The 131,417-nt window shown below is 54.2% G+C and overlaps 1 protein-coding gene across 3 annotated transcripts; it reads right to left on the minus strand.

Moving 5' to 3' along the window:
* Window positions 1-13,684: 13,684 nt before the first annotated feature.
* On the minus strand, window positions 13,685-99,038 carry FBLN2 (fibulin 2). 3 transcript variants are annotated; one of them, XM_027586714.2, is made up of 18 exons: window positions 98,889-99,038; window positions 70,404-71,759; window positions 42,766-42,877; window positions 41,263-41,392; window positions 40,176-40,356; window positions 37,514-37,723; window positions 36,760-36,873; window positions 36,031-36,132; window positions 33,686-33,826; window positions 29,239-29,373; window positions 27,054-27,191; window positions 25,122-25,265; window positions 24,866-24,994; window positions 24,307-24,432; window positions 22,112-22,228; window positions 21,462-21,590; window positions 16,772-16,895; window positions 13,685-14,639 (listed from the first exon to the last, which is right to left on the minus strand). In XM_027586714.2, exons 2-18 carry the CDS (start codon window positions 71,698-71,700, stop codon window positions 14,282-14,284), a joined length of 3,687 nt encoding a protein of 1,228 aa, XP_027442515.2. In that variant the 5' UTR covers window positions 71,701-71,759; window positions 98,889-99,038; the 3' UTR covers window positions 13,685-14,281. The 3 variants fall into 3 exon arrangements, with proteins under 3 accessions (XP_027442515.2, XP_035579311.1, XP_027442516.2); XM_027586715.2 differs by lacking the exon at window positions 33,686-33,826 and having other exon boundaries at window positions 14,282-14,639; XM_035723418.1 differs by lacking the exons at window positions 25,122-25,265; window positions 27,054-27,191.
* Between the last annotated feature and the right edge of the window lie 32,379 nt (window positions 99,039-131,417).

Here is a 131,417-nt window from a genome sequence, read left to right on the forward strand (position 1 = left end):
CAGGTAGGAAGGTGTGCGGGGAGACAGTCCGGCTAAGAACGTGGGGGTGGGGGAGAGGAGCTCCCCCAAAGCAAACAGAGTGTGGAGGTGGCTGGCAGGACAAGAAGGGAAGGGCCCGCCCAGGCAGACAGAAACAAGTGATGCCCCCTGCAGGTGGCACAACGTAACACTGCCGGAGGGGCCCCGCGGACGTCTGCTCCATTACGCCATTCACACTTGAGAAAACTGAGGCCCGCGGAGGCAGGATGTCCTAGCCAATGTCCCTCCACTGGACGAAGGCTGGGCTGGCCTCAGGCCCCACCCATGGCTGGCGGGTGGGCGTGCCCGGCCAGTTCTCACCCCACAGGTGACAGGGTGACGTGTTCACTTGGGGACCAATCTGCAGGGGGCTGCTGTCTCAGGACACCTCTGCACCTCGGCCCCCCTCCTGGCCGGCTCTCGGTCCTCGGGCCCTGCCAGGTCCCCTGCAGGGATGGCTCAGCACCAGCCCAAAGGCGTTGGCCTGGTGACCAGCTCCTGGGGTGGGAACATCAAGGCATAAATCCTGACACGGCTGACAGCGCCCCGGGGCAGGCTCAGAGACCCGCTGTCCCCTTCCTGTCCCCACCCTTCCTGGCGTGTTTCACAGGGTCAGAGTGGCTGGGGTGGGGAGGACGAGCTCATAAAGCTTGGCCCTGGTCAGGCCAGACCAGCCTTGCGCTTCCGACCCGATACAGGGACAGAGGAGAGGCTGATGCCTAGCCCAGCACTGACCTTTGAGGGCAGAGGGAGAGAGCCACCGAGGGCTTGGCCCCACTGGGGATCCTCAGGGGCCTATGTGGAAGCAATGGCAAAGCAGTCCCTTCCCAAGGTGCTTGCAGAGAGGAACCTAGGGCAGATGCTTCAGGTACTGGGGGGCAGCACAGCTCACAGACAAGCCCCAGCCTAGGACCCTGCACCCTGACTGTTGCCGTCACCACCTGCTCCTCCTTTCGGCCTGGACAGTTGGACAAACTCGGATTTCCACCTGAATAGCTGGAAAGGCCCCAGCCTTTTTCTCAAGCAGTTCATGGTGGGGGCGGGGGGCAGGGGGCAGTGCACAAACAAGTTTGTTTATTCACTCAACAAACATTTATTAGTGCCTACTTCATGCTGCCCCTGGTGCTAAGCGCTGGAGATGCAGAGTGATGTTATCTGCGTAAATCCTGAGATTTACAGGCTACCCTACAAGGGTGTGTGAAGGCAGTGGGGGTCACAGCAAGGAGGTGCCAGCTCTGTGTGGGCGATCAGAATGGGGCACCACAGGACGAGCAGGAGTTTGCCAGGCACTCCCAGCGTAGGAAACAGAATAGCAGACGCATGGGGGTGTGAAGGTGCTTGGAGGGGCTTGGAAAGGACTAGCAGCTGGGGTAGCTGGAGCCCAGGGAACGGACGGAGAGTGATGGGTGATGAGGCCAGAGAGGCCAGGGTCCACAATGCAGGACTGGGGAACTTGGACCTGTGCTGTGGGGAATGGGGAGTCATGGTGGGAGTTACACAGGAGAGACGGAAGTTGAGGGTCTCCTCTGCTAGGTCAGCCTCAGACATCTTCCTGTCACCTCCTGACATGGCAGGTGAAACTACTAAGGCCCAGAAAGACCCAGGCATCCTACCCCTCCATCATCCACGGCTGGACAGCCTACGTGGCCCTGGGCAAAATATTCTACCTCCTTGGGCCTCAGTTTCCACATCTGTAAAATGGGAGTGGTCATAGAAAGGAGGATAAGTTTGGAGGCAAGAAGGCTACACGTGTAGGCCGCCCTTTCCCTCTCAGAGGAGGCGGGGCAGGCCCGCCCCCCAGACCCCTGGCTCCCCTGGGAACACCTGGGCAAGGTCTCCTCTGGGGGCCAGAATGGCCAGGCTGAACAGGGGCAGTAGGCCAGGCTGTAGGTCTGGCAGGCACCAGAGATCAGAATGCCCCATTCACACACTCCCACCCCCGCCATCAGCACAGCGGTGCCCCACCCCGAGATGCACACTCACGCCCACCAGCCCACAGAGACACAATACAGACACAACCACGGACGCCCTGTAGGCCCCAGATGTAGGGTAGCCCTTGAGCTGGTGTGCTTGCGACAGTCCGTGGACACCTGCCGTCCCAGCCTATTAGTGGTGCCTCTTTCTCACTCAGGTGGACAGATCTAGATGATAAATTATATGGACAGCCACTTCACGCTGGGCACTCACTGCAGTCAACTTTCTTCTTCAGAGGGTCCCTCCACCAAGTGTGTGTGCACACATGCATATTGCATGCACATGTGTTTGTGTGTTCACATGCACGTTTGTGGGCGCATGTGTACACGTGTTCGTGTGTACCTATATGCACGTTTATGTGTGTGCATGCACACATTTGTGTGCGTTTGCGTGCCAGAAACCTCTCTGGCAGTCTGGGTGAGTTTTTAAATGCCAATGACACTGAAATTACAGTTATCCAAATACTAAAAAGAAATTGGTACAATGGCACTGTGCGGGCTTCTGTCTTAATACGATGAATAACACGGTCTGGTGGCAGGTCGAACGCCCACAATAATTTCAAAGTACCAATGAGCGGAAATGATATTGTGAGATATCCGAAATGTAGCGTGAACACAGCTAAAGCTCCCGTGGTTTGTTGTCCGTGTGAATAGTGAAAGGAAACACTACAGTTCCACTAGAGGTTAGTGACAGGCAAAAGATGTCGTTTTTGTGCATCCCTAGTCACAGAACCCCTGATTTCTGCCCTGGGATGCGGAGCCCCACCCGGCCCAGGCCAGCGCAGAAGCTCCCTGGTCGGCGCCTGCGCGGCCGCCTGCAGTGCCCCTCGCCACCGCCAGGCGTCGCCGCATACACCCTTAGCCGGCAGCAGCCTCCGCGAGCCCACACCTCGCTTCAACCTCGCTTCAACCTGAGCCGGATCCGGGAGGCTCTAAGGAGCGGCGCCCAGGGTCCACTGGCCCGCCTCTTGCGACTTAACTCTGCTCGGGCGCATCCCCACTCTGCACCTGAGAACTTCCGCTGCTCCCCCCAGTACCTTGCACTTCGGTGCAAGCTGGTTCCCTCCCTGGAATGCCCACCCTGCTTCTCTACCTGGGTAATTTGCTGGAAGGGCAAAACCCACTGGAGGCAACACGTGCTCCAGGAAGCCTTCTCTGATGCCAGCGTAATAGCCCTTCTAAGAGTCCACAGCCCCCTGTGGCTTCCTCCTCATTGCAGTGACTGTCCAAATGGTTGTACCTCTTTCTATGTCCAGCTCCCCACCGGACTGTGAGCTTCTGGAGCCTGGGTAGGGCAATGCAATGGTTTTTTATTTGTTTATTTTTAATAGACTGTTTTTCAGAGTGGTTTTTTTTTGGGGGGGGGAGAGGGGCAGAGGGAGAGGGCACTGGGCATGGAGCCTGACACAGGGCTCCATCTCACAAACCTTACATCATGACCTGAGCCGATATCAGGAGTCCGATGCTTAACCAACTGAGGCACCCAGGCACCCTCAGACCAGTTGTGGACTCACAGCAGTATTGGGTGGAAAGTGCAGAGTTCCCTACCCTTACACACGCACAGTCTCCCCTACTATCAACACCCATTCATGAACTACATGGGCACATCATCATCTCCCAAAGTCCACAGTTCACCTGGCGGTCCACCCTAGGTGGTATACATGCTATGGGTTTTGAAAAAATATATAATGACATGTGTCACCATTATAAGTAGTTTCACTACCCTAAAAATCCTCTGGGCCCCACCTCCCCATCCCTCCATCCTTCCAACGCCTGGCAACCACTGATCTTTTATGTCTCCATAGTTTTGCCTTTTCCAGAATGTCATATAGTTGGAATCACACACTATGTGGCCTTTTCAGACTGGTTCCTTTCACTTAATAATAGGCATTTTAGGTTCCTCCATGTCTTTTACGGCTAGGTTGCTCACTTCCTAGCACTAAACAAGTCCATTGTCTGGATGGATTAGTTTATGTACCCATTCACCTACCGAAGGACATCTTGATTGCTTCCAATTTGGGGCAATTGTGAATAAAGCTGATAGAAACATCCCTGTGCAGGTTTCTGTGTGGATATATATTTCCAATTCCTTGGGGTAAATACCAAGGAGTGTGACTGCTGGATTGTATGGTAGGAGCGTGTTTAGTATTGTAAGAAATTGCCAACCTGTCTTCCAAAGTTGCTATACCATTTTGCATTCCCTCCAGCAATGAGTGGGAGTTCCCATTGTTCTGCATCCTCAGCAGCATTTGGTATTGTCAGTGTTCTAGATTTTGGCCATCATACTAGGTGTGAAGTGGTGTCTTATTTTAATGTACAATTCCCTAATAATGTATGATGTTGAACATCTCTTCACATACTTGTCATCCATATATCTTCTTTGATAAGGTGTCTGTTGAGGTCTTTGCCCATTTTTAAATCAGATCATTCAATTTCTCATTATGTTTTAAGAGTCCTTTGTGTTTTCTGGATAGCAGTCTGTCATCAGTGATGTCTTCAGCAAATATTTTCTCCCAGCCTGTCACTTGTTTTATTCTCCCGAGCACTGAGCTTTTGCAGTCAGGTACACCTGGGTGTGAATCTCTATGTGACCTTAGGAGTCACAGGCTCTAAGCCTCAGTTTCCACTTCTGTAAAACAGGAATAGAAGCCTGCCCTTATAGTTGGAGAGGGGTGGAGTGAAATTTTAGCAATGAGGGGCCCCCAAGCACAGAGGCTGAAACCTGGCAGGTGCTGCCAGGTAGACGCTGGTGGAACCAAGGCATGTCGGTTCTCTGGGTGGTAAGCTTGGCCGGCAGTTCCACCACCATTAAAGCAGCTGGCCACCAATGGTGGTCACGTGGCAGCACAGGTCAGGCCAGGTCAATAAGTCCATTTGCCAGGAAGATCCTTATGGGTGAGAATTCGTGGTCCCACAGGTGGGGCAACGGAGCAGACCCCAGGGAGACCACAGCCTTGCGGGGGACACACCTGCTGTTCAAGGGAGGGTTGGCCACTCTGCCAAAGTCAGGGCACCACCCAGGCCACATCCCCTCATTCAGCATGCAATGCTCTTCCCATCCAACCTCCCCCAGACTTCAAGCCTCTGCTCCTAGTACCCCCTTCCCTTCAGCCACAACAGCTCATGAGCAGGGCCTCTGTGTGCCCCATGAGGCGCCATGGTCCTCCTTACCATCAAAAACACCTCTCGCTCAAATATAGATCAAACCAGGATGATACCGCCTCACACCTGTCGGAATGGCTAAAATTAACACCAGATGTTCTTGCTAATGGATGTTAACAAGGAGAAAGGGGAACCCTCTTACACTGTTGGTGGGAATGCAAATTGGTGCAGCCACTGTGGAAAACAGTATGGAAATTCCTCAAAAAGTTAAAAATAGAACAACCCTATGACCCAGCAATTGCACTACTAGGTATTTACCCAAAGGACACGAAAAACTGATTCAAAGGGGCACATACACCCCGATGTTTATAGCAGCATTATTGACAATAGCCAAACTATGGAAAGAGTCCAGATGTCCACTGGCTGATGAATATATAAAGAAGACGTGGGGTGTATATATTATATATATAATATTACTCAGCCATCAAAAAGAATGAAATCTTGCCATATACAATGACATGGATGGAGCTAGAGTGTATTATGCTAAGCGAAATAAGTCACAGAAAGACAAATGACTTCACTCCTATGTGGAATTTAAGAAACAAAACAGATGAACATAGAGGAGGGAAAAAGAGAGAGAGAAGCAGACCATAAGGGACTCTTAACGATAGAGAACGCTTTGAAGGCAGATGGAGGGGAGATGGGTGGGGAATGGGTTAGATGTGTGATGGGGATTAAGGAGGGCACTTGTGATGAGCACCGGGTGTTATATAAGTGATGAATCACTAAATTCTACTCCTGAAACTAATATTACACTATATGTTAACTAACTAGAATTTAAATAAGAACTTGAAATTAAAACAACACCTTGCCCTCATACCCACCTGTCCGAATCCATCCCTCGCCATTGGTGGGGGCTTAGCTTAGGCTGGAACTGCAGCCACAAGGGGGCACCACTGCCCCACAGATCTGCCCCAACGCGGCCAAAAAATAAGGAAGGCACCGCCTCCGTAGCCCTGGCTGCAGAGCAGCGGAAGGGGAGAACATGTGCCTTACAAAACCATGGAATCTGGACAAGACAGAACTTCAAGGGCTCCATCCCATGTCCTGGCCTTTCTGGCCCACCTTGCATACCTCCTGTGATGGGGCACTTACCACCTCCAGCTGGGCTGCCTGGCCCATTGCAGGACGGCTCTTCCTCTGAGAAAAGTGCTCTGCAGGGTCTGTTTTTCAGATGCCATGAGATTTTAAGGGACCACAGGGGCTACCAAATCAAAATATTTTAAAAGAACCACTTTTCCTTGGGAAACCATAAGTTGATGTGAAGTGTTGGCTCAAAACTTTTCCAAATATTGTGCCAACAAAGTGATGGAGCACAGGGGTCCTCGGCTCGCTGGGTGGGGCCCTGGCTTGTGGTGTAGCTCGGTGACTCAGATAAGGCAAGCCTCGGGTGCCCAGTGGGGTGCTCAGACCCCCACCTGCACAGGGGCAACGGCACTGCTCGTCCCCCAGTGTGGCTTGTGTCATCTACGGGGACAGAGGTTACAGGAGGCTGACATGCTGTCTTTCTGGAGGGCAGCCTAACAAAATGTCACAGAATAGGGGTACAGACACCCCATGACCTGCAGTTTGCTCCTGGTTTCATGTCCAGAGAAGTCCTGAAACAGGCCCCACACGCACGAGGACATGGACGCTCCCCATGGCAGGGTCTGGGGGGTTGGTACCTGGGGGCAGCCTGGGCATCATCATGGGGTAAATTGTGGGGGGCACCCCCGGAGGACTCTGTAGCAACAGACCAGACCCACATAGCAAACCATGGTAACAGTTTAAAAAGTACCAGGGGCAAAGCAATGAAGAAACTGAATGACCACTGTAACACGGGACCGTTGAAGAATTAAAGTAGGAGCACAAAGGAAGGCAGTCGGGGAAGAAGGAAGAGGAGTTAGGGTTACAGTCCGAGAAAGCCCGCCGAGAGAGAAACCTCAGCGAGGTGGTCAAGGTCAACACCAGCAGTGATTTGTCACACTGACAGCTTGCAACCTCGATACGGTGCGACATCTCTGGGGTCCTCCCCCCGACCCCAGACCACGATCCCAGCCTAATCATGAGGAAGACACCGGACGAGTTCCAGGAGGGGGCAGCTTACAATGCACAGGACCAACACTCCTCAAACGGTCAACGTCACAGACAAAGTCTGACAAGCTATCAAGGCCCAGAGGAGCCATGACTAGTGGTAACAGGGTGTCCTGGGTGGTGTCCATGGACGAAGAAGGACACGGATGCAAGGAAATCTGAATGAGCGGTGGACTTTAGTGAATAATAGTGTATCAGTATTGGGTTAGTCATCGTGATGAATGCGGAGAATAGTGTAAGGGGCTAACAACAGAGAAAACAGGGTGGGGGGGTGCGGGAATTCTCTATCTTTGCACTTTTCCTACATATCTAAAACTATTCTAAAGTAGAACGCTTATTTAAAAACTACATACAGGGCACCTGGGTGGCTCAGTCGGTTAAGCGTCTGCCTTTGGCTCAGGTCCCGGGATCGAGCCCCACATCAGGCTCCTTGCTCAGCGGAGAGCCTGCTTCTCCCTCTCCCTCTGCCTGCCGCTCTGCCTACTTGTGCTCTCTCCCTGTCAAATAAATAAATAAAATATTCTTAAAAAAAAAAACTACATACACACGCAGTCATAGTACCCATTTTCTAAAGCTCCTCCTAACATAGAGATACACAACCAAGTGTCCAGAGGGAGGCCTGGGGGAGCAGGACAGAGATGCTGGCCCAGACCCCAGGGACAGTTGTGGGGGTGACTGCCAGCCTTCTGCCCCAAGGTCTGGAAACCGATGCAACAGAAAGGCCAGCGGCCCCGGGCGCTCCCTGCATGACCCTCTGTGCATCGACACACTGTCCATCCCTTGTGGGTCCCAAGAGGGAGGCCTGAGCGCTGTGATGGTGTGCACTGGCACAGACACCCCCCCACCCTGTCAGTGCAGGGGCCCAGCCTCTAGTCGACTCTGCCTGGAGAGGGCAGGCCCACCAAGCTGGGCCCCAGAGGCACCAGGAAGCCTCAGCAGGGACACCAGCAGGCAGGCTGGGGCCTGCTGGAAGATGTGGAACTAAGTGCACACGCACGTGTGTGTGTGTGTGTGTGCGTGTGTGTGGTGCTTGGGCTCCACCTGACACACGGCCATGAACTGCTGCCCATCCCCAGGGTCTGGAGAGCAGAGTGCACGCAGAAGGGCAGAACGCATAAACATTAGCGTGAATGTCACCAGTTTGGGTTAAGATAGTTCCAGCAGGCTTGTCCAGTCTGATGAGTGAGTCATTGGCTTGTCCCCGAGATAAGGAAGAGAGGGGCCTGGACAGGAGGTAGGGCTGGAGTGATAAGACCAGGTCCAAGGGTCCTAACCCAACAAGGTGCTGATATCCCCCGAGGGGTCAACCCCTGTAGGGACCTGCCTTCACCCCCTGTGATCTGTTCTCCAGACTGCGGCCAGAGGGACGTCTGTAAGACACAACAGTGCCCCTGTCCCCGCCCCACCACACTGCAGCAGCTCCCCACTGCCGAAAGGTTAGATCAGGGTCCTATCCGAGGCCTCCCTGCCCGCTCCAGTCACACCCCGCACTCCTCACCAAGTCTCCGGGTGCGTCAGCCTTCATCCCCATCCCGGGAGCTTTGCACGTGCTGTTCCCTTCCCCTGGCACACCCTTCCCCACTTTTTACTGCATCCTGTTGGGTTGTCCTGTTGCATTTGACAGAAAACTCAACCAAACTAGCTTACACAGAAAAGAAAGTAGTAACAGAAAATTCAAAGGCCACTGTGACCGCAGGCCTGGCGGGGCTCGGGGCCCAAGCACTGCCATCAGGACGTTTGTCACCTTTAACAGTGCTGGCTTTGGTCTCAGCTGTCGCCTGCAGCGACATGGGGGCAGCGGCTCCAGGCCTGATGGCCCGTCAATGGCCACTCCCCCTACAGTCCCACCTCAAGCCATGCCTCCTTCCACACAAAGTGGATAACGGGCTCACTGCCCACAGCACCACCCACTGAGATGTCCCCTCTCCACTGTCTTTCAAGGTCACTTCTGGATGTGGCTGTCACACAGGTGCCATTCATTTCCAACCTGCACCTGTACAGAGCTGACCCTTCACTAACCAAGCTCTGACATCGTCTTCCTCTTCCAGCTGGTTCTCGAGAAACCTCCACCTGGCAAAAGGGGACAGGCTTGGTACAACAGCCCTGGGCGACACAGGAGTGTGCACCACCTGCTCATGAAGGCCCCTCATGCCTCCGGTCCTGCTCAGGCTGGATCCTGGACCTGTTTCCATCTTACGATGGACCGTGATGGACTCGTCCAACTCTAGGACTTGGGGGGTCTGGCAGACGCAGCTTGGAGAGGGTGGCTGCAGATGCACAGCCACATGGCGCCTGTGGTTATGTGTGGTCTCCACAAGGGCCCAGGAACACACCACATGCCGTTTCTCAAGCAATGGATGGCATGGTCTTGCTCTAGAACCCCAGGGGCCCACACTGCGAATCCCCCCTCCCCGGGGTTTGCCATGAGCTCCCCTTCAGGGGTGAGTGTGTCTGGCCCAAGTAGCAAGGCTGCCTGCATCGCAACCTACACCCGCTGCAGATCCCTCTCCCGCTCCAGCCCCACTCCAAGCTGGCAGCTTCTGGGACAACTTAGAATCAGCCATCATTTGTGTCCAGGCCACGAAGCGCCACTTTGTCAGTGAGCAGGCCCTTTCCCCTGGGTTCCTTGCCTAGGTGTTAAACCCCGTGTCCCCAAAAAAGTGCCCCCGAGTCAGTGAAGTCATGTTTATGCAGACTTACATTCCGGCTCTGCTGCTCCACCACCCTCAAAATCCATCTCAGGGAGCTCCCCTGGCTCTCGTCATCACCTGCCAGATCATTTCTGCAATTCTTGGGTGTAGAGTCTCTTTCCTTCTTTATCAAGCCCAGCACACCTCTCGCCAGCTTATGCTGGGCTTTAACCCTAGTTATCGGCCTGGCAGCCAGGAGAGGAGGCTTGAGCAGCACCCAAGGGGCACCTGGGGCCCTGCAGGGTAGTGGCAAGCCTCCTCTGTGTCTCCAGATGTTCCCCTCCATTTTCACCGCCTCAGGTGTCTCACCCTGGGGCCCTTAAGCTCCCATGACTGACCCTGGCTGAGCAGCGAATGTCGCTGAGCTCCGTGACTCCCACAGTCAAGCAGGTCTTTGGCCTGCCCCTCAGGCGTTTCTGCCTTTCCCCTGCAGGAGACAGGTGCCTCTGTAAGCTGCCACTGAAGGGCTCTGCCTCGCCCTCAGCCACTACCTGTTAACAACCCCAGAGTTCTCATTGTCCCTCTGCAAGTCAGCGCAACTTAGCAGTAACCATGCACTTCAGTGTCTTTGTAAGCATTGGTCCCTCGTATTTTTCAAATGCGTGCCTCACCACCTCTGCAGTAGCATCTGCTCCGCTGGGACAACCTGCTCCAGGTGAAATCGTTAGCGACAGTGCTGCCACCTCGGGCCAGGCACCGTGTGCACCCCAACCACCAACCAGCTCCACTACAGACTCTGGACTCCAAAGGTGCAGGTGAGCCTCCCTGTTGGGTGATCCTCCATGAGGATTATCACACATCGCGACTGGGAGGAGGTAATGCCATCCGGGACTGCACGGTGAGAGTGTAACTGGAAACCACATTTGGACCCTCCTGGATTCTGCCCTACATGTCTCTTCCCTTGGCTGATTTTGATCTGTATCCTTTTCTATAATAACTGTAAAAATAAGTAAGACACCTTCTTCAGTTCTGTGAGTCTAGAGAATTACCGAATCTGAGGGTGGTCACGGGATCTCAGAGTTTGCAGCCAGTTGATCTGACGTGCACCGGCGGTGTAGGCGGGCACAGTGGCTGAAGCTAACGTCCCTTCCAAAGGTGGAAGAACTGGAGTACAGACAGAGAGAAAGGGAGTTGTAGCTGAGGGTGAAGAAATGAGTGGGTTATGCAATGAGACAAACCCGATATTCTATTTACCTGGCATTACATTAGTATCTTGGGAGAGGCTTGGGGGAAGAGACGATATGGTCTCTTAGCTCGATGATACCAGATGGGGGGAAGCGAGGCCCTCCCCTGCCTTTGGAACCTGACAAGGTTGAATGGAAGGTGCAAACCTGAGCGGGCCACCTCAGGAGACATTTAGTCATACAAGAGACAATGGGCTGGACGAGGTGCTAATGACAGCGTGGGACCAAGTCTTATTCTCCAGGTGACACCCACCTGCTGCGGCCATTGTGGGTGGGTTTCCATGCTGACACTGATGGCCATGGCCTTGAGTAAGTTGCAACACTGAGTTCCAGCCTCCTCAGGATGCCAATACTGCTGGAAAACAGCCAGCCTGAGAAAGAACAGGATTTGGCTAACCCCTAGCTCATTTCTATGCTAAATAGTTCTGCCCAAGTTTATCATAAGGTACACAAAGGAGCAGATCAGGAGGTGAAGCAAGTAATGCTAAATACAGGTGCCCAAATTATGATCACTCCACTATCGGAAAGCCTAGGCCAGGGGCCAGGGGCCTGGAATTCAGCTTTAGTACCTAAAGGCAGAGCTGGCCTTTGCCCTCAACTAAGGGAGGTGAGCTCTAGGCCCTTGGAAGGTCCTGACAGGACTGGCTTTGCCTGAGGATGTGGGGCAGTGGACAGTTTAATAATGTGACTGAGGAGAGGGGCTTTGGGACATGCCATATCAACTCGGACCTGCAGGAGGGACTGGACACCATAGGTCAGTCATGCTGCAGTATGAGCAAGCTCGAATGAAAGTGCTGGATACCGAAGGCTTCCTGGTTGGCCACACTTTGCGTGAACTGTCACCCATCACACCAGGAAAGGGACACATCCTGGGGACACGCACCCCTCCTTTCTGCCCTATGCACCATTCCCCTTGGATGATTTCAGTTTGTATGTTTTTATCCTAACAGAACTGTCATCCTAAATTTGGCGCTTCCCTGAGTTGTTCAGTTAACAAACCTGAGGGTGGTCATGGGGACCCCGAACTTTGTGTCTGGCGTCCGGAGTGAGGGCAGTCTTGTAGGGACTATTCCCTCAAACTGTGGCTTGCCAAACTCCTTGTAGACATGGAACTCTAGAATCACCGAACCTGAGAACCTCTGAAGTCAGAAGGAAAACTCGTTTTCCAAGAGCCTCCTGGCACCAAGCTGGATGCTGTATGTGTTGCTCATTCTAGTGGCATAGCGGCCCTGTGAGGGAAAAATTGTGGGCACCCCCGTCCACTGATGAGGCAAATGAAATCCAGGGAGCTGATGTCAGTCACTCGAGGTCCCACAGGGAGAAACCCCTGAGCTGGAGGAAGAAGCCGAGCCTGTGTAGGCCAGAGCCAGCTGCCGCCAGCCAGGTACAGCCCCATCCCCTGCTGGCGTCCCTAACCTGCCTGTAGACTGGAGGCCCGGTCCCCACCGGTCCCCGCCTGGTGAGCGCCAATGCCTGACATCATTGCTAGCTCCGGTTTTCCCCACAACCAGGGAGACAGAAGGAAGAGAGATAGGCAAGGCTGCTAGAAGGAAATCCTGGCTCCTGCTACACGGCCTTGAGGACGGAGCCAGGGAGGGGCAGGGAGGAGAGAAAAGGCCACAAGAAAGAGAGGCCTCCAGGGGAGGCTTACAGCAGCAAGCTCCAGGGCTGGCTTGTTCCTGCTGCTAAAAAGTTTTAAATAATCACCACATCTTAAATTGGAAGATTTTACATCAAAATGTAGTCTGGGAGCTTGTCTGGAAGAATGAGAACATCCCGCCATGTGGGTGTGGGTTTCCAGAAGGTGGGATGGCTGGAGCTGTGTCCTGCCTCCTCCTCCCAGGGTATGCACTCCCGGTTCACCACCGTCCCCCTGGGGCCCGCTGCGCTCCGTGCCCCAGCACCACCCGCCAGAGCTGGTGGCACACGCGCACGTTCACACCCACTGTGTCCTGACACATGTCCCCCACCCACCCACCCACCCAGGTGCGGAGTGCTGTGAGACTGTCCGTTCTAGCCAGGCTTTTCACTGGCGGCTGCTGCCCACCACATTCAGTTCAAGACCCCCAGGGTCACACAGTGCCTGCATCAGAAATCCACTGGCCAAGGTGAGCGGCAGCGTGCATGTGTGGGGGGCTCAGACTGGGGCCCTGGTGCCCGCGCCTTCTCAGCCCTCCTGGTCTGCTGCAGCCTCAAAGCCCCAGAAACCTACACGGCGCAGCGAAGGAAAGATGAATTCTCTCAGCCTTCGGGGGCCTGTCCGAGTCCTCTGTCTGACCTGATGTTTTCAGAGCCCAGTGACCAGGACCAGGACTGCAGTCTCTGGATGAAATCCAGAGTGACAAAAACCAGCGGGGGGCCACCTCTGGGGAAGGAGGAGGAGGCGGCAAAGTTGTAGTAAAATATGAGGAAAAGATCCCAAGGCTAGCACCGTTTACACTGTGATCCCTTCACCCCCAAGAGAACTCCCAGTTGGGGGCTAATTCCTTGAATAAGACATCAAGGACCATCTTGATCAACAAACCCGCCTAAGACATGCAGATACCATCATCTAACACAAACACTTTACGAAATAAGGGTTTTTCCTTTTTTCATTTTTTTACTTTATAACCCTTTGGTACTATTTGAATATATTTTTTGCAATGTGTGCATACTACTTTTATAATTAAAAAAAAACCACTTAAAATGGGTTTTTTTTTTTTAAGTAAAGAGCTAATCACAGTGGAATATGAAATAGAATATCAGCTTTGGGGACAGGCCACTCAGTTAAGTCCAAACACCCCAACGTGGTCGCTGGGTTTCCAGTCTTCGGCCCTCTGAGTCCACCCATGGAGCACCTACTGTGACCTTGAACTGCCCTCAAAGTCTAAGCATACTTCCTGTTGCCAAGCTCCCTCCTGTGGGGCGGGGCACAGGAGAAGCCCAGGAATCCAGGAGGAAATGGGTCAACAAAATTAAGTTAATTTACAGAGTTATAGTAAAACCCACCACCATAACCCAGCCCCACATATGCAGCGTTCAGCGACCGCAGAACGGCAAGTGCCGGCAGGTGGCCCAGAGGTTGGCGCGGGGACACCGTGGAGGGATCCCGGGGTTCCGCGGAGGGATCCCGGGGTTCCGCGCAGGGATCCCGGGGTTCCGCGCGCGGGACTCGCAGGGCGCTCGGGCAGGCGTGTGCGCCTCACAGCGCGAAGGTGGTAAAGAAGATGTGCATCTTGGCCAGGAAGGTGGTGACGGAGCCCTGTCGCCAGAGCTTCATCTCCACGTCCAGGGCGAAGTCCCGGGGCTCGCGCACCAGCCGCTGCAGGTAGACCACGCCCGTGTAGGCATTGAGCGGCCGCGTGCCGAAGTAGCCCTCCTCGTTGCCCTTGGTGATGGTCAGGGAGATGGTGTCGCCCGCGAAGACGGGCACTGGGCTGATGCGGAAGATGTGCGCCGGCACCAGGAGGCCCGTCTGGAAGTTGAGCTGGTAGTAGGTGATGCGCGCCGGTGAGTTCTGGCACTCCACGAAGTCGTGGCACGTGGTGCGCTCGCACTTCCTGTGGAGGGCACGGGGGGGCGTGGTCAGAGGGCCCGGGGGGACGCTCCCACCCCCTCATGGCCACCCATCCCAGACATGGCTTAGGCCTCAGCGGCAGGCTCAGGACCGGCTGGCCCGGCTCCGTCGCCAGCTCTATTCTGCTAAGTCGCCTTACCTCTCTGGGTCTCAGTTTCCTCATCTGTGAGGTGGGATAATAGCCTGTGGTCTCGCCGGTTGGATGGGGTGAGTTAATGGACATGCAGGGCTTCACCCGGCGCCTGGGATGCTGTGTAAGCAGCCCTTAGCCACACGTTCCTCCCTGTCTTCTTCCTTCCTCCCTTCATTCTGACCCGCCTTCCTCGTTTTTTCACTTGCACACTTCCCATTTGCACAGATTCCCTGGGCACGGTGTTTTGACTGTTTTTCACCATTTTCCAAATTCCTTTTCTTCTGTAACTGATTCTCCTTTGGAGCCGTCTCCTCTTCTGACTCGGGGTGGCCTGCCCTTTCCCAGGGGAAGCCTCTCCGAGTACCAGGGCCGTTGGCCCACCTGGAGCTCCAAGTCACACACTCCCTAGGAAGCCCCGAGACTTGGCCATGCTACATGACAGTGACAATAAGGAGGGAACCTCCACCAAACCCCACAGGGGGGTCTAAGGGCTTGATTTCTGAGCACAGCATCAATCTGTCCCTTCTTGGCTCTCAGAGCCACTGTCACCCCTCCCACATTAAGTCACTCTCCACAAGCTCACTGCTTCCAAAATGGATGCTGCTTAGGCGCCAGGGCTCAGCAGCTCTAGCTCTGAGCAGAGTCCCCACCTGGTGTACCACGGCAGCACACGGCCACACGGGCACCACGACGACAACCATGCCACCAGCAACAAGTGGCAACGATGCAGTGCTTACGCCACGCCATGCCCATGCACCCCTTTACTCATTTCGTGCTCACACCCGCCCCAGGCTGGCACTGCTCTCACCCCCATGTTCCAGACAGGGCAGCTAAGACCCAGAGAAGGGAGGACCTGTCCAGGTCACCCAGACACACTCCCCTAAATGCCCCGACACGCATGTACATGGACGTCAGGGGCTATGTGACAGTGAAACAGGGCAATGTGCCACAGGGCAGCCATGAGGTAGAAGCAGCAAGCTGGGCCGAGCTGAGCACATGTGTGTGACCGCAGAGTCACCAGCACCTCGTGCCAGTGTAAGAGGGAAGGTGGGCGCCCTCTGTGCGGTTGTCACATCCAGCTGGGGGCAGGGGCAAGAGCTTTCACTTGACCCACTTCTGTTATGGAAATATTTTTATAAGCACGTGTCCCATTTGCAATTATAAAAACGTGAGTATGGACAATACAAAGTAAAATAAAGTGGAAGACAACTGAATTACAGGAAACACGAAAGTGCTTTATGAAAACGTATGTTTAGTAAAGGACAGGAAATTCGGCAAAATGCCAAGAAGTTATCAGGAAGAAGTGTGGTCACCGGTCTGTAGGATGGTCCTGGGTGTCCCACCTCCTGGTGGCCACACCTTGTGTATCCTCCAGGTACCCCCCACCTCTCGCAGTGCTGGACTGTGTGGCCTGTGGCACAGTATGTCACTTCTAATGTTAGGTTAGGTTACAAAGGACTGTCACCTGGTCTCCTGATGACCCGTGCCAGGGAAGCCACATCACAAGCAGCCTCATGGAGAGGCCCCCATGGCAAGGAGCCTGCTGCCCAGAGCCACGTGGGTGAGTGACAGGGTCCTGCAGCCCCACTCGAGCCTTCAGATGACACGGCTCCAGGAGACCTGAAGCCAAAACCACCCAGCTAAGCTGCTCCCGGCTTCCTGACCCTCCAAACCACGGGGGATAATAACTGGTTGTCATGGAAAGGTGCTATGTGTTGGGATAATGTGTTACACAACAATCGCTAGCTAGTATATTATGTGTGTGGGTGCGTGGGTGGGGGAAAGGGGACTGAGATTTTCTGTGAGGTGTCTTCCCTTTGTTCTCTTTGCTCTGAGCTTTCTGCAAGGTGCTTTTATTTGTACCCTGTGTGGTCAGACCACAGACCCGGCCATCTGGACCTGTGAAGAGCAGGAGGGGTGAAGACTGGCAGCCCAAGAGGGGTGCAGGGGTCCCCGGCCCAAGGCCGGGCAGGGGCACTCACGTTTCGGAGACCCGGACGTAGTTTGGAGGGCACTCGAAGCGCAGGCAGCGGAAGCCGCCCCGGATGTTATGGCAGGTCTCGGTCTCAGAGCAGTTGTGGGTGCCCAGTGCACACTCGTCCAGGTCTGGGGGAGAAGAGGAGGGTGATGATGGGGACCCCTCAGCTGGGGGCATTCGTCCAAACCACTGCAGCCCATGCTGGAGGCCTGGGTCTCAGGGCAGCTGGTCCCTGCTGCAAGCACACAGCTCCCCACCACCCTCCACCGCACACACCCACCTTGTCCACTCCACACCCAGCAGCTGAGGACCTCACTTTAAAATAAATCATTTGTGTCCCCTGAGGGCTTCCCATGCTCCCAGAATGAAAACCGAGCCCCTCCACCCACACCCCTCTGGCCCTTCTCTGAGCTTCTCTCCTTCCACTTGGGCTGCAGCCTGTTGGACATCTCTGCGCTGCTCCAACACCCCGATGCCCATCCCACTCCAGGGGCTTTGCACATGCTGTGTCTGCTACTGAAACACTTTCCCCACATCTTCCCAGGGCTGGCTTCTTCTCATCTTTTAGGTCTCAGCTCAGGGTCACCCCCTGCAGGACACCCTCCCTGACCACCCTACAGTGGTCCCCCTCCCATTTTATTCTCCTTCTACTGGCTGTCCTGCTTGGAAACACACGCTACTTCGTCCGTCTGTTGTGTGTCCAACCTCCCCTTCCTCAGTGTGAGCTCCAGGAGGCCAGGGGTGTGTGTCTTTCTTGGTCCCGTGGTGTCCCCAGCAACTAGCGGAGTGCCTGGCACAGAGCAGGTGCTCCACACGTATTGCCGGATGGAAGTGTCAGACCCATCACTTGTAAACACAGACTCTGATGCACAGCTACGCATGCCCCCCCGAAGCTGCACAGACATGCCCACGCCTCCTGTGCACGCTCACACAGACAGGCACGTGGTTAAGCACGCCCCCAATGCTCAAGCATACTCACCCAGATGCACAGAATCACAGACACAAACAGGATGCTGACACACACTCACACATGCAGAGACATATAAATATCTGACAAAAGCTCAGAGAAGCAAACTTGTGTGCGTGTGTGTGCACAGGCAACCTGCAGGACAAGTAACATCAAATAAATGGGTTCCAGAGACCCTGTCCGTGAAGACTAGCTGCTCAGCTGAGAGAGGCCCCAGGGGCCGTTGCTGGGGTGAGGGGGACAGAGCCTATCAGGAGCTTCCCTGGGAGGCTTCTGGTTTCTTGCTCCAATCCTCCACACTGATCCAGTTTAGGGGTTTCTCCTCACTCAATCCTCATGCCAGGCCTGTAGAGTGAGGGCCACAGGCCTCCCTGGACACAGGAGGGAACTGAGGCCCAGAGAGGGGCAGAGGCTCGCTCAAGGTCACACAGCAGTCAGCAGGCAGCTAGGGCTGGAAGCCAGGGACCCAGTCCCGATGCCACACGGACTCCTACTTAGAATAGCAGCGTGCCAGGAACGCCAGGACAGCTGTAACAGAAGCCAACTGCATCCCAAGTCTACGCCTGGTGTCCGTCCAATGCTGGGGCCCTCTGCGCTCATTAACCCATTTGTCCTCACAACCCCACGAGGCAGGTATGGTGTCACTTCCCATCCTCATATGCTGACTCCAGGCTGTTGGCCACCACCCTCTGTGGCAACAGAGCAGCTGACATTCATTCACCTCTCCAAGCCTCCCTCCCTTTCCTCCTCTGCAAACTGGGTCATGATCCCGATTTCCCAGGGTGGCACAGAGGTGAGTGGGAGAAAACAGGGCAGGAGCCAGTGGGGCCAGGATGGGCGCGGTTATCGTCCTGATGGTTCATTAATTGAATCCACATGAAGGGAGGGCCTCCTGCTTTTCCCCCTCTGGCCCCAGCGATACTCAGGCTGCCCACACTGGTGAGCAGGAAGTCCTGCCCCTGATCCTGGGCAGGGGTGTGGCGGGAATGGGGAGGGAGCTGCTTCTTGCTGTCTGCCAGCCCAGTGCTGAAGTAGGAGGGAGAAGAGCCAAGGGTCAGCACCCCTGGAGCCTGGCCTCACCATGCTCACGGAAAGCTGTCACAGGACTTCCCTAGGACCCCAGGGTCCCCGCCCCTTGTGTCTGCGGGGTCCTCATCCCTGGAGCCTCTCTTAGAGAGGTCAGGCCAAAGGGAGAGCTGGACAAGGCCATATCCTCAGGGGTGTCACTGCAGCCCCAGCTGAGACAGCCAAGTGCCACCCACAACCCAGATGGGAGGGAATAGGGGACAAAGTGCTCAGACTAATAGCGTTGCTAAGAGCTAGCCTGTTGTGAGTGGACTGCTGATAAGGGCTTTACATATATTCAAAACAAAACAAAGGCAGAATTCAAGGTTATTTTCCACATGATCTTAACTCCTATTATATTGTATATATACATACTGTATGTATGTTGGCATAACAAGAGACTGGGAAAAGATGCATCCAAGTATCAGCAGAACTTGCCGCTCAGTTCAGTCGAGGGGTTGAGTGTTCAATAAGCACCTGCTACGTGCTGGGCGCTGCCCTGCATGCTGATGAATGAGGGTCATGGCCCTGCCTGCATGGAGTATGTATTCTAGGAGACACTGCCAAGTCTCAATTCCTTCACATTTTTCTGTCCATTTTTTTTTTTTTTACCACTGAAGAGGGGCAGGATTTACTGTGACATATTAACCAGAACACTCTGTTCTCCTACGGCTGTCCTTCCATCCTCCCGTTGGGAGCCATGAGACCTCCGTGGTTGGCCTGAGTCAGAACAGCACCACGGAGCACAGAGAGGGCCGCCGCTTAGCTCTGAAGGTCAGCGGCTGCAGACGTGGGCACCACGGGTGACTCCAGAAGTGGACACGGCCAGGCAGAACCACCCTTCCACGCTCTGTCCTTGACCACCCTGTGACAGCACAGAGACTTTTCCAGCAAGACAGTGTGGAGGGGCAGAAAAGGCATCACATGTACACTGGGGCATTGCTCTCGCCTAACCTCCTGGTGGGGGCTGCAGCAGGAACTGGAGAGAGGGGACCTGGGCCTCACCCGGGGGGGGGCCACCCCTGGGAGAAGGATGCAGTGACCAGGGATGAGGGCAAGCACGAGCAGCTGCAGGGGCCAGAGCCAGGGATGGGTGCTGGGGGTCAGATGCACCAGGGCCGGTGAGAACAGCCATGCACCCGGGCCCAGGGAGCCCTCTCTGGTGGCAACAGAGACGCCGTCGGCTAGCCAGGCAGCCCACAGACCCCAGCGGACATGGGCTGGGGAGAGACCATCCTGGACTCGAACAGGTTTTCAAGAGCAAAGTCACTGCAGGGTCTGACTGGACTTCAGAGAAGGGACCCCACCTGTGTTCTGCCATCAGGTGGAACAGAGCCTTGTTCTCTAAAATGAAATCCTGTTGTAGGAACATAAAGCCATGTGTCCCACACAACCCAGATGGCAGGCAAAATTCTCACCTTTGATGGAGCCCATACTTACTCTTTTTTAAACTAAAAAGCAGAGGGCTTTGTAGCCAGGGAGGTCAGCTTCTGTGAGCCTACCAGGCCTCCACGACCGTGATTTACCTACCCTCACTTGGGGTCTTTTATTTTTTCTTTGCATCAACCTATGGTAAAGAATCCTTTTGCATTAGACTAAGTATACACATATGGACTGGAACAGTCTGCATAGGCATGGTGCTCCCTGATCTACTCTGTCCACTGCACCCTACCCGATCCTGTATTTTGTTCTTCACTAATTAAAAAAAAAAAAAAAAAAAACCCAAAACCAACCAGCTGAGATCTACCAAAATGATCTCAGGAACCATTTACAGGTAGCAACCACCAGGATGGTCTAACTGGTCTAGACACTGGTCTAACTCTGTACCCTGCCCAGGGCCGATTCTGACCCCTGGTCCTGCAGGAATACCAGTGCCTGCCTTGGTAGACCAAAGCTGCAACCCAGGGGACTCTGGATTCTTAGCCCCACCATCCAGGGAAGAGTCAGCCACGCAGGCCAGAAGGAGGGCAGGCGGGCTGGGCTGTGAAGCCCTGAGTGGTCACTTCTAGTGCGGGGGAGCGGTGGGGGGCGGGTCGGATATTCCTGTGTCCTGCCCGGGTGGATTCTAGACCCCTCCACCTTCCCCGGGTGGCTTGCCAGGCCTAGAATCTGGTGGCCTCAGTAAGTCCCAATGGAACTGAACTTAGTATCGTGACTCCCCAACATAGAAGGAAGATTAGATGTCACGGAACCTGGTCTTCATCCAGAAAAGTAGCTGCAAACTGCAAAAACAGGTAACTGCCTAGCCGGTTTGTACATCCTTAGTGGTGGGAAGCCCCGTGCAGCCCTACCCAGCTCTACACAGCTCTGGCTGGGACCACGTCTTTCTGCATGTGCAAGGTCAGCAGATGCAATGCTTGCGGACGGGCACTGGGACCCCGGAGACCTCCTCAGGTTCTCCACTGGACAGGTCTCCTGTCTTAGGACCACCCCTCAGGATCCCTGTCCCTCTCCTAAGAGAGGGCCCACAGCTGAGCCCAAGCTGAGTCAAACAGCAGAAAGACTGTCTCCTTCTTCAACCCAGACACGGACCTCGGCTAATATGGCCACTAGCGGCATCGGCCGTTCCATGTTTATGTACTAGGTGTCAGAGCTCCAAGCACACAGCAAGCTGCTCAGGGCCTGCCCGAGACTCTGGTGGGGCAGGGACCTCCTTGCTTACCCTTGCAGGACCTCCCATTGGCCGTCATGGTGTAGCCCCGCTCCGGGCACGCACACTGGTAGCTCCCTGGCACGTTGACACAGCGGAAGGTACAGAGGATGCTGGCACCCTGAGCACACTCGTCAATGTCTGTCAGAAAGAGGTTCGGCCCCTGGTGAACCCCTTGTACCCACAGGGCCCAGCCACGGACAGTCATCCCAGCCCTGCCACAGCCCTGCCACAAGCCCTGGAGCCTAGGGGCCCATTTTAACGATGAGGACAACTGGGCTCAGAGAGGGGAAGAGAGTTGCCAATGGCCACACAGCAAAACAGAACTCCCATTCCAGGGCTCACTCCCTGGGACTCCCAGTGCTCACTCCATGATTACTACTAGCAGTGCAGGGCCAATAAGGTACCAGACACAGGCCTGGACAAGGTATGTAACCCCATCCTTCATCCCGCTGAGGCCAGGACCATCACCTCCACTTTACAGAGGAGGAGCCTAAGGTCACATAGCCAAGGAGATCGCAGGGCTGGGAATCCGGCTCTAATGTGAGGCTGAAGCCTTTGTGTGTCCTGTGTGTCCCGGGCCCAGCAGGGAGTCTCTGGGAACCTGGCACACGGAGAAGGGGTGCCTCTCAGGAAGGGGCCCCGGGGCAGAGGAGAGTCACCTGTGCAGGTGTGCCCGTCCTCAGCCAGCTGGTAGCCCTGACGACAGTAGCACTGGTAGGAGCCGTAGATGTTGGTGCACTCCTGGCTGCAGCGCTGGGCCTCACACTCGTTCACATCTGTGGGGACACTGGCCCGTGGTCAGGGCGGAGTCCTGCCAGCCGGGCGGCGAGGGCTGAGGTCCCAGCTTACTTAGAGCCTTATCTTGGGAAGCCATTCGTTCCAGCCTCTCTTAAGGGCCAGTGGGGAATTAGAGGCCCGGAAAAGGGCAAGGAGCCCACCTGGGGCATGCGGCTGGGGCAGGGGCAGCGCTAGAGTTGCTGGTGGGGTCTCGGCCTGCTGCCTGGAGGAGACAGCCGCAGATTGGGCTGTCCCCGGTGGGGAGCTAGATGCTGCCCCATTGAGAGGCCATAACAGCTGGTAGAGATGGCTCTGGGAGGCATCATCTAGGTGCTAATAAGGACCCCCTCAAGCTCTGGGGCCTCACCAGCCTGTCCTGATCCTCATGCCTGGCTCTGCATTGGGCTGGGGGGGTGGTGGGGGAAGGAACCAGAGCTGCACGTGTGGGCACATGAGCCAAACGGTGTGGGAGTGTGTGAGGTCAACTCATGGCTCAGATGGAACATCCACTGGCCTCTGAGCTCGGTGAGGGCTGGCACTTGGCTCTCCCTCATCCAACCAAGAAATGCTGAGCTGTTACAATGTGCCGGGCCTGTGCTGAATTTGGGGACTTAGCCATGAACAAGACAAAATCTCCACCTCGTGGAGCTGCTGTTCCCATGTGTGTTGGGAAAGGAGGGGGAGGGGGGATAACTGAATGAATCAAATAACTAGTACGTCCAAGGAGCAAGCGCTGTGGGGAAAGAGTAGAGAGGGAAAAGGGAGAGTGTCTGGGAGGCTGCAGTTCTGCAGTCATGTGGGCAACTGGGGAAAGCGTTCCAGGCAGAAGGCACAGCAAGAGCAAAGGCCCTGTGGTGAGAGTGTGCCTCGTGCCCTCGAGGGCCAGCAAGGACGCTGGTGTGGTCAGAGCAGAGGGGGCCAGGGGAGAGGAGCAGGGGAAGTCGGTCACGCAGGGTCTGGTGGGCCGCCATCTGACTCACGTCCAGATCCCCCTCAGAATTTCCCAACACACATGGCGTTCACATGAAACGAGCCATCATCTTCTATACTGGGCTCTGAGCTTCTGGTGCCAGGGGCCACACTGGCTTCATCTCTGGGTCTCCAGAGGTGACATCCAGCCACAGATGGTGTAGAGAAGCTGCCTGAAGCAAGGATGGTGGCAGCGAAGGCAGAAGGACCAAGAAGCGAGTGAATGAGCCACACCATTCGAGACCCATGCCCGCCCCTCGCTGCACCCAGCCTGGCCTGGAGGAGGGGCTCACAAGTGATCAGAACACAGACAAAGGAATGAATGTGATGAGGTCTGTTCCTGGGGGGCCCTCCAAATGCCCTCTGAGGCAGCCGGGCCTGGTCACACTGCCCTGCCCCTGGGCTGGTGCTGTCCCATGGGAGGGCCAGCTCAGGTCTCTGCAGGCTCCCCTCCCCAGGAGGGAAGTAAGGAAAGCGCCTCCAGGCTAGGAGCGGCTAGAGAGCCACACCCTCTTCCCTCACCTACCGCCTGACCCTTGGGCAGGGTCCAGCCCATTCATACGCTTGGTTTAACTCACGGTGTGTTTTTTAGAAGTTTAAATCTATTGTAACATGTAAAAACCAGCAGATTTTACTTAGAGAGCTACATTTCTAGCATCTGGAAAACCAAGATCGGGTCAGCCTGGACTGTCACTGCTGGGCAGCACCAACTCCAGGTGCTGTGTGGCTGCCATTCCCTCTTGATGACCACTGGGCTCTCCAGCTGCCCTGAGCCTGATGCCATGTTTCACTCACTTCTGTTCCTTGCCTGGACCCCCAGGCTGTGCAATCATGACCAGGATCAGAACCTACTAAGGGGCCGAGGCTAGGCTGTCATCCCCGCCTGAAAGGAGCTCCTGTCTGGGGGTGCAGACGACGCAGAAACCCAGCCCCTCTGGTGTGAGATGGCCGGACCCTGGGCCCTCTGGGAGGGCTTTGGCAGAGGCAGAGAAGTGGTGTGAGGTAGGGATGGGGCTGGGGAAGGTATGAAGCTAGGGGCTGGCAGGGCTTTGGGCTTTTTACATGGTGGGGACCTCTGTGCGGGGTCAGAGGTCGGGGTCAGTGGTACCTTCACAGCGCTTGCCGTCTGCAGCCAGCAGGAAGCCGGTGGCACAGGAACAGCGGTAGGAACCTAGTGTGTTCTCACATGTGTGCTGGCACAGGCGGCCCGGCGAGGTCCAGCACTCGTTCACGTCTGCGGGTGGGCAGGCGGCAGGCAGGGGGTGGGCGGCCCGAAGGGAGGGCAGAAGGGCCCTGGGAGCCAGCTCCCTCCACCCCCAGGTAGAAGAGGGGTTGGGTGAGGATGGAGACACAGAGACCCAGGAGGAGAAACAGGGAGGAACCTGGACAAGGAACAGGAGAGGCAACAAGACCAGGGGCCGAGGAGAAACGCAGCAAGAGTGTTGGAAAGAGGCTGGAGGCAGAGACAGAAGGACGGGCAGACACAGCAAGAGGCAAGAAAGAAGGGTGACAGGGCCGTGCTGAGAGAAGCAGAGGAGACCAGAGCAAAGAGGAACAGCAGAGCAAGGCGGAGGACAGGGCCGGCAGGAAGGAGGAGGCGGCTTGAGGGGAGGGCCCGGCGCAGGGGGACACCACAGAGGGGTCCCCGGCCACCAGGGCCCACCTACCGACGCAGGCCCGACCGAAGGCGTCCCGCTGGAAGCCAGGTTTGCAGTCACAGCGGTAGGAGCCGGGGAGGTTGTGGCACACCTGGCCCTCGCCGCACTGGTGCACCCCCGTCTCACACTCGTTCACGTCTGCCAGGGAAGGCGAGCAGGGCACCCTGAGGCCCAGGCTCCCCCTCGGCCAGGGCCACCCATGGGCCGAGGAACCCGGGAAGCCCCAGGCTGGGTGGAAGGTGGGCAGGGAGGTGGTTGGCCTCACCCACACACTTGGTCCCGTCCTGGTTGGCGTGGTAGCCACGCCCACAGAGCAGCGGGTTCCTCTGGCACGTGTAGGAGCCCACGGTGTTGATGCAGCTAAAGCCTGGCCGACATGGCTCGGCCAGCGACGTGCACTCGTTGATGTCTGCAGAAGGGATGGAGGTGACAGGGAGCCTGGCACGGCCCCTCCCCGCGTCCTGGCTTCTGAGTCCAGGGCCACACCCGGAGGTGGCCGGTTTGGGGATCCAGACCAGCCTTGGACAGGGCTGCGGGATGAGTGTCCCCCTCCTGTGTCCTATGACCCCAGGGCCTTCTCCTTCAAGAACCTAAGCACCTGCCGAGCTCTTCCTACATTAGTCTCACAGCTGCCCTGATGAGGCAGTTGAAGACAGTGGCCCCCCTAGAACTTGAAGCTGAGTTCTAGGGTAACTACAGTAAGTCACACCCCTGCCCTGGCTCTTCCTGCCAACCTGTCAAGCTCATCCTCCATCTCTCCCTCACACTATGCTCCAGCCTCACTGGCCTCCTCATCATCTCAAAGTGCCCCCAGCCCACCACAGGGCCTTGGCATATGCTGTCCCCCCCTTCTCTGGCACACACTGCCCTCTGATATTTGCATGGCTGGCTCCCTCTCTTGCTCAGGTCCCTGCCCCAATGTCACCTCCTCAGGGAGGCCCCCAACCACTCTAGGTAGATGAGCCCTCCTTTAAGATTTTATCCCCTACTTGTTTTATTATTTATCAAAGCACCTTTGAATAACTGCCACTTCTACAAATGTGTTTGCTTAGTCCCTCCTCCTCCAAAATGTCTCAGTGAAGTGCTGTAACTCCCTGACATCTAGAATCAGGCACATAGTAGGTGCTCTGAAAACGCTGTCAATGAATGAATCACTGAAGAACTGCTGGCATTCGGGCAGACCCCCCCGCCTCACATTTCCCTGACCCTGGCTGAGGATCACAGGGACCCTCTTGTGCCCACAGCCCTGGGGGGTCCCTGTGCCACTGCCAGAGTCACACAGTGAGGAGCTGTTAAGGGGGTATCCCAGAAACAGCTCCAGCTCCCAGCATGGTTAGAGGGACCCCCACAGAGTCTTGAGAAAGGCTTCATATAAAGCCAACACACCGCTTGTCCCTAAGTGTCTTCCCTGTAAGATGGAGACACCTGTCCCACCAGCTGCCCACGTGAGGGAAGGGTGTGCGATGGAAGCTGTTTCTAACACACCCCGGTTTCTATCCACAGCGGCTGGCCTTGCACACCTGCCTGTCTTTCCACCCCTCCTGCATCTTTCACCGCCCCCCCCCACCACACACACAGGGTTGAGCGCCACCTTGACCATGCCTGCTGCAGATGCCGTCAGTCCCGCAGGGGCTCTGGTGCCCCGCCTCTGGACCCGACAACATCAGCAGCCCCGGGAAGGTGAGGCTGCAGCAGGCCAGCAGCGTTGTGGAAGGAGGTGAAGAGAGGTGGGGAGAGTGTGAGATCTCAGACCCAGGCGAGGACAGCTAGGCCACCATGTGCCAAACTGCAGGTCTTGACCCATGAGTGTGGCATGAGCTCAACCCCATGTCTCACTAACATTCTCTACAAATAGAAATTTTAGCTAGTATCCCGTGTAGTAGGGTAACGTTTTGTGGAGTCCCTGTTCCAGCTGTGTGTGTGTGTGTGTGTGTGTGTGTGTGTGTGTGTGTGTGTGTACCAGATCAAGATATAAAGATATTCCTTACTGCTACTTGTTTAAAAACCTCTGATAGACGTTCATGCCGTCCAATCCCAGAGAAGGGTAAACTGAGGCCACAGGAGCAGGAACTCAGCCAAGGTCAGACAGGTCAGGATTTCAAGAGTTCTGTTTCGCAAGTGCATCCCGGGGCCAGGTCCCCACGAGCCCTCCCGGAGTCCCCCGGCGGCGGCCACAGCCCCCGCAGCCCCTGCTCACCCACGCAGTTGCCCTCGGGGTCCTGCAGGAAGCCCTCCATGCAGCGCTGGCGCGCCTGGCAGTAGAAGGAACCTTTGGTGTTCTGGCACGTGAAGCCCGCCTGGCAATTGTGCGTGCCCAGCTCACACTCGTTCACGTCTGCCACACAGAGACAGGGTGTCAGAGGCCAGTGGGGCTGGCAGGCCCCTGCCCACATGCCCTACCGTGACCATGACGGTTGCAAAGGTCTCCTCCATCATGGGAGGGTGGCAGAGCAAGTTCGCTGCTGGGACCCAGGCCAGTAGTTAACGATGCCATCACCACAGTGCCGGAGCATCTCTGCGGCAGAAGGCACCTTCCCCGGCACCCTGACGGGGCTTTCTTTACCTGGTGCTCCCGACAACCCCAGCAAGTAGGGGCTATGACAAACGCCATCTTAAACACGGGGGATGGAGGCACGAACACGGTTGATGGCTCTGGGACCCTGGGCTGGGGCCTGCTCCAGGGTCTGTGCTCCCGGGGCAGGCAGAAATGAGGACGAGGGCCCAAGTCCCCCAGGGCCTGTGTCCAGCCTTCTCGGGAGGTGGCACTGAGGGGGGAGCTGCCAGATCTGGAAGGCACCGCTGTCCCCACCTGCTCTGTGGCATGGAGCAAGTCCCTGAGGGCCCCTGACCTCCGTGCAGCACCCCACAGTTTACAAAGCGCTGGCACTGAGCCCTCCCTCGGCCTTCCTGCAGCAGGTACAGCCGGCCTTTCCGACAGACGAGGAACCGAGACAGGATGCAGAAGGGTGACGTACAGGGAGTCCACGGCAGGGCGTATACTCACTGTGTCCCTGACTGCCAGACCAAGGCCTGTGTGTCTGTCTGTCTGCAGTCCTTCCACCTGTCCTTCCCTCCATCCCTCCCCTGTCTGGTTTCCAAGGCGTCCACCACTGTTCCACAGCAGCCCGGTCTCTGAGAGGCCCTGTGCTGGGTTCGAGGCACCCAAATGTGGACCGGGTGTGGCCCCTGTCCCAAGACCATGCCTGAGGAGGCAGCCCCTCTGCAGCTACTCTGGTCTAAGGAGGTGGCGGCCAGCACCCGAGATGACAGAGGGGCAGGGGGCGTGGGACACGTCCAGGGAGGTGCGCCCCTCCCCAGGTGTCAGAGTCTTCGAAGGGGGGCTGGCCCCGGATCTGTGTGTGCACACGTGTGTGCCGAGGGCTCACCTCTCCTCCCCGCTCACTCCACCCAGGCTCAGGGCCCAAAGTAGGGCTTGCTAATCCACCTCTCTGAGCTCATGCCCAACCTCAGGTCCCTTTTCATCCAGTTTCCAGGGTTTGCAACGCTTGAGTGCTTCTGTGGGTCTTACCTCTTTGGTGACATTCTTCTGGGCATTTTTAGTTAAAAATGTTAAGACTCCAAACCTCCTCCCCGATGGTGCCTACCAGCCCTGTCCCACTTCTTGCACGCTCCCAGCCTGCCTTTACCCCTGAGACTTTCTGTTCTTTGGCCACACCAAGATCTCTCCCCTCCCCAAAGCCCTCATACTTGCTGTTCCCTCTGCCTGCCCAGAGCCTCCTCCCCCGGAGCTTCTCATTCTGCAGCTCTGGATTCTTGGGACGTCACCTCCAAGGGGGGGCCTCTTTGGAGACCCACCTAAAGTAACACCCAGCCCACAGCCACTCCTGCCCTCCCCGTTTGCTTGGTGGCCCCTGTCTCCCTCATCAGGAGGTGGGGGCAAGGACACCACACGCCAGCCCATATCCTGCCATCCAGAACTCTGCCAGGCACATAAAAGCAGCCCAGGAAGTTATCTGTTGAAATGGTTCCATGACAATTCTCCCTCTTCTTAGGAGGCTAGGATTTTCCAGTGAAAGGCACACAAGTGACCCTTCTGTGGAGCTCCACCCCCCAGTGTATAAACAGGGGGACTGAGGCATGCTGAGGGAACAACTTGACACCCAGAAGCACACTCTGGCCTCCCCCTACCAGCCTCAGATGCCCCACTCTGCCCCAAATACCATCATCTTTGAGGTCTTCCCACAGGCAAGAAACCCAAGTGCTTGGAGCTTGCTGGGAGGGAGGAGGCTCTGGTCAGGCCAGCGGCGGGTCAAGGGGCGGGGTGGGGGCGGGTCAAGGGGCGGGGTGGGATAGGAGGCGGGCGAGGGCGGGGCAAGAGGCAGGGCACATCAGGGGCGGGGCCTCCAGCCTGCCCTCCTCACCTGCGCACTCGCCATCCTCCAGGGCGTAGCCAGGCTCACAGGTGAGAGCCTTGTAGCAGTGGAAGGAACCCACCGTGTTCACGCAGTGCTCGCCCCGGCTGCACGAGTGCAGGTCCGTCACACACTCGTTGATGTCTGCAGGGAGATCGGGGCCGTCAGAGGCTGCAGGGTGGTGCCAGGACCTCGGGCCTGGCACAGCCAGCCCTGCCCTCAAGGCCTCAAGGTGCCCACCACCCAGAGAGCCACACGCGGTTGATGTGCACCGATCTATGCAGCCGTTCATTCAACAAAGATTTATCAAGCGTCTGCTGTGCCAACAAGCATTGTTCTTGGCACCGGAGGACATCCGACGGTGAACAAGACAGACAAATCCCTGCCGGGGCCGACACAAATAAACAAGTAACAAGTAGAGAGGGTGGAGGTCATAAGTGTCGTGGAAAAGCCAGAGCAGGGTGAAGGGAATGAGAAATAGAGAGGGCAGCAGCGAGGTCCGGGGGATCCTCATACAGGAGGCCATTTGAGCAAGCACGTGAAGGGCTGACAGAATGAGTCCAGCAGATATTCCAGGCAGAGGGGACAATGGATGCCAGGGTCCTGAGGAGGGGGCCGCCAGGCAGCCTCAGACTCAGAACTGGCCAGGAGGGGGTTTGGGTGCAGGGGAGAGAAGAGAGTGTTTGTAGATGCAGAGGGAGGTGGGAGCCATAGAGGCTGCTAGAACAGGAGATGGATGATGGGGCTTGGACCACCACCCATGGAGGTGAGGAGAAGCAAGTCAGGTCTGGAAATGCTGTGAAGGTAGAGCCAACAGGATCCTCTGATGGATGAGCCAGAGGTGAGCGAGAAAGAGGAGCCTAGAGGTGTACAGAGCTTTCTGGCTGAGCGGTTGGACAGGCGAGGGTGCCAGCCTGAGATGGGGACGGCTGCGAGGATCAGGCCAGCACAGAAGGCTGGGAACCCCACCAACACACTGAGTTTGAGTGTCAAGAGGCAGCCAGGCACGCATGTGAGTTCACGGAAGGGGTCTGAGTGGAGACACTGACTGGGGAGCGGTCAGGGGCTGAGGTCCCCTAGGGGACAGGGCATAGAGAAGAGGCCAAGAGCAGACTTGGGATGAGCAACTGGGAAGGGGAGAAGCCCACAGAGGTGAGAGAAGGGAGGGTGGGAGAACCTGCCCCAGGTTCTGGTGCTAAGGATGAGCATGAGCGGATGACCCGCCCCGTGCCGGCCACCTCCACACTCCACCTGGCAGGGAGGCGCAACAATCCTTCACTGATGCATTCATCCCTTGGACACACATTAGCCAGCCCCTGTTCTGTGCCAGGCCCAGCCGGCCAAGCGGGGGTGTCGCCACAGCGCCCACCCTCAAGGAACGCCGGCCTGGCATGGGGACGGGACAGGGAAGGTAGAGATACTGGGGAGAAAAGCTGCTGTTTTGGAGCCTTGGACTGTCAGAGCTGCTTCTCAGGGGCGGTGACCTGGGACCTACATCTACAAGGATGATGGAGGCCAGGTGGAGAGGTGGGGTGCAGGGCTGTGGGGAAAGACCCCCTTCCAAACTCACAGGTGACCAAAGGGCATGCAGGCCAGGCTGACCCTGACTCTGGGGGCGGAGGGGATGGAGAGGTGGGAAACGGAGAGTTTCGGGCCAGCAGTTTCCTGGGAAGGCTTGGCTGCGCAAGATAAAGACTTCTGATTGCCAGGATGGAGTGACAGGGAGAGATGCTCCCACGACCCCAGAAAGGCCACAGCTCCACAGCCCCAACAGCCTGGAAGGAACCACGGTAATAAGAAACAGCAGCCGGGTGCCTGGGTGGCTCAGTTGGTCAAGCGACTGCCTTCAGCTCAGGTCATGATCCTGGAGTCCCAGGATCGAGTCCCACATCGGGCTCCCTGCTCAGTGGGGAGTCTGCTTCTCCCTCTGACCCTCCCCCCTCTCATGTGCTCTCTCTCTCTCTCTCATTCTCTCTCTCAAATAAATAAATAAAATCTTAAAAAAAAAATAAGAAACAGCAGCTGACACTAACTGAGGTTCGCTAGGGGTCTGGCCATTTACAGATGCCATTTCACAAGCAAAGTGACTTGACTGGACCGAAGTCACACAGCCTGCACATGGCAGCAGCAAGAAGGGAACCCAGAGCACCCAGCCCAGAGCTGTGCTCTTTCCATGCTGCTGTGGGATGGGCCCCAAAACCTGGGGCCACTTCCTTCCCATCATCTAGCAGAACAGCTCATCTGCAACACTTTTCCCAGGGGCCAAGATGGTCCTCAAAGGGCAGGGCACAAAAGACAAACTGCAGAAATCATACACCCATTAGAAGTCTTCTGGACTTGGATCCACCCTATCCCACTTTGGCTTACATACCTTCGGTGATGGGGAGCTCATTACCTATGCAGGCTGCCTCAGGGTAACCCATTTGTTGAATCATAAAAATGACATCAAATATTCTTTACGTGGACTAACTCAATCTCCACGGTGACAAAGGCAGGTGTGACTACTATGTCATTTCACAGATGGGGAAACTGAGGCTGAGAGGCTAATGGACTCGTCTAAGGTCTTGCAACTAGAAAGTGGCAGAGCCAGGCTTTGAACCCAGGCAGTCTGGCCACAGAGGGCACACTCTTCACCCAGGTGCAAGTCTCTCATCGCACCAGCCGGGGTTCACAGCCGAGCCTGGAGCTAGCAGATGAACCGCAGAAGACATCGGTCCTCGTCTCTGCGTGAAGAAGTGATGGGGAGAACAAGTGCAAACAGATGATAAAATGAGCATGTCAGTGGAGCAGAAGGAGGGGGGCACTGGGGCATCAGTGCAGAATGAACAAGCAGAGAGACATGAAAGAACGAGAATGTGAGCTCATAAATTTTGCTGAATGAAATATACCTTTGCTCTTTTAATCCCAGAACCTGTTTTCTGGCTGCCTGGGGGCCCCTTCTAGTATGAGGTCTTCTGTCCAGGGCACTGGGGGAGCCCACACCCCCAGGCATGGCCAGGGCGTCCTGGGAGGGGTCCTCACATGCCCAGGCAGGATCCACCTTCCCAGATATCCACACACAGACACGACCCAGACAGGAAGAGCTGCCCAGCCACGGAGAAGCGGGTTCGGGAGGGTGCATGTTGTGCCGACAGCTGGAGGCCAGGGGCAAACATGTCCGCAGCTGCCCCTCAGCCCAGCACCGTGGGCCCATCTGCCCAGTGGCGGAGGGTGAGGAAGAGAACATGTCCGGGCTGGACATGGTCCCCAAGCACAGAGAAGACAGACGGGGCTCTGATCACGTGCCCTGGATGCACTTTGCACTGTTCCTACCTCCGCACTTTTGTTCGAGCTCTTCCTTCCACCCTGCATGCCCTTCCCGATTTCCAAGTCCCATCCATCCTCAGAGACCAGCGCAAATGCCATCTTCTATGGGGAGTGTGTCCAGATGCCACCAGTGGGGATGACCTCTCCCTTTGTTTGTGTCTCTACTGGAGCATTTCCAACCTTCTGCCCCAAGTCCCTGCTACTTTGGGTCTCTCTGTTGAGGACCATCATGTTTCCTCCATGAAAACATCAGGCCCCTGAGCCATGGGAGAGCATCATGTCTGCTCTTCTCACTGCCCCCAGGGCACACCTGAAGTCCCAGCCATGGGAGAGCATCAAGTCTGCTCTTCTCACTGCCCGCCCCCAGCCCACATATGCACCAAGAGGTAGGAGGGAAGGGCCATTACTGAGCACCAGCCCCATCCACACTCAGGCCAGGAGCTAGGTACCGCTGGGTAGCAGCCCTTGCTCAGTCCTCTGGCCCCAAGATTAGAGGCAAGGAAACAGGATCAGAGAGGGAGCTCCACTGCTCAGCATCACACAGCAAATGAACACTGAGTTGAGGTGCGATGCTGGGTCTGCCCAACCCCAACTCCAACCATTCACCTCTGGAGGGTATTCTAGTAGCACCCAAGGGTAATCTCAGCAGCTGACATCACATGCTCACTGTGCCCCAGGCTCTGCGCTACACCGTACACACATCATTTCTAAAGGGGGATCAATGCCTCCTTTTTTACAGGTAATGAAACTGAGGCTTGGAGAAGGGAAGACATTTGTCCAAGTCCACAGAGCTCCTAGGGGGTCCCGCTTCAAATACAGGCCTCCCTGCCTCCAGACCCCATGGACTCTATCCTGCTGCCGGCACATGGGGCCTCCTCATTTCAACGACCCAGCCGCATCACACATCAATTCGTTTTCTGACTCTCGGGCACACAGGTCCCTGGGGAAAGCAGCCTCCCTGTGGCGTCGATGAAGCAGCGGGACAAGACACCAGGACACAGAGGGCGTGACACGGAGCAGGGGGTGCCGGTGGTGCTGAGAGCTCATATGCAAAGGGCAGGCCCTTTAGCATGTGGCCACGGTGTGGCGGCATGGCGTGGAGCAGAGCAGAGAGCCGTGACAGTGGCGGCAGGAGGGGGCTCTCGCTTACCCACGCACTTCCTGTGCATGTTGAGAATAAAGCCCTCGGCACAGAGCACCGTGTGGCTGACACAGTAGAAGGATCCCAAGGTGTTCACACAGAATTGTCGCAGGCTACAATCATGAGTGCCCATCAGGCACTCGTCTTGGTCTAGTGACGGCCGCAGGAGGAAAAACAGAAGGGCCGTTAGAGGGGCATGGCCTGTCATGAAGCACTCCGTGACAGAGAGGGAAACTGAGACCCAGAGAGGGGCAGGGACCCGCCCAGGGCCTCCTAGCGTATCAGTTGTACCTCTGGGCTTTGGGCCCAAGTCTGAGCTTGTAGAGTCAAAAGGCTGTCAGAGCCAGAACCCCACTGAGGACAGGTTGCAAGGTGAGGCTGAGAGAGGACAGGCGGCCCGCCCATGGGCACACAGCAGGGTGGGACCAGGGGCCATCTCCCACCCAGCTCTGGACATTCCACCTCCAGAGGCAGTCAATGCGCCATGCAATGGCAGGGGTCTGGAACTTAAGTGCCTAATGGACTGAGCTGGCAACATACATAGGAAAAGGGGTTGGGGGACAAGGCGCTCATTGGGGCACTCTGGGCCCTGTGCTCTGTCTATGGGGAGACCAGGACTGTGAACCCCTTGTGGGCAGAAGTTTGAAGACAAACCTTAAATCTGGTCATTTAAAAAAAAAATCTTGAGTTTTCATGGTTGGTAACTCTCATCTGATTGTTTTAAACAGGGTGGAGCCTAGGAGGATCTCCCTGCAGGGCAGACTGCCCCCCCAGAATGCAATCCGCAACCTCTGGCCTGGACCTCACAGTCTTCACTGCCAGGGGTCCCGCAGACACCCGGAGATACTGACACTGGCCTGAGGCCTGACAGGGACCGAAGGAGTCCCGACCCAGGAGAGATGCAGTCCTCACATTTTCAGGACGCTGAGGCATGGGGACGGAAACCCAGAGGCCACCTGAGATCTGCTCCCACCACCTGGGAGAAAGGTCTGCCAGTCACTGCCATGCCATGCTGTGTGCCCTGGACCAGCCTCCTGCCCTCTCTGGGCAGGTGGATGGTTTTCATCCACATCAAAACAGTCTCGGCCAAAGGGCTAGATGTGGGGTTTCAGCTTTGGATAGGGATGTGGATATCCGTGGACACCCACCGAAGTCACATCTCCTGAACTTGAACCTGAACTAAAGTATTTCCTAGACTGTCTCCACGCTCCATGCTTGTCCTGCCTCCAGACATGAGGAGGTGTCGTCTCGAGGTCTCTCAGGTTGCTCTCAAGGTGTTATTCACTGTGGGAAGCACCCCAGCAGGTGCCGGATCCGATGTCCCCATTTCACAGTGGGAGGTCCTGGTCCGCTGAAGTCCCACCAAGACAAGACCTGGTCCTAGCGGGACAAGCTTTTGGTCTCTCTTTGGCTCTTTTGGCCCTTTTGTGAATGGCAGAGTTACCAACATCCACTGCCCCTTCTTTGGTTTCAGTAACAGAACTGAGCACGTGCCATCTAACTGGGGCTCCTGCTGTCCAGCCCTGCTCCCCCTCAGAGACAAGTGGGGAGCAATGAGCATCACTTCTGAGTCCTGCATTACAACAACAGGGCATGTACTCCCCTCTTTCTCTTTCTCCGCACGAGGCTAGAACAAGAACACGGTGGTCACAGACCAACCTCAGCCAAGGAGACAGGGCTAGTCGGAGTGTGGTCCAGGGACCTTATCAGGAACACAAATTCTTGGGCCCCACCCCAGCCCTAGTGGGTCAAGATCTCTGGGAATTCTGTGGAATTCTCAGGATCCGTGCTGTCACCAGGCCTCCATGTGACTCTGTGGCATACTGAAGTTTGAGAAGCGCTGTTCCAGAGAATGGCAGAACAACAAGATGGAAGAGGCCTGAAGTCCTGGCCCGCCCGTGGGCACACCTGGACAGCATGCACACACCTGTGCATACACCTGGACGGCATGCACACACCTGTCCGTACCCCTGGACGGCAGGCACACGCCTGTCCGTGCCCCTGGATGGCAGGCACACGCCTGTCCGTGCCCCAGGACGGCAGGCACACGCCTGTGTGTACCCCTGCACGGCAGGCACATGCCTGTCCGTACCCCAGGACGGCATGCACACGCCTCTGCATACCCCTGGACAGCATGCACACGCCTCTGCATGGTATCAGGAGAGGGAAGAGCTGTTTCAGCTCCTCTATCTGGGGCTCCGGTCAGAGCAGCCAGACCCATTCCTTTACTAACACAGTGAGTTTCACATCCAGAACGCCTCCACCTCATTCTGTTTGCCCCGCCTCCACTCTGGGGCCCCCGCCACCAGCCAGCTGAGGTTTGCACAGTTGGATAGAGACCCCGGGGTACTCACCTTCACAGGACACGCCATCCGCCATGATGGCATAGCCAGGAAAGCAGGAGCACATGGCTGTGTCCCCAACGACGCTGCACACCTGCTTACAGGGCCCGTTGTCTGGGGAAAAACCACATGGAGATTAGAGACCACCAGGCTCATCACCTCCGGCACCAGCAGAGGGTCCTGGGAGCCAAGGAACCCCAGCCCCAGTCCTTTCCACAAGCTCCCCCGGTAAATCGGCTCATACGCCAGCTGGTGTCGGGGACGATGTTCAGGACCTCCCACTGCCACCGCCGCTCAGACACCAAACCCCTCCCTAGAGTCACAGTGCTGGCAGAGAGGAGGGAACAGAGAAGACAGGGAAGGAGGGAAAGGATAAGCAGACAGGAGGAACAAGAAAGAGGGAAGAGAGGAAGAACAAAGAGAACTTTCCACACAGGACTGCAAGCAGTCTCCAAGACAGTTTCTTAAGCAAGGATTCTATTCTTTCCATATTATAGGACCTGAGATGAAAAGTCGCTAACTGACTTGCTTGGGGTCACACCCTGGCCCTAGGCTCCCCCTCCCCTACATACAACCTCATCTCCTCAGCTACACTCTCAACTCCTGACCTCCAGACAGGCAAGATCAACCAAATTCCCAAAGCAGAAGCACCCCTTTGGCAGGAGACCATCTTGCACATGCCCAGCACTGGGGAGCTCACCCTCTGCAGGCAGCCCTGACCCACTCCATGGCCCAGGTTACCTTTGCAGGTGTTGGGCTGTGGCACTGGTAGCACGATGGTGTTGGAGGCCACTTGGGAGGAATCTGGTTTCAGTGCAGACTCCTCTGCAGCCTCTGGCTGTGGGGGGTCACCATCTGTCATGGGCAGAGCAGATAGGAGGGGGACAGCTCATGCCTTCAGCCTGGCCTCAGGCTCTTCTCACACCCTGGGCACCACACCAGGCATTTGACAGAGACTGCCTTGTTTAATCCTCTCCTACCCATTTCATAGGAGAGAAAACTGAGGCTCAGGAAGCAATGTACCCCAGGCAAAATCGATCTCATAGCTATTTGGGGTGGAGGAGGAGAGGAAGGAGGGGAGTGAGTTCCTAGACTAAAAACATATCTAACCCTGGACAGCTGATAGGCAGAAAGCCTCCCAGACCAGGGACTGAGGCAGCCTCCTAGGTTGCCTGTTGAAGCCTGACCACCTCAGGCCGAGTGCTGGGAACACAGTTTGAGTTGAGTTGGTGGGAGCTTCTGTAGCCTGGGTCCTGGCCCTGCACTGGGATCGAGGGTGGGGCACTGGGGCAGCCCACGCAAATGGAGCTTCAGATGGAGCAGATGGTTTCAACCTGTCCACCTGGCCTTACAAACCCCATTGCTAGGGGCCTCCAGTTCCCACAGGTTCCAATGTGTAGGGTGACAGGAGGGGAAGGAGCGCATTGTGCCCATCACAGGAACACCATGCTCCACTGGCAAGATCAGCCCCTGCGCCAGCCGTCTGAGCCCTTACCTGGACGGCAGGTGCGGCCATCGTCCTGCAGTGAGAAGCCAGGAAAGCAGGCACAGTGGTAGGAACCCACAGTGTTGATGCAGAGATGCTGGCACAGCTCCCCTGGGAGGAGCAGGCACTCATCCTGGTCATCACCAGGCAGGCTGTTGGGCAGCTCAGTCTCCGTGCCCAGGGACAGGGCCTCCCGGCTTGCCAACTCTGCCTCTGCAACTAGAGTGGGGGGTCAGTGCTCGTGATGGGACACGGGTTGGCCCCAGCAGGTGGCTGACATTGTAAGCCCTTGGGAAATCAGTGTAGGTCCTCCTCAGAATCTTCTGTGTGCCCAGCTAAGATAGCGCAGATGGACAAAGCATGGATGGATGGATGGATGGATGGATGGATGGATGGATGGATGGATGGATGGATGAACGGATGAAAAGACGAACAAACAGACCTCCAACAATAAGAATGAACCCATCAGAGCCAGGTCCAAGTCTTTATGCCCTGCAATATGACAGAGCCAGGCCCGTAACAGTCTCCAGAAAGCTTTGGCTAAAGTGTTGAACTAGATCCAGACCCCTGATCTCAGTGACATCTGGGAAGACCACCCCTAGCAATAGAAAGGACCCAAACATGTGTTCTGTCAGATGGGGATCTGAACGCTCACTTGGGCCTTCTGCAGCCATGTTCCCTTGGGCAGCACTGGGTCTCTCCAGCCTCCTAGGGCTGCCATGGGGAGCAGGTGGGAGAGGCAGAGAAGGCTCCTGGGGCTGAGCTGCCTTGGAGGATCTTCATATACTAGTAATGGAATGGGGAAGGGGACCCGCAGCCCTCTGTGTTCCCAGTCAGCATGGGACTTCAGCCTTGCTCACTGGCCCCAGGCAGCTGAGCTGCCCAAGAGACCAACTGCATGAGGTCACATCTGAGAAACATGTTTCATATTGAGGGTGTTTACACTGTGCTCCAGCCCAATCAGCCCCAGCCTGGTGCATGCAGGCGGGGCCGTGGCAGCTGGTGGTCTGGCCCAGAGACCTGGCGCTGCAGGTGGGCAGCAGACGGGCCTGGGCCCAGGGCTCTGCCGAGCATGCTGAGGGCCGGACAGCATTTCTAGGGTGCTCAGCTCACCCTCACCAGCAGCATGCTCTTCATACCATATTCCGGGCAGGGGGAAACTGAGGCTCAGAGGAGCAAAGTGATTTGCCCAAGGTCACCTAAGCAGGACGGGAACCCAGGTCAGTCTGACCCTACCATCTATGTCTCCTGAGGCCCAGGTTACCCACCAGTTCCCCACTGGAGGAGAGGAACATGCACCTCTGGCCCTGTCCCCACCCTCTGACTCCTAAGGCCAAACTTTCTCCCAAACTTTACCTTGAACCAAACCCTTCTGGGTACTTACCAGACCTTAACAGCACTGCTCCACCAGGCCCCTACAGCCAACCCCAGCAAGTGGTATTCCATTGGACTGGACACGGATCTGTGTCCACGCCAGCCTGGTAAGGCCGTCCAGTCCCTCTTAGCCGAGTCCCTGTGGGCTCACTGGGACACCCTCATCGGTCTCCTGCTGACCCACAGGCACAAAGAAGGCTAATGGTCATGGGTCCAGGAGACATCCCTGGCTAGGGTGACAGCAGCTGGACATGGTAGCTGGAACAGGGACCACAGCACATGGCAGTCAGAGGAAGGAGGAGACCCCAGGGACATGGAAGGCTGGAAGTTCTAAGACTGCTCAGGCTCCAGGCTCTGCACTGGTACCAGAGCTCCCACACACATAGCCAACGGCTGCCTGGGGGCAGGCTCTGGGCAGGGGCACAGAGGAAGAGGGCACAGTCCTGATCAGCCCTCAAAGGGCTCCTGGTGGTGAAGGGGAGGCCACCAAACAAACCCAGCATTCATTCAGTTATTTGCTAGTGACTCTTCGGGGCCAAGCACTGGGAATTCAGGGAGAAAGACAGTGCTGTCCTGAAGGGGCTGATCAGTGGGTGGGGTACCATTTCTGAATGCATTCTCTATACTAGTTCTATCCTGTACCCTGAAGACACGGAATAACATAGGGATGTCATCCCTCCACAGGGATGGAGGGCAGATGGATGGAGGAAGGTGAATGAGTGAATGAGTGAAAGGTTTGCTGCTGGGTGGGTCGATGAATACATGAGCAGATGGACAGAAAAAGGATGGATGGATGGATGGACGGATGGATGGACAGACAGATGGATAGGCAGAAGGGTAAGTGGCTGGGTAAGTGGACGGGTGGGTGCTCATGTGGCTGGGTAGACACATTAATGGAAGGACGGACGTGTGAGTGGCCCGATGAGGGGACAGGGGAATGGACGGTGTAGTAGGATGAATGGGTGGAGAAATGGACCAGGGTCAGCAGGATGTGCTGGGGATGATGAAATGGATAGATGGATGGATGGAAAGAAGAGGGGATGGGGAGGTGCAGGCGGACATGGGAGAGTGGAGAGTGAAAGGGTAGCAGGGGGTTGGTGGTTCGGTGCGGGGTGTGGATGGTACATACATAGCTGAATGGGATCACAATCTCAGAAATAAAAGGGCAGAGGCCACCATCAGAGGCCATGGAGCAGAGCTTGCCACAGGTGACAGTGGACCCCGGGTTCCCACAGAAGGCAAGAGGGCACCCAGCCTTGGCTGGAAGCCCCAACAGCTGTCTCTGCCCCTCACTCACCTCTCCGTGGTACAGCTTCGGGCTCCGGAGGCCGGCGGACCTCAGGCACGATGAGGGGGTCTTCACCCTCACAGCAGGAGAGCATGACATGGTTGCAGGGGTAGCCCAGGTTGGGGTTGGACTCGCACGAGTGGCCCTCAGCCCGCACACGGAGCCCCAGGCCACAGCAGTCACAGCATTGCTGGAGAGAGACACACCATCACTGCCCACAGCCCGGCCCCTCGGAGTTCATCGGCCTTCTCCATGGACTGTGAGCCCAGGGGACTCACTCAGGGCCCCCAGGATGCAGCCTGGGGCCACACATGACCTCTCCAGAAGAAAGACTGCATTCCCCAGCTCCCTGGAAGCTCGGTGTGGCCACCGGACTAAGTTCTAGCCAATAGAGTAGAAGTGAAACACTGTCCTCAAGAGAGAGGCTCTTCTTAGCCCCATGTTCACAGCAGTATTCACACTAGGCAAAAGGCAGAAGCAACCCAAGTGCCATCAGCGCAACGTGTCATAACTACACGATGGACGGTTATTTAACCTTGAAAAGGAGAGCGTCTAACACACACTACAATGTGGGTGACCTTGAGGATGCGAAGCGAAGTGAAATAAGTCAGATACAAAAAGAAAAAACAGGGATGCCTGGGTGGCTCAGTCATTAAGCGTCTGCCTTCGGCTCAGGTCATGATCCCAGGGTCCTGGGATGGGAGCCCCGCATTAGGCTCCCTGCTCGGTGGGAAACCTGCTTCTCCCTCTCCCACTCCCCCTGCTTGTGTTCCCTCTCTTACTGTCTCTCTCTCTGTCAAATAAATAAATAAAAATCTTTAAAATAAAAAAAAGAAAAAGAAAAAGAAAAAACAGAAACAGAAAGCCCTTGAGGGCAGGTCTTTTCATGTGCTGTTCATTTCTGCATCCTTAATGCCTAACGTGGCCCGGTACAGGCTGGTGTTCAGCAAATAGTTCCTGAATGAACTGGCCACTCTAATAGCTGATGATGGTTTCTATGCAGATGAAGAGCCCCCAAGGAGTCCCACAGGGAGCCTAACCCCCCAGCCTGCGAGGACTTCGGGCCCAGGCTACGGATGCCACAGGTCGGGCTTGCCTTGTACAAGGAGACACCACAGGTGTCGTTGTCCTCAGACCCACAGGATTCGCCCTCCTTGGCCCCCATGACGCCAGCCATGCAGCTCTTCTCCTTCAAGTAGGACACGCAGCAGTGCTTCTGGGCTGTCCTGCAACAGAGGTGTGCCTCAGCCCCGCCAGAGTGCCAGCCCCCATCCTCCCAGTGACCCCTCCAGGAGGGATGACTGGTCCCATTTCCCAGAGGAGGAAACGGAGGCTCAGAGAGGGAAGGCCCTGCCAGAGGTCCACTGCAAGCAAGGCCCGTGCTGGTGGCGGGGGCCTCGGCAAAGCCAGCATACCCGTCCCCATCAAAGAACATGGGTTCTGTGTCTGAGCTTCACCAAGAACACTGGACTCCACACTGTCTATCCCTGACCAGTGCGGGAGGGGGTCAGCATTTTGAGGTCCCCACAGGGCTGAGGAGAGGGAAACTCAACCCCAGGAAACGTGGGGCAACTCAGCCTGGAAGAGAGCAGCCTCCAGGCCCCTCGGCCGTGTGCCCCATATCTGTAGGGCTGCCCTGGGCAGCCAGCATACAAAAGGGGGGGCCACCAGGAGGAGAGGTTTAGCCTCACTTCAGAAAGGGCACATCCCAGTGGGAGCTATTCAGTGATGGAACTGCCTATCTATGAAGTAGTGAGTTTCCCATCACAAGAGGGATACAAGAACACTTCAGGGCCACTAAGCTCAAAACTCCTGAACGATGCATGCTCTACCTCCTAAGCAGCCCCCAAACTGGTAGGATGACAAAAGGGAAGGGAAAGGTACAAAGTTAGAATTTAAATGTCTCTAAAGGAGGCATGGAGGGCTAGACACTAGGAAACAGGGCCTCTAATTCTGACCATGCTCCCAAGGAGCCGTGTGGCTTTGGGTGAATCATATCACCTCTCTGAACCTTGTCCTCCTTATCTAGAAAAATAAGTAGGTTGGGAAAGAAGGCAACCCTGGGAAAAAGGAGAGGTGAATGGCTGACCAAGACATCTTCCCGGCGTAGCACAGAAGGGGCAAAGGTACAAATGATTGACTAGAGTCAGAGAAAACAATCAACACAGACAACAGAGGACAGTTGAGGGGCCAGCCTTCTGGAGACCCTAGGGTAGCAGAGAGGGGAAAGAAAGGAGGGCTGAAGGCTTCCGGTTCCAAGCTGAGGAGGAAAATCTCTCGTGGGCTGAGCACGAGTGAGGTGCCTCACTGTTCCCAGGTGATACGGCCCTTTAACGCTGACTCCAAACTGTATGCTCTCCTAACCATGCTCATCAGTCCAGCTACAGATGTACATGGTTTCGTTTATTCCTGCAGCCAGCCTTGGGCTCTCCACACCTGGAGAAAGCCCAGCCAGCGGGCTCCCGGCAGCCACAGCATGCACGTGGAGACAGGTGGAGCAGATGCACCCCCCGGTGCACTGCCGGGGCCCACGCAGAGCAAGCAGGGGTCTGGAAAAAGTCAACGGGCCACTGTGCCTGCTCCGGGGTGCCCACCCTACCTGCAGGTGTCACCCTCAGCACCACTCTCGGGGATTTCCAGGCACTCGTCATTGTCGATGGCCCACTGCTGTCCAGCCGCACAGCATGTCTCGATCAGATCCTTCGTGGACACTGTGGGTGGCAACACAGGCAGAGTCACCACCCTAGAGGAGGCACCTGGTTCCAAGGTGTCCAGAGTCAGCAGGTATAGAAGATGCTGCTGGGGCTGTCTGGATCCCCATGCCTGGGCAGGTGACTCACTCACCCCCACCCCCACCCCCCCCACCCCCCGCAGCTGTGCAGGGTGGCTGCTAGCAGTTCCTAAGTACGACCTGCTTTGGAGAGCTGCCTGCGAGCTGAAGTCCACCCCACGGGGGAGAAGGCTGACAGAACTATGGCCAATCAGTGACAAGAGGGGGTACAAAAACCCAGCCCTGCCTCAAGGGGGACAGTGTGTGGGGCCACTCACACTCCAGAGCTCCCAGTGGGATCGGGGGCATTGGCTAGCTCCTTCCCTTCCCTCTCCCCAGGCCAGTTCTCCAAATGAACCACCACATGCACAAACCCTCAAGTCAGGCTCTGCTTTTTTTTTCTTTTTAAGATTTTATTTATTTACTTTTGGTGGGGGGGAGAGAGAGTGAGCATGAGCAGGGGGAGAGGCGCAGAGGGAGAGGGAGAAGCAGACTCCCCGCTGAGCAGGGCGCCCAACACAGTGTTCAATCCCAGGACCCCAGGATCATGACCTTTAGCTGAAGGCAGCCGCCTGACTGAGGCACCCAGCTGCCCCTCAGGATCTGCTTCTAAGGAACCTGACCTAAGCACCAAGACAGGACAAGGCATAAGAATCAATACCAACAGCGAGGGAAGTTTAAAACTCATCTAGGAGGGGTGCCTGGTTGGCTCAGTGGGCTGAGCATCCAACTTGATTTTGGCTCAGGTCATGATCTCAGGGTCATGAGGTCCAGCTGAGCAGGAAGCCTGCTTGAGATTCTCTCTCTTCCTTCTTTTGCCCCTCCCCCAACACTTGCTCGCTCTCTCACTCTCTAAAAAAAAAAATCTCATCTAGGAAAGTTAGTGGAGAAAATATTTGTGTGGCTGGGAGAGCAGGAGCAGGAAGGGGTAGGGGAATGTCTTAAAACTGAAAGGCACTGACTACAGCTTAAAAAAAACAGATGACTTTGCCCACCTGAAAATTAAAATTCTCTGTATAACAAAGAACCCCACGGACAAAGAGAAGACTGCTGACAGATTAGGAGACATTTTTGGAATGCCTAGAACCGGCAAAGAATTGCCACTGAGAAAATAGAATAGAATAGAAAATAGAATAAGCTCCTGAAAATTAACATAAAATACACCCCAAAGTAAAATACCTATTAAACTGGAAAAATCAGAAAGAGTGATACATGCCAGGCACAGGGGGGAGCCCTCATGCCCTGGGGGTGGAAGTGGTCACTGGCACAGCCAATCTGGAAGGAGATAAGGCATCACTGACACAATTAAGTAGACACATCGTCCTGGACCCAGTGGTTTTGCTCCTGGCTATGCATTCCAGGGAAGGCCTCACCCAGGCCCATAAAGCAACCACGACAGGATGCCAGACTTTGGCATCATTTGTGGAAGCGGGTGTTCATCAGTGGAGAAGTGGCTGAATAGAATTTGGGGATGTCCTCCATGGAGGACTCCACAGCTGTCCGAAATAACAGACTAGATGTACACACAACAACATGAAGCTGGACACACATACACACAGCAAGAGGGAGCGGCACAAAAAAGCACTGGGGGGAAAGGCAGAAGCCAGGTGAGATCTGTTACACAAATTAAAAATACTGCAGACAAAATGACAACGCACATTTTGCACATAAATTAAACACACACACACATATGCAAATTAAACAGAAGAGAGCAGTTGCCTCTGGTGGGGCAGAGGTTGGCAATGGGGAAAAGGGAGTAAATACATAAATAAAACAGGAGAGAGTCTTACAGAGAAAATGATGTGTAAGGTGCCAGAAAATGAGTATAATTAACCCAACCGTTTGCTTCTGAGACCTAAAAATAAATGACATGCAAAGATAAAGCACATCTAGGCCAACAGACACATAAAAAGGTGTTCAACATCACTAATTATCAGGCAAATGCAAATCAAGTCCACAATGAGATATCACCTCACACCTGTCGGAATGGCTAAAATTAACAACACAGGAAACAACAGATGTCGGCAAGGATGCAGAGAAAGGGGAACCCTCTTACACTTTTGGTGGGAACGCAAACTGGTGCAGCCACTGTGGAAAATGGTATGGAGGTTCCTCTAAAAATTAAAAACAGAAATACCTCATGATCCAGTAATTCCACTACTGGGTATTTACCCAAAGAAAACAAAACACTGATTTGGAAAAGATAACTGCACCCCTCTGTTGACTGCAGCATTATTTATAACAACCAAGATACCGAAGCAACCGAAATGTATTATCTATAGGTGAATGGATAAAGAATGTGGCACATGTATACAATGGAATATCGCTCGGCCCTAAAAAAGAATGAGATCTTGGCATCTGCAGCAACAGTAGATGGAGCTAGAGGGTATTACGCTAAATGGAATAAGTCAGATGAGAAAAACAAATACCATATGATTTCATTTATGTGTGGAATGTAAAAAACAAAACAAATAAGCAAATAAAAAAAAAAAAAAACCCAAAGAACACACTCTTAAATACAGAGAACAAGCTGGTGGTTGCCAGAGGGGAGGTGGTGGGAGGATGGGTGAAATAATAAAGAAGGATTACGAGATACAAACTTCCAGTTATGAAATAAACAGAGATGAAAAGCACAGCTTAGGGAATATAGTCAAAAATACTGTAATAACATCATATGGTGGCTACATTCATTGTGGTGAGCACTGAACAATGTATAGTATTGTTGAATTGATATCTTCTACACCTGAAAGTAATATAACATTGTATGCTACGATCCTTCAATGAAAAATTTTAAACCAAAAAATGGTAAAGCTCATCTAGAATATCTACATCCATGCTGGGGGGACAGCAGGTGTAATGGGATAACTCTGAGCCTGGGTCCACATCTTTGTGCTACCATGTATAGCCGTTTCTTCTCTCTAAAGACTTAGTGTCCTTCTCTACCAGGAGGACCTTTAGCTGCACAACTGCTGAAGCCTACAAAGACCTTTAAATATCCTTGAGCAGTTCACATAATCTAGCAGAGCTGAGGAACAAATGTGCCAATGGATGTCAGCAGCCTGCAAAGTTCCAGGAAAAGAGTGACAGTTCACTGAGAATCATCAGCTTCATCTCTTGAGTGGGCATTTCAAGTTATTGAACTTTTCTAAGTTTCAAGTCCCCTTCTGTAAAAGAGGGAAAATAAGTTTTCGTGACAACCTGAGGTCTGTACCAGGAGGAATGAAAAGAATTACCTACCAGAAACAAATAGCAAATATCACACTCAGTGGTGAAACATTAGACACCTGTCCCACTGAAATCAGAAATGTGACAAAAATGCCTATTGACACTGTTTAGTGTTGTCCTAGAGATACTAGCAGATGCAATTAGGTAAGAAAAAAAAGAGGCAGTAGAAATATTAGAAACAAAGAGATGATGGTCATTCTTTGCAGATGTTATATGGTTTCATCTTTCTAGAAAATCCAAAGGAACAAAAACTAACACAGTATTAAAATGAATGCTAAGGAATAATAATAATAATAATAATAAATTATACAGTAGCCAAAAACAAAATCAAGATACTCAATTTAGTGCTTTCCTATGCAAGAGTAACAATAGAAAAGGTAATCGAAAAAAATCTCATTCAAAACAGAAACAGACCTAGAAATAAATCTATCATAAACATGCTAAATCCACATGAAGAAAAAAAATTGTCTAATAGATATAACAGTATATTTTATCAGAAATATAATCCCATGTGTCTGGATGGGAAGATTCAGTACCTTGAAGACATTAATTCTCCTCCATTTAATCTACAACTTCAATGCAATACAAAGTCCCAACATAATTTGTCATGAAATTTGTCAAGCTGATTCTAAAATTCATCCAAAATTGGAAATGTCTAAGAACACCGAAGAAAAATTCTGAAAAGAAAAAGTATATTTAAAGTTCTAATAACTAAAGAGACAAGGAGATCAATGAAATGATAGAATTTAGAAAGAAAACTATGTACATATGGGAACATCGTATATGATAAAGGTGACATTCAAACTCAATGTAGAAAGGATTGAATATATGATGTTGGGACCTACCTCACACTGCACACAAAAACAAATTCCAAATCTAAAGGCAGTATTAGAGGAAAACCTAAGAAAATAATTTTAGGATAAAGAGAGCTGTTTTCAGAAGTAAAATCCACAAAAAAATGAAACTGGACCCTTACACCTCACACCATATACAAAAATCAACTCAAAATGGATTAAAAACTTAGATGTAAGGCCTGAAACTGTAAACTCCTAGAAGAAAACACAGGGGAAAATATCCTTAACATCAGTCTTGGCAGTGAGTTTTTGGAAGACACCAAAACACAAGCAACAAAAGCAAAAATCAACAAGTGGGACTCCATCAAACCAAAAAGCTTCCATCAAACAGCAAAAAAACACCATCAACAAAATGAAAAGGCAACCTGCAGAATGGGAGAAAGTATCTGCAAACCACATATCTGATAAGGGGTTAATATCCAAAGTATATAAGGAATTCATACAATTCAATAGCAAAAAAAGTTAATTTAAAAATGGGCAAAGACAAAATAGACATTTTTCCAAGGACATATAAATGGCCAATAGGTATGTGAAAAGATGCTCAACATCACTCATCACCAGAGAAATGCAAAGCAAAACTTCAATGAGATGTCACCTCACACCTGCTGGGGATGCTAATATTTGACAAGAGATAACAAGTATTGGTGGGATGTGGAGAAAAGGGAACCCCGTACACTGTTGGTGGAGATGCAAACTGACGCAGCCACTGTGGAAAACAGTACGGAAGATCCTCCAAAATTTAAAAATAGAACTAACCATTTCCACTTCCGGGTATATATCTGAAGGAAATTAAGGCACAGTCTCAAAAAGATACCTGTGCCCCCATGTTTACTGCAGCATTATTTGCAATAGCCAAGACATGGAAGCAACCTAAGTGTCTACTGACGGATGAATGGGTAAAGAAAATGTGGTGTATACATACATGTATATATGTATGTGCATAAATGTATATGTACATATCGATATGTATGTATAGGTGTGTATATATGTATGTGTGTGTGTATATATATATGTATACATATATATAATGAAATATTATTCAGCCATAGAAAAGGAGATCTTGCCATTTTCAGGAACATGGATGGACCTAGCGGGCATTATGCTAAGTGAACTAAGTCAGCCAGAGAAAGACAAATACTGTATGATCTGACTTATGTGTGGAATCAAAAAAAAAAAAAAAAAAACAACCAAACTCAAAAGAAACAGAGTCATTTGGGGGCTGCCAGGGACTGGGGGGGGCCCTCTGGGGAGATGGGGAGATGTTGGGCCAAAGGTACAAGCTTCCATCCAGTTATAAGATGAATAAGTTCTGGTGATCTAATGCACAGGACAGTGACTAGTTACCAATACTATATTGTGTACTTGAAAGTTGCTATGAGAATAGATCTTAACATGTTCTCACCACAAACAACAACAAAAAATGGCAACGCTGTGCAGTGATGGATGTATTACCTAACATTACTGTAGTCATCACCTCACAATACATATGTAGATCAAATCATCACATTGTGTATTTAAATTTACACAATATTATATGTCGATTATATCTCAATAAAGCTGGGGGGGGGGAGAAAGAAAATCCACAAGTAAAAAGGAAAACCTTAATACAGTAAAAGCATAAAATCCCTGTATGGCAAGTGACAGCATATCCAACCAGCCCCAGTTACTCTCATCACATCACTCATTTTTAAGGATCCTCATAACACTTATCACTATGTGAAACCTTGTTTATTTATGAGCTTCCTTCTTGTCTGTTTCTTTCTCTACAAAGGCACTCGAATCTCTGTGGCCACTGGAAGAGATGCCACCATTCCATGCTTAATCCTTTCTCATTACACTCTGGGCACGTGGGAGTCATGTCTCACTTGAATACTTCTGGTGATGGGGAGCTCACCCCACCTAGGCAGCTTATCCCTTCTCTGCATAGCTCAAGTTCATATCTTTCTTTTAATGGACTGAACTCTTACTCCCTAAGCCTTCTCCAAGATTGCCCTACTGAGATCAGGAGACTGCAGTTGATCCCTGGGTCTTAGCCAGGTGACTTGAAATGGGTGCCCTACTGAAATAACTGTAACAGCTGAAATGAAGTGTGGGCTAGTGCAAGGCTCGGGTCCAAGAACTTTCATTCTTACAGTTATGATGAGTGAGTACTCTTGTCTCCCCACTTTACAGATCAGGTGGTGAGTTAGAAGTCCCAAGCCTCAGTTTCCCCTCTTCTCTTCCCCTCTCCAGGCCTCAGCTTTCCCATATTCATGACATGGGCGACTTGATATAGCTGATCCTGAAGGCCCTGTCTGAAAATCTGACCAGCACCATTCTGAGAGGGGGTTCTGCTTCCCTGTGGATTGAATGGTGTTCTCCTCCTTCCCCCTCCTTGATCAGAAGCCAGGTTTCAGCCTGTGTTTGGCAGACTTCCCACCATTCTCCCCTGGCCTTTCCCAACCTGACTTCCCTCTGTTTCAGACAAAGGAACTCAGAGGCCATGAACCCATATGCTGGGAGGGCCACCCACTTGGAACAGGAGGGGGCCAAGCCTGGCGCTGCTTGGTACCGTCCAAGACGTGGGAGGCAAAGCCAGGCAAAGCCCTACAAGATGTATACCCTCATCTCGTCCAGAAGACACCCCCTCCACTCCCCACCCCAGTGCTTCAAGGCTCAGCCCAGAGGCCTCTCCTCCAGGTCTCCTTCCTTTACCACCCCCTCTGAGGTCCCCAGCCTCTGTCTTTCTCTCTGGTTCTTTTTAAGTTCCTAGGCACCACCATTCAGATTTCCAGTCCTAGGAGTCTTCCTTTCTGTCTCCACCCCAGCCCTGGCTGATCTCATCCAGCTCTGAGCTTCAAGTGCCTGCTCCACCTCGACCCCTCCCACACATATGTCTCCAGCCATAGTTCCATGCGCGCGCGCGCACACACACACACACACACACACACACACACACACACACAGCTGGCCAAGGAACCACCACCACCAGTGCTCCCTGGTGCTCCCACCACCAGAATCTGTTCAGCAACTGATTTCCCTCAAACCACCTCTCCCCAAGGTCTCCCCTGCATCAGTGAAGGGCCCCCAGCAACCTCAGGACCCTCCTGCACCAATTCCTCATTCCTCACCTCCCTCCATCACTCAGCGGGCCATCTCCAAAGTACATTCCAGTCTACCCGCCTGGCCTCTCACTCCACCCACACCTCTCGATCCGACAGGGTCCCTGTTCCCACAGGTGTCCTCCTCCAGGACATCTTCCCGAGGGTGTCAGAATGAGTCACAAATATAAATCAGATTGTGTCTCTCCTTGGCCTACGGGCCCAACAGTGCCCCTTTCTTTACAAAGACCTGTTGACTGCCTCACCCTCATCTCCTTTCTCTGACCCTCTTTCTCACTCATTCTCTCCACTCCTTGAACTCCCTAGGCTCATTCCTGCCCCAGGTCCTTTGCATGTACTCTGCTTTCTGCCTGGAATCCTCTGCTCTTTTCCTGTGCCCTGCCCCAGCCCCGCTGTCTACATGGCTGGCCGTTCTTCTTCAGGGCTCTCACCTCCTCAGAGAGGAGCTCCCTAACTTCTGTATCTAAACTAACCTCTATGCCAACTCTCATCACACCACCCTACTTCCCTGGCCTTCCCCGGTCCCAATCAGCTCAGGGAACCTGTGGTCCACAGACCCCTCCTGGAAGGCCACTGCCCTCCAGGATGAAGCACCCCTCCCTGGTGGGGCAATCACAGCCCAGAGTCATGTCCGGCTCTCACCCTCTACCCTAGCCCGCATGCTTCTCCTTGCCACTCTGTCTTTGTACATGCTGGTCCAGGTTGGGAACGCCTTTCTCTGTGCTGTCCAACTAACCATCCCTAACCAGCCAATCCACATGTGACTCCCTGCCTCTCCATCTGCTGAGCTCCCACTGGCACCCACCTCCAACCCAGGGTGGGAGTGGTGGCCAGCAGCCCCCTCCTCTGGCTTCATTCACATCAGCACTCGGTACATACTTTCACTGTGATGTCACTGTCAGGGGACATGCTTGTCTCCACCACCAGACTGAGAGGGTCTCAGAAGCCAAGAGTGGGTCTGAGTCCTCTCAAGGTCCCAGGGCCCGGGGCTGAATCGAGCATCCCAGGCCCCCGTGTATACCATCTCATGGAAAACTTACATCAACAACACGAGGTTGGATGATTATCTTGATTTTCCAGATGTGTAAATAGAGTTTAAGATACACAGCCCAGCGCACAGGCTTAGGAAAATGCGAGAGAAGAATGCAAGTGTGGCCTGTCCACCTGGCCCAGACCACCTCTCTGCTGCGGTCTCCAGCGGGGGGCAGAGGGGTGCATGGACGCGCCTCTCCCATCGCTGTGAGCGCGGGCTAGGGGACATGGGCAAATCACTCATCTTCTGAGCCTCCATTTCCTTGCCTGTAAAATGGGCAAATAACCTCTCTCCGCCACACTTCACAGAGTGGGGAGGTGAGAAGATTCAGTGCCTGGCAAACAACAGGTAATCGGTACCTCCCCGGCCCTGGCACACAGGTGTTTGGTAACTACTCACCAAATAATTAATTAAAGAACAAGGGGACAGACCAATAAATGGGTGGAGAGAACAAAAACTCCAGCGGAGGAAGCTGGCGGGGCTTTCAACAATCCCTCCCTGTCTTCTCTGTTCTCCTCCGGGCTTTTGCAGACTCCCCCACTTCTGGCCACCTTGCCACCTTGCCTGAGCTCTGGCCCAGAGGGCGTGTGGTGTCCCTCGCCTGCTGGTTATCTGCAAGCACTGTGGATGGAAAGGGAGGACATCTCCTCATATGACAGCTGCAGCCGTGGCCCTCTCTCTGGTCTCCAGTGACATGGGTCAGCACCACGTCATCCTGGCTTCCAAATGCTCTGCCAACCGCCTGCCTCACAGGCCCCGGCAGGAAGCCTGCCTCCCACGTCCCCGAGTAACAGAGGGAGAACAGACCCACTTTGGGAAACAATTAACTTTGTCTAGTAAAGCCAATGATGCAGTGATCTCATTTTCAGGTACACACCCAGGAGAAACAGGTGCCCGTGGTCTCCACCCGGAGACCCACAAACAGAAGCCTCAAACTGCAAACAACCCAAGCACCCCTTGACAAGAGAAAGGGTGAATAAGCCATGGCAGGATCACACGTTGTGCACAAATTCATTACAACCACACACAACAACATGGATGAATCACAGAAAGGATCTTGGGGGGAAGAAGCAAGTCACAGAAGAATATTGCAGATTGCCTTTTATATGAAGTTCAAAAACAGGGAAAAAAAGCAAAACGACTATACAGCTCTAAAGAAAAGGAAGAGGGGCGCCTGGGTGGCTCAGTCGGTTAAGCGTCTGCCTTTGGCTCAGGTCATGATCCCAGGGTCCTGGGATCGAGCCCCACATCGGGCTCCCTGCTCAGCAGGAAGCCTGCTTCTCCCTCTCTCTCTGCCCCTGTTTGTGTTCCCTCTCTCGATGTCTCTCTCTCTCTGTCAAATAAATAAATAAAATATAAAAAAAAACAAACAAATAAAGAAAAGGAAGGAACACATGCACACAGAAGTCAGGATGGTGGGAACTGTGGAGTGGGAGGGGTCAGGGCAGGTGGGCCACAGCCTCTGTCCCCATGGCTGGTACCTCCAATGGGTGCCCACTTTAAGTGCTCCTTTAATTGTCATGTAAGTCCCATACGTGCTTCTATTCACAAACACTTCACAACAATAACATTACCGCAAAAGATACTACGATTAGAAAATTCTAAGACTCAGACTAAAGACCAACAGTATTTCCAATTGTGACCCAAAGAGTGATTTTATGCCAGGCACAAAAGGACAAAGATATGATTCTCCTTATATAGGGTACCTAGAATAGGCAAATTCAGAGAGACAAAAAGTAGCAAAGAGGTTACCAGAGGCTGGGGGAGGGAGGATGGGGAGTCAGCATTGGATGGGCACAGGATTTCAGTTTAGGAAGATGAAAAAGTTCTGGAGATGGGGCGCCTGGTTGTCTCAGTCGGTTAAGCATCTGCCTTCAGCTCAGGTTATGACCTCAGCGTCCTGGGATCGAGCCCCATGTCAGACTCCCTGCTCCGTGGACAGTCTGCTTCTCCCTCTGCTGCACCCCCCGCCCCACGCCCGCTTGTGCTCTCTGACTCTTGCTCTCTCTCAAATAAATAAAGCCTTTAAAAAAAGTTCTGGAGATGGATGAAGTATACTTGTACAATGTGAATGTACCACATCTTATTGACTTAAAATCAGCTAAACTGGCCAATGTTACGTTACGTGTATCTTACCGCAATAAAAAGAAAATGATGCGTTGCAGTGTAAAAAAAAAAAAAATGTGATCCAGCACTTCCCCCATCCAGAAATCTAACCTGCTGACAGACTCCCCTCCCCCAGGAGCATAAACATGTATGACCGGGATGCTTGCTACCCCTGACTTTGTGAGAGCAAAGGTCAGAAACAACCAAAATCTCATCAATAGGGTGGTGATTAAATAATTGAGGTTTTATCTGTCCACTCTTATGCAGATGTTAAAAAGAATTAGACAGATCTTCCTGTACTTACATGGTATGATTTCTGACTGTACTATGAAGAATTAAGAACAGGGGCGCCTGAGTGGCTCAGTCGGTTAAACGTCTGCCTTCGGCTCAGATCATAATCCTGGAGTCCCAGGATCGAGTCCCACATAGGGCTCCCTGCTCAGCGGGGAGCCTGCTTCTCCCTCTGCCTGCCACTCCCCAGCCTGTGCTCTCTCTCTTTCTCTAACAAAATAAATAAAATCTTAAAAAAAAAATAAGTTATGCTTTATCATTTTAAAGGGATACACAGACATACATGGACTATTTCTGGAAGGACAGCCAAGACAGTGGTAACTGGTTGGCTCAGGGCAGGACCTGACCATGGGAGGGAGGAAGCACACTAACATTTCACTGTTTGCCCCTTTTGTATTTTTTATGTGTTTCTTATCGTGTGCAGGTATTGCCCATTCAAGAGACATTCTGTTATAAAAAGATTCTGAGATTCTGGAGATTGTAACCGCCTTTGATCACAGAACAATGGGTGCCCTGAACAATCTGGCTCAGAGGTCATGACCCCTCTGGACAGGCCCCTCTCCCAGACATTAAAGTCCTAAAGAATGGTGGCTTTGGAAATGCTGCAGCAAAACGTGTGCACCTGGCAGGAGGGTGATGAGCAGGCCATCTCCGCCAGCACCCTGTTTGGACAGGATGTTTGAGGGGCCTGAGCAAACAGCCCAGCGTGGCAAGCTCTCTGCTCCCTGCAGCCTGGTGTGCTTGGGGGCGGGGAGAGGGTACCTGCAGGCCCTGGGAGTGCCTGGGATCCTCTTACAGGGACTGTAAAGTGGACAAACAAGAAGGGTTCCTGAGCTCTGTCTTCCTGCGCCAGGATCACACACACAATGGCGACAAACAACCTGGGCTGAGCCCACCCACGAGGGCCCACCCAACTCAGAGCCTTAGAGATGCCCTCCCCCAGAAGGGCAGTTCCCAGCCGCCATTGCTCTTTCCAGCACCTCCCATCACCTGGCTTCCTTGTGTGGCAGGGTTTACTTCCTGCCCACCCCTGCCCAAGTCCGAGGCTGCAGGGAGGCTGGGTCTCTGCCCTGGCCGAGCCACCTGTGGGGCCCCAGCTTGCACCCACTGCATCTCCACTCCAGCTCCAGAAAGAGGCCCCTGTGCACATCCCCAATTTACAGATGAGCAGGCAGCAGCCCAGAGAGGAGGCACCACTTGCCCCGGACCACATGCCCAGCCAGGAGCAGCCGCAGGGGCCCATGGCAGCTGTGCACTCCAGAGTGCAGGCTCCTGAGCAGAGCACCTGAGCAAGCAAAGAAGAGGGTGAGGGAGGAGGGAGGCAGGGGGAGTTCAAGTTCCTCTGTAGCAGCTACTCCAAGGGAAGCAGGCCCCCCACTCCTCAGGCTTCTTTCCCATTCTCACCATGGGCAAAAAAGCCTCTCGATCCCTGACAAAGCCAACAAGGCAGTGGGGGGAAGATGGCCTTTGCAACACCTGGTACGGGGTGAGCTGAATATGTATTTGAAAAAAAGAATGAATTTTGATTCCTACTCGCACCACCTAAAGAAACAAATCTAAATATGATCAAATATGGAAGGTGAAACACATTAAAATGTCTAGAACATAACATAAGAAAATATCTTCATGACTCTGGGGTAGACGGAGATTTCTGTAAAAGGACACAAAATCCACTAACATGAAAGTAAAGATCAATAAATTGCATTTCATTAAAATTAGGGATTTGTGTTCCTCAAAAAAGAGCATTTGCAACGTACTCATCACATACCATCATGAAGAAAGTGGAAAGATGTCTTTATTTTTTAGAGTTGCACCATACATATAAGCGTAAAGACTGAAATGTTTCCAACACACGTACACGTGTGCATGCGCACACACATACTACATCTCAAACGAGAAAGAAGAGCAAGACCTGAACAATTATGGGACCGAGACTTCTTCCCTGAGCCCCCTCCCCTTACAGCAGGCCCAAGAGGGTCCATCCTGGCTGCCTGGTATGGGCTGGGTTCCAAGTGGAATCCTGGGATGTCAGGGTGTTGTAGCTGGTGGAGCCACAGATATAGGGACTCTACAGTGGGCTTTGTCGATGCAAAGGGGTGCGAGGCCCCAGGCACATGGAAGCAGCATGGTCGTTGGGAAGCTTTGGGGCGTGGAAGGTGAGCAGTAGGATGACCCGTGCAATAGGAGGGCCCTACCCTCTACAGCTTTCCAGGGAGCCAGTGGTGGGATGGGGTGTGTGCCTGTCATCTGCATTTTAACTGGCCATTTCTGCTTAGAATTTTCCAGTTGATGAGAAGTTGACTTCATGCAAAAAGAGAAAAGTAGTCGGCACAAAATGGGCTGCCCGGATCAAGAACAGTGCGAAAACTCTTGACAAGCTCAGTTCTGTTCAGAGGGAGTGTGCGGAACTGGCATCATTTTTAGAAGCCACCCTAGAAAGAGCCACCAGACATACAGAACCTGGAGGCAAACTCTGAAAAGCTGAACGGAACCAGCCCCATGTTCTGAGAAAATAACCTTCCCAGAACAAGGACAGGACAAAGATCCAAACGCTGGGAGGCAAGAGTGGGCGGCTCACATTCTAAGAATGAACCAGTTCCTGGAAAATCACTCCAGAATTAGAACATGGCCAACAGCTTTCTAAAACAGTGCACATGACCAAGGGCGGATGCCCATTAGGGTCCCTCACCAATGGGTGTCCTCCATCCAAAAAGAGAGTTGTCCCTTCCTCCACTCAGGCTCACCCCAGGCTACCGGCCATGTCCACCACCTGCTGCAGCTCCTGGTAACACCAGATCCCGGGGCCAGAGCCCTCCGTCCCTGGGCTCCCGGAGGAGGCCTCTCCCAGCCTCCACCCCCAGAGCAGCCTTCCGGTATCACTCAAACCTCAAACTAAATGCACGGACTTCCAGAACTTCATTAAGACACCTTGGAACGTGCTCTGTTCCTCCTCGAAAAGAACTGTGAATTGTAGCTCCTTCATGACGAGTTGAAGAAATTTGCTGCTACCTATGAGACTGTACTTCTGCTCAGAGGAGTGTCATGGATTCCAGTTCTCCGGATAATATTTTGTTTGATACATGAATCTTATCAACGACTTAATTCTACTTCCCTGGTCTTTCTGGATAGTTCAATTTAATTACCAGTCCATCATACATACGTACAGTTTAGTAAGAGAAGATGTTTAACTATAAGGCAGTTTTGGTTTCCCCAGGCCAGTTTTTTTCTATAAGAGAAATGTAAACATTTATTTTTACCTTAATAAATAGGGATTGGTTAAAGAATTACAGAAATTAAAATATCACATAAAAAATTGGGCAAGGTTTCTTTCTCCTCTTTGAGGAAAACAGGAAGCAGGGCACCAGCAAGATTTCCTGCAAAGCCTCAGGTGGCAGTGCTGACACAGAGGTCCAGCTGGGGAAAGAGGCAGTGGGTGCCCGGGGATGGGTCGCCAGATGAGGCAGAGGGGCCGTGAGTCTGCGACCTCAGGCTCCCAGCGTTCCCAAGGGCGATACCACAGGGCCAGGCTGGGGCTCTTCCAAAGCCAAATTCCCAATGACTTTACCCAGCAACTTTGCATTTCTCTTAAGTGACTTGGGACTGCAGCCCCACCAGGCCCCAACCCCAACTAGACCTTTACCAGATCTCTCGCCCAACCCCCAAGTACTCCACCCTTTGTCGCTGCAGCCTGCAGAGTGACTCAATATTCAGGGGAGCAATGAGCACCATCCCGGTGGCCCAGGAGAGGTGGGCTGACACCGACACTCCACGCTAGCCAGAGAACCCAACCCAGAACGCTGCTCTCCTTCCACTGCCCGAGGAACCTCAGACAAGACCCTTGGCCCGTCTGGTCCCACATCCAAGCTTCAGGGGTCATGTGGTGACAGATAGGGAATCGTGAGCCTTTCCTTGGGCACTTACCCACCTGCTGCCCACCTGCCAAGTGGGACAAACTCGATGGGGAAGAAACAGAAACCCAGCCATCCTCTGATCAGGTTTCTACCTCTGGCCCAGGTCTCTGCCCAGCACTCCAGATTTGCAGGCCCCCGTCAAGGCTGTGTCTCTACCTGAGTGTCAGCAACTGGCTCCAACCCTCCAGAAAGAGACTGTGAGTAGCCCTCGCCCACATACTTGGGGTCACCCATCTCAGGAAGAGCATCCCCCAAACCAAGCCTGGGAGGTGTGGCATCCTGGAGAGATCCTGATCCTTCCCCAGCCACATCTTACATGGTCATCATCCACCAGTCCTGCTCCTGCCCCCATCTGCCCCAGATCTGCGTCCCACCCTGCTCTTTGCTGACAGAGGCTGACCTGGAGGGGATGTAGCATGGATCCCCAAGAAGGCACGGCCGCCTTGACCGAAGACCACAGCACTTTCAGAACCTCAGCTCTTGCCAGGCTCCCCTTCAGGCCCGAGAGTGACACCTTCCACGGCTGCCAGCCCAGGTGCCACACCGTGCCCTGCAGGTCCCCAACCCTGCTCTCACCCGTGCCTGTGGTCTCTTCGCAACACTCTCTCAGTCGCCCTTGGAATGTGCCACCTGTTCCCTGTGCTTTGACTCCACTGGGCAGGGAAGTCTGGGAGGAAAGCACACTGGGCTGGGAGTCAGGACTTTGGGGCCCATCCTCTGAGCTCACAGAGTCTTTGGCCAGCCCCTCATCCACCTCTGGGCCTCTGTGTCCTAGTTGTGTAATTAGGGGTGGGAAGGGGTAGGGAGACTAAATCGGGGCAGCAAACTGGTGCTGGGTACTCACTGCATACTTTACTGGTGCTTTAATATATTTGAATTAGTTGCCAACACTTACAAATCGGGAACTTTCATAGAAAATTCCAGATCCCTGGCTTCTTTCAGAAAACCCAAAGTTATAGGCCACGCTGGGCCTCCCCTGCCCCAGAGAAACAATCAAAGCTGGGGAGCAGCTGCCCCAGCATTCCAGGCGCCTTCCTGGTCCCACGGTCCCCACGGCCCCCGTGGGTCCCCATCGGCCAGTGGCTCTTATCCTCCAGCCGCCCAACCTCCAGCATCTGGCTTTGCTTCCCCATCCTGTGTATTCCGAAGGTCTGCTCATTACAGCAGGTACACCCACCGCAGGCTGGGGGTATGGGGGAGTGCTCTCCTTTCTGGTTCCCACTGGCTCCCTGGTTCAGAGTACGTGGCCCATAAGCATGTCGGGAGTGAGTGGTGCAGACGAGAGGGTGGGGGCTGCAAGTGAAACAAGACGGTTTCTCTCACTCTCCCCCCCACCAATGCCGACACCTTCTCAGGTGCTGGGAGCTCTCTATGCCCAGGCAGGCGGCTCCCTGCAGCCAGATTCTTCAGCCTTCTCCACCCTCCCCCCGTGGATCCCAGAGAAACCCAGAATCCCAAACTCTGTGCCTGGGAGGGAGCCTGGGGCTGAGGGCACATGCAGAGCTTGGGGCCTGCTGACCCCACCCTGGGCCCTATGTGCCCCTTGTAGGTCTGTGACATGGGGCAGTGCTGGAGCCCCTGACAGCTGGCAGTGGGATCTACATACTTGTGCCAGGCAACTGGGCAAAGCCAGGGAGGTGGTCAGGGCAAAGGGCCGAGAGTCAGTGGTCGGCACATGTCTGCTTGCTTCATCGCCCTCAGTGACCTTGGACAATTCACTTAACTTCCCCCTGCCTCAGTAACCTCACCTCTAGTGACTGGGGTGTCACAAGACATAACACACCGGTACACGTCCAGTGACCAGCTCAGCACCTGCCCTGTAACGACCGCTCCCCCACGCAGGCCAGCCCTGTGAGGATGAAGGCGGAGACCATGTGCAGACCCAAGGAGGGTGCCCCCCCTCTCCATTTCTGGGATGTCAGCCTCCCGGTCAGGCTGTGTCACCGAAGGAAAGACCTCAGGACCAGGTGTCTGCTGACTCAGTTGGCAGGTGCTGGAACAGAAGTGGAGAGCGGGAAGGGAAGAGCCAGGGAGGACCACTGCACTGCAGATCGGGAGCCGCGAAGAGTGACAGCACCGGGGTGGGGTGCAGGAAGTGAATACCCCCCACCAAACCCCACTAGGCCTGGCCCCTCTGCTTTTTCACTAGCGGAGACAACTCCTGGCCATGAGAAAAGACACACATCTGTTCACTGAAGCACAAACCAAGTCCATAGCCCTAGCCCCCAGAGTGCACTGGCCTTCTGACACAGGAAAGACAGGAACTCAGTCCCACGCAGCTGCTCTGTGCTGGCTGACTTTCCTCCTGCTACTCCTCTCGGTAACCCTGCGGTGGTAAGATCACTCTCCCATCTTACAGATGCAGACGCTGAGGCTCAGTGAGTCAACTGCCTGAAGTCATGCAGCCATAGTGGCAGGGGCAGGATTCATACCCAAGGATTCACCCTCTGAGGACCAAGCTGGCTCATCCCCAGCACCATTGGCTCCAAGCTCATTTTCCCAGTATGGAGACCCTGGAGTGGATACAGAGGGCCCCGTAGAACCCCAGCCCACAAAATGCTGACCTCGGTCTACAGAGGCCTCCCCTACAAGGCCCCAGATGCTGCAGGACAAAGGATGCAGAGGCCACACAAACTCCTGGCTGGGCTTGGAGGAGGTGGTGGCAGGCAGATGATGCTGACACTGCTCTCAGGAGAGCCCTGAGCACAGACCTCTCAGCTCCAGTTCACCGGGGCACCCAGGATGCTGGAAGGCTCAGGGTACAGGAGGCCAAAGGGCTTGGTTCAGCCTCCGGACAGCCGCATCTGCTGTCTCGGGCTCAGCGTATAAACAGAAGCAGCCCAGAGCGCAAAGGCCGTTGCCTTCCCAACAGAGACCCCAGGCCAGGAAATCAGCCCCCAGGACTCCAGCTGTGAGTAGAGCCCTGCTAGGAGACAGACCCCAGCACCTGGTGCCCAACACCAGCCTTCTTCCAACTGAGAACACAGGTATAGAAGGGAGCCCTCAGAAAGCCCATTTTATAGACAAGAAAACTGAGGCCCAGACAATAAGGCAATTTGCCTAAGGTTACATAGCTAGCGAGGGGCAGAGCCAGCTCAAACCTGGGGAGCTCTGTACCGGGCCTACCAAAGGAGGCAAGCAGGAAATCCAGACATGCCTTAAAGCATCAACGGACCCAGGTTCACACCTGGGCTCACCACTGATTTGCTGCCGGGCCATGGGTGAGGCAAGCATTTCCCCCCTGGTGGGAAGGGACTCACTGTAAAGTCATTTGGGGCCTAAGTGAAATGAGGTCCATGGAGCACACCGCCCAGGGCCTGGAGCAGACTCAGCCCCAATTCTCCTCCCTTCCTCTATGTACACCCTTCAGAGCAACTCCCAGCAAGAGGAGCCTCTGAACCTGGGCTGGCCTCCTGACTGGTTGGCCACAAAATGCGGCAATAGAAAGGGTTCTACTAGTTCTGAACCGAGGCCCAAGAACGCTATGTGCTTCTCCTCTTTCACCTGGAGCCCCGTTTCCGGGTCAAGACCAAGCCAAGGCTAACCAGCTTGAGGGGGTCAGAGAGACAAGCCATCCTGGCAGAGGCCGCCCCACACCCGCCAGCCCCAGCGGAGCTGCCAGCTGACCACAGACACTCACAGGCATGAGCCCAGCTGCCATCAGCCACTCCTGGGCAGCAGAGCCTGGCTGCCCCGTGCACTTGGCAGCGACAATGAAAGTTTATTGTGTGGTGGCTTGCTGCTCATATTACCATGGCAATAGATCATTCATACCATGACTAAGGTGTGTTCCCAGCCCAAGGACTGGCACGGGTTTGGTGAGAATGCCAGAAAGACCAGGTGGCAGCCCCACGCAGCATTGGTGGGAGCATGGCCAGACTTGCTGAGGACCCCTTGGCCAAAGTGGGGGATGGGGAGAGCAAAACACACGTGTTAACTAGAACCACCCCAAGACACCATCTTCCACCTCCCAGGTTGGCCACACTGAGAACATTTTATAGCACCCTGCTTCATTTTCTCCTTAGCACCTAGCACCATCTCACACAGACTTTACGTATTCATGGGATTGACTGTGGGCTCCCCAAGCCGGCCAGAGTGGAAGCTCCATGAGGGATAGGAATTCCATCCGTTTTGATTACAGTGCTGTGTCCCCAGCACCTAGAGTAATGCAATAAATGCTTGTCAAATATATAAATGGGGAAAATGCATTCTCATGTATTACTGGTGTGAGCAAAAATCTGGCCCAGCTTTCAAAGGAGGACAAGCTGCCATCTGCCAAGGTGATAAACATGCATATCCTGCGTCTCCTAACACTGAGCCCATGGAGCTGGCATCTCCTGAAAGAAACATGTGCCCGTGATCATCAAAAGATTGGTTCAAGCAGGTGCACAGAAATATGCTTCCTAATGGTCCCAGACTTGAGACAACCCCAGCACCCCTTGACAGGAGAATGAACAACCAAACTGGGGTTCATCCATACAATGGAGCACCACTCAGTGATCAAAAGGACCAACTACAGTGCACGTAACATGGCCAACATCAGAAACGCTGTGCTGAGCGATAGAAGCCAGACACAAAAGAGAACAGACTCTCTGGTTCCGTTTAGAAAAGCCTAAGCAGAAAACGAACGTCTGCCGCTTGAAGTCAGGGCAGTGGTGGTTCTCCAGGACAGGCACCGAGGGGGTGACCTGGCTTGTCTCATGATGTTTCATGATCCAAGCGCCTATCACATGGGTGTGTTCCATCTGTGAAAATGTATTATTGAGTTGTGTGCTTCTCATAGGTTCTATTGATTATGCTTCAATAATAAGTTCACAAAAAATATACAGAAATGCACATGTATACTGACCCAGCCTCCGCACCAGGGCACAGCATAAAAATATTCACTAGAACACTGCTTTTTAATGGCAAAAGGCTGGAAACAACCTGAACATCTGTCAGTAGGGACCAGAAAGTAAAGCCGGAACACGTGGACAGAGACACACTGACTGGTAAGGGAATTCTTCACTTAAAGACAAGGAAGAATCCCAAGATATGTTGTCAGAGAAAAAAAAGCACAGGGCAGAACAGTGTGCATAATATGCTAGTATTTGTGGATTGACCAGTGGTTCTCAAGTGTGGTCCTAGGCCCTGGAGGGTCCCTGCAGCCTTTCCAGGCATCCATGAGATCAGCATTATTTTCATAACAACACGACAACGTCAGTTGCCTTCTTCACGCCTTTTCTCCCACGAGTGTATGGTGGAGTCGTCCAGAGACAACATGACATTGTGATGATGTCATCACATGAATGGCTAATGCAACGTGTGCTTGTGTGTTCTGTGTTTTCTAGAATTTTCTAAAGTAAGCTCATGAAAAGATGATCAACATCATGAGTCATCAGAAAAATGCACATCAAAACCACAGTCAGATACCACTTCAAAGCCACTAGGATGGCTATACTCAAAAAGACACGACAGTAAGGGGCGCCTGGGTGGTTCAGTCTGTTAAGCATCCAACTTTGATTTTGGCTCAGGTCATGATCTCAGGGTCATGAGACCGAGCCTGGCATCAGGCTCTGTGCTGGAGCTCTAAGCGTGGAGCCTGCTTACGATTCTCTCCCTCCCTCTCCCTCTGCCCCTCCCCACCCCTGGAAAAGAAAAGAAAAATGCAGACAGTGTTGGCGAGGATGTGGAAAAGTTGGAACCCTCGTGCACTGTTGGTGGGAATGAAAAATGGTGCGGCTGCTGTGGAAAACATTCTGGCAGCTCCTCTGATGATTAAACATACAGTCACCATATGACCCAGCAATTCTACCACTGGGTATATTACCAAGAAAAACAGAAACATCTGTCCACACAAAAGTACGTACACAAATATCAATAGCAGCAGTACTCATAATGGCTAAAAGATGGAAACACAATGTCCGTCGATGGATGAATGGATAAAAAACATAGTACATCCACACCATGGAATGTTACTCGGTCATAAAAAGGAACAAAGTAGTGACGCATGCTGCAGTACGGATGAACCTTGAATGCATTATGCTAAGTGACAGAAGACAGTCCCCGAAGACCACATATCGCATTACTCCACGTCCAGGAATGTCCAGAATATGCAAATACACGGAGACAGCAAGGAGCGTGGTGGCTGCTGGGGGCTGAGAGGGGGAGGAAAGGGGAAGTGGCTGCTACTGGGTGTGGGGTTTCTTTTGGGAGTGATGAAAATGTTCTAAAATTGAAGCCTAATGATGTCTGCACAACTCTGATAAAAACTACTGAATTATACACTTTAAAGGGGGGGCTTTATGGCACATGACTACATCTCAATAAAGCTGTTAAAGGAAGGAAGGAAGGAAGGAAGGAAGGAAGGAAGGAAGGAAGGAAGGAAGGAAGGAAGGAAGGAAGGAAGGAAGGAAGGAGAGAGATATAGTTTTAAAAATTAAAAGATACTCACCACCACAGGGCTCACCCTGGCCCCTGCCCCATTTCCTCCAAGTGCTATATGGTCTGGGGCAGGCAAACCACAGGGAGGGCCCAGCTAAGGCCACTCAGACCCACTCGTGCCTCCAGGTCCCCAGTGGGAGCCATGAGCCCTACCCCTACCCTGGGAGCCTGCAGCCCCCTGCCCAGCTCTCCTGTGACCTCCAGAAACCCCCCTCCCCTCTCAGGATGCCAGTTTTTCTTCCACAAAATAGAATGACCACATAAACCACAGGACAAAACTCTATGCTCTGACAGGTACCCCCAGTACAGGACCCAACTCAGCTGCCAACCAGGGCCAGGCCGCTGATGAAACTGAGGACAGCTAGCCCAGCAGAGTGCAGAGCACCCACCCAGTCTGAAGGGCAGGGAGCCTCCTGTCAGTAACCCCAGTGGCCAGCCTCGTGGCACATGGGCCTGGTGTGCCCACAACTGCCCATTTTCCAGGAAAGCCTGAGAGCTGAAATTTATGTGAAATCTTCTAATTTCGAAATATTCACATCAAAATTCTACTGCTTACAAAGATGCTTTGCAGAAAGAAGCTAACGGGTGGACCTAGGAGAGGAGCGTGCACCCTCTTAACAGTTCAGCAGGCCCAGGTGCGGGCAACACTGGGCTGTGATCTCACTCCATGCAGGCCTCGCTCCTGACACGTTTGTCCTCACTACAGCCTTGGGCACTTGCAACAGGGCCATTTCATCAACAAGGAAATGGGGGCTCAGAGGGGTGACGTCCTGGGCCCCAGATCACATGAGTGAGTGGTGGGCCTCAGACTGGGGTCTTACTGTCGATGTGGGGAGCCCAGGCCCCCAGTTTGCCTACCTATTGCTCTCAGCAAGCCCTGCAGAGCCCTAAGCAGAGTCACAGACCCCATTTCAAGGCCCCGTGGTTTGGGGTGAGGAGAGGAAGGGCTGCCAGGACCCTCCTGTAAGCTCTCCTGCCGCAGCCTCCACACGCCAGCTCCATCCCCTGCCTGTTCCAGGAGCCTGGAGCTCTAGCAGGAGGTGATTCTGTTGCATGGGACGTGACCTCTGGGGTCCAGGGTCCCAGCCTGGTGCCCTTAGGCCCCACACAAGTTTAAATCTCCCGCAGGCCAAGACTGGAACAAAAAGGTAGGGTCTCTAAGGATCCTCTGGGGAATAGGGAGAGTCTGGACAAGTCCCTCTTTCCTGTGTCCCAGGGGCCAGAGCCTGGTGATTCTGGGTGGGGGTGGGGGCACCGGGGAGGGGTGCTGGAAACCCACAGACATTGGGAAGGCCCACTGCTAGTCCCGTGTTCTCCTCCCAGCACCCAGAGGGAGTGCTGCACTGCCCAAGTAAGAGCATACCACCTCCTGCCTTATACCTTCAATGGCTCCCCACTGCTTTTGGGACAAAGATCCAAATCTTCATCTTGAGGATCAACACCATCGTGGTCCCTACCCCCTCCCCAGCCTCATACCAACCACACAGCTTCCTTTAAATCTGATTTGCTCCTTTCACCTACAGGGCCTTTGCACGTGCTGTGTCCTCTGCCTGGAGCACTGTCCCCTCTCTGCTTGCCACCTACCATCCAGTCAACAAGCCCTCATGCTCAAACATCACTTCCCCCAGGGAGCCCTCCCTGATCCCCAGGAGAAGTCAGATCCCTGAGATAGGCTTAGAGAGCACATCCACCTCCTTCCTCAGCCCTGGTCATGACTCAGAACATCACACCCATGTGACTACTGGGCTATCTCCCCCACTAAACCGTGAGCTCCCAAAGGGCAGGGATGGTGCTGGCCTTTGTTCTACACTGTACGTTCAGCATCTGTCACAGCCCATGCACACACCGGGCACTCAGAAATGACAGGGATGAAGACACGAAGAAATACGAGGGAAATCTGGATCCACTGCTCCCTGTGCATGTGTCCTCGGACGAGGGGCCTGATTCCTCTGCTGTAAACTAAGGGGGTGGCAGTGAGGATTAAAGGGGTTAATTATCACAGAGTGCTTATAACGGTGCCGGCGCAAGACGCAAGCATGACAATGTCTGCAATTCATAGAGTTATTTGAGTTTTAAAGCTTCTCTGTTAACCAGGATGTCAAAGCATCCAAAGATACTTGCCCTGCAGAATCTGGTTACACTAGGGTCCAAGGAAGGGGCCCCTTTCCTGCCACGTGGTCTGGGGCCCCACAGAGGTCTTGCTGGAGCCTTTCCCAGGAGGGAGAAACTCCAACTTCCCGAGGGCCACCCTGCCCCCGGGCAGCCCTCCCTTGGGGCCCAGAAATCCCCTGTCTCCCTCCATCATGCCAGCCCAGCGGTAGAAGGGGAAGGCATGCTCACAAAGCCCCCCGAGTGACAACAGACATCGGACCCCTTCTCCCCAGCCCAGGGAGCCGGGCATGTGGCTTCCATTAGGCCACATCTGGACATGCTCAGAGGCAGCCAGGATCCCTGGCACAGCTCCGGCTCAGACAGGACCCCCACCCAAGCCGGGCCTAGGGCAATGGCTGGAAACGTCCTTCTCCAGGCCCCAGGGCTGCCATGGCAACATGGCTAGGGGTCATTTCCGGCTCCATGGCCCGCCTCTCAGCCGGCCCCACTGGCGAGCAGGGCACAGCCACCTCCGCAGCTCCTCTGCACTGAGGGCCCCTCCGTCACTTGGGATGCCCCAGCCCTCCCCCCACAAGGTCCCCACTTCCCAAAGGATGCTCCATCGGGTCCCTGACCCCCACCTATCAGGCTTCCCACCGCCCACCCTTCCTGAACTGCGTGTACTCCGTTATGGCCACGAGTAAACCTGTGTGTGTGCACTTATCCTTGAACAACCCCCTCCCCCAAGAGACCTTAGGAGCGGAGAGGCTGTGCTGGCCTTGTTCAAAGGCACAGTCCCCGGCACAGAGAGGGTGGGCCACAAACATCTGTTGAGGAAATAAATAGGTAGAAGGAAGAGAGGAAGGTGACAACCAGTGGCTAACATTTTTAATTACTCAGCAAGTGCTAAGCTCCGTGCCCAGCACTGGACATGAATCAGCTCCTTTCATCCTCAAGACATCCCCACGAAGCAGGGACCTCCCTGCTCCTTACGGATGGAGGAAAGGAGGCACAAAATGGTAAGCCACTTGCCTGAGTTGTGCAGGTCGTGGAGAACTCGTGAGCTGGTGGGGGGCGGATGGACGCGGGGTGAGGAGAGGAGGAAAGATGGATGGGGGTGGTCAGTGGCAGGCCAGTCTTGTTTATCTGGCTAAGGCAAGCTCCCCCCCAACCCCCCACCACTCCCAACCTCCCACACCTTCCTTTCCTTGCACACCAAAAAATGCAGCTGCTGGTCCATGCCCTGCTAATTATCTCTGGGCTTTGCGGGTCCTGGGCCCTCTGCCAGGACAGCCCTTGGATGGGATAGGGGACACCCCATCAGGGGCCCCTGCCCCCAAGCAGCCCTCCTCAAAGGCCACACCCCAAAATCCATTTGAGAAAACACAGGGCAGAGGAAAAAAAACAAAAAACTAGGACTCCTGAGAACAAAGTAAGTCTCCAAGATTCCAAAGGCCCAGAACCACAGAGAGGCCTCTGGAGTGAAAGGCGGGGGTGGGGGGTGGGGGCTGGGGCTATTTTGGAACCTTTGGAGGCTGCAACCCAAACACACGCTGCATGCACCATGCTCCACAGTCAGGCCTGCAAGCTCTCCCAGGCACACGTGTACTTCATTACAGCCCCCAACCCACCCCACGCATGCTCCCTGCAAGCTCAGGGCTGGGTAAGGAGGAGCCCCCTGAAGCCCACTGCCCTGGTTCCAGCCCACCAACTCCCACCATGTGACCTGGAACCACGAGCCACACCTCTCCGACCTTGATGTGCTCAGTTTTAAAGAAGGAGCCCACCTCCCCAGGTTGTGGGAAGGATCAGGTCACAGAAATGGGGCCTGGCACCTAGGAGGTGATCACTCAGCAAGGGTGAGTTCTGTGCCCCACTCACCATAATGGGGCTAGAAGGAGAGCCATCTGGGGTGGTGGGGGGTGATCTTCCCACCAGGTCAGGAGGAGCCTGCAATTTCACCCCCTCACTACACGTGCACAGGCTTTGCACACAGTCTATGCCCAACAAAGGCATAGTACTTGACAGTTGGGAAAACGGGGCCCAGGCCAGTTAAGAGACCTGCCCAAGGCCACACAGCTGTGGGCAGCAGGGTGGGTATATGGGAATGCTGCAGAAATCCCAGAGCCCCCTCATGCCCCCTCCTCCAAGAAACCTCCCCACACACCACCCAGACATCCCTCCCTCACAGCCCCCAGTCTGTGGACATGGGCCATAGTGGTCCATTTCTGCCTCCCCAGGGCCCACCAGGGCCTATTCACAGTTAATGCCTAATGAAGGTTTATAGAGAAGGTTTACATATGAGATTGAACAAGACACAGACTCTCAGCTATAGGGAGGGATCTCTAGACAACCAGACAACTGCCTAGGGTACCCTCAGAGGTGAGGCAGGGAGCTGGGGAGGGTGGTGGTGAGGGGATCAGACAAGACATAAAGATTCTGGGCAACTGGGTGGCTCAGTTGGTTAAGCGACTGCCTTCGGCTCAGGTCATGATCCTGGAGTCCCAAGATCAAGTCCCATATCGGGCTCCCTGCTCAGCAGGGAGTCTGCTTTCCCTCTGACCCTACCCCCTCTCATGTGCTCTCTCTCTCATTCTCTCTCTCAAATAAATAAAATCTTAAAAAAAAAAAAAAGATTCAGGGAATGCTTCCTGGAGGAGGTGCTACCTAAGCTGGCTGGGAACAAATGTGTGGAAATGGGTGGAAGAGAGGGGATATGTCCGCGTAAGGTGTTCCTAGGATGGCTGGGAAGCTATGATGAAAAAGGATGGTAGGGGGCGTGGCCAGAAAGCCCCCAGTGATTCACTTATTTATTTACCCGATATTTACCGAGCACCAACTGTGCTGCCAGGCCCTACTGGAGGTCCTTAGGCATAGCAGAAGAGATGACAGATGTGGTCCCTCCACTCATGGCACTAACATTCTACTGGGGTGACAACATTAAACAAGTTAACTACATGCTATAATGTCAGGTATTGCTAGGAAAAATTAAAGCAGGGTAAGAGGAAGGTGGAGTGCTCTTTTAACTGGGTAGTCAGAGAAGGCCTCTCTGGGGAGGTGGCCTGGAAAACAGAGCCACATGGACACCTGGGAGAGCATGTTAAGAGGGGGTGGCAAGTGCAAAGGCCCTGAGGGAGAAGGTCAATAGGGACTAAGTGTTTATGTCCCACTCCCAACTTCATATGTTAAAACCCTAATGGGGGGAGGGGTCAGTTAAGCATCTATCTTCAGCTCAGGTCATGATCCCAGGGTCCTGGGATCCAGCCCCACATCGGGCTCCCTGCTCAGTGGGGAGTTCTGCTTCTTCCTCTCCCTCTGCCCCTCCCACTGCCCCACTTGTGCTCGCTCGCTATCTCTCTCTCAAATAAATAAAATCTTAAAAAAAAAAAAAACCCTAATAGGGATGGTATGTGGAGACAAACCTTTGGGGATGTAATTAGGCCATGAGGGTGGATCCCTCATGATGGGATTAGTGCCCTTCTAAGAAGAGATGTAAGAAAACTTGCTCCTTCTCTGTGTATCTCAGATGAGATGCACCCTCATCTCATTGTGTCATGCAAGGACGCAATGAGCAGATGGCCATCTGCAAACCAGGACACGGGCTCTCACCGGACACCAGGTCTGCTGGCACCCTGATCTTGGCCTTCCCAGCCTCCAGACCTGTGAGAAATAAATGCTTGGGGTGTAAGCCCCCCGGTCTATGGCATTTTTGTAACAGCAGCCAGAACAGACTAAGACAAGGGTGATGGAGAAGTGGTCCAGGAGGTCACGGGGCTGACTGGGGCAGAGCCTGTGGCCCTGGAGAAAGCTTTGGCTTCTACTCTGAGTAGGCAGGAGCCCGGGAGGTGCTGCACAGAGCAGGGATGAGAATGATGTGTGTTGCTGGCAGGGGTGGCAGCCCTGGTCCTGGGCTATCGCAAAGAGCCCCCACGAGAGACCACATCTCTTCTGCTGTCACCTCAGAGACCAAGAACACAGCCACGCCCAGAGGCTACTGTCAAAGGGGGATGAAAGCAAGCCACTGGAACAGGTCTGCAAAACTCCCCACTTCCTGCCAGGGCACCTGTGGACCCCCCACCTGGGCCCACCTGCACCTGAGCTGGAACCCTCCTCAGGGACCTCCAGCCCTGAGAAGGTATGCCTAAGAGGCCCTCAACCACAGCCCCACCAGGTAGCCCAGCACCTACTGCAAGAGGGACTTCAGCCCTACCAACCCACTCTGTCCCTAGGAGGGCAGCCGGAGAGAAAGTGCCATCTCAGAGCCGCCTGCCCTGTAGTGTTATGGGCTGGGCTGACTGTCCTTAGCCTGGCCCTACAGACCCAGCTTCTCCAGCCCCAGGCAACTGGGCAGAGAGCTGGGGGCCCTGATGGGGCCCTGAGGCTGCCCTTCCCTGGGCTGAGTGCCCTTGGAGGAACTAGAATAGGGTCTTACCTTCAGGGTCACCTCTGGGGACAGAATGAACAGAGTTGGGGTCTGTCTCCTCCTCTGGCCGAGAACGGGGCAGAACTGGCGGCTGCTTGGGCACTTCCTGGGTAGGTGGGACCCAGGCTGCCTCTTGGGGAGATAGGGTCAGGATGGTGTGGGGGTTGGGCTTCATCGTGCCCCCAGGAGAGCTCGGTGCGGCCTGTGATGGGGGGACACTGGTCGAGCTTGACCCCAGAACGTGCCCGGCTCCCTCCTGCCCAGCACTGTGGAGGGTGGCCTGAGCTTCTGGAATTAAGTTCTCTTCAGGCCCTGCCCTCGCCTCTGCCTTGTCCTCTTGGGCAGGGAGACCAGGCCCAGTTGGGCCTGGAGTGGGTGATCCATCCAGCCCCCTGGGGCCACCTGCTGCTGGCTGCTCCCTGGTGGCCAATTCCTCTGTCTCCTCCTGCCCTTCACCCTGGCTCTCTTCTGTCACTCTCCTGGCTTTGGCTTGCACAGGGGCCGGGGGACCCAGGGCAGCAGCCGCCGTGGGCCTAGGGAGGGCGGCCAGCCAGGGGGTGGCCTGGATGGCGGAGGACAGCTGACTGCCGCCTCCCAGAGCAGCTGGGCCCCCAGCGCCTGCCTGGAGCTCGCCCGCTAGGGCCGCTGCAGCTTCCGCCTCAGCCACCTCCTGGTCATAGCTGTAGGGGTCTTCATAGTGTCGCTTGGGGTCACCCTCCTCCGCATCCGAGAAGTTTCCAGCAGCAGCCACAGGCACGGCTTTGGCGTCTCCACGGCAACCAGGGAGCTGGTAGCAGATGAGCTCGCCCCCAGCATCAGGACAGTGGCAGGCCCGGCAGGGCGGCAGGTGGACAGTGTGGCCGGCAGCGTACTTGCGCCCGGTGTGGACACAGCCCACCTGGCCACACTGCGGGCAGCTGTCGGCCGCCACCACGGCCTCAATGCAGTTGGGGGGCAGCTCTGGGCACAGCATGAACTGGCAGCTGATCTTGCCGCCGCCCGGCGGGCAGGAGCACTCGGTGCTGCCGAAGTCCACGAAGTAGGACTGGCCAGCGGGCACGCGGCCACGCACAAAGCCGCCTTGCAGGCAGTCGTAGTACTGGTAACCCTCGCACGCACAGCCCTGCTGCACGCACGTGGCGCAGCAGGCGCCCGGCTCCAGCGCCTCCTCGATGCAGTTCTCCAGCGGCGCACACTCGACGCCCGTGCAGTCCTGCCTCGGGGCGGCCGTGCCGGCGTGCGGGCCCAGGGCCAGGGCCAGGGCCAGGGCCAGCAAGGCTCCCGCAGGCTCCTGGAGCCGCGCCATGGTCCCACGGCCGGCCCAGGTGCTGCCTTGAGATGAACCGTGTCCTCTGCTGCGAGGCCCTGGGGGAACGGGAAGGAACACCTGTCAGCACCCCGCGGGGGCCCACCCACGTGGACACATGCCAGCGCACACACGCACATGGCTGGACAGCGCCCCAGCTGGCTTCCCTCCCACGTGTGCACCCCTGGAGTACAGCACACACACGTGCTCCTAGGCACGTCTGCTCAGATGCACAGACGGGGGCCTCGGCCGTCGCTCACGTGCCACAGGTGTCGGCGTGCAGAGCCGCCAACGTGGCCCCAGTGTGGGGCCACTGAACCCCCCCACCCTCACCTGCCTTCTGATATATGCCCTCTGAGTGGGAGCCTCCTGCCCACGGCCCTTCCCCCCCCACACACCCCTGCACTCTTACTCACACTCATTCGGGCACATGTCTGGTGTCTCACACCCTTGGTGACAGGCACACAGTTACACACACACAGTCTCACCCACAGCCTCATCCATGTGCCGGGACATCACAGGTGGTCACACACACACGACCACCCAAATGATTTCTCTCCCCACCGAAGTCCAACTCAATCCCCAGCCATCCACCAAGAGGCCCGGCCGCCAGCCAGACGATACAGTCAGGTAGATGCTGGGCACGAACAAGCCTCCTCCCGGGCTGCGGCACACCCAGCCAAGCCCCCCACCGCAGCCCTCAGACCACAGGGCTCAGGAACACACCCCCGCCAGAAGACTCCCTCAGACTACAAGTTTAGCCACAGGAGAGGTTCCTGCCAATGTCCTCAGCTGTCTCTGTAAATGTTACCACCATTCCCAGAATTATTCTAGATACCTGCTGTCCTTAACACCCCACCCCCCAAGTCCTGCCCACTCTCCCCCAGGAACAGCTCTCCACTCTCTGCTCCTTCCATCTGTTTCCTTGGCCCCACCCCAGCCCCAGCCTCACCTCCCATCTGCCCTGGGATATGCCCTCCCTGCTCTCCCCAACCCTACTCAGCCCTTCCTCTGCGAAGCCCATGTGACCTGAGAGCAGCTGACCCCAACACGCTGTGGCCCCAAGCCCCATGGAGGCTTCCCTGCTCCAGCAAGGAAAGGTCCGCGGTCCCAGTGGGAACCGCCCTGACCCTGCCCTCACTCCCAGACATGGGCTCCTTCTCCACCCACCGCAGCGAGGCTGAGCTATTGTTTGCAGTCACTTTGCTAAAATTGTCTGGCTTTCCAAAAAAAGGGGGGGGAAAGACAATAAAGTGGCATCTCTAGTATTTTAAGTGCTTGTTATTTCAAACCTATAAATATAATAATTTCAAACATTTCAACATTCAAACAATATAACAATAACTTCTCTAAAAGTTTCTGACAAGAGGAGACAGGGAGCAGAGAGCATTGCCACCACTGTTTCTAGAGGAAGCAGCCTTATGCTGCTGTACCCACCCACCCCGGCCCCCCACCCCAAACTATCCCCAGGGCACGGTGAGCAGGCAGGACTGGAGTGGAGTGCAAGGATCTGAGTCAAGGGGGGCAGTGACAGCAACTCAGCACCCAGCACAGCAGGATAAGGAGCTTGGCCTCTGCCAGCCAGTCAACCAGAACTGACTGAACAGGTCCTATGTGCCGGGCACCTTAGAACTGGAGGGTTCTCAGCAAATAAGACAGATCCATGGCCATGCTGCCAGCTCAGTCTCTGATGTGGGGAGGCAGGTAATAAACCCACAGCAAAGCAGTAGATTACTGAATGCCTGGCAGGAGTAAGTACAATGGAGAAATAAATGACAGAAAGCAAGGAAGTGGGCAGGAAGTGACTGGGCCTGTGGGAAAGCTCATTTTAGCCAGGGTGGTCAAGCAAGGCTTCTCTAAGGAAGTGCCATTTCATGAGACCTGAGGAAATCAAAGGAGACAGTCATGTGAATATCTGGAGGTAAAGGCATATCTGTATGTCAGCCAACCAAACAGCAAGTGCAAAGGGCCCGAGGCAGCAGGAGGGAGATGAGGAACAGCAGAGGGCCACCATAGTCTGGGTGAGCCGAGGTTTTGGCCCAAGGACCTGGAAGGATGGAGCTCTGCCTTCCTGAGACAAGGAAGGCTGCCAAAGGAGGGCCTGCAGAGAGGGATGTGCAGCCCAGTTTGGGCCATGCCAAATTTGAGAAGCCCAAGGAAAGTCCAAATGAATTTGGTAAAGACACAAACGGACATCCACCCCTGCTCCCCAACCAAGAAGCCATCTCAGGAGGCGAGTGGGTGGGGGAGGGGGCTCTATAAAGTGCAACTAGGAATCGGCTGTAGGGAGAACTGGGGCCTGTGGTCCCCCCTGATCAGGTCAATGACCCTCTACCTGGAGATTGTGGGGCACGAAGGCCTGAAAGCAGCCCCTGAGTCCACTCTCAATAGCGTCATTTAAGAAAACATTGCAAACCAAGACCCAAAACCTCCTCCCACCTCCACCTTGCCCACACGAACAATGCATCCCCAAGAGGCAAATATTCCCGCCACAGGCTGGCAGGCTTCTTCCAGAGCTTCTCCCAGAGGAACTTTGTTCCCAGCCAGCCCTGCCACACTCCACCCCATCTCACATCCTCCCATGAGTTGGTCCCCTAGTTCCTCTCGGCCTCTGGGTGCCCTGGCCCCCCCAAGCGTTACATTCTACCCACACCTAGGTGATTCTAGGTCTTGGGTTCGCCCATCATCCCCACCCCAGGCCCGGGGAAGCATAAAGAACATCAGGCCCTGGCTTTGCGTACTCCTCATTTGCTGTGCAACCCTGAGCCAGGCCCTTGCCCTCTCTGAGCCTGCATTTGTACACAATGAAGAGGCTCCACCACACCTCCGGTCACAACAGGGGGCCCCACGGGTTCTGGGGTTCTAGTCAGCCAACTCGTGTGTTTTGTTTATCCCACACAGTGGGTTTTAGCTTTAAATTAGTTAGCCAGCATTTACAAATTGGAAATGTTCACATGAAAATTCAGGTTTCTAAAAAAGAAAAAAAAAAAAAGAGAAAGAAAATTTCTGACTCCTCTTGAAAACCACCGAGCCCTAGCCACCCTGAGATGTCATAATGGGGTATGGGCTCCTGCTCCCCACAAAGCCTATGTGACTTATACATGGTTGGCTGTGCTTGAATTCAGGGTCCCCCCAGGCTCACTCCTAAACTGGGAATCTCATGCTCATTCCCACTATGGTCTCCAGCTGGAAGAATGGAAGTCTGGGGCTCATGACATGCTGCTCAGAGCCTCCTGGTGCTGTCTGACGGTTGTATGCCCACCTGCGAGAGGGGTGGGACCAACGGAAACGTGTTCAGAGGAGGTAGCCCAATGGAGAGGGTCCTGAGCCCCTTAGGGTGGCTCACCTGGAGAAGAGCAGCCTCAGAAAGCCCTGGTATATCTCCACAGCTGTTCCGGGTAGGTCAGGACCCACAGGTGTGTATGAAGGGTGGACCGGGGTAGACTTCAGCTCCACAGGGGAATAGTTTTCTCCAGGTCAAGCATTAGACCAGGCTGCTAGGGGAAAGGGGTAAGTTCCCTGTCCGTGGAGATAAGCAAGCAGGGCTGGAAACACACAGGTGACAAGTAGGAGAGCACAATCTCTACACTGCTGTTCTCAGATTGAAACGTGTTCCTCCTGGATACTCCAGCTGCTGTTTTCCCACGGCCCCCACAGCAAGTGGCCCCCTTCATGTCTGGCTTCTGCAGACATGCCCCCCCTTCCAATCTAAAAAGAGGAGCCACAAGCGGAGGGGCTGAGAAAGGGAGGCTGACCTCCATGCAGGGGGTAGCCCCAGCAGCCAGACTGTGGTCACAAACAAAGAGCCTCCAGCCAGGCTGCCCAGTGCCAGCAGGCTGGGTCACACCCTCCCAAGGTGGGAAATTATCAGGGACCAGGGGAAGGCAGAGTCAAACCCACACAGCTTCTGCTCTATACCCAGCCCGCTGGCAAAGCTGGCTAACATATGCACATTCATAATAACAAAACTGTGATTACGACAAGACCAGCTGGTCCACGTGACCACGGGAGCAGACACCCCTGGAGAGGAGCGTCTATGCAGTTAGGTCCGCAAGCATGTGCAGCGCACACAGGCCGCGTCCTCCTGTCCAGCGAGCTATCCAGGGAAATCTGCAGAGGTCCACGTGCCCACAGTGGTAACCAGGTATTCGTCTGGCGGTAGGTGGGGACCCAGCAGGCGCAGGCCACGATGCCGTTCCTTGTCCCCAGATCCACTCCCTGCCCTCCTCCACCCTGTTCTGCACCTGGGAGGCTGACCTTTCCTGCACCCCTCAATGGCAGCCACTGATAGGAGATCAGAGGATAGAGTATCTTATTCCCCATCTGCCAGCCCTCTTCCCTCCAGGGCAGGGGTTGGTGGTGGCTGCCCCCTCCACCGAAGGCCACAACTCCAGTTGGGTGACCCTGCTAGGTTCGGAGAGCTGCCTCTCCCCAGCCCCTGCAGGCCCAGGGTGCTAAGGACTCCCCACCCACCACCACGACTCCAAGCACAGTCCAAACCCCTAGAGTTCCCCCGACCCTTCCCACACCTAGGTTCTATGACTCTTCATTAACCACTCCTCTGGTAAACCCTGGGAGCCCCCCACCCCGTTTCCTGCTGGGACCCTGCCAGACACATCCTTGTGAGGACCCCACCGAATGCTAGGTCGATGATTTGGTGTGCACAGAGCAACAAGGATGGACCTTAAAAATAGAACACAAAGTGGAACAGGTAAGAAACAGAACAAGCTAGCCCAACACTGCTCACGGGGAGTAAAACTACACATGCCCAAAGTAAAATATACCATTTGCAAAACACAGGCAAACAGATATACACTGAGCGGAGCTGGAAGTCTGCCACAGTGGGAAAACGGAATGGCATGGGGAGCAAAGATAATAGGAATAAACCGACCAATAAAATAAAAGCAGGACCCTGCAGAGACCAAGATAATAGTGTGTTATTAGTTGAGGAGTATAATTAACTCAACTCTGAGTGCCTGAGGTTTAGCTGAAAAAACAAAAAGAATCCCATGTCCTAACTGGGCCCCTCTATAAGCAGGAACCCCACCAGCCTGAGGGAGGGTTCAGGTCAGGGGTCCTTCCTGTACCGAGCTCCACAGTGGCATGGCCACATGACCACACCCAGCCAATCCACAAAGTTCATCCCCCCTTCACTGGGATTGGTTGAGGGATGGGCCTGGGGACCCGTGTAACCTGTGAGACTCAGAACTCCAACTGCTCCCGTAGGGGAGTGGCAGTGGGGATGCTGAGCTGCCTGTATGAGGCCTGGTGGCTTCCACCTGGTTGTCTGAGGGCACCGAGGCACCAGGGAAGATGTGTGACCACCCTACTGATGAGACCACATGAGCCACGGCCCTGGGCATTCTGGAGGCCCCCACCCGCCCGGAGGCCAGGTGAACACCACTGATGTCCCCAACTGATGCTGAAAGAAGGAGCCAAGGCCTGCCTAAATTCCTGAGCAAATTACAGGAGTGTTGTTGATCTCAGCTGCCAGGGGTCCAGGTAGTTGGTCATGCAGCAATAGATAACCAGAACCACTGGGATCTAAGCAGTGAAACACAGATGGGTGTCTGGTGTCCTTTCTGGTCTTCTGGGTTTCAGTCTGCCACTCTCTACAATGAACAGCCACCATCGGTGTGGAGGTGGGACTGAAGGCCAGGGAGCCACTGACACAGCTGGGAAAGCGTCCACCTCTGTGGGGTAAGTCTTTTACTCCCAGAACTGGAGATCCCGGAGGCGGCTCCAGGCAGGACCAGCGGGCCGGTTGAGATCATGGTTCAGGCTGCTAATAGCTTTGGTCTTTATTGATGGGACACCTGCTGTGGGTGGGGGCAGCGGGGATTCTGTGGTAGCCTAGGGTCAGGTTCTCATGGGTGGGGTGGGTGCACACTCAGTAAGGGTCTCTTCCCAGGGAGCATCCCCCGAGACAGGTGGCTGAGCGCACTGTGTGGAGACATGCCTACTCTCCTTCCCGCCCCCCACCCCAGGGTGTGGGGAGTGGGCAGCGTCAGGGAGGGAGATCTCTGAGCAGAGTCAGAGGTGCCTTGGGGTGCTGCTCGAATCTCAATGACCCTCCCTCACTCTGGCTGCAAGCTCCTCTCTCTGCTGCCCTCAAGACTGCCGCCCCAAAATGAAACGTGTATCTCTGCAGGAAGCTGGCACCGCTTCCCACAGCCCCATCCATAGCAGGGCCAGATAAGAACTCTCTGGGCTGGCAAGGCCATGCTGTACCACAACCCCACGTGGCCCTGGGAGACACTGATTCATCACCGGTGCTGTTATCAAAAGTGGGGTCTGGCTTCATGTAGCGTCAAATCACAAGATAAGGAAATGCTTCCTTTCCCCAGTCTTCTGATCCTTCTGATCCTGACAAGAACAGGCTTGCCAAAGCTAGCAAATAAAAATACAAGACAAGCAGTTGTAGGGGAACTTCAGATAAGCAATGTGCAAATGCTTAGCATAAGTATGTCCTGCACAATACTGGAGACATACTTATTCATTGTGTATCTGGAATTCCAATTTAACTGGGCATCCCACATTTTTACCAAGCAACCCCAGACAAGAAGAAAAGCTCAGGTTGGTGCTGGTATGGCTTCAACACCTTCTAAATATGTGCAGGGGATCTCTCTTTTAAACAAGAAACAGCTATATCAAAACAGTGGGACTTTCAAGCAGTGGGGGATGACAGAAGAGAAATAAACATACAAGGCCCTCGTAGACACACCAGTTACAAACATGTGAGTCATCGGGGCCACCTGGTCCTGCTCCTCCCAGAAGCCCGCCCCAAACAGTTGCCCCCTGCCCCCAAGTCCAATCAGAGGGTGGTCCCAAACCAGCCAACTGCTCACAGGACACATCTGGGGGGCCCACGTGTGCTCTTGAAATTAGTTGCTGATATTCTAACATTTCAATGTCATTAATTTATCATTAATTTAGTGGTATAACATTTAAAATCCAAACACTCTGCACTGAAGCTAGACCCCCCCAACTTCTCCAGGAAAAACAGAGGGTAGGGCCTGAGAACAGGGCTCTTCTGGTCCACGGCAAGTCCACGCTCACTCCCCATTGGCATCAGTGGGTTCCCTGGGTCACTGTCCCCTTGGTCCCCCTTAAACCTTGGGCTTCTTATCCACAGCCAAAGTTGGGAGGCCCCGAGGAGGTGGGAGTTCCTGCCCCCTCCTACCCAGGGGCTCCTCCTGAATGTCCTGGTCTCCTGGGTGAGGACCCATCTCTTCTCTAAGTGGCAGACAGTGGGAATTCTGCCCTCTTGCAAGGTACCTGCTACCACCCAGGTGGCCTAGCAGGCCACAGTGTATCAATCCCATCAGATTCCAACCGCATCCCACAGTCATACAAGATGCAAAACGCAGTAGGGAATACAGGAGTTACACATTGTCTTAGATGGTGACCCCCAGAGGCAGAGCCTGACATAGGTTCTCGTACACATGACTTACTGGGGGACAAAACTGAGCAAAGATGGGGTATTGGCTGGAGTCCAGCACTAGCCTGATCCCTGGGGAGCCCTGAGGACTGTGACTGGCACCCCAGGACTTGTCCCACTCAGAGACCTCAGTCAGTCACTGGCCAAGGGCCACAGTGGGGTGAAGAGGGAAGGATTACTTCCCAGGCATGTAGTGGGAGGCAATGCCTGTTGGCCAAGGGCAAGCCTCTGCAGAAGGACGCAGGTGGGAGCCATTAGCAGGAACACCTGGAGCATCTGGGGGATGAGGGGGACCAGATGGGGCACCAGCAGTGACCACAGTACCTCTCACACACCCACACACACACACACACACAGGGCAGAAGCAGATAAAACAGTATAGTCCTAGGAAGTGTCCCCAAACCTACCCTTAATTTATAATTTAGTCTGAGATCACCCCAGGCACAGAAAGGTAAGAAAGTATGTACTAAAAATAGTGTTTGCACACCCATGCTCATTGCAGCATTATTCACAAGAGCCAAAAGGCAGAAGCAACCCAGGTGTCCATCAACAGGTGAGTAGATAAACAAAATATGGTCTATACCTACACTGGAATATTATTCTGCCTTAAAAAGGAAGGAAGTTCTGACACAGACTACGGCATGGGCGAACACTGCAGACAATGTGAAATGAAGCAGGCACCACAGGACAAATCCTATAGATCCCACTTGTCTGAGGTCCCTAGAGTCATCAAGTCCATAGAGACAGAAAGTAGGGTGGTGGGTGCCAGGGGCTGGGGTTAGGGGAAGTGGAGAGCTGTTTCATGCGGACAGAGTGTCAGTCTGGGAAGATGAAAAAATCATGGAGATGGACGGTGGGGATGGTTGCACCACAGTATGAATGTGCTTAACGCCACCAAACTGCACACTTAAAAGTGGCCAAGATGGCCAGTTTTCTATTATGTGTATTTTACTACAATAAAAAGTAAAAACACATGCACTATGGAGCCAGAAGTGAATAACAGACGAGCACACAGAGGAGAGGAAAGAAGGAACCGCACTGCAGGCCCCACAGGAAACAAGGGCTGCCCCTGACACCTCCCCTTGGTAGTAAGCTTCCTGGCAGCCAAAGCCAGAGGGAAATTAGAGGATGACCCAGTGCTCCTTGTCTGATCAGAGGAAGTCATCTAGTTCATTGTGAAAAATAAACTTGTTCTTGGCAGAAAATGTTAGCAGGGATTTTAGCTGTTGGTTAGGTTCATACTCAACTATCACTTCCTCAGTGCCAACACGACAAACACTGGACCCAGGCTTTCCAAGACAGTTTATTTTTTTTTTAAGATTTTATTTATTTATGTGAGAGAGAGAGAGAGAGGACAAAAGCAGGGGTGAGCAGCAGAGGGAGAGGGAGAAGCAGACTCCCCACCGAGCAGGGAGCCTAATGTGGAGCTTGATCCCAGGACCCTGAGATCATGACCCAAGCTGAAGGCAGACACTTAACCAACTGAGCCACCCAGACACCCCAAGGTTTATTTTATTAACCATGCTCTGCAGATAGGGAAACTCAGGCCCAGACAGAGTAAATGATCTGCCCAAGGTCACATCACCAGTAAAAAATGGGGATTTGAACCCAGGTCTGTCTAGCTAAGGGAATACAGCCAGAGTCCTTTCGCTTGTCAATATTCATCACACACCTGCGACCTGCCACCTTCTATTATAGATACTGGGATGAGGCAGTGAACCAAACCAACAAAGGGGCAACGGGGCCAATACTGGCGGAAGGAAGAAACAGGGAACAAATGAGTAAGAAGATAATACAGGCATTGTGAAGAATGGGGACTGTGCACTTCTCTGGCAAGAGTGGTCAGAGCAGGGGCGCCTGGGTGGCTCAGTTGGTTAAGCGACTGCCTTCGGCTCAGGTCATGATCCTGGAGTCCCGGGATCGAGTCCCACATCGGGCTCCCTGCTCAGCAGGGAGTCTGCTTCTCCCTCTGACCCTCTTCCCTCTCGTGCTCTCTCTCTCTCATTCTCTCTCTCTCAAATAAATAATAAAAATAAAATCTTTAAAAAAAAAAAAAAAAAAGAGTGGTCAGAGCAGGGGCACCTTGGTGGTGCTGTCAGTTAAGCATCTGACTCTTAGTTTCAGGTCAGGACATAATCTCAGGGTCCTGGGATCAAGGCCCGCATCGGGCTCCGTGCTCAGTGCAAGTCTGTTTGAGATTCTCTCTCCCTCTCCCTCTGCCCCCTACCCGCTAGTGCTTCCTCTCTCTCTAAAATAAATCAATAAATCTTAAAAAAAAAAAAAAAAAAAAAGGTTAATGGTCAGAGCAACCACATGAAAGAGGTGACATTTCAGCTGAGACTTGCCTGGCAAAAATGTGGTGGCCACACAAAGATCTGGGGAGTGGCATCCAGGCAGCGATAAGAGCACAGGCAAAGGCCCTGAGGCAGGAACCAGCTTGACACACTGTGGCTGGTATGCAGGAAACAGAAGAGAGCAGGATATGGTGAGGTGAGCAGCAAGAGGAGAAAAGATAGAAGTAGAGATGTGAAAATCAAGGAAAGAAAGAAGCTCCAAAGAGGAGGTCCATCAGCCCCCCATGTGCAGTGCCCCAGAGAACTCAGCAAAGCATCCAGTACATTTAACAGACACTGTTTCAACAGGGTGGTGGGGGCCACCACTAGGTCCAGCACACTGGAAATTCAAAAAGGAACTACAGGGGGGCCTGGGTGGCTCAGTTGGTTGAGCATCCAATTCTTGATTTCGGCTCGGGTCACGATCTCAGGGTCATGGGATCGGGCCCCAGGTCACCTACTTGAGATTCTCTCTCTTCCTCTCCCTCTGCCCCCCCATTCACGCTCTCTCCCCCACCCCCTTTCCAAAAAGAAAAAGAAAAGAAAAAAGAAGGAACTACAGACATCCTTTTCAAAAGGAGTCCAAGGAAGATTCCAGTCCATAAAGTCTGAAACCAGGTATAACCTAAACAACATCATATAGGGAACACAAAAGTGGGAGACAGAACTAAAAAACCAAACTAGAACGGCCACCATAGAAGTCTGGTGATGGGTACCTGGTGGGGGGAAGGGCACAGGGAAGGACCACAGGAGCTCCTGGGTATGGACACTGTCCTCCTGAATCCCCCAAGTAGTGGTAACTCAAGGGTACGCTTTTATGTACTTTCTTTTATGTGTGCTTTTTCACAATAAAAGAGATTTTTTAAAAGAAAAGAAAAAAGAGCCAATTATAGCAGTCCAGGAAAAGAAAACAAGAGCAAGAAAGGGTGTTGGCAGAGGAAATGGGAAGGAGGGGAGGGATGTGAAAAATAGTCACAAATTACTGAAAGAAAGTGATCACATTTGGCTTCCGTCTTTAAAGTCTTATTTCCCTTCATTTCCTTGTAGGCGAAAGTCTTTATAATCGCTGACATGGTTGGCAAGAAGACAAGGCTGGCCATGAGGAGAACGGTAAAGGGTAAATGAATAAAAAGGGCCAGGGGCGTGTTGGGGAGGTGGGGTCTTTGTTCCTGCACTGGGAAAACCGGGCAGGGCTGAAGGCACAGGTTGGTGGCCTGAGACCCCCGAGGAGAGGGGAGGGGCTGGGTCTAGAGTGCAGGGGGACACCGGGTCTCTGAGCCAACCCTGGGTACAAAGTGCTGACAAACATCGGGGGCCCCAGGTGGGACACAGAGAGGGGCTGGGAGACTCACAGGCTCACTGGCCCCCGGGGACCGCCAAAGGGGTGAGCTCATGAAAACATTGTGAAAAATCATCCTTCAAGTAGAACAGCCAGGGTACTTTCTCCTCCCTGCCCTCTCCTCCCTAAAAAGAAAAAACTAAAAAATGAAATGAATAAAAAGCTCCTTAAAGCCTGGGGGCGAGAGCCGACCCTGTGTATATAATCACTAATCTCATTACCAGCACAAGCAGGTGAAAAATTACGAAGATGAACATGCATGACTTATAATCAACCTTTGAGAAAAGAAAATGTTGCTCTTGGCACCAGGAGGGAGCTGCTATTTTCCTTCCCTACAAGTCCCAACTCTGGAAAGAGGAAATGCTCCCAGGGAGGAGCAATGAGAAATGGGCCTGCCCACAGCCTTGCTGAGCTCACTGCTCTTCCCACCTGGCGTCCAGCGCCCTCCACCCGGCCCCAGACGGATGGGCGGATGCGCGGATGGGCGGCGTCACACCCTTGACCTCTCCCTCTCTCTGTGAGAGAGCCAGGCATCTTCCATCCAGTCTGCCCTGGTCCCACCCGCAGGAGGCTTTTTGGCTGATCTCTCACCCCTGCTCAAAATCCTGAATGGTCCCCTATCATTGAGGATCCAGGAAAAGCTATGGGCATTACCCCCCCTCTACCAGAAAAGGGAAAATTCGAGCAAAGCCCGGTAGTGGACATGGGATGATTTCTGACCATCCCATTACATATTTACTCGCCTTCCAAGAGCAGAGCAGCCTGGGGCTTCACTCTGGGGTCCACACCACCCACTGGCCCCCACCGTCAGTGCTTCCTATTCCTGTCATAACAATGCCAAATTCAGACTTGGACACCAGGCTAACGTGAGCTCAAGAAACCCAATTCAGGTGAGATTTGGGGCAAATGGCCTCTCTCTTTCCCACTGTATTAGACACAAAATGATTTCATGTCAAGGATCCCTGAAGCCATCTTGTTCTCAGGTGGAGACTGTCTGAGGCTGGAGCCAACTCAAAAACAAGAAAAGCCCACGAGGTGGAAAAAACAGAAACACAGCGATAGCTGCTGAGCCCTTGGATCCCGCCACACCGAATTAAAAAACTGAATTTTGCAATGACACGAACCCACAGTGTGTTAAGCTAACGTGGACCAGGTTTTCTATCACTTGCAGTTGAGAGTCTTAACAGAGATATGGGCATACACCAAAAACTGTTGTGTATCATTTTAGGGGTCTCACAGACTCTCTGGAGCTCACTCACCTACCCTGGTTGAAGACCTCTAGCCCAGGGACATAGTGAAAACTCCTAAGAGTGACATTCAAAGTCCATCACCACCTAGCCCCCACTTATCTTCCATTTCCCTCTGCTGCCTTCCACCCACCCCATTCCTGATAAACTGGAAGACTCCCAACCCCTCATCTTTGCTCATATTGCTCTCCCAAACCAGAGTGTCCTCCCTTCTGAATCTCTGAAGACCCAAATCCCAGCTCCTACTTTAAGGCTAAGCTCCAAGGGTAGCTGGACAGACAAGTGGATGGATGGATGGATGGATTTGGTGGTTGATGAGCAAGTAGCAGGTGGAAGATGGATGGATGAGAAGGTAGATTAGTGAATGAGTAAGTGAACTTGTATATAGATGGATAATTGATGAAGATATGGATGGGGGAATAGACAGATGGTAAACAAATCATAGATTAATTGATGAAGATATGGATGGGGGAATAGACAGATGGTAAACAAATCATAGATAAATGGGTGGGTGAATAGACGGCAGAGAGAGGACAGATGGATGGGAAAGTGGGTCAGTGGATAAATGAGTAACCAGCATGTGGATAAATGTCTGATGGATGGGCAGACGGGTGAATAGATGGGTGAAGAGGTGGAGGATGGATGAATGGGAAGGTGGGTTAACGGGTGGGTATGTCCGTATAGGAATGAATGGCTGACGGACAGCTCAGTGACTAGGCAGGCAATGAATCAGTAGACAAATGGATGCATGCATGGCAGGTGGGTACACAGGCAGGTGGGTAGCAGATGGGCAGGTAGAGCTAGGAAAGTTCTCTTGATGCTCAATCAGGGCTCTTCCTAGACCCCCTGGAAAATCCTAGAATAAGGTTGAAGGCTCTCCGATAGGCCAGCATCTCAGATAATTCTTGGCCATGTTGAATAGCTTGGAAGCATGGCCCTAGAGTCACACTGGCCTACATTCAAAGCCCAGCTAAGCTGACACCCACTATTTGACCACAGACCAGAGACTGGCTCTCTGAGCCTCATTTTCCCCATCTGTTAAATGAGAAGCATCATGCTCTCCTCACAAGGTGCTGTGGGATGAAACAAAGAATTATCTGCAGAGGCGAGCCCAAGACATGGTACAGTCAGAGCTGACAATGGTTTTCCATCCTATTAAAAAAAAAAAAAAAATCGTTCCAGGGTCTAGAAAAAGAAAAGGGGCAGCCTCCTCTCATTTTGTAAGGTGAGGAAAATCCTGATACCAAAAGCAAACGGGGATACTATAAGCAGAGAGAAGGCTAGGCCAGTTTCACTTATGAATCTTATGAATCTGCCAAGTCCTAAATAAAATACTAGAAAATTGAATCCAACAACCTATTATGGGGATAACAACATATTGTGCCCAAACAGCATTACCTCAGGAATGCAAGGGTAGTTCAATACTAAAAAAATCAATGCAATTCACCAAAAGAAAAATTTGATGGGGTCTTCTCACTAGATGCTGGGAAAAAGCATTCAATAAAATTTGACACTCTGTGATTAAAAGCTCGGAGAAAATTCAGCTCCTCCAGGTAAAGAGTACTCCCTGCCAGGTTCCTATGGAAATGGATTCGCCCATCTCCCCTCCCAGAAAATAAACTGGCCTTGGGGGAAGGTAATGCCTGGGAGGTAGGATTTTCGGCTTCACAGCAGGCCAGTGGAAGATAAACTCTGGGGTCCACCCCTCCTCCAGAGCCTCCCAAACCTTGGTGAGGCCCTAATCACACCTTCTCCAGCCCTGGAGTTGAGTCCGGGGTTCCATCTGTGCTGAGAAACCCAGCAGAGACTGAGCTGCTCCAGGGAGGTGCCAGGAGTTCCCTGAGAGGGTTCTGGACCCGGCTCTCACCCGATCTCCAGGCTCAAGCAGGCATTCTCTTGCTTTTTTCCTTCTTTTGATGGAAGAGGTGCTTTCAAGGGAAGCCTAAAGACCAAGAGCCCCTTCTATGAGGGATGCATAGACATGAGAGTGAGAAAGGGTTCATGGGAACGGGAGTTGGGGTGTATGAGTGCGTCTGTGTGCACACTCACTTGAGGGAGAATGAACACATCCATGTATATGTGAGTGGTTGTGGAGTGGGTGGGTGTGCAAATTTAAGTGTGTATGATTATGTGTGAGAAAGTGTGAATGTGCGTCCGACTGTGTGTGTAAGAATACACAGACGTGTGTGTACATGCACACACATACGTGCTGGGCCATCCTCCCCTGGCGGGTCCCACCCCTCCTCCAGCCCCAGCCAGTGGGTCACTGCTCTCCAAGCCTCCCTGACCATCCCCCTCTCCCCACTTGCATTCCTTCCCCTCTGCCCTGAACACGCTTTCTCCCCAATGCCCCCATGACTGGCCCCCGGCTTCCTGCAACGTCCCTGGCCCCACCTTGCTCAGAGCTCCAACCGAGCCCATCCAATCCTGCACCACTTCCCCAGCCTGTGTAGACAGCCCTGCTGACATCACCACACCCGGGGTGCAGTCAGTGCCCTGGCTCATTCTGCCATCAGCCACACTTCCAAGATCCCATCCCCTGCCTAGTCAGAGAGGATGCTCATCAGGGGCCGGGACTGGCACTGTCCTTCCCCACACCTAGGAGCTGACATCTTATGCTGATGTGTCCACCTGCTTGTCTCCCCAGCTGCACTGTGATTCTGAGGCAGAGACCCTGCCCTCCTGCTCGGCCTTCACCTGGGGTCTGGGCCACAGTGGGCATTCAAAATGCTTTGGGTGGGTGGTGGATGAATTAATTAGTGTGCATGGCCCCAGCAAGGCCTGACACAGGACATCAGATGACTATAAATGTAGGTGTCACCAACACTCATCCCAGAAGGGCTTTCGAGACCGGCAGAAGCTTGCCCGAGGTCACCTGGCGAGTCACCACCTAAGCTAGAGGCCCCATGCCCACAGGCACACAGGAGCATGTTCTCACATGTCGCCTTTTAGCCTCACGGCTCCACAAGGGCCAAGGGTGGAGTGGAAAGGGACAGGCAGAAAGAGATGAGACAGAAAAGCCAACAGAGAGAATCAGAGACCAAAAGCCAAGCCGACAGACAGACAAGACAGGGACAGACAGGAGGTGGCGGTGAGGAAGACGAGCGGGCTGCGCTGGCCCGCAGCAGGCCTCGGCTCCCTTAGCCACAGCGGCATCCCGGAGGAGGTGCCAGCCAGCGAAACTCTGCCACTCCCTCGGGCTTTTGCCGTTGCCAGTGCCCCTACTCATTTGTAAGGCCCTGAAATTTAGGAATCTCTTGGGGGCTGCCAGGTGGGCAGCCAGTGTGCAGCAAGCAGCAAGTCTGGCCCAGGCTGTGGCATCACCGTCGGGGGACCCCCCAGGCCATGAGCCACCCCCTGCCAGAGCAGAGACAAACAGCAAGCAGGACCAAGCTCTGGACTCCCCAGGCTGCTGGGCCACTCCAGCACGTGACAGTCTGAGAAGGCATGTTCCATTTGCACATGGGCCCAATCAAAGCAGCCTCCCAGCAATACCCAGGGGGACTCAAGCAGATGATGTAGAGACCCTAGCATTGTGTCTGGCAAACAACGAGCAATCAATACATGTTCAACATTTTATGTCCCCAGCTGCTCTAACTCTTTCACAGCTCCTCAACTCCACCCATTCCTTGATTCCTTCTGCCAGGCCCATCCCTCTTCCCCTTAGCAAACTCCTATTCATCCCTAAAGGCCCAGCTCAATATCCCCTCCTCTGAGAAACTTTCCTCAGAGTTCACAGCTGCCTCTCTTGACCTCCCTGCACTCTGTACACGGAGTCCCCGAATCTGCACAGGGTTCGCAGGCAAGAAGGATGTAAAACCAAGAGGGTTAGACCAAACCCTCAGAGAGTAGCAGACTCTGCCCACATCCTCACCACTTGGGGTAAGTGTGGTTGGGTTGGAGGTCAAGACCCCACAGCGCCCCCCTCACCCCTTCTCTCAACTCCCTAACTCTGGACTATCCCAGATGGTGAAGAGCCGCTGTTAACTCATCCTGGAACATCCTCACATTCCTTTTGGGATGGGTCCACCATGTGACGCAGGAATGGGGAAGAAACTGCAGGCCGGTTATATAGAGCAACCCAGTGATGCTGTGGGGATCTCCACCTCCTTCTCCTGGCAAGAGAACCCCAATCTTCCTCTGGGGAGCCACCCTCTCTCAGGCTACATGGACCGCAGGATGGCCAACCCCCATCCACAGTTACTGCCACATGGGCCCACGCTGAAGCTTCTGAGCTCAAAGGAGTGCGCCCAGAGCTGCCGGGCCACCTGAACACCGCCTGAGAATACACGACACGGAAAATGGAGACACAGTCCCAAGGGCATCTCTAGAGCCCCTGGATACAGCCAAGCCTGAAACTTCACCCTGTACTTTTTTGTTCCATGACTTTTTTGCTGAAGTTACACTTTCTTTCACCTATGATCAAAATAATCCTGACACTTGTGATGAAAGTAAGAGTAGCAACCGTGTTGTGTCGGTTGCTGACTCAACTCCAAGAATGTTGGTCTCTGGAGTTCGTAAACTCGGTCCCGGCAGCAGGCACCTCCTGCAGCACTAGTCTGCTTCACGCAGGGCCCATTTTCAGGGACCGGCTGGAGCCAGCCCACAGAGCCCTGTCACTATCACAACGCCGCCCCCGGCCACAGCCCATTGGCCCATGCTGGGCCAATCAGAGCTCTTCCCCGGGATTCTGAACTGGACCTAAAAGAACATTCAGAGCATCTCTGGGGGAAGAGACTGTGAGCCAGGAGGCCTCCAAGCTGAGGGCAGCGACATTTAAGTCATTTTGAGAAAATCGCAGCGCTCACAGAGAAAAGCAGAGACAAAGTAAAGATGAGGTGTGAGGCAGGCTTGGCGGCATCAGAGACCCTCGCTGTAGCTTTCTCTGGAACCAGCAGGGCCTAGTCTCCCCTGATGATGCAGTGGAGCCCCCTGCTTCGCCTGAATGGCCTCAAGCGAAGCCCACATGAAGGAGAAACCACCCACCCCTCGGACAGGCCCCATCTGAAGCCCGGAGCAGGGGAAATCATTGTGGGTGGGCTACCACGCCCTATGCTGAGGCCCTACCATCCCCATGAGACCCCCCACCCCACACACAGGAAGCCACAGCCATTCCAAGGGGCATACCTGGCCCAGGCATGTCCTGCCTTGGGGTCACAGTGGGGCATTTCAGGCTCAGGCAACTGACGTCACCATATCCTTTCCATGGCCAGTGCTCCATTACATGAGTCTCTCTCACTCGTCAGGGTGTAAGGTCAGCCATTCAGTTCGAGAAAACAAGTTACGAAGGATGACAGAAATAGGAGCACTAGGGCAAACTTTTCCTCATGCTGGGGCATGTGGCTAATTAAGGGCCCGACCGGCCATTATCATGACTGTGATTGGTATTACCCATGAGACGAATCATTAGTGATCTCTGCTCACCATACTTCATAGCTTAAAAGGCACTTTCCCATCTAGACGGCCTAGATTCCCCATGTCATCCGGTGACTGGGCCCAGCCTCACCTTGCCAGGTACCATCAACTTCTTTCCTCAGAGCTGGAGCCCTGGTCCTAAGGCCCCAGCCCATGACCCCCTGGCATGGACCCCAGGCCACTGGATGCCTCAGAGAATGCCCCAAACTCCCAGCCTGAGAACGAGGGACTTGGCTTCAGAGCAGACATCTCTGCTGGAGGGGCTGCAACCTCCTGTTAACAGCCCTGGCCAAAAGGAAACATGCCAATGAGGGCCCAAAAATGTGGGAAGGGTGGTCCCAAGAAGATGGGAAGTGTGGGATGACCAGCCAGAAGGGTCTGCCCAAGTGGAGCTAGAGAGGACCATGCAGGGTGAGCTCAGATCTCAGGGACAAGGCAAAAACAACAGAGGCCCGTGGGAGTAATTATCCCCCTCCTAGTCTCTTTCCACCACTCAGGATCACAGAGAACTCTCTGTGGAACACTGGTGTGCCTTGCACATCTCTCTGCCATTTGCCAACCTTTGTAGCAAAGAGAGGGCAAGTCCCATTGTTCAGGGCTGAGCCAGGGAACAGAAGTCACAAGGGTTCAAAGCCCCACTTGGCCATTGTTAATCTTTATTTTCATGGGTATTGCTGATTTAGGGCAAGTCTGATTTTTGTCTACAGCTGTGACAGAAGATCTCCTTTTAAATAAGTACAAGTAAAACAGGGAAGGGTTTTTTTTTTTTAATATACTATGTATAATGAAAAGGCACGGGAGGTCGGGAGGTCTGGCGGAAAATGTGATGGTGTTATGCTAATCATTACTTTATCAGAAGAGGAAGCCGATACCCACTGGCTTTTTCCCAAGAAAGGACAAAAGGCCCCCTATGGGGCCTGCCTCAATCAGCCCCATAATCAGGGACCAGCAGCCAGAGACCCTGAGGTGCCCATGGTCAGACAACATTTGGAATTATTCTGCCCTGAGGACATGCCAGGGGACCAGATAAAGAACACTGAGATGCTCAACCAGCACCAAACCACCACAAGGACGGCCAACCTCTCAGCTCCCGAGGACCAGGGGGCTGACACGGAAACCAAAGGGAAGAGCTGTGGCCGTAAGTCTGTGTGTGTGTGTGTGTGTGTGTACTTGTGTGTGCACGCACATGCCTGTGAGTGCTGGGTGTCAAGGAGGGTACAGTGTGGTTGCCTTTGAGGGGCTGGCATGTGTCAAGGCCACCCGAGCTGGCCCTGATCCACAGAGGTCCTGCCCCACTCTGCCTGTCCACTCATTCCCCAGCAGGCTGCACTCTCCTGCTCATAACTCTTCTCTGGCTCCCTCTGGCTCAGACAAAAGGCCGCAGACTCACTGGGGGCTGGGGAGGTGTTCTCAGGGATCCTGAGGGTTCTCTACCAGAATGTTTTTAATGTTGTGCTTTCGTTGTGAGGAGTCATGGAGAAGAACCAAACTTTCTGGATCACCTAACGCTCACTTAGTGACCAAAGACACAGCTGGGAATTCAGGGCTAAGATGGGAGACCCAGGCTGGGGAAAGAAGAACTCTGGGAAGCTTATCAAGAACCAGTGTGTCCTGGGGCGCCCGGGTGACTCAGTCAGTTGTGCGTCTGCCTTCAGCTCGGGTCATGATCCTGGGGTCCTGGGATCGAGTCCTGCATCAGGCTCCCTGCTCAGTGGGGAGCCTGCTTCTCCCTCTGCCTGCTGTTCTCCCTGCTTGTGCTCTCTCTCTCTCTGCTCTCTCTCGAGTAAATAAATAATCTATAAAAAAAAAAAAAAAAAAAAAAAAAACTGGTGTGTCCTGACCACAAGGCCAAGGGCTGGCCCCTACACAGACGATGCATCTCAATGATGAGAGAGAGAACAGAGAAGGACAGGAGAGTGAGGTCATGACGCTCAAAGAACCTAGCTAGCATGCGTTAGCAAAGCACTGGGGAGCTGCCAAAAGCTGTGCTTGGGGCTCCCCGGCAGTCTGCACACCAACCCTACCGGGCAGGCCACTACCACCAAGCCCACTTTACAAATGGAGAAGCTGAGGCTGGGACACAAAGCCCTCATCATCCAGGCTCGCAGGACTCAGGCCAGGCAGGCGTGCCAGTCCTCCAGGCTTCCCTGGCCTGGCTGGGTCCTCACCCTACGGGCACTCCACAGGCTAGGCCCTCTTCCCACATTTCAGGCCATTCCTGGCCATCAAACAGTAGCAGAGCCAGGAGGGCTGTCCCCAGGTTGCAATAAGGAAATTGAAAGATTGAAGCCCTAGCAGGTGAAGGCCTGCCTACAGCCAAAAAGGCCTCCAGTGGCCAGAGGTGGCCACCCCACTCCCCTGGAACATGGGTGCTCGCTGCCCCCCACACTCCTGGCCAGGCCAAGTCTCCCAGCCCGGGGCAAGCAGGCAGCACCACTTCCTCACCAACGCTGCGACCCGGGCGGGGTCACTCTGGCCTACAATGCAGCATCCCCCCCACCAGAAAAGCTAGCTTCCCCACCCTCAAGGAAGGAAATAACCTTTCCCCAAACCAGCACTTTCTTTGTAACAATCTCCATATATGAGAAGACAGAGGCATTTTTGCAATGCTTCCAAATTCCAATAAACATGAGGACAATGGTGCAAAATGACGCAGGGCTTGACCCGAGAGGGGCCCAGGGAAGGGACCAGACCAGCGGAGGTGAATTAGCAGTGTGTGTGTGCGTGCCAGTGGTGCCCGTAATCAAGGGGCAGCCCATCCGGAGCAGGACCTGGAAGTGGACAGACCTGGCTACCGCTCCGGTTCTTCCTCCAAGCTTGTCGTGTGACCTCAGGCAGGCAGGCCCCTCCCGGAGCCTCAGTGTCCCTGCCCTGTCACTCTCACAAGCCTCCCACCTAACATCTCACCCCCTCCAGCCCCACCCTCATGCCGGGACTGCCAGAGGGACCCTCTTAACCCTCTGGCCGTGTGCATCCTCTTCTAAGAAATGCCCCACGACTGCCCATCTCCAGTTCACAGACCAGGATTTGAGGTGCTCCATTGTCAGGGTTCAGTCCACCAGCATACGCTTACTTCCCACCTCTCCTCCAACCCACCTCTCCAAGAGAAACTGGGTTTTCTCCTGTTCTTGTGTCTCCCTCACCTTTTTACCTTCATATCACAGTGCCTGTATCACCTCCTCCAGGAAGCCCTCCCTGACCACCCCCAGACTCGGCTAGATTCTTCCCTGGCTGTCATGACCTCTGCTCTCCTTCAGGACAGCCCTGACCGAAGCAGGTCAGAACTGCCTATGTGCATCCCTGGGGCCCTCAAGTTGGCATGGGAGGGACAACAGGCCATCCCACACCAGAGGCTACTGTGAGCACCCCAAAACCTTGGGTACACATCCCTGGCATGGACGTCCAGGGAGCCACTGTCCAGGAACCCTGACTCCACAAGCCTCTCCCTGGCTGTTCCCAGCAATGCTCAGCCATGGTTCTTAACCCTCCCAGAGGAAGTTCACAACTCCACTATTCCTCTCTGCCTCATAATGCCCAGTTCCAGGCCCCAGCGGCTCTCCCCCAGCAGCTCAGGTGTGCGGGGACTTGAAAATCTCAATCAGAGCTGGCCCCTCCCTGAACTGAATCTGTATGGCACCCAGAATAAAAACGACAGCCCTCCTGTGGCCCCCAGATGTGGCCCACCCTCCAATGGCCCTCCTTGCTCATGGGGGTCCTGATTTCGGTCATTTGCACCTGCTGTGACCCCTGCCTGAACAGCCCTACTCCACCCAGGTGTCTGTTCCACTGACACCTCCACTTAGGTGCTGAACCTAAAACATCCCCACCCAACTCCCAGTCTCGGACCAGCTTTGCCATCTCTTCGTTACACACACAGCCAGCACGGGACATCACAGTGAGCACCCAAAGGTCTCCTGTCTGTGTCTCCCGCCAGAAAGCAGGCTCCGTGGGGGCAGGGGATATTGTCTTGGTCACTGTCTTATGCCCAGCACTCAGAACAGTGTCCAGGACCCAGTAGATGCTCAATAAATAGCTGTTGAATGAAGGAACGTGTGATCTCATTTCCTCCTTCCGTTAACCCTAACAGAAGTAGAACACCCATTTTACAGATAAAGAAACTGAGGCTCAGAGGAGTAAGTCACTGGCCTGATGGGAGCACAGCCTGCGAGTGGCAGAGCTGTGAATCGGAACCTTATCAGATGCCAAAGCGGGGATTTCCTGCTCCCGACTGCCCCCGGCTCTGGACCTGCAGCTAGTCTCCCAACCAGCTGGGAGGGCTGACTGGGGAAACAGTGTCAGGACAGAATTGTAAGTGCTGTGGTGCCCACGCCAGGAAGAGCCAGCAGTCAAATCACCAGAAGGAAATACACCCACAAGAAAAGGGGGTAAGAAATGGGGAGAGAGAGAAAGGGTGGGTTTTTTCTTTTGTCCATTTGCCAAACTTTGCAAAAAGTGACTTTGTTACCATCTAATTTAATCACAGTGGAAACTTTAGTGTACCATGCCAGGAAGAAGTCAGTCCGTTCAACAACAAGGTCAGTGAAGCAGGGAATTTAAAAACCATCCTTAAACACTTCCACTTAAAACTCACAAACGAACAGTCACCCACCAACTGCCCAACTGCTTTTTAATTTAATGTTTTGAACAGGCAATGCAGTCACATGGTTCAAAAAGCAGCAAATATAAAAAAGGTACAGAGTGGGACATGTCACCTCACCCTTGCACCCTTGTCCCCCACCTGCCCATCCCAGCCCACCCCCAGGTGACCACAGGTAAGCATGGAAACTTGTTCCTCATGTTTCCTCCCAGGCCTTGTTTATGCTCACACAAGCCAACGGGAAATTGGATTTCTTACTGGACACAAAAGGTGGCATGGTTTACAAGCCATTCGGCACCTTGTTTTCTTCTCTTCTTAGAGCTTGAAAGACCTTTCCACAGAAAACATCCTCTTTTTACAGCTGCATAATATTCCACGATGAGGCCATGCCAACATCTGTTACCCTGGGTCTCAAACGTCTGCCCACAGTCGTCTCCGCCCTCTGCCTGTGGCTTCTCAAGGGTGAGAACAGCACCCCAGCATGGGGCCTGGCATAAGCCTCCTGATCTTACTCGAGAGGGTGTCTTAAAACAGAAATCCGATCTCCTTGCTCCTTCCATCAAAACTTTTCAGTAGCTTTCAAACTCTCTGCGCTGCCCCTCCTTCACTTCCTCGGGACCCTCTCTCCCCTCCCTGACTCACTCCAGCTTCCTCCTTTTCCATTCCTCACACACAGCAAGCGGGGTACCACCTCAGGCCCTTTGCACTAGCTGTGCCCCCTGCTTGGCATTCTCCCTCACCACTCTGGTCTCAGCTCAGAAATCCCCTCCTCAAAGGACCCTCTCTGCCCCCCTGGATTTGGTTGTCTTGCTGACTTAAACTCCTTTACAGCATCTGAAATAAACACAATTCATTTCTCTGTCACCTGAATCACCCCACCTCACCCCTCTAACTAGAATATAGACTGCATGGGAGCAAAGACAGTGTCTGCATTGCCCACCCCCGCCCGAGTCCTTACCTGGATGGTGCCTCACCTAAGATGTGATTCCCACACTCAGCCCAGGAGAGCCAAGCTCCTACAGCAGCTCCCGCCTGATAGAATTATTCCTGCCAGCCCTCACAGAGCTCATGGGACTGTGGGAGCACAGCACTCAGAATCCTGTCGCGAGCTGGAACTGCACGCCAGGCCAAGGCCTTCAGCTGGTGGAGGCCCCTCAGAGCTCAGAAGCCTGGGAATGGGGCTATACCCGCTGCCTCCCGGACAGCAGCCCCAGGATTCCATCTTCCCCTCCCCATTTCAGGATCATGAGCCCTGGAAAGCTCAAGAAGAGTATCCACTTTACAGAAGGGAAGATTGAGGCCCAAAGAAGGGATGGACAGGCCCTCTGCACCACCTTGCACAGCCCAGCACCTTCCTCCCCAGCAGGAAAGAAAACCCCCAAGAAGCACGAGGAAGAGGTCAGGGCTGCCCACCATCCCCAGTCACTCTGGAAGGGCTGGCCCTCATTCAGTCAGTCAACAAACTTCCAGGAGGCTGCACATCCCGGGGGGTACTTCACTTACATTAGCTATATAAGGGTGCTCACAAGAGAGAGCAGAGAGTCACAGAAGCTGGGACTTAAAATAATGCAGCAACTGCCCCACCCTGTGCCACCCATGGAGAGGCCACCCCAAGGGAATGGGAGCTGGGAGCCTGTCTCCACCTGCGTCCCTCCTTGTAAGGCATCTTCGCCACCAAGGCTGACCAGGGGCTTATGGGGAAAATCCTCACACCCAGAGCCCCCAAATTCAAGGCCAATATGAAACCTGATATCCAACAAGGCACACTGTGATGCTCCTGAGGCCAGACAGACTCGAGACTCAGCAGTCTTTACCCTGGTGGTCACGGGGTCACAGTTAATATGACTGTCAAGACTAGAGAAGGAAACTGTGCTGAGCTTTCAGGCTGATGAAAAGGAACCTAGAGGTACCTTTTAATGGCTGGCTCGGCTGGTGGAGCGTGCGACTCCTGATCTCAGGGTTGTGAGTTCGAGCCCCCATATTGAGTGTAGAGATTACTTAAAAATAAATAAAATCCTAGGGGTGCCTGGGTGGCTCAGTCGTTAAGCACCTGCCTTTGGCTCACGTCATGATCCCAGGGTCCTGGGATCAAGCCCCATATCGGCCTCCCTGCTCGGCGGGAAGCCTGCTTCTCCCTCTCCCACTCCCCCTGCTTGTGTTCCCTCTCTCACTGTGTCTCTCTCTGTCAAATAAATAAATAAAATCTTTTAAAAATAAATAAAAATAAATAAATAAATAAAATCTTAAAAAAAAAAAAAAGGAACCTGGGTGGTCATTTAGGCTACATGAAATCAGGCGCCTGAGTGGTTCAGTTGGTTAGGCTGCACGAAATCTTCTTCACTTTAGGTCCTGAATTTAGCTCTACCCTGACCCCTGCAGAGAATGCAACTTCGCTTCCCTGGTCATTCCACAAGCATTTATTAAGTACCCACTGTATGTCAGGCGTGGACCTGGCTCAGGGAATTTGCCCAGGGCTGATGAAACCAAGTCCCTTCTCTCGTGGATTCATCGGGGGGGGGGGGGGGGGGGGGCAGGGCAAGGAGCTTGGCTTTAGGGTCAGAAAAATCTAGGTTGAAATTTCAGCTCTACCATTTGCTTGCTAGAAAACTCTTTCTGAGCCTCAGTTTCCCCATCTGTCAAATAAGGTAAGAACGTGACCTTGCAGAATCATTGACGGGATCTGGGAAGAAATGTGATGGTCAAGACCTGGCTCTGAGATCACTGCCTTCCTCCCATGGGGCTCCCAGGCCACTGTCCCCTACAGCCCAGCAGACAGCACCTTCCATCATCACAAAGATGGCTTGTGGTCCAGGCCCCTGGTATGCCCCTTAAGTGCTCCGAAGAGGTATGAGGCTCACTCAAGTCTTTCCCAGTCATGGGAGAGGGGACTAGCCTAGGCCCCTTCGGGGTGGGCAATGCAGCAAAAACAGCCCAGTTGATATAGTGGGTACAGCCAACGCAGAGGCTTATGCAGGCCAGGCTGGAGCTGAGTCCCTGGTGGGCACTATGGCCAAATGGTGCTCCTGTCCCATCCCCCAGGGGCAGCAGGCAGGCAGCACTAGCCAGTGGGCACCACAGGGGGAATGTGGACCCTGAGCTGCCAGACCTTGTGATTTTGCAAGTAAAAGATGGAAATCCGGACTTTTATGTGAAACCTGCCGATTTGCAAATGCCGGCAGCTAATGCAATATTTAAAAATAATAACGACATGGTAAGAGCCAAGCAAAACACATAGAGCCGGTCAAAGCCGAGGTTGGTAGGTTTGCACAGCCAGAGTAAGATTCTTTGATTTCACCCATCCCCTGCCCACTTCCCCCACCTCACAGCTCTGGATACAGGCAGGGAGGGCGGAAGTTGAGGGAGCAACAGTTACTGGTCCCTCCCTCCTCCTGGTGGGGATTTTCACCCTCATTTGCATGTGAGGAAGGTGAGGCTGAGAGCCCCAACCATTCAGCTAGGAACGCTAGCCAGGCGAGCTCTTAGGGGCTTGCTCTGGGAGGGGCCTAAACCAGTCCCCTTATTCAAGGGGCTCTGCGGAATGACCAGCACCCAAATCTTTTTTTTTTTTTCTTTTTCTTTTTCTGGCCTGTCATAGTGACACCTGCTGGCTCACACCAGCTTTGGACCAGTCCAAGTGCAGTCACCTTGTAACAGTGCTGGTCATCTCGCAGAGAAAGGACACCCCTGCTTGGGAGAGTAGGGTGGGGGAAGGGGAGGGGATGCAGGAGGTGGTGAGGAGTGGGGGTGCTGGCAGAGTCAGGCCCAGCCCTGAAGGCCCCTCCCTGTGCTCCCACAGCCTCCCAGTCCTAACGGTAAGAGAGCCTCAGCCAAGAGCCTTCCCCCCAGCCCTCCTCTGGCTCCCAGCAAGCTCAGGAGAGCAGGGAGGGCTCTGGCCATGGAGGTGGAGGGTCAGGGGTGCACGGGACTCTATGGTTGGTGTATGTGACTCTGTGTGCAAGACTCAGTGTGTGAGGCACTGTTACTCCAGCTATGCGAGAGACACGTGTGTGACACATGTGAGACAGAGATGCATGTGTGATAGACACACGTGTGGCAGACATGCATGCGTGTCAGAGAGGCACACGCGTGCAACACAGACACAACTATTTGAGAGAGGCGTGCCTGTATGGAACACGCCTGTGGGTGAGGCACGGGTGTGCAAAAGGGACGTGTGTGGGAGACGAGTGTGGGAAGCCCAAGCATGTGTGTGAGAGATGGGGGGGTGCCCTGAGCATGGGACTTTGCAACTGGGGGGATGGGGGAATGGGGGGACGCGATGGCGGGTGCGCCCAGGCAGACCGTGCAGGAATTTCTTTGGGCTACTGGTGTGAGTGTGTGTGTGGCAGTGTGACGGGAGGGGGGAACTGAGGATTTGAGCTTGACGGTGGGGGTGGTGCCCGACGGAGGGAGCTGAGAGGCAGCGCGAGAGGGGGAGGGGGGCGTAGAGAAGGAGTGGAGCAAGGCTGGGGGGGGTGACCGGTTGGATGCAGAGGGGGGAGGGGGCGGCGGCACTGGGGGTGGGGGGCGCTCGACCTGGCGGGTGGGGGGACCTGTCTGCGGACCCCGAAGGCCCCCGCTCCCCGTTGCCGGCCTCAGTGCCCGCATCCGTCCAATGGGACCTGGGCCGGGAGGGCGAGCCCGCGGCGGGGCGGGGGTGTGGGCACCCCGAGGCCCGGGGCGCGCATCCGCGGGGCTGCCGAACCGTCGGGGCTTCCGAGGGCCCCCAAGCCGACCTCGGCGACGGCGGCCCGGGAGGGGCGCGCCGCGGGAGGGAAGGTGGGGACCCCGCGCGGGAAAGGAGTCGGCGCGCACTCACCGCGGGGCGCTCCACACGTCCGGCCGCCTGTCCGTCAGTCCGCCGGGCCGTCGCGCGTCGAGAGCCGCGAGCCCCGAGCCCCGGCTGTGCGCGGCGCGGGGCGGGGCGGGGCGGAGGCGCGGAGGGGCGGCCCCAGCCCTCCCCGGGCCCCCTCCCCTGCCTCCGCCTCCGGGGCGGGGTCTCGCCGCGGGCCGGGGACGGCGTCGGGCTCGCGCCTCTCGCTGCAAGCCGAGCTGTGCGAACCGACGCCCAGTGCGTCCGCTGCGGAGCCCCGAGCACCCCGCCCGTCCAGCACCCCTCGTGCCCCGCCCAGTCTAAACTCAGTTCCAGGTCCCGCGCGGCTGCCTTCAGCCTCAGGGGCTGTGAGCCTGCCACCTCGGCCAGCCTGGGCCTCAGTGTCCCCACTTGGAAGATGGGCTCAACAACCCTGGGCACGTTGGGAGGGCCTGAGGGGTCTGCGTACCACACTGCCAAGGGACAGGCCGTGTGACAGAGGGCAGGCCTCTCCATCCCCCTTGCTTCTTACCCTGGGGGGCTCCCCCATCCCACCTGACCTGCTGGTGCCCCACAGAGCTACTACAGGTCCCTGGGCAGATGGTTCCTAGCCCCCGGCTTTGGGGCAATCTAAGTTTGTCCTTTTCCTCAGCTCATACAGCTAGCTGCCTGTGACCCCTATATGACCTCAGCCAAAACCTTTGAACTCTGTGAGTCCAGCTTCCTCATTTTTGAATGGGTTAACCCCAACCGGTGACGGGGAGCCAAGGAGAACTCGGTGTCATACCCACAGCACAGACCCCAACAGGTGGTGAACACTCTGCCAAATGTAAACTGAACCATTAATTACTGCGACTGTCATCCCCACAGTTGAGGCAGAATGGGGTATCCCATGGTCTGACTAGGAGCCTATGACTAGTAAGAGGCCCTTCTCGGAGCAAGCAGTTGGCAAGGGGCTATCTCCCAGGTCCTGGCTGAGGGCTCAAAAGCCCATCCCCGAAACACAAGCAAACTCCAGGACTGCCAGCCCAGGGCAAACCTTTTGCCCCGGAGCAGCTTGGGAAAGGGGGATTGGCCCTCAATCCAGGGCCCTGCAGGCCTGGACCCTAGTACAGGGAACCCAAGCCCCCAGTCACCTCTCCACCACTATCTTAGCATCCCAAAGGCCAGTCAGCCCCTGAGAAAGTCACAGTCTGGGAATTCTGTCCTTCCATCTCTGTCTGTCTCTCTTTGCCATCTTCTCTCTGTTTCTCTTTTTATTGTGGTAAAAGTCACAATAGCATAAAGTTCACCATTTTAACCATTTTAAAGTGTCCACTTCAGTGGCATTTAGACCATTCACAACTTCCTCTCTTGTCCTCTGTTGGCCATGCCATCTTTGTCTGTCTATTTGTGTGTGTGTCTCTCTCTCTCTCAGTCTCTCTTAGTTGGAATCCACCTCTATCTGCCTTTCGTGGTGTCTCATTCAGATGGTCTGGTCTCTCTCTCTCAGGGTGTCTCTCATTATTCCCCCACTTTGTCTCTCCCTTTCTGTCTCTCTCTCTGTAACTCTGTCTGTTTTGTGGCCCATCTGTCTCTCTGTCTTTTTCTGTCTTCCTTGGTCTCTGCATTTCCCTGTGACTCTATCCCTTGGTCTCTGTGTGTTTCTCGGTACCGGGAGCCGCATCTCTAGGACCCGAAGCCTAGACCAGGACCTCCAGGACCATCTTCCACCCCTGCCCAGAGACATGGAGCTTAACACTTGCCAGCTCACATCTGGGCAGCAGCCATGGGCCCAGGCCATCCCCCACCCCCACCCAGAGGCCTCACCATAGCCTAGGGCAAGGATAAAGCAGCCAAGAGCAAAGGCAGAGAAAAGGGAAGCCACTTGCTCAAGGTCACACAGCTGGGAGGAGGTAAAGCCAGGAAGTGCCCAGGAGCTAAGATAGGACTGACCACAGAAGAGGCAGGAGGGGATGGAGGGCCAAAACCTGGACTGAGAACCTGGGTCCAGCCTGCTCCAGCTTTCTGTCTAACCCTGGGCTCCCCGGGCCCTATTCCCCACTGGAGTTTGTTTTTCTTCTTGCACACCCCCCAATCTTCATGACTGGCTCATCCTTGCATTGAGATATAGCTGAAATGAGAAGCCCTCCCTAAGACCCCAGCGTAGGTAGCAACTGTCCCTCTCTCACTGTCTACCCTCTCTACTCTCCAGAGTCCTTGTCACCAACTGACCTTTTTTCTTCATTTAAAAATGACTGTAGGTAGTAGAGCCTGTGGTTAAGAACTCCCACCACTCACCAGCTGTGTGACTTTGGGCAAGTTACTTCACCTCTCTGGGCTTTGAATTCCTCAACTATAAAATGAGCATAATGACATCAGGGCCTATCTCATGGGGTTGTTGGGAAGATTAAGTGAATCAAAATATAAAAGTACTTTGAGCAAGGCTTAGCTGGAGGGGAGTACTCGGTAAATGTCTGATGGGTGAGTGACAGATTAAATCCTTCTGTCAGCAAGGGAGAAGCCCTGGGGTATAGTAGGCACTGGGACTTGCTTCCCTTGTGCCTAGGTAACCCACTGCCCCGCCCCCCCCCATGAGGCTCTCCCCACCCCCACCCCCCACAAGCCCCAAGCCAGGAGGAGAGACAGTGAGCCAGGATTCGGCCTCACCTTGAAGCCTGGGGGAACCCAAGGCCTGGCCAGCTTTCGCAAGATTAAGTGGAGACACTTCGCCCGTCTCCTGTTATCTGAGCTGCAGATGTGGCCAAGGCAGCTGACTCCTCGGAGTCCTGCCAGGGCTGTTATCATAGACAGAGCGCACATCACCCACCAGGAATTTGGGGCCCCGGGGCCTGGCTGAGACACGGTTGGAGGAAGTTCCAAGCTGATAAGGCACAGACAGTGCTCAGAGTGGGCAGCGGAGTTATTTCCATCAGTGACCATCTCACCAACCCCCAGGCACCAAGGCGTCAGGGCTGGCGGGCACGGAACACACCTGAACCACCTGGCCAGCCGGGCTGGGGAGGGGGAGGCTCGCTGGGCTTCCCGAGTCTGTGTCCTCCCTCGGGGGCCTCCGGAAGGTCACTGCACCTCTCCCGGCATCTGAGAAGTGGGAATAACAATAATAATAACACTCCCTTATAACAATAGCGTAGGGTCTAGGAGCAGTGGCTCTGGAGCCAAATGGCCTTGATTTATTTATTTTTTTTTAAAGATTTTATTTATTTATTTGAGAGAGAGAGAGAGAGAGCAAGAGCAGGGGGAGGGAGAAGCAGACTCCCTGTGGAGCAGGGAGCCCGATGCGGTGCTCCATCCCAGGACCCCGAGATCATGACCTGAGCCAAAGGCAGACACTTAACCAACGGAGCCGCCCAGGTGCCCCCAAACGGCCTTGATTTAAAGCCACGTTCTCCTGGGTGACACTCAGCAAGTGGCTTCAGCCCCCTGGCCTCAGTGGCCTCATCTATAAAACAATTCCTGCCTCAGAGGATTGTTCTGAAGTTAAGATGCTTCGAGCAGAGTTCGGCATGAGATGAGCCCTCAATTAAATGTTTGTTGTTGTTGACTGCACACAGTCTAAACTAAAGTGAGCCCACAGCAGTGCCCCAAATCTTCCCGCCCTGCTGGGTGCAAACAGCATGGGGCTGCCCACTCCTTGAATGATGGGCCCGGGACTCCCCACCAGGACTTCTCCCTCTGCTGCTTCTGAGGGCTGAGGTGACATGCCTGCCTCTGCACTGGGCCCACTTACTCATTGCACCTGCCTCCCCTTCAGCATCCTCTGCAGCCACAGTGACTGGGCAGTGTGAGGCAGCTGTCTCTCCCTGGCCACAAAGACAGTTAGGAAAGTGGGCATCTGGGCCCAGCCAGACTGCCAAAAGGGAGGATTCCACAAATACAGAAAAGAGATTCAAAATGATGGGCAGTGATTTTCAGACAGAGGCTCTCCTCACCCAGGGGAGGCTCTAGCTGCCATCCTGCTGCCCAACGAAGACCCAGGGCAGCAGCGCCCAGACTTGACCTTTAGAACATGGCAGTCCTCGGGGCACCTGGCTGGCTCAATCGGAGGAACGGGTGACTCTTGATCGTGGGGTCATGAGTTCGAGCCCCACATTGGGTGTAGAGATTACTTAAGTTAAACACACAAAAATGAAAAAACAACATAGTCCTTTAGAATCACCTAGGGACTTTTTTTGAAATACCGATGTCTACATTCCACTCCGGAACGATTAAATCTGAGTCTCCAGAGGGTGCAGGGGGGACATCAGTATATTTTTCATCCCCAGTCGACTGGAAGGTGCTGCCAAGGATCTCCCTCTGTCTTTCTCCTTCCAGCTGTGCCTTTCTGAAGAGGACCAAGGAGAGATCAAGGAGATGTGCCCACCTGGAGCCCATCATGCTCCACACCAGTCCTTGGAATTCCCCACTCGAGTGGCCTGGAGCCCCAGTGTTTGTGCTGGTTCCTTCCACTCATCCCTTCCCCAGGAGTGGGCGCCATCACCAACAGACACACTCCAGGGCAAAGGGGTGGCCTAAAGCTGCTAGCAGGTGATGTAAATGGAGTGTGCAATCAGTGGGCACGCGATCAGTCCTTGGAACCCAGGTCAGGCCCTGTCTGGTCTGCACCCCACCTGGTTCTCCAGCCTTATCACACACGCACATCCCTGTCTTTATTCTTCAACCAGCAAAAGCTGATTATACACCAGGAACCTCCCCCACCTCCTTGCCTTTCCATCCACGATGAAAACTGCTCCATCTGGAGCACAAACTACTAGTCATGCCCCACTCTTCACGTAAGAAACATAACCATAGACGTTTTACACAGACCCAGCCTCCCTGGCAGCCAGGTAGGAAGTGTGAGCCCATTGAATGGGAGCCGAAGTGGCGTGGCCTTCCCCCTTCCCTTTCCCCTTCCTGCTGGCTGAATGAGGACCCGGTGGTGGATACCGAGCTTGAGCAGCCACCTTGCATTCCAGGAAGGAGACCCTGAGCATCACAGAGGCAGCACCATACCTGGCCTGGATCATCCCATGAAAGAGAAATACACTTTCAAATGCCTAAGCCATAGTCTTTTAGGATCTCTCAGTTATAGCAGCCTAAACTATACCTAATAACTAGCAGCCCGCTTCAATAGCTGGTTCAAATGCTCTGTAAGCAAGTCGTAGGCACGTTGTGTGCACCAGTCTTCCACAGGAGCTCATGGTCCGGAGCCCTCCGTGAACACCTGTGCCATCTGCATCCGTATCTGCAATTTGTACCAGCTACCAGCTACCAGCCTCCCGAGCCTCCTGAGCACAAGCCTCTTCTCTCCATTCTGAGTCCATGTGTTTTGTTCTGATGAAGCTGATCCTCCCTTCCTGGGGTGGGGGGGGCGGTTGGGGGGACCAGGGGTGGTCACCTGGCCCAGGTGTGCCCCACTAAAGTAATCCATCCAGGGAAGGAACGGAAGGGAGGAAACTCTTTCTTTAAGACAGGCTGTCTGTATCGGAGCCTGGGGCAGAGGTGCTCTTCTGCTGTATGCCTCAGCTGTGGGTATGAGCCTGTGGCATGGAAGCTACCTCTTAGGAAAAACCCGCTGAGGATACCAGCTCAGAGGAAAGCAGGAAGAGAGGAGAGAGAGAGAGAGACACAGCCTTCTGATGACAACATTAAGCACCTGATTATAGCTTGGCCTGGCAACCCACCTCTGGAGTTGTCAGTTACAAAGGCCAATACATTCCCTTTGGGGCTTCAGCCAATTTAAGTTAGGGTTCTATTACTTGTACTCAAGACTCTTGGCCAGTGGAATTTGTCTCATCGAGGCCATCTTACCTACCTAGTCTGGCGCCTGCACTTCCGAGTCTTGCTTCAGATACTGGGAGTTAGTTAGCCGTTGGGGATCAGATTTTATGATGACCAGACTTTCTCCAAAGGCACTTTGTCTTAAATAAAGGGGACAATGATTGGAATGAAAAATAAAGTCATATCTGTTAACCATCCACCTTGCACCAAGCGTTTGAATAGGCACCTTATATCGATTCATTCATTCATTTAATACTTGAAACAATCCTAGAGTTGCTGGATAATATTACCCCCCATTTTACAAAGAAACAGGCTCAGCGGCGTAGCCAGGGCTCCTGCCCAGAGCAGTCTGCCTCCAGAGGCTGCCTGCTTCTCCCTACCCCTTGCAGAGGAAGGAGTGGGGCACGTTGCAGTGAGGCCACTGTTCCCCTTCCTCGGGTATGTGAGCTGGGACTAGGTGACCCTTGGCAGAGCGTTTGGAGGGGCTGAATGAAGCACATGGAATGGGGTGTGTGGAGACAAGAGGTGGGAAAACCATTACAAGTTTTCTTCCACTCTGGGGCTTCTCCACACTTCCCCAAGCTGTCTGCTGATTGCAGGAGAGCTGCCCAGCCTGACGCTTCCCATCTGGGAATGGTCAGCCCCTACCTCCCAAGGCCCGGCTCACTCTGCTCATTTGTGACTCACCCCCGCCCATTTCTCTGCCTGGTGTGATGAAATTTCTGGCACTTCTGAAAAGTTCTGGTCACCCTAGACAAGACTTGGCTCAGCCTTGCCGTTCAAGACAGCTCTCCTGGCAAGGGGCAAGGGCGAGGGGGCCAGGGGCACTAAGCTCAGAGGTTGGGATCTCCCCAGTGGGCTAGAAAGCTAGGCTGAGGGGTCTCAGAGCCCATTCCCTACTGGAGCAGCCCAGAGAGGGAAGGGATTTGCCTGAGGCCACACAGTGAAGCCCTAAGGGGTTGAAAGGGGCTCCTAGGATAGCAAAAGCAGCCCAGGGACAAAAGGCCTGGTCCCCGCACGGCTCCCACCCACTCTGAGCCTCAGTTTTCCCATTTGTGAAATGGGAGAGGCTGACTCTGATCTTAATACATAAGTTGGGGAAAATAGACATAGAACATTGAACACTAGCCAATCTACCTTCACAAGAGAACTTCTTCTAACCACTTTCGTCCTAGACATATGTAGGTATATGTGTGTGAATGGAGGTATGCCTATGCAAATGCACACAGTCAAATTCTAATCAACACTTTTTTCTGCTCCATTTTTTTAAAGATTTTATTTACTTATTCATGAGAGACAGAGAGAGAGAGAGAGAGAGAGAGAGAGAGAGGCAGAGGGAGAAGCAGGCTCCCAAGGAGCAAGGAGCCCGATGCGGGACTCGATCCCAGGACCCTGGGATCATGACCCGAGCTGAAGGCAGATGCCCAACCATCTGAGCCACCCAGGCGCCCTTTTCTGCTCCATTTTAACGTGATATATTGTAGCCATTTTTCTACATCAATAACGGACCCACACAATCACTGTCAACAGAGTATTCCACTGTCTACCATCACCATGATTTACCTGATCCCCCACTGATCGTTCCTAGTTTCATTATAAAAACTGATGTGAAGGACATCCCTGAATCTATATATTCAGATGATCGTCCACCTCCAAGAAGTTGCAAGGGCAAAGGACATGTACGTTTTTAAGTGCTTTTGATATATAACTGCCCAAGGACACCCAGAGACGTGTTCAAGTTTCCTCGCACCAGTCATGTGTCAGAGGGCTTGTTCTTCACATGCTCACCACCCCCAGGTGGCCTCAGTCTCGGGGATGTTTAGCTAGTGTGTTAGGTGAAGATGGTATTCTGTTATTTGAAGTTGGCCGTCTTTTTAAATGGTTACTAGCCGCTTGGTTTTCTTCTGAGAATTCCTGTACATACTCTTCATTCATTTTCACTCTTGAAGTGTTCGTCTTAAGCTCAACAATTTTTTTAAAGATTTTATTTATTTATTTATTTATTTGGGAATTGAGGGAGAGGGAGAAGGGGAAAGAATCTCAAGCAGACTCGCACTGAGCGCCAGCCAACACGGGGCTTGATCTCACGACCTGGAGACCATGACCTGAACTGAAACCAAGAGTCAGGCGCTCAACGGACTGAGCCACCCAGGCGCCCCTTTAGCTCAGCAATTTTTAACAATTCTTCATACAGTAGGAATGTTGGCCCTTTGTGTTCCAAGTACGTGCAGCAGACACCTATGTTTTAACTTTAGTGATGTATTTTCTTCCATATGGAACTTGAGAGATGTGATGTAGAAAAACCTACCAGCATTTCTTTGTGCTTAGAAAGGCTTTCCCCCATTCTAAGGTGGACCCTTACAGCTCCTTTTTCATTCACTCATCCATCCATCTTTGTTCATCATCGCCCTCGCATCTAACCCCAAGGCCCCTGGCCACCCCATCCCACCACACAGCGGGGGGCTGGCTCCTCCAGCACACAGCCTTGCCGTGGGGCAGAAATCTCCAGTAATTCCTAGAAGCCTCCCCTTCTAGGAATGTGTGGAGGGAAAACACCTCTGCTTCAATAACAAATCTCGGCCTGAGGCTCCAAATAATCTCTGGTTACCTGACAGGGCTTGCCCAACCAGTCCTTGGGTATCAAAAAGTTTAGAATAACGATGATTATGGCTGCCATGAAGATGCACCACTCAGATCTCCTGCTTCAGGCAGCACAGGTGGCTGCTCGTCCCTCTAGATCTACCATTGCATTTCTGCTGCGGCCTCCGCAGTGAGCTGTTCCCCATAGTGGCTACTAAAGCAGGATCATTCCAGCAAGACCCGCGCAGGCTTCCGCCAGCAGGGGGCTGGCTGAGGGCTCCCCCTCGTCCTGCCTGATGCTCTCAGGAGTTGTTCCCATTCTGATATTCTTTGTCCCCACCCTCCTTACTTCCCCATCTCTGGTAGCCAGTGCTTGAGCTTCATTGGCCTGAGTTTCTCCTGCTTTCTCCTGCTCCCTCCCCCAGAAATGTCCTTGCACATCTATCCTGTTTTGGCAAAATTAGTTTGGACCCCTTGACAGACCTAAACTCATGCAATGATAAAGATAGTAACTGAAGTCGCCACTGTGTTACATGTTTACAAAGCCCGGCTACACCCATCTCTCTTGCATCCCTCTCCATCATGCTGGAGGTTAAACTCTGTGCCCACTTTACAGATGAGAAGACTGAGGCTCAGAGACAGCTGAGCTTCGGTCCAAATCCAGGCTCTCTCCTTCCCACCAGAAAGCTGGGGAGAGCCTCGTGGCCCCCAGGAGTACCAAGCTCTTCAGTCTCGGCATCCCAGTCCATAGCTTTTCCCCTGGAGCCCCAGCCCAACAGGCTCTGTGTTTCCTCCTCCAACTCTGAAACCCGTGGGCCCCTCTAGGCCATAGGAATGTTAGGGGGACAGGGCCCAGAACCCCCTTCCCTGGATGGAAGGAGCGCAGGCTCCCCCACCCCAGCTGAACCCAGACAAAGGAGCCAGGAACTCAGCTATGGGATGGCAGGGCAGTGCGTCTATCCTCAGGCAAATTTAGGTGTTGACAGCAAAGTCTTCCTCACACTGAGAGATGACTCCATTCTTCCGTTCCAGTCGTGCTCCCTGGCGCTCCAGACTCGCCTGATCCTCCTCAATCAGGGCCTCCCCACCCCCTCCCCCTGAAGCTGCTATTCTCCACGCAGAGCCACCCCAGCTCCTCTGCTACGCTGTGGCCAACGCAGCATGTCCCTCTCCTGGGGCTGGGCCTGGGGCTGAGCACCGGACTCGGGGACGGTCTGCACAGCCCAGAGAGACGGTTCACCTTCCACATTCCAACCTTTAGACTTCAGGTAATGTGACCCAAAGTAGAGATATTTATTTGGAGTGACTTATTAAAGTGCCAACACATACTGACCCCCGAGTCTCTCCGTTTCCCACTCCTTGGCTTTGTGCTAACCCAACAGGGCTCGGGAAACGGTGAGCAGGCCAGCCCGTCTGTCCTGGGCATCTACACTGAGCTGCCCTCTGGTCTTTTTCCAGCCCATGCAGTTCTCCCTGGAACCTGCCAGGCCTCTTCTTCCCTCCATCCTCCTCACTGAGGCCCAGATAAGGCAGCGGGTGGAGGGCCCACACTCTCTGCAGCGCACCAGCCAACTGGCTCTGACCCCAGGAAGCAGAGAAGGTCCCCGGTGAGGTGTGTCTTAATCCTGCATCTCCATCTGTCCAGTCCTGGCCTCCTGACATGCTCGGGATAAGGGCCCAGTCTTGACTCCACACCCCTGATCTCTGTTCATCCTGCTCCCCCCACCCGTCAGAATCTGTTCTCAGTGTCTGTCCATCCATCTATCCCCCTAGGCAGGGATACAAACACAGGTTCTGGAGCCACGCTGCCTCGGTTCGAATCCCAACTCTGTCACTTACTAGCTGTGTGACCTGGGGATGTTCCCTCTCTATGTCTCGATGTTCCTAGCTATAAAATAACCTCCAACCGCCACATGCTATTGTGAGGACTAAATGAGCTAATGTATGGCAAGTGCTTAGGAAGTGGCTTACACATGGCAAGTGCTCAGGGAGTATTGGCTAATATTACTCACTCAACAAATCTTCCCTGAGCACCCACTCTGTGCCAGGCACCAGGGTCCAGCAGGAAAGCAGGCTCCCCCTTGCTCTCCGGGAGCCCACACTCTTGTAGGAGACAGAAATTCAACAGCCTCACCAACACACAGCAAGAAGCACCCTAAGGAGGCAGTGCTGGGGAGGCAGCGTTGGGGCAGTGGTTAGTCCACAGAGCCTGGGGGTCCTAGGGGGTCCTAACTGCACGATGACTGGGAGAGGCTCGAACCTCTCTGGGCCTCATTTCTTTCTCTATAAATGGGGATGATGGTGCCATCAGTTTTCATGAGGGTTACATGAGTTCATAGGCGGGCAGGACTTTGGCAGGGCCAGGCACAGAGTAAGTGCTCAAGGAGTGTGCTCCTGGTGGGCGGGGGGGGGGGGGGCGGTGATGTGGAAGCGGAGGGGCCCTTTGAAGGAAGGGCTGTGGGGGAGGATGTGGCAGGTCGTGGGCTGCTAGAAGAGTTTGCTGTGTATTCTGAGAGCAAGCGGAGCCACTGGAGGATTTTAAAGGGAGCCCCCGAGGAGGCAGGTGGTGGAGTCCAGGTGGGAGATGATGGGGTTCAGATGGGCATGGAGGCACGGGGAAGTGGTAGGTTGGGGGAGACACCGAGAGGAGACACCATGCCCTCATGTGGGTGTCTCTCCAACACTAATAGGAACCTTCGGGGTATGTCTGTTTACATCAGGTTCAAAAACAGCCCCGACTCAATAACAATTTGAGGATATATTAACTTGGTGAGGCCTTGCAACTGGGGAGGGGCCTGGGAGAGGATGTGATGTTGGGAGCCAGGAAAGGGAGGGGCAGGGATGACTCCCCAGCTTCTGGCTCAGGAGGTGCCACTGATTAGCTGGAGAGGGGTGCTGGTCTGGACTTTCTGCTGCAAATCACGGTACACTTGACTCAAACAGGCTTACACCAGAAAAGGGAGATAGCAAATTCCGTAAAAGAATAAGAGGCATGGACTTCAAGCATAGCTGGATCCAGGTGTTCAAATGTCTCCAGGAACAAGTTTCTCTCGCCTTGTCCCCCAACTCTCCTCCCCTCTCCTCCATTTGCCACCAAAAGCACTCTTCTGGTGACCAAGCATCCCAGGAGCTCTAGCCTACAACCCTTAAAGTCCTTTCATCTTAAAGTTCTCTCAGATTGGAGGGGCTTAAGTCAGGTGCCCAGGCCTGTACCAATCACTGCAGCCAGAGGAATGGGCTATGCTGATTGGCTCAGCCCAGCTCCTATGCTCTCCCCTAAAAGCCTGAGGGGGTAGGATGAACTTCTAAATGGAAACCGAGGGCTGTTGCCAGATGCTGGAGAGGAATCCATGAATGGCCCCGACAGGGGGGTGAATTTGCAGCCTTGGACTTAACGTTGATTTTGTCTACACTTGAATCAGACGCTGTCAGATAATAGCACATATTTTTAAAACATGTTCTCTGTGAAAGCCCCAACAGTCACAAGGGGACTTCATCAAGCTTGTCAGTGGTTGGCTCTCCGCCAAGGGAGCCCCCGGGCAGTCCAACCAATGAGAGCCCAGAGAGGCCTGGATCTCACACATCATCGACTCACACTAGGCTGGGTACCAGAGGCCAGGCACAGCGCCACCGTGAAAGCAACGTGGGTCTGATAGGAAAGTCGTCGCCTGCAGTTGGTGACTAATAATAAAACAAGCAGGGTACACCCATTGCAAAAATGCAAAGCCAGCAGGAGAGAATGCGATAAGAGCCCAGAGTCTGATTCGGGTTATGTGAAAATACCAGAAACTGGGGGCTCTGAAAGACGGAGACTACCAGACCTAGAAATCTTCTCCTGCGCCCCTCCCCAGCTGCAAGGTCTCCCCAATTTATGCATCCCCAAATCGTTACTGAGTTTGGGCTGTTTTCAAACTGGATGTCAGCGGACCAACTGTGCATGTTCTTAGTCGGGCGGATGAGAGCACCCTGACAGTGCTGTAGCTGGCCTTCATTTCTCTTGAGCGCCGTATAGTACTCCACAGGCTGACTCACGTGGGGGACCGTCTGGTCTACGGCCGTTCAGGTGGTTTTTCTGGTTTTTCTTTCCTATGGCAGAGAGTACTGCTGTAACCCTCCTTGCACCGGTCCTCCTGTGGCATCTGGTTTAGTCCTCCGGGCCCAGCGGCCGGGAGAGGGAGTGCTGAGTCATAGGGTGTGCACATGTTCAAGTTCCCTGGCTCGTGCCAAACCCTTGTTTCGGTGTTTGTAGCCGTCCTGTCAGCTGCAGCGGACTCCGCACCTCCCCGAAAACGGTTGTTGCTGTTTGCCCCGCAGTAGGTGTGCAATGGTATCTCCAGGTGGTTTGAATTTCCGTGCCCCTTGTCACTAACCGGGATGGGCATCTTGACCTATGCTTGTCGCCTCTCCTCTTTTAGGAAATTTCTGCTTATGGCTTTTGCCCCTGAAAACATTGCTTTCTTCTTGGAAATCACTGATTTCTAAAGCACGGTCTGGCCATGTGACTCCCCGCCTTTAAGCCCTTCTGTGACTCCCGGGGGGCCTCAGAGTAAAGCTCACGCCCAGCAGCCTGGCCAGCGAGGCCCTACAGTGGTTTGGCTCCCATCTGCGTCTCCATTCTTGATAGGAGCTGTTTCCTGACACTCTCTTCTCACATTCTCCCCTCCCCTCTTCCACTTGCTTGCCTGAACTCTGCCTCTGCAACCTTGCAGCTTCTGCTCCTGCTGGGGCCCTGCCAGAAAGCCCCTCTCTCTCCCCACTCACCCCACATCCTTGCCTGGCTGCTTCTTTCTCAGCCTTCCAGTCTCAGCTAAAACATCACCTCCTCCTGGGAGCCCTCCTGGTTTCTCCCCACCCCCACCCAGACTGTAGGGCCACAGTGCCTGCTCACTCTGTCTCAGGGTCAGCACTCCTGTGCTGTAAACTGGACAACAAACTCCCTGAGGGCCAAGACAGTGACTTTTGCAGGCTCACATTCCCGGTAACTGGGAATGTGGCAGCCGTCAGCCAGCTCTCTAAAACTCTAGAAGAGGGAGAAGGAGGGATGGATGTCAGGGGCAGCGTGGGACTTAAAGAGAAGTGGCTGCACCAACACAGACCCTGGAAGGGACCCAGGCACCACTGGGATCCAAGGTTAGGGTGGAGGAAGGGAGCTGTCTTCTAGCTGACGGACTGAGCTTCCTAGACAAGTCTCTTATCTTCTCTGTCTCAGTTTTCCCATCCAAAAGAGGGGAGCCCCGGCCTTCTTCCCATCAGAGATAGTGCCCCTGGATGGCCAGCCTGAGGTCTGACCTACAATTTCAGGCTCAGGGAGCTGGCAGACCCCAGGCCAGACAAAGGGGCCTTGTTCCCAGGCTCTTTCACGGAAACTCCCCCCCAACAGCTTGGCTCCAGCTGAACAAAACCACATGCCAACACATGGGAGGAGGGGGTGGGCGTGCAGGCAGCATCCCAGCGCCCCTCTCAACTCCAGGCCCTGCCCAGAATGCCAGATGCCACAGGCTCTGAGGAGAGCTTCCCTCCTACCGCCCCCCTCCCTGCTGGCCGCACTCCTCGGAGTCTCCCGTGGGGGCCAAGGGAGCCATGGAAGTGTGCTCCTTTCTCATCTCATGCAAGGCTCACGGCAACCCTCCAGGCAGGCATTGCCAACAGGCCCTTTGAGCACATGAGGAACTCGGGAGGCTTGGAGGTCACGGTCACGAGCCCTCGGCTTGCTCCAGGAGAGGCAGAGACTGGACCACACGTGCGCAGCCTGACTCCACCGCCCACTGCCCTGAGGCACACCACAGCGCACTCTCCACATGCTTGTCAGCCCTCTGCCTCTCCTGGTGGGCAGTCAAGGTGGGCCGGCGGGGCGTCTTCCACCAAACCTCACCCTGACCTTCCGGCAAGAACACACAGCGCAGTACGGCTTCCCCTCAACAAGTCAGAGAACGGACAGGGACAAGATGTCATCCCCGGCCTGTGGGACAGCTTCAGGGGAGGAGGAGGCCCCAACCCGCTCACACTTCACATCTGGAAATCTGCTGAGTCTCCACCCTCGGCTCCCTCCACCCAGCCTGCGTGCCAGCCAGCAGAAGGCCTCCTGCAGAGAACTCTGACTCAAGTTCCCAGCCAGCCACCCGCAAGCTGTGTGATGTGGGGCGAGGGACGCCCCTCTCTGAGCCTCCAGTTTTCTCATCTTTGAAATGTGGGTGAGGGCTGGAGGGGGGATGGCCCCCCATGGAGAGTGTGAAAAAGCCATGGCCACTCACCCACTGGAGTCTAGAAGGAAAACAATAGAAAGATCAAGTGTGGGCAAGGAAGTGAAGCAACCGGAATTCTTGTCCGCTCCTGGTGGGAGTTTCACATGGTCCCATCATTTTAGGAAACTATTTGGTGGGATTGACTAAAGCGGAGCACATGCATGTACCATGACCCAGAAATTCCACTCTTGGGTTTTGCCTCAAGAGGAGAAGAGCATGTGTCCTCCAGAAGTCCGGACAGGATGGCTCCCAGCAGCACCATTCATAATTCCCACTGGAAACCACTGGGGTGTCCGGCAGCAGCGGGATGGGTACACTCGCCAAGGTGGGTTCACACAGCTGAGTCCCGCACAGCAGTGCAAACAAACCATCTCTGGCCACACACAACAACGTGGATGGAGCTCACCAACACAGCTCTGAGCGCAAGTCAGGCACAAAAGATGACACACATAGGAGCCCATTTTTTAGGAAGTTCTAAAACAGGCAAAACTAGGGCGCCTGGGTGGCTCAGTCAGTTTAGCGTCTGCCTTTGGCTCAGGTCATGATCCCAGGGTCCTGAGATCGAGTCCCGCATTGGGTTCCCTGCTCGGCGGGGAGCCTGCTTCTCCCTCTGCCTCTCTCTCTCTCTCTCTCTGTCTCTCATGAATAAATAAATAAAATCTTTAAAAAAAATTAAAAAATTAAACAGGCAAAACTAATCTCTTGCTGTTAGAAGTTAGGAGCAGGTCCCCTCAGGGAGGTTGTGACCGGAAGGGGGGCACCGACGTGATTTTCAGGGGGCCGGCTGGGTTCTGCTTCTTGATCTGAGCACCAGCTTCATGACTATGTTTGATTTGTGAAAATCCAGCGTGCACACACTTAGGATCGAGGCATAAGGAGTTAATAAAAGACAGAGCTCTGTGGTAACACCTGTGATGTCCCCACCCCTGGTCTGGTTTTGTTTTTATTAAGACTCTAAAAAGATGGCTAGAGAGCGGTCCCGTGGCAGGCATATCCGTGCCCAGCCTGTCACCTGTCAGCCCCTGCGGGAGGTCACTGAAGCCTCCGTGGTCACGCTGCACACGCGGGTGGCTTCTGTTGGCAGGAGGGCACCTGGCCTTCGGGACAGCCCCGAGTCACCATGCTGTGAATGCCTCCAGCAGCAGCCTCAACCAATAAGGGGCAGGACACCCCAGCTTCCTTGGCCCGTGCCGGGCAATTCTGAGGTGTGCCCTGCACAGTCCCGACAGAGTCCCCCGTTGGCTTGAGCCCCAGCTGCCACCAATGGTGACTCTTTCATGAACATACCGTTTGTGGGCTTTCTTCCTTTTCCTTCCCCTGCCTCACATGGTCACTCTGCTTCCGGAAGCATCTCGAAAATAAACCACTTGCACTCAAATCCTTGCCCCGGGTCATCTTTTGTATCCCTAAATGTCAGGACGAGAGGGAATGATGGAGGGATTGTCTCTGTCTGGGAACCCAGAGGAGGGAAGCCAGTCCCAGATCTGATGAGAACACCCCATGTGACCGTGGGCAAGTCACCCGCTTATCTGAACCCGTCAGTAGCCCTGGGTGCAGAGACTTTTGCTTTAGCAGGACCTAGTGACCAGGACCCAGAGCTGAAAACAAAGAAGACCCCAAAGCCCACCTTTTAAAGAAAGCCAGAAGCCAGTGGGGGACAGACTCAGCCGGCAGCTCCAGCCATCACCTCAGCAACCCTTGTGCCCCACCCCATCAATCTGCATATATGGACCACCAGGAGGAGGGGGGTGAACTGTTGCTCATGGGGCAAGAGCCAAGCTTCACTTTTCCCCGAAAAACAAAGTAAAGCCCCTTTAAAAGCCAAATCGCTAAGGGATTGAGTAGATCTGCAAGGAGGGGAGATGGGCACCTCACTCTCAGTCTGGATGTCATGTCTTGCAGTGGACCAGGAGCCCTGGGGCCTGCGCTGTGTGTGCAGGGGAGAAGGGAATGGGCGAGATGGGGCAGGGCAGGGGGCAGCCACGGGGACTGCATGCCAGGGCCCACTGATGGTCACCACGATAGGGGGCCAGGTGTGGACAGCCTTGCCAGTTCCTTGCCCTAAGGGGATGCCTTAGGGCATCCTGTGGGGTGAGCACAGCAGCAGGGCACCCTGCTGGGGGCAGGAAATGAGCAGGTGGGAAGAATCCAACTGGGGCCAGGGGTTCTTTGCAGATGGGGCTCCCCCTGAGAAGGCTCCCCCTGTGCTTCAGGAAGGATCACAGGTGCCCAGGAACATGCTGGTGGGGAAGGATGCTGCTGGCATTGAGGGCCCGCCAATGCAGCCCAAGAGGCAACAGGGATGGACTGAGAGAGACTGGCCGTCCTCCTTGCAACCTCCCGCCTCCCCCTGCCGGATTGCAAAAGAGGGCGGGGAGAGCAGGGAAGACAGACCACACCCTCCCCACCCTGTCCAGGGCCACAGGCCTCATCCAGATCTGGAGGGAAGAGATGGGGAGGGGAGGAAATTTTAAGTCCACAGTGGCCTGAACTTGACTTTTCTTGTCTGAGCACTCTAGGCTCTGCCCCCAAACCCTGTCCCCATCCACCACCCCAGACCCCGGCCCACTGTGCAGACTCGGAGGGGTGGGTGTGTGTCTCTCTAGCCCCTCAGTGACTTTGCCAGTGGCCACCAACCTCACACATCACGAAAGTCCCACCTCCAGAGCCCTCCAGGCTGCACAGATGGGCTCATGCCCTCCCTGGGCCCCACCCAGGGCACTCAGTCTCGGGGTCCTGTCCAGCTTTGAGGCCTGAGCTGGTGAGCAGGGCCCGGGGCGGGGTGTGCTGAGAAATAGATTGCCCCCAAGGATGAGAAGGGTAAAGCACAGACCAGTCTCATCCAGAGACACAGAGGCAAAAATCCTAAACACACGTAAATAAGCCAAATCTAGCCATATCTAGAAAGATAACGCATTGCATGCAAGTATGATTTATCCCGCACCATGAGTTGGGCTTAACTCTGAAAGAGCAACTCATTTCGTTCATCACGTAAGTAAGTGAAAGGAGAAAAATCATATGATCGTCTCAATAGGTACAGGAAAAAATAGTATTTCATAAAGTCGACATCTCAAAAACTAAGAGTGGAAAGGAGCTTCCTTAATCTGATAGAGAATACATATACACATCAATTTCGATATATTATATAGAAATCCAATTTCTGCAGAAAATTGAAGGTGGAACCAGATGAGCCTGAGCTGAACATGCCTGCCTCATTTCGATACCAATTCACTCCTGCAGGCAACAAGCATCTCTCAGCACCTCCCATGCCAGGCCCAGGACCGTGTGCGGCAGTCGCAGGATGGCACCGGGTCCCTGTCCCAGTGGGACTAAATGTGCTCGTTGGCTGTGCAGAGCCCTTGCTGCAGAGATAGATGCCCCGGAGGTTTGGGAACAGGCAGGAAGGGCCCCAGCGACACCATGCCAGCCTACCTGGCCTGCCTTGCCCTCCCCCACATGAATATCACTGCCACTTCTTTAAAATAATTGCAGTAAAATACCCATAACACAGAATTGACCATATTTCCCATGTTTGAGCTCGCAGTTGAGCGCCAAGTACATTCACACTGTTGTACGACCATCCCCACCATCCGTCTCCAGACTTTTTCATCTTCCTAAACTGAAACTCTGTCCCCATGAAACACTAACTCCTCGTTCCCTCCTCCCCCCAGCCCCTGGCAGCTATCTGTCTACAAATTTGACAACTCCAGGGAACCTCATATAAATGGAATCACTCAGGATTTGTCCTTTTGTGATTGATTACTTGTACTGAGCATGTCCCCAAGGTCCATCCATGTTGTAGCATGGTTCACAATTTCCTTCTTTTTAAAGGCAGAAGAACATTCCATTGTTTGTCTGTCTTGTTGATTCGCTCATCTGTCGATGGACACTTGAGTTGCTTCCACCGTTTAGCTGTTGTGAATAATGGCGCCATGAAAATGAGTGTATGAAGATCCATTTGAGACCCTGCTTTCAATTGTTTGGGGTCTATACATTTTTGCTCCTTTCTGCACAAAGACACACTGCCTCCACCCCTAGTATTCTGGGCCCCCCAGCACCCAGCTCAGACGCTGGGACAGGGGGAGGAGACGTAGCACAGAAGAGCTGAGGCTTGTGTTCAAGAAGGGGAAGGACAGAGGGAGGGCAGAATAGGAACAGAGGAGGCACCCGTCGGCATGACCCGGCTAATCTTCACAACAACCCAGATTTGGGCCATAGGTACATTCTTTGCTGTCTGAGAGGATATTTTGAAAAGCAGGACATTGCAAGATCTGTACTTCTGGTTTCTCTCGGAAAGCCAGAGGGTCTGGTCTGGTCCGGGTTCCCACAGCTGCATCACAGACACTGAATGAAAACTTAACTGTGTACGTGGTGACTGGATGCTTGGAGAGAGACGTGGTGACTAACTTGCGCACCCCACCCCCATCCCACTTCGCTCCTGGGTCCCCACAACCATCTGCCCAGCCCTACAGCTAGTCCTTCGCCGACAGGATGAGTGTGGCCCTTTTGCTTGTGTCCCCATTCTCCTGCTCTACCGTCTCTCCCCGGTTCACCTGGAACCCGTGCCCACCCTCACTTTTTCTTGCCCCTGCCTGGCACCCCTCTGATCTGCCCAGACACTGACCATAAGGAGGGAAGGAAGGAGGAGGGGTGGGTGGAGAGAGGGTGGGCGGGGCTGGCTCTCTTTACTCAACTGTTGGTGAGACCCTCAGGGAGGGGATGGGGTTTTTATTTGCCCTGTGGATTCTTCACGGAGTCCAGCCCAGAGGTGAGTGTGCAGCAAGAACTCAGTAAATTGCCAGTGAGCCCAATAGGATGGTGCTGGAAGTGGTGCTTAGGCTGAGGAATGCGGGCCAGTGGGTAGAGTGCATGGAGCAGGCAGGAATGATAATAGTGACCAGGCCCAGGGCAGGGGCAAGGGCTGGGGGCTGGGGGCTGGAGAGGTGAGACACTGGACAGTTACGACAGAGGCAGAACTGGCTGAGCATGGCGACTGGGGACGTCCAGGAGGAGAAGAGAGGGGAGCAACAGCGAGCCTAGGATGGATGTGCTGAGTATAACTGTCCATCAGGGCTCTGTCCAGGAGCGGGCTGGAGCTCCGGGGAGTGCTCTGGACCAGAATCAGGTTTGGGGTTTCTAAGAGAGAGAGGGTAAAGGAACATGTAGGATTGAGAGAAATTTCCAGATCTTAGTGGGAAAAGGGAGAAGATGGAGACAGAGCCTTGGGGACAGGACGGTGAAGCCATCCAAGGAGAAACTAGAGGGAAAGGGCTGGAGAAGAGCAGGGTAGGAAGCCCCAGAGGAGCCCTGTCCGCAGAGGGTAGCAGAGAGGGTGCTAGGGGGAGGGCGTTCAGTCAGGGCTTGCTCACTGCCCTTAGGCCCCCTCTTCCATCCCGTTCTGCCCTTGGCAGAATTTAGTGCAGAGAAAGAATGAAGGAGTTAGGGCTTGGCAGAACGGTCATCATTTGCTAGCCCCAGAGTGGTAGGGCTGTCCACCAAGCAGAAGCACCCAAGGGTCATATTAACGGAGATATGATGTGTAGAAAGTGGGAATAGTAGTTTCTGGTGAACTCCTCCCAGTCACACCTGCCCCAGCTCTATCTGGGCGCCATCTGGAACCTGGCCATCCACAGCCTCAGTTTGGGACCTCCTACCTACTCCTACTTCAGCTGTGCCTTCAGGACACCCCTCCCCAGCCCAGCCTCGCCTCCTACTCTGACCTGGGGTTTAAAGTCACCTTCTGCAGGACTTCGTTTCTCAGACGCATTTCAGGTCTTTCTGTGGTTGCTTCAACCCAGTGGCTGACCTAGCATGTCAGACACTCAGACAGGATCAGTGCTCAAGAGCCCTGTTCTCTCCGTGACAAACTTATTTCCAGTAGTAATCACAAAATGGAATATTTTATGAATGAACAAAAATGTGCACTTCCCAAGCAAAAAGCATTTCACTCAGAGTTTGCATATTTCTTTTCACTGGACTAAATTTTTTTTTAAAGATTTTATTTATTTGAGAGAGAAAGAGAATGAGAGAGAGAGCACGAAAGGGAAGAGGGTCAGAGGGAGAAGCAGACTCCCTGCTGAGCAGGGAGCCCGATGTGGGACTCGATCCCAGGACTCCAGGATCATGACCTGAGCCGAAGGCAGTCCCTTAACAAACTGAGCCACCCAGGCGCCCTTCACTGGATTAAATTTTAAGCCTATATAAAAACTCCATGTGGTCCCGTGGAAAGAACCGAAGTAGGTCAAGTTCTACTCCTTCCGTCTTTATAATCACTGTGCTATTATTGATTATTTTAAATCCACTTCCTAACACAAGAGTAGGTGGTGCCACAGGCGGTCAGAGATGCTAACTGCACTTTAAATTGCCTGAATCCTTCCAAACCATCACAAACTCATCCTCCAAACACGCTTATTGTTGAGCCCCCCGAGTCTGGGTGACCACGTAGTGGGAGTTTGCACATCAGCAAAACATGCTAATTTGAAGCGCGCATCTGTATTATTAAAACTTAACAGTATCTACGGCAATTGTTTACAACAGGGAGGAGTATTTTTATCATTGATCCTTTTTTAGACTTTCCAGAGCCTGGTGCTAATAAAAAGCAGACCGCCTTTTGGTGGGGTTTATGACGGATTTAAATCATGCACAGCCGATACACCCCCTGTGGGCTGTCCCCAGGAGAAACTGGTCCCATCTCCTGCCCTCGGTCCATCATGGCCCTGGCATGTCATCAGCTGCGAGGGAGGGTTTCCCTGCGGCCCCAGGTTTCCCCTGCGGCCCCAAGCGCTCTGGCCACCGAGGCAGGTCTGTGGCTGGAGCCTTTGTCCCTTTTTTTTGGTCCACCTGGTAGGCATCGTATCAACTGGGTCCTCCCCCTGACTCTGTCCCGGGCCACCACCCTGATCTGAGCGGCAGGGCTGGTCCCAGGGGGAAGTAAGTGTCTGAGGATGAGAACGTTTCCAGCTCTGCCCCGTGGTCCCAGAAAGATACTCCTCAGGGTCCCTCTCTCACTCCCCCGGGGCCTGCTGGGCATGAACACGCCACCACCACGGAGATGCGGAGATGCGATCTGGAGCCAAGCCCCCACCCCAGCAGGAATTCCACGCTCGGCATGCAGCCTGGATTAACCTGTGCCTGCGCTGCCAGACTGATGACCCTCCTCCCACGTGCAGACAGGGCCAGCCTGAGATCCGCCCCCCCCCCCCCCCCCCCCCCCCCCCCGCTCACAAACGGCCTTTGTTCCATGGCCCCACAACCCTGGCCCCCATCATGGCCTCCCCACAGCCAGGGAGGAGGGAGGTTTCCTGCCCTGCCTTTACCACTAAGCAGGCCCTGTGCTGGCCTGCCCTTGTCCTGCAGCTGGGGAAGATGCTAGAAAGGCCAAGCGTGGGCTTTTGGTGTCACGCCTGAGGGGGTTTGCTCCTGATGGCCACACACGAACTGCACCAATCTGGGCTAGTTCCTGCGCTGCCCTGAGCCCCACTTCTTGGATCTAGAAACGTTCTACCTTCCAGAACAGATCTGAAGGTGACGGGAGACCACGTCCCCCTCCCTCCTTTGCTGTGACTCCAGCACCCCAACCCCCGTCCAGGCCCCAAGCCCTGGTACTCACAGAGCCTTTCTGAGCTCTCTCCCGTCCACGGCTCACCCAATGTCATTGTGTCCCCAAGCACACCGAACTAGTGCTCTCCCTCAATCTCGGAATTATGACCCGGTATAACACTTAGTGGTGTATTATACCAGGGGTCCTCAAATATTTCATTCTCAGGATCTTTTAATAGAGTTGCCAGGTTTGGTACAGAGATAAAAATACAGACTGCCCAGTTCGGTTTGGATCTCAGATAAATAACAAATAATCTTTTTAGTATAAGTATGTCCCAAATATCAGATAGGACGTACTTCACATTTTATTTGGCAACCCTATCCTTTACACTCTTAAATATCATTGAGAAATTCAAAGAATTTTAGTTTATGTGAGTTATAAATATCAATTTTTACTGTATTAGAAACTGAAATGGAAAAATTGTTAAGATATTTGGTTATTCTTTAAAATAAACAACATATTTTCGTGAAAAACAGCTACTTTACTGAAACAAAAAAGCAAACGAGAAGAGAAGCACTATTTTGCATTTTCGCAAAGCTCTTTAATGGGCGGGAAGGAATGCTTGGAGGGCAGGGGCCTCCCAGAGGAGGGACACAGCTCTGTCCCCACCTGGCCAGTGGGCCACTCAGCTGTTCCTGCCCCCCCGCCTCAGAATCCAATGAGAAGTCCCAGGAACGGCGTGGAAAGAGCCAGAGTTGAGAAAACAGAGGCCCAGAAGAGCAGGGGACTCTCCACATCTCTGCAAAGCTCAAGCTACAAAGGTGGGGGGTGCCCCTCAGAGATCTCCCCAGCCTGGGGTGGGGGAAAGAAAAGAGGGGAGGGGGGGCGGTCTCTGCAGTGCTCAGGGAAATCTACAAGGAGGGAGGGAAGCTGGGGAGCACGGAGTGAAGATGCTTGCAAGAAGGGTGCAGCCTCAGCCTGAGCCCGCAGATATCTGGGACAGCGGGGTCACTACAGGTCATTCCGCAGATATCTGGGACAGCGGGGTCACTACAGGTCATTCCACAGTGAGCTCCATAGTCTCCCTCTGGTGACGCTCCATGCACGCTTCCCTCTTGTCCTAAGTCACCACAAGCTTCTGTAAACAGTCTAACCCTGCTGCTACGGGACCCCAGGGCAGGACCTCCAGCAGGCTGGGGCCAGGGTGTTTAAGAGAGGAAGGTCACCTGACCCCCACTGCCAGGCCTAAAGTTACTGGTGAGAGAGGAAGGGACTTGGGGCACAAATCCTCAGGGGCACTGTGATCCAGCCTCCCCCACCCCCCACCGAGGAGGCTGTCGCTCCCGGGCCAGCCTCAGGAAGGGTCGCAGCAGCCCTGAGGACAGCCCAGGGCTGCTGTGCATAGTGATACCGGGATCCTGGGCCCTGGAAGCCTCTGGCCCCTCCCCAAGCCGGAGCATGCCGGCAGTGTCTGCCGAGGGAGCACTTTCTTCTAGCGTGTGCGAGGCATGCTGAGATGTAGCACTGGGGCCTGCTGAGTCTTTCCAGCCCTCCCCGAGAGGGAGCTCGGGCCCCTGGAGCCTTGGCCCTAGGCCCGGGCGCCCTGTCCCAGCCCCCTGGCTCTGCGGTCTGACTGCCAACCCCTGCTGGACACCCTCTCTTCACTGTCAGCAGGTGCCGCCTCCCTCGTCCCACCCAGCATTCCACAGGTCCAGCCACCATAGGGAGCTCCCCGAATGAGCTTTGTTCCAAGCATCCTTTGGGAAAATATTTGTTCACCGCCTGCAGGCTTCCTCAGGCTCCCATTTCCAGCTCTCGGTGGGGAGCACCACTGTTTGCGCTGGACCCCGGCTGCCAGCCCCTGGCGCTGGGCTCTTGCAGGCAGGGCCTGTTCTCCAACCTGTGACCAGGAGACCTTGGCAGAGCCCTGGCCAAGCCTCCACCCTGCCCTCTCTCCTTCCCGCCATCTGGCCTATGCTCCTGGGGCGGACCCAAGTTCCCATGGGCAGAGAATCTGTCCCTGGGCTGGCATCGTCTGGGAAAGGCAGCTGAGGCCTGGCCTAGAAGTTGCCAGGGACTTGGGAACCCGTGCCAGAGCAAACATCACCCATGCCTGCTCCCTCAGGCCCCCCAGATTGAGAAGGGGAGGTGGAGGACAGCGGCACGGAGCCCCAACTGCCTACTGGATCTTTGGTACACACGGCGGCCAATTTTCATATGTTGGGGGCATTACTGTCTTATCTGCAGAGAGGAAATGGGAACTCAGAGAGGAAAAGGGCCTTGCCCAAGGTCACAAAGCCAAGAAGTGGTATAGGTGGGATTCAAATCCAGGAGCCAATCTCAAATGCCCCTCACGGCAGCCTTTCCCTGTTTGGGGTCTGAGCCTGACCTGACCAGGGATGGAGAGGGCAGCAGTCTCCTTTCCATCAGCAGGTAGGGTTAAAAGTCAATGGCCTTGAGCCCTGCATTCACAAGGACCATGGGGCCTGAGTGTCCACACAGTAGCCACCTCCCAGGAGGGTCATGCTCATCAGGCCCTATAACCGGGCTTCTGTCTCAATTTCCCTTGCTGCCTAGAAGGCTGGGCCCTGTTGCTCCTCCTGGTTCCAGCAGACCATGATGGGGCCCCACGTGGACTAGGGTCTGCCTCCCTAGGATCTGCCTGGCCAGGACCGGCATCCCGAGCCAATGTTATAAATCTCCCTCCCCTTCCCAGGGGCCCCTGTGGCTTGCTCTGCAACCCTGCCCCGTTCTGGGGAATGTGGTCCATTGACACGGCCCAGGAGCTGCTCTCCTCAGCCCAGACCCACTCTGAGTCTGGGCAGGGGGGTGGTGGAGGAGGTGGGAAGGCTGGGGCTGTGGTAGGGGAGATGCCCGCCCCCCCGGCTGGATATGCACATTTCGTTTCTGCCTCCCACAGGCCATCAGGGGTGTGAAGTCCTGAGTGACTCCTGGTGCCCAGTGTTGGCCCCTTGTGATGACATGCCTCCTGTCCTCCATCTCCAAGGTCTTGGGTAGGAAGCGCACTCAGAGAACAAGAGCTCCGGCCCCTGGTTTTCAGGTGGAGGTCAGGGATGGAGGGCCTCGGAGCAGCAGGGCCTGCCCCTGGTCACCTAGCACGACCTCCATCAGCAGGGGCTGTGCGGGCCAAGGAGCCAGGGGAGCCAAGGGGCGGGTGAGGCTGGGGCTGATGACTGCTCTGTCTGCGAGGCACAACAGCCAGACGAGTTGGGACAGCTTGTTCCCGTAGCTGGGCCCAAGGGACCCTGCCTGACCACACCTCAGCTACGCTGGACCTGACATCTGCTCAGCAGCTAGCCCTGTCCCTCTCAGGCCTCCATGTTTATTCCTGTGCAAAGGGGGACGGGACATGGCAATAGCCCGGGGCCCAAGGTCTACTGTTTCTGGGGTTGATGGGGCTGGCAGGTCCTCCCAGAGATCAGGTGACCCATGCCCTGCAGGGCGGGGAGGAGGGGGAGGTTGGGACAGTTCCCAGACAGGGGACCTCACACAGGCTCATAGCCTCCAGCACACACACGGGCACACTGAGGCTCGGAGACGGGAAATGACAGACCCTCGTCATTGCAGCTGAGGGCCAAAGTTCAGACTAGAAGTCTGGAAGGAATGACTTAAAATTATAATAATCGTGGCAACTCATTTCTGCAGCGTTCGCTACATGCCAGGTTTTGTTCTGAGTGCTTTGCATGAGCCCACTTATTCATTCCTCACCGCTCGGCTGAGGAGGAGGTGCTGATACGGTCTCCATTTTACAGATGAAGAAGCTGAGACCAGGGAGGCTAAGTCATTCACCCAAGGTCAAAGGGAAGTGCCATCCAGTTTACCCCAGTGCTACTCCATGGATGGAGAGAGTGAATTTGGCTCCTCCTACACTCACTGGCGCCTCACCCCGAGCTCTCCAGCCTGGCTGTCAGCACCTCCCTGGAAGCTCCGGAGGGAAAAACAATTGTGTTGGCCCAGGGCTGCTGGCGAGGCCTGGGGGCTCCCTTCTCTAGGTCCTGCCAATGCCAAGCAACGCTCACTGGGAGACCTGAGACGGGCCTGGAGGGGAGTAGGGAAGGGGGGGCACTCACGCAGGAGTGGGATGGGGCCCCCACGGATTCAGAGGGGACACTGGAGCCCCACCGCTCCCAGAAGTGGGATGAGGAAGCAGGTCTCTAGCCTGGCCTGTCGAAAACAGTTCCTGGTCTGTTTCCCCCACAGCCCCAAAAGGCACCGGCCAATTTCCCTCACAACTGGAACAATGACAGAGTGTTTATGGAGCACCTACTGGGTGCCCACCGGCCCTGGGAGAGCAGACCTGATCCCTGCCCCCTGCGCGGCCTGGCAGGGGCCACAGACAAAGGGGTGAGCCGCGACAAGAAAGCCACCCGGTGCCAGTCGCTGTGCACCGAGCACCTACTAAACGCTGGTGGTTCCCACGCCACCTGACCCTCCCAGCAGCCCTTTGGGTGGGTGTCAACATTCCCATTTTTGGGAAGTGGCAACTGAGGCTCCACAGGGCAGAGCACTTGTCTAGCGTCATCCAGCCAGAAAAGGCAGCGAGCGCTGGGACCCCACCCCAGATCATCTGTTGCCAGAGCCCACCGCCTCCCCTAAACCTGTCCTGGAAACTCCTGGCATTAGGGTCATGGGAGTGAGCTATCTTGCGCAGGGCAGCGTGGGATCAGGGCCCCGGCTGGAGGGGCAGCCTCCCCCTGCACTGGGAATAGCAGGGGGTCTGGACCTCACTGGACACCATCCTTTCTTTTACAGTGATGCATTATTTATCTAGCTTAAGCCACACATATGTGAACTCCCTAGATAATTTTGATCTGTCCTTTTAAGCAACAACACAGTTATAATTTAACCATTTAAGAGGAGATGTCTACACAATGTCTTCTCTGTGTCTCTAAAAAAAAAAAAAAAATGACCACTGCAAACCATTTTCAGGCCGCAGCATGGTAGAGTAAGAATCTAGGTGCTTACTGAGAGGGGAAAGGTTACCTGCACCTACACCAACGGCCCCCACCTGCTATGTTGTTGGTGCTGGTGTGCCTGCTTTTGAAGGTTGCTCTGTGTCCTCTCTTGTTGTTGGACTCTTATTTCTAAAAGCACTTAAGGTCTGCTCTGAAAAGTGGAAAATGAGCTTGATGCCTTTGGTTGGTGACTAGAGTGTCCAATGATTCTGTTGTGAGCACAGTTTAACAGCAAAGGGAATTTATCAAGAGAATCAACTCTACCAAGTACTCAAGTTCAGGAAGCTCTGGGGACTCAAGGACTGAGACTGGGGTCTTGACACAGCATGGCTTTTAGCCTGTATAGTAGATTTGTGCCAAGTAGAGAAAGGTTCCGCTTCCTCGAGACACTTGACTGCTATCTGCTGGGAAATTGTCCTGGTGAATAAACAAATATATCGTGACAACTGTGTAAATAGCACTCTTTAGAATTGTGTAGTGCACAACTTGTACAGCTGTTCATGGCAGCTCTGTCTTGATGTCCCCAGAATTCTCTTTCTCCACCGCATTTTACCTTTTTCTGCCTCCATTTTGCACTTTCATACCTTAGATGGGCTTTATCTTTGTGGTCAAAATATGACTGCTCTGTAACTCAAGAAACAAGGTCCCTTCCCCACTCATCCCCCTAAAATAAAAAAGTCTAGATAAGGATTCTGGTCCAGTTTGAGTAACATTGCATCACTAAACCACCTCTGTGATCATGGAAAGGGGATATGTGTCAGCCAGAGTGGGCAAGGTTAATGCTCCTAACAAGCCACCCAAAACCTTAAAGAACAAAGGTTTATTTCTCACTCACACTGAAAGTCCACCCCCTGTTTGAGTGGGGGCTCTACTTACCTTGGGCTTCCAGGGACCCAGACTAAGAGATGCTATGGCCCAAACATGCTCCCACCATCACCATGACAAAGGGTCATGAAACTCACCCACTGGCTCAGAAAGCTTCCACCCAGGAGATACACAAGCCCCTGAGCTCACAGTTCAGAAAGCAAGTTCAGGGCTACATCCAACTTCAGAGGGTGGGGAAATACAGCCCTGCCCTGGCCTGGAAGGAGGGGGCTGGATGAGGAGGATCTGAATTTTCATCACATTCTACCTTTGGGGTAGGGGACTGTGACTGTTACAGCCGGGGATGGAGGAGTGGGAGCTCCCCAAGGAAGGGAGGAGGGTGCCGGCTGCCCCAAACCAGGGTAGCAGCCGGTGGTCAGCCAGCCCAGGATGGGGGGGGCCATGTGTCAGCAAGAGTGCACAGGACAGCCATACCCAGCCTCTGGACACTGCAGCCCGCAGGAGCCCCAAGGGACCCACGGGGACCAGAAGTCTGGGGAAGAAACACACACATAGTCCAGCTCAGGGAGATGTGCCTGGGCAGCCCTGCCTGGACTTCCTCAAAGCTGCTGTAGGTGCAGAGTCTCTCTTTGTTTTGCCTTCTGGTTCTTGGGGTGGCCTCAGTGGGTGGAGAGGTGCCAGGTGGAAAAGGAAAGCTTATCGACATCCCTTAGAGTTACAGACCCCATTTTACAGAGGCTAGTGGCCCCTGTATTTGGTCAAGGAACTTTCTCCAATTCATGGAGCTAATTGGAAAACCTGCATTTACCAAGTGCCTCCCACAAGCCAGGCCTGTGTTCACGTCTCCGGAGTTCCTATCTCTGGTTCCACGGACAGGAAAGCACAGACATCAGGGGCACATTGCAAAGACAGGCAGGTCCACCTCTGAGGCCTCAGCCCTCCCCATGGTACCCTCAGGATTCGGAGAGGTTGTCTGGGGTGGGGGGAGCCGAGGGGAAGGAGTGGTGGGCATTTAAAGGGATGATGGGTCTGACACACGATCAAGGAACTCTGGGAAGCAAACGGGCGGCTGCAGGCTGCATTTAAGGCACATTCCTGAGCTCCGACAGGAGAAATAAAAGTGTTCCCTTGTCTGTGAGTTGAAGAGACAGCAATATTGTGGTGTAACTAGGACCAGATGGGCTCCAGGAATTTCCAAAGGCCTTTTTGCATATTAGACAAAATAGCCTCCCAGCCACACACCATAACTTTGTCTGGCCGCCTGGGTATCGGTTACCGAGACGACCAGCAGGCTGCGCGCACTGGCTCCCGGGTCCCAGAAGGGAGTGGGCCTTTGCCCCAGCAGGAACCCCTCCCCCCTTGTGTGTGACACCTTCCCCAGAGCTCCAAGGCCACGGCACACTCAGAGTTGGAAAAGGGGTGTGAAGTGCCAGAAACAGCCTAGCCAGAAGGCCCCCTGTTGTGCAAACCCTCCACTCCCCCACCTTCCAGAAGGGGGAGGTCACGCCCCCACGGGGCACCCAAAGGTGGAGCACATGAAGTGGCTCAGCGTCAGGCTCTGGGGTGAGCCGGGGAGCACACCCCAGCTGGGAGACAGACCCTCCCTGCACCCCCTTTCTTCATCTGCAAACACAGTTGTGCGAGGATGGAGCGGTGTAGTACATGCCGGCCGGCCAGGTGCTAGAACTAAGCCGTGAACCCGGAAGCACTGCGCCGTGTTGGCCGTCATTATGACGGCCTTTGGAAAGGTCTGGCGGTGAGACCATGCTGCCTCATTCCCACCGAATAGTATTATTAGCTAATATTAATTGAGCACTTGCCTATGCCAACACAGCTTGTGAGGGAAAAGACTCAGGCTCGGGGCAGTGATTTGTCTAAGGAAAGCCCGCACGGCCAGGCCAGGGAGTGGCCCGGCTGGGAAGCTAATCCCAGCTCTAGCCACCGTGTTACACTGCCTCCCAGGGGCCCAGCTCCGGCATGGAGCAAGGCCCCCGCGTCTCCAGGTCTCCAGTTTCCTGTCCGTGCAACAGGGGCTTGGACGGTGACTCAGGAGGGTCCCTCCCACACTCACTCTCTGGATCCTAATTCTGTCCTCGAATGCCCCGGAGACTCTATGCCAGCCCCACTTCCATAATCTCACACAGTCCTTGTGGAGAGGGAGAAGTGAGCCTCAGAGAAGGGATGCCATCGGCCCCGGGTCACTCTGCAGGCCAGTTGCAGAGGCAGATTCGAGCCCAAGGCTACCGATTCCACAGCCTGCGTCCTTTCTCTCGAGACCCCCTCGGCAGAGCTCATGGCTCCTATTTGTCCTGTCAACAGTGTCTTAACGCTAACAGTGACAAGGGAGTGCAGAGAAAAACACCTGGGAGGTGGCAGAGCCCATCCTCTGCCACTTGGCCAGGTGTGGCCTTGGACAAGTGCTGTGTGCCTCTCTGGGCTTTGGTGTCCTAGACTGTACATGAGGTTCAAAGTCCCTGCCCAGGGAGGCCACTGTGAGGATGGGAGAGGAAGGAGAGGGGCACGGAGGCTGTGGGGCTTGTGGTGGGAGGGCGTCCCCGTGCCCTCTTCCTGAAAGCACTTTCTATCGGCGCTCAACATGGCCCCTCTGTCCCTCCCTCCCGCCACGCCCTATAAGAAGACTGACAGGAGGAAGCCAGGAGGCTGGGCTCTGGTTCCTTTGCTCGCTGGGGATGTCAGGCTCCTTTACAGCCCTCCGTGGGCCTCATGTTTCCTGCAGACAAAGCAATGGTGGTGACTGCCCGCACTGAGCCAGGATCTGAGCAGGCCCTCGGCGAAGGACAGCCTTCCCTCTCCTCCACCCCAGCGCGCCCCATCCAGCTGCAGTGGCACGAGGCTGGGCCTCCGTGTGCTATCTGCGCAATGAGCGGGGTGGGACAGCTTGTCCCAGGGACCCTCGGCTCTGACTACGCACACGCCAATTCATAAAGCACTTCTCAGCTGCCTGCTTGGTTTTATTTTTAAAACTTCACTTTGTGCTTGCACAATTCAAGCTGCAGAAAGCCCAATGTGCGTCCTCCAGCTGAAGAGCATCTCAAGGGTAGGATGTGGATGCTGTCCGTCTTTCCAGGCCCCAGCTCGAGCAGATGGCCGCTTACCCACTTTCTGCCACTCTGCCCGCTCCCTGGCCCTGCCACCACTCTCCACGGACCAAGGAGGCTGCTTTTCCCTTCCAGGTTCCCGCTCTCAACTGGACACTGGGGTGCTGACATCTGCCTCTCCCAGGATTGCTGGCCAGGGTGTGAGGGAGGGGCTGAGAGGTCCTGGTGGCCTGCAGGACACAATGCTCCCCAAGATCATCTCATTCCAACCCTTTGCCCATAGGTCTGGTTATGGGGAAAGGGCACTGGTTTTGCGGTTAGATGGACTTGCGTCCATTCCCTGGCTTTTCCATTGCCTGACTGTGTGATCTTCGCTTCTCTGAGTCTCTGTCTGCTCATTTTTAAAAGTGATCATGATGATGGGTAATATGTACTGAGTGCTTACTCTGAAAATTAATAAAGGAAAACCTCACCAGCATGGCACCAGGAGGCCAGCAGGGGGAGCCCTCACATCACACCACGGGCCGTCAATTACAGGAAGCCCTGTCATTCAGACCCCAACAGAAGAACCCTCCACAGGAAAGAATCGTCATTTATAGCTCCCAATAGGATAAAATGCACACTCCATCTCCTACAAGAGACTGACTACCCCAGCAACTCAGTCTGTGGGAAACCATCAGCGCCCTCAACTCTTGCTTTTCTCCAACTGGGCTTTCCTTCAGAACAACCCCTCCCGATTTCCTCCCCTTCTCCATAAAATAATGTTCTTCTCCTTTATAAAGGACCAGCTTATGGTTTTTGCCACAGCCTGTTTGTCCCATGTTGCAATTGTCTGCCATTCCTAAATAAACCCATTTTTTTGGCTGGTAAAATAACGGAGTTCTTTTTAAGATCAACGACTCCATGCTGGACCCTGCTTTAAGCAACTTACAAACTTGTTCAATCCTCATGACGACCCTGAGAGGTAGGTACTATCACCCCATTTTGCAGATACACGAGCTGAGGACAAGTCACCGGGCTAGCAAGGGGTGGAAGTGACTCAAACCCAGGCTGGTGAGGGATGGGAGCCCAAGTGTTAATCGCTGTACCCTGCAGCCTCAGAAAAAACCTCAGGACAGTATCACTCCCAGGGTAGGGCACTGAGCCTCCCCATGTTGGCCCTGAGCCCAGAGCAGGGTGTCCCCTGCCAGTATTGGCCGAGCAAAATAAAACCAACTCAAGAGTGGGCCTCCCTGGAGGAGGTCCTGGACTTAAACCCCAAGCATTTGGCTGAGGAGCCAGGGAGGGTCCTAAAAGTCTCCTTCCAATCTGCTGGGGAGTCCCGCTAACACCTGCCGTCCTTGTCCCTGGCACGAACACTTGGGGGCCACCCTGCTTCCCACCCAGGCTGTGCCACTAACACTGGGGGTGCCCTGGTCACCCTACCAGGCTGAGGACAGGCTCTGCTCTCCACCTGCCTGGACCCCCCTGCCCCAGCCCAGCCCAGCCCCGTGCTCCATCCACATGCTCCAACCACAGCCCAGGGCTGGAAGACCCCCCCACACCCCACATGC

Source organism: Zalophus californianus, chromosome 1, assembly GCF_009762305.2.
Source record: "Zalophus californianus isolate mZalCal1 chromosome 1, mZalCal1.pri.v2, whole genome shotgun sequence".
NCBI classification, from domain to species: Eukaryota; Metazoa; Chordata; class Mammalia; order Carnivora; family Otariidae; genus Zalophus; species Zalophus californianus.

Bases quoted from the DNA above. Each gene is read 5' to 3' on its own strand.
- FBLN2 (XM_027586714.2), bottom strand. From the start codon at position 71,700: ATGGCGCGGCTCCAGGAGCCTGCGGGAGCCTTGCTGGCCCTGGCCCTG. The intron at 41,393-42,765 runs GTAGGGTGGGCA...CCTCTGTTGCAG, and splicing joins GCTGAGGGTGACACCTGCAG to GACAGCCCAGAAGCACTGCT. The intron at 21,591-22,111 runs GTGACTCTCCTC...TCTTTCTGACAG, and splicing joins GGACGGGCACACCTGCACAG to ACATTGACGAGTGTGCTCAG.